At 44.5% G+C, this 132,565-nt stretch overlaps 1 protein-coding gene across 1 annotated transcript; it reads right to left on the bottom strand.

Annotated features, from left to right (window-relative positions):
* Positions 1-38,394: 38,394 nt before the first annotated feature.
* On the bottom strand, positions 38,395-125,926 carry LOC133346150 (inactive phospholipase C-like protein 2). Its single transcript, XM_061557599.1, has 6 exons — positions 125,313-125,926; positions 73,224-75,716; positions 71,094-71,297; positions 54,949-55,024; positions 49,946-50,055; positions 38,395-45,088 (listed from the first exon to the last, which is right to left on the bottom strand). The coding sequence occupies exons 1-6, from the start codon at positions 125,667-125,669 to the stop codon at positions 44,822-44,824; spliced, it is 3,507 nt and encodes a 1,168-aa protein (XP_061413583.1). The 5' UTR covers positions 125,670-125,926; the 3' UTR covers positions 38,395-44,821.
* Between the last annotated feature and the right edge of the window lie 6,639 nt (positions 125,927-132,565).

Genomic DNA, 132,565 nt, shown 5'->3' with positions numbered 1-132,565 from the left:
TGTCATGTGACCCCCAATTAATCGACCCCTAACATGCATTTCTCCGTTGCATATTCATTTCTGTTTTAAATAAACATTGCTTAAAACATGTAGAGGACATTTTAGAGAATCAAATGCGTGTCACAAGACATCTGGACCAAGCTGTACACCCCCGCATTCTGGAGATGCGTCGTGTGAAGGTTGTATACTTATGTAGGCTAGCCGTAGTCTCAAGCCGCACCTCGCCATAATAAAGGCTCAGTCATTTGTTATACAGTCTAGCCGTAGTCTCAAGCCGCACCTTACCATAATAATAAAAAGTGGGCCGTTCCTGGCCCTTCCCCCCCCTCAACCATTATATATACGGAGTGGTATCTCTTGTAATCTCTCATTTACTTGATACAGCTGTCGTGCTGTGACGGTTCCACCTGAAGACGGAAGCTTGTGTTGCTTCCGAAACGTCGTGATTTTTATTTTTATTTTATTTATATATTTTTTTATTTAACTTTTATTAATTTTAACTTTTTTACCTACGTGACTTTACCGAAAAAACCTAAGAATATGAATCCTTGCAGTCACGAAAGCTTCAAATCTAGAATTGTATAATTAAGTTTAAGAACGGCGAATGAGTCAATTTGCCATTCACGACACTCGTGGCAATTTGTCAAGGTTAAGTTCTTTGCTCGTGGCCTCCTCCGCTTGCCACGAGTGGCAGAATCACAGCTTTGTTCACGCTGCTTCCTTCTAAACTTGTGGCACGTCTCACCCCCCCCAACCCCCCCCAAAAAAAAACCATGGCCACGTCTGATTGACTCTACCTTGGGTATACCTCGAGTTGACGCGCTGCGATGATAAGTTGAGATCTTAAATCGTTGCAATGCATGTTCAACTTCTTTCGCACCGTACGTAGCCAACCGCGCTAATCGCTGGCGCGGTGTGAAGGACGACAAACCTCAACACTAAACAATGAGCGATATCTTATAACCATCGCGGATCTTAGATCGTAAAAGTAGATTTGCGTCGGCCTTAGGGGCCGTTCATAAATGACGTCACGCACCTAGGGGGGGGGGGTCAGACATTTGTGACTATGTATGACAAGGGGGGGGGGGGGTTGAGAAATGTGACGTCACATCAAAATGCGCAACTTTAAATAAATATAGAATTGTTATAACAACACTAATTGTTATAACAACACTCCTACAACATCAGAGTGCAGCGCCACATTAAATACGCACTACAATGACAATAGTTTAAAGCGATTTCAAGCATGTTTTATTTTCAAAATGAAAATATGGTTTTGGGGGGGGGGTGGCAGAGCTTTGTGACGTCATATTTGGGGGGGGGGGGTCTGACTTTTTGTGACGCCGTGTGACGAAGGGGGGGGGGGGAGGGGGTCAAAAATCGTTTTAAATCGCGTGACGTCATTTATGGACGGCCCTTTATCGACACATCTGGGAAACCCTTGACGGTCGCGCGTGACATCGTTGACGTCACGTGACACTGCTATACCGCGGCTGTCCGCGCAATGTCGCTCCTGCTTCAAGTGAAGCCGCATGCAGGAAACCAAAAAATATCACGTCACTAACTAAGCTACGTTTATGTGTGTTTCGGTGTCGTTTCAAAGTAACTTCAGATATTTTTTTTATTCACAATAATCATAGCTTGGATCAACATACCTTACGTATTGCATAGTCGGCGAGTACCGTCCAACGGTGTATGAAATATCTGTAATTTTTTTTTTACTCAATTTCTCCCTGGTGAGAACCCAGGTTGACCCCGAGTCATAAATTGACAAACAATAAGAGTGCACCTCCCATTAGCACGGTTGGCTACGTATGGTGCAAAGGAAATTCAACACACGTACACACAGTGAGCCAACATCATCATTTCATATGAAAGCATCATATCAAAGCAATGTGTTTTATATCTATATAATACAAGTGCTGTAATGGTAGTTTATCTGTGGAATGACGTCACCACAACCTTATTTGTTCAAGTGATTGATTGCATGGGTCTGCAGAGTAATGGGTGCACAAGTCAAGAGGAGGGCAAATACCGCAGTCATTGAACATCAATGACTGATTGATATGCATCATCTGTCAAATAGGTGGAACAGTGGTGCGCAGTGCATAGCGCATTCAGCCGTGGAACCCAGAACACTTGAGTTTGATTCCAGGACATGGCTTGCATCAGTGGTACAAATAATGGCACCTGAACCACTTCTGACACCACAGATGCCCTTCAGCAACACCAAGGTGGCAAACTCCGGGCAAACAACAGCTTTGGATTGACAGAGGGCAAGTTAATGTTTTGTTGTATTCAGCGCATGAAGACAAATCAATGAATGGCATTCAAAGTCACGGACAAAAACAGAAAGCTTGGATGAAAACGTTACTAAGACATGCTTGGGTTGTTAATGGCTGATTAAATGGTTAAAGTTAATTATTAAATTATTTTTCTGGGATTGAGAATGGCTGAGAAAACTGATACACTGTTCACGTATATGGAAGAAGTATCAGAATTATGACAATCAAGATGTTTGAGAATGTAATGTTATTTATTTTAAAAATGTGGTTACCAGTCGTATATAATTCTCAATATTTGTTGTGTACTGTATCATCCCTGCCTGTATGGGAAGGTTGCCCTTGAAAACGCCACGATGGGGTGCCACGGTGGCTAGGAGATGTTAACTACGTTGCCTGGTATACAGGAGGTCGTGGGTTCGATCCCGAGCCTGACGCCTGCTGCTGTATAGTTGGAGTTTGCGTGTCTCTCTCCACCCCGTGGTCGCGTGGATTTTTCTCCGGGGGCCTCCAGTTCTTCCCTCCACATTGAGAAACATGCGATTACAGTAATTGGGTGCTATAAATTCCCGCGTGATGAGCCACTTCGTTGAGCTATCATGTGTAGCCAGGTCGCTTCTGAACAAGAGCTCAATGGGCCTTACCTGGTAAAAAATATTTCTAGTTTAGTTTAAAGACATACTGAGCTGAATGGGCCTTACGCACCTCCGATGCGAAATTGTACACATTACAAGTTGTTGTATTGTTATCATCGTAATGTGTTTCTGTCTCAATAAAGTCTAAAATTTGCCAAATTTAGAAGTGTGCATACTAGTTGTATATATGTATATACACACATACATTTACTTCCAATGTAATTAAAATCAAACGAGGGCTGCAGGACAGATCATTCCTGGATTCTTTTTTTAAATCAAGAGAATCTCAGGACTGGTCTTAAACTTGCATTTGTTTTGTCTGCCTGTCAGTCAATTCTGTGTGCACAGTAAGATATGAATGACAACCTGAACCTATTTTTGAATAACCTGGAGTACTCGCCATCTCATGAGATCCCAGAAGCTCAAGCAGGTTTCGAGCCTGCATAATGCTTGAATGGGCGATCATCGTGCATAACAAGGGGATATAGGCTGTGGGTGTACGTGATGGACAGCACAAGGCAATTCAGTGAAGGTCGTTGTTGTACTGCATTTCCATGCTCACGCGTCCGCGAAACCCGCCGGTCACCAACCCGCAATGACGAGCGCAGTGCGGCGTTATCGCAATAAACCCCTTGAACCCGCACGCCGTGGCCAGGTTCTTGTCCAGCACTCAACTGACAAATGGGCTGTACGTGTGGCAGCACTTAAACTCACCGCCCCATTTACTCAAAAGTATTTTAAGCAACGGACATTACCACGGTGCTAAGAGATACGCGCCTCCGTAAATTATTCACTTTTAGGGCATCATTTGAAATTGGTTTAATGTCCTCTTTAAGGTAACAATATAAAACAAAATAATGAGGCATAGGATTTTCTCATTTCCATTCTTTCAAGACGGAATACTTTAATACGCCGTTCGTGTGCAAAACATTTCTCTCAATAGACCACTTCTGATTGGATTAGACTTCGGTGAGTATGCTGCTCTCATTGCTTCGAGGGACGCCGTGCGTGAGGCACCCTGATGTGGCACAAACTAACCACCGTCGGCACTGCTTCTCCCATTAATAAACCACAACACACAGATGTGCAACTCGGTTAGCTCCCAACATTGCACGAAGACACAATTGACGCTTCAAATTATATTTTGTACTCATACAAATCGACCGTAACACGCCTTTGAGAATGTACGAAGGCAAGGGCTGAATCGTTTTGGACACCAGTTAAATGTTCAAGCACAACAGAGTAGTGCTAACCTCTAGTGGGGCAAAGGGGAGATGACATTTCCAAAGTCAGACGAAAAAATGTAGTTAACAACTTGGGGAAATGTATAGACCACTTGTGGGAGTTTGTAGCTGCGGTCTTATTTTTATCGTCATAATCGTTACCTCTGAGGGATGTAAACCAGTTGAAAAGAGCAGCGTTAGGCATGCCATAGCAGCTCCTGCAGGGTTCCTGAGATGTCTCACACTATTAAACTTTTGGAACAAGGAAATGCCCACAGTGGAACTCCAACATTACCCGAGAAAAAATATTGTACGTTTGACGGTGTTTTCAAACTCACACCAGGGGGTACAGAGGAGAAGAAACGGCACTTAAAAACATTCCCTGACTCAGGTGGTCAGGTGATTAGTTTGCGGAGCGTATGCAGTATTGTTGTCTTCACGACAATGTAATTCGTTTCTATCACCTTAGCCACGAGACCACACGACTCCTTTGCAGCGGCGTGAATGAGTGAGCATTTTGGTTCGAATTGCATGAAGCAATGGCCTTGGAACACAACTCCCAACTGTTATTCATCACTTAATGGTAAGTAAAGTGGTGTTACCAAATTACAAAACATGCAAGTGAACTGTTGTGTGCCTAGCAACACCAACGAGGCATATTCATGTTCTCAGGCTCTCAAATGATAAGGTCAGACATGCTTCAAACGCAGCTCTTTGAAGAAAGAAATACAGTACTCCTACTGTATTATAAACACATATCTAATTCATGTTTCTGGTACTTCAAATCCACAACACGACATCATGCATTTGACAAGTTGTACGCAAGAACAGAACATTTCAATCCGATTGCTATCTTTAGGACATTTGCTGTATTTGCAATGCCAAGAAATAAGCCATGTGTTCAGTTCTTTGCTAATGTTTAGCCCGGGGATATTATCGGTCTCAAAACATACAGTACTTGTGTTGACACTCAGTCCAAACAAATCTAAATTAATTAAATTAGAAACTCGTGAATACAGAAAAATATATTAATACGTCTGAGATTACTCAAACAAATTAACTGTTTAGGCACAAACAGCTAAGATACATAATATCACTTAATTGATTCTGACACACAATACACGTCATATATTTTCACGTTAATAGTAAATTGATTTCACATTTCATTATTTTATATTCATTTTTATTTATGTAGTAAAATGTTAAATTTCGATTTAAAGCTTTCGTGGCTGCAGGGATTAATCTTTTTGGTTTTTTCGGTAAAGTCGCGTAGAAGGGAAATAATAAAATGATAAAAAATGAAAACATAATAAAATAATTCTCACAACGTTTCGGCCATAACGCAAGCAGCCGTCCTCATGTGTTTTATTTTTATTATTTTATTATTTCCCTTCTACGTGACTTTATAGTAAAATGTTGTTAACATACTGGGATTTTCTGTTTTGTTTAACGAATTTTGATTCAGTTCTTCCTGACAAAAGAGTCTTAATCCTTGATCATAATCGATAGCCATCTGTCTGTCTATGTATCCACATGTTTATGTGTCTACCTGCCTATTTATCTACATGTCTGCATTGTTTATTCCTGCTTTTATTTGTAAAGTTTATTTGCATTTGCAAATGCAAAACAGTATGGGGAGGCAATGGTTAAGGTTCAGCATGATGAATGCATGTTTAACCTTTGAGAAATGTGGAACAGAATCTGTCTGGCATCTTATTGATTGGAACAGGAATCCAAGTTAATTAGTCCTTTTTGCAGCTGGCCCGGTTTTGGTTTACTAATGGAAAGTAAACATTTAGATGACGAGGTAAATCACCAGTGTAATATCTGCTCTAAGATAACTATATCCCCTTTGGGACATCATCAATACCACAAACAGCAATGCATTGAAAAAAAACATTAGATTCAATAAATAATAGTCAAATGCAACTGCTCATCCACTGCTTGATAAATAGAACGCCTCACCAGGCAGGCCGTGCCAGTCAGTCATGGGGATTGTTGTGGCCGTGTGGAAAATTTGCCACGCTGGTCAGTGTGGGGTGATTATAGGGGCACGTGGCAAGGATTGGTACAGATATCAATAACCACTCGAGGGGCTGTGGCCTGGAAATCGAACTCAAGGTCGGGTTCAAAGCACATCAACCATCGCTCCCCGTTTGAAATTGCTCTCTGACCATGAGCACGTGGTAAAATAAATAAGTAAATACTTTGTCACGTGTTCATGTGAAACACATTACACCACCTGCCTGATAACTGTTACATATACAAAGGGATATTTAAGCTTTAATTCAGTCGCAAGGAAATTCATGCAGTCGCCCAAATCTAGAACCCTGTTGCATGAAAATATAGAAATGTGCACAGTCATGTCGAGAGGTTAACCCAGCCACATTGAGGATCTATAAAAGAAAGCAACACAATTCAGATCATAAGAGGAGTCCAGCTAAGAGACACCGTACACTATCTAACCAAGGGTCTTCACATAGGCATTAGGAGATGTCTTATACGACAGGACTAGAGAAATAAATATACGAAGACCAATACGAATTAGTACAAGACAGCAAATCATTAAATCGAACGGTATTGGACTTACCACACTACTTTCTGTCTGTGCAACTATTTCGAACGGAGTTGTATGCGTGTGTGTAGAACTTCTTTCGCACCGTACGTAGCCAACCGTGCTAAACGGAGGTGCGGGGTAAGGACAGCAAATCAAACACAAAAAGAAGTTCTAAAGAAATTCGTTTTCAGTCTAGATTTTAAGTGAATAGTTCCAGTGGCTTGCTAAAAATCAGAATGAAGAGCGTTGCAGACGGCCGCAGAAGCGAATCTGAAAGAGCGCGATGCAATGACTGTCTTTGCTCGATAGCCAGCCAAAGCCGCAGCGAGAATGACCGAAGTTTGCGTGATGGTTTAAGCTCCTTGACGAAATCAGCCAGGTATTGTGATTCATTTTGTGGCAAGCACTTTGTGTGTAATGAGTGCAAGCGTATAATATAACGGAACATCACATCTCAGTATGGATTGGTCAAATTGTCTGTGAAATGGTAAACGTTGAGCCCCCTGCTGCTCCGATGCAGAGAAATTAAGAAACACGTGGGCAGCGTGACTTTGCTCACTCAAACGCACATGTGGTTGTCAGTCAAGCTTGGTGTACTGCAACATTCAGTATCATATGTATGGACTTGTAATGTGACAAAAATGACCGTGCCATGTGCTGTCACCATCCCAACACATAGGTCAGGAGATCTTTATCAGATTAGAGAAAAGTGTTTCCTAAACTTTGGTCATCAAAATAAATCATCATATTCACTATCAATCATCATAATTAACTGATTTAGATTGTTTGGCTACTTTAAATTTCCGCATGATAAGCCACTTTGTTGAGCTATCCATTAATGGCTTGTTCGCTTATGAAAATAAGTTAATAGGTAGAAATAGTTTATTTGTATTTTTTAGGGATTTGCTTACCCTTCCTATACTTTTCACTCCTCTCGTGTTTTTGTATTGTTGTTATAACTTTCTGAGTCTGACTATCAATCATGGTCATCGTCATCAATCATCTTCGTTCATAGAGTCTTCAATGACGTCATCGTGATCGTCATCGTCTTCAGCCATGATTAGTCCACTATTGGAGAAAGGCCTTCCCAATCCGTCACCGTCTGTTAGTCTTGCGATACATTGGCTGATATAATTATCGATCTATCTTGACAGTGGACAATCCTCCCTTAACGTGTTCCCTCCTTTGGCTACCCCTCTACCATTTGTCTTGACCGACAGCCACGAATCGCTCATGTAACAAGCTCAAATTCCAGCAAAGGCACTGAACAAAAGTCTATGTTCTCATTTGCTGAATGTTTACAATATGTTAGTGACTTAAATATAATGGTAAACGTGCATACTCTTGCTCTACTTGATGCAACTGTGAAGGCTTCGCAGCTCAAACTATTTCTGAAAAGCTTCGAATGATTACTTTAAAAAGTAAAACACTTTACTGGATAATGTATGAATACGTGAAAACGGACAATTGTTTTTTAATGAAGATCTCACGTTTTTTTTACGAGATACTGTTTACTATTCAATAAAATCTTACTGGAATAATTTCCACACCAAAAATTTATTTATTCTCCCGTAATAAGGAATGTTCCCACACGTGAACGTGTTGTTTGTGGGAACTCATCATAATGAAGGCCCAATCATGCACGGCTCGACTCTTGAGTACCGGTCTCACCCACTCGCTCGTCCAAGAGGACAATGGTTTATTGAGATTTTGTTGCAGCGTTTACCGTTAATATGACCCTTTTAAGAATGGACTCTGACATATCAACAGAGCAATTAGCCTGCCCCTATGTGCAGTCACGCAGAATATGAAGCCACGTTGATTTATTTTTAACCCATTTTCCTTCTGCATGAAAGGAACATTTCACAATACAGTACTTTAATCATATTCATGACAACCAGGTCAACATCTTTTGTCACGCCCATGAACTGGACACCATTGCAAATGAAACATTTCAAATCAATAGATACCGCAGATGAAATGTATAGAAACAAAAGAAAATGTGTCAAGTGCGTGCTCTCTAAATCGCCCCAACGAATGTTCAAAAAAATGTTGTCCCGCCTAGGCAAGTTAAAAAGCGTAACATTTGTACCACGTCCATTGGCTCGCGGAGTTGACGAATGTTACGATTGTGTGCGTTCCGCGTGCGCTTTGTTGACATGGCCACGCAGTTTTACAGTCTCGGCGGTGGCACGGACCTGGGGGGGAGGATCTCGTGCTCACACGGATAGCTCAATCGCACGTGGACGTTCATCTCCCACCCAAACCCTATTTAAAAAATCATACACGTAGCACATTCGTTAACATTAACATATTTGCACCTCCGATTGGCACGGTTGGCTACTTGCGGTGCGAAAGACGTTCAGGGTGCTTCTGGTCTAACACCGTTTGAGACGAGGCTCAAAAGAAAGCTGTCTCTGGTGTGGATCAATCAGTTTCAAGGACAATGCATATATTATCAGAGTATGTTTTTTTTTGCATTCTGACCACAAGCATTGTGGTTAATGCAGACATGATTCCTTGTAAAAGGTTTCAGTTTGGTGTTTTAACATCTGAACACCTGTTTTGTTGCCAGAAAAAAGGGGAAAACCCGATTATCACAATTTACTACAATGTGTGGCTCCGGGTTCTGGAGACCCTCTTTGACTTTTTGAAGCTATTAACGTACATTTGTTATCATGTTACAATGCATTATCCGTTCTTTTTCCATTCAAAACGAGTCCCATATAAGTGTTAACATTTTTTTAAAGCATCCTGTATTGTACACTGCGTATTGGTCACGTGCCATTTTACCCCTTTTAAGTTATTCAATTGAACGTCGTCACAATTTGACATTGTAATTTGATTCAAGACTTTTTTTGCTTACGCAATCTGGTGTGTCTCATTGCTCTGTTGTACAGACAAAGCTCAGTTGTAAATGTTATGTTCACAAGCGTGACTTTAGCATATCGTTTGCATGAACCTTAAATAGGAAAATGTATTTATCGTGCGTAAAAAGATATATTTTAATCAACGCATCGTTATATGACTACTATTACACGTATAGTTTAACCCAGCAAGACTGCCTATAGATATGAGTACAGTGCGTACAGAAGAGCCACTTTTAACAAAAAGTCAAGTTCGATTTTCAAGATAACTGGATAACTTCGCCTGGTATACAGGAGGTCGTGGGTTCGATCCCGAACGCTGACGCCTGCATTTTTGGAGTTTGCGTGTCTCTCTCCCCGTGGTCGCGTGAATTTTTCTCCGGGTCCTCCGGTTTTTCCCTCCACATTTTTTGAATCAACGTCGCGCTTTACGAGTATTTGGCTGCTATACATTTCCACGTAAGCCACTTCGTTGAGTTGAAATTTGTGGCCGGGTCACTTCTGAAAAAAAAAACTATCTAGCTCAGTGGACTTTCCCTGTTAAAACAAAAATATCTATCTCGTTTAAAAAAAAATACTTAAATAGCGAATTATCAACGTACATCTCACGTCTAAGACATGAGCTTCAAAGCCTCAATGACAGCATATTACAAGTTCAAATGTCTTTCTGCTAATTGAAGGCTGGGAGGCTGTTCATCACTGCTGCCAGGGGACAGTCTATTTGGAGCACATCCATTGTTAATCCCACACACACACACAGACACACAGACACAGACACACACAAACACAGACACACACACACAGACACACAACAACAACAACCGCCATTCGCCACTAAGTGGCGGTGACGTCACCACGACGCTTGTGCCAGGCCATGTGCACCTTGAGGCCACGTGAAGTGTCGAACACACACACAGACACACACACAGACACACACACACATACACACGCGACGGCACTCATGTTATTCACCAAAGACCCGTATTTGAACTGTCGACAGAGAACGTGTGTTCCAAGCAGAGTGAAAAGTTAATTCGTGCGTCCGAAATGGATGGCAGCTATGCGGTTGTTATGATTATGACTTACTGCAAATATTCAATACGAGGCGTTCACACATCTGCCCAAAATAAATTGGCTATTTTAACAGCGACACGGCTAAAACAACTTTTTTTTAAAAAAGTGTCGTGTAAAATAGTTTAGTATTGCGATTACTAATAACACACGAATGTGGTTATATATATATAAAACACAGATTAGGGCTTTCGATTTAAAGCTTTCGTGACTGCAGGGATTCATCTTCTTGGTTCTTTCGGTAAAGTCACGTAGAAGGGAAATAATAAAATAATAAAAATTAAACATACTAAAATACAATTCTCACGACGTTTCGGCCACAACGCAAGCAGCCGTCCTCAGGTGAAGAACAGGTCTGTCTTTCACCTGAGACGGCTGCTTGCGTTGTGGCCGAAACGTCGTGAGAATAGTTTTTTATTATGTTTTATTTTTATTATTTTATTATTTCCCTTCTACGTGTTCTTCACCTGAGGACGGCTTCTTGCGTTGTGGCCGAAACGTCGTGAGAATTGTATTTTATTATGTTTATTTGTATTATTTTATTATTTCCCTTCTACGTGACTTTACCGAAAGAACCAAGAAGACAGATTAGGGCATTGACAATTATGGCATTGATGCGTGTTAATTTCAGGACGCCGATGCAGACGGTGGGGAAAAGGTTGCGTGGGTGATCTGGGACAAAATGGCGCCGACAGGTTTGTGTTGTCAACACTTAATTGCCAGAAAGTGGCCTGTTGATGGATATTCACTTCATTTATGTTGTTTTCCCCGTAAATAAATCCCAACCACCCATTAGTAACCGCCACGTCTGTATCTGTTCGTACATAACGTAAAGAGTGGAAATTGTGACCAAGAAAAAGATCCAGCTCTGCATAATTCGTTATCGGAATTGGGGGTTTATTTACTGGCACTTAATTGCAGCGATCCATCTGTCGGTTGGTTTAGCTCAAGTTTAGAGCCCCCCCCCCCCATTCTTTATACACAGCAGCAGCAGCAGCAAAACCAGCACTCGACAACAAAAACACTGGGAGGCCGTGACGCGAGTTCAATATCCATGTCAATGCTCACTGACTGCCGTGTTCTTTTTGTTTTGCGTGTGTTTATGTTGTCCTTCGACCCCCACCCTCCACACCTCCGAAAAGCGGGATGGCTACATCCGGTGCGACATAGGTTCAACATAGACGCAAACATGCAAACACATTTAGCACTCACATCTAATCCGTCGTCTTCCGTACCTTAGTGAAATACATCCGAAGGACAAACGCACGCTCATGATGTATATTTCCTAACTTTTTATATTAGGAAGCCACTGGAGCCATGCATTTTTTAGTACAGATTGAAAACTAATTTCTTCAGAACAGTTTTTTGTGTTTAGTTTGTTGTCCTTTCCCCGCATCTCAGATTAGAAGTTCAACACACGAAAATTCAAGAGAATAAAATACATTACATAACAATCGCATTATGTTATTCGAGATAACCATATTTACGTGTGAAAAAGTTATGTTCCGAGGCTTTCAGTGAAATGTGTGTGTTAACTAAATTAAATTACTGTTATGAATTAATTAGGTGGTACAGACAGCAAAGTGCCTGCAGCACAGCACCGAATATGTGATGACAGACTTGGCCCAATTATTTTCTGGCAATAATTCTGATGCTCGGCATGTTTTAGTGAATACAGTCGGAAGTGGCCCTCTCTTTGTCGTTTTTGATCAATTGTACACATCTCTCTCAAATCATTTACGATAGTAATAGTCATCAGCCATGATCTATCCACTGCTGGATGAATGCCTCCTAGGCCATAGCCATCGCTCACGGTCATGCTCCTGCACACCAGATGCGCTTCTGCGGCCGTCTGGAACGCCCCTCCTTCCGATATATTGGAAAGCCACTGGGAGCGATGCACTTTTAAGTCTAGATTGAAAACTCATTTCTTTAGAAATGTTTTTTTGTGTTCGGTCTGTTGTCCTTCCCCCCCGCCCCGCACCTCCGATTTTCAGGGTTGGCTACGTACGGTGCGAAATAAGTTCAACGTGCATACAAACACCAACTCGGATCTCAAGAGCCTGGCGTACTTTCTGCACATGCTCCCCTCTTTTGGCTGTTAGTCTTCCACCAGCGTCATTTATCAGCCCTCATCCCTTCGCGTGAAGTGTCCTGCCCAGCCCCACTCGTTAAGCGGTCAATACGATGTCTCTGACCTCCATCTGCTCTCCGATTCCAGTGTTCCACTTTGTGTCTCTCAGTGCCGTTCCAAGCGTGAATCTCCCTCCCCCACGACTCTGTGCACTTTTCAACTTTTGTTCCATTTTCTTCATCCGTGTTGATGTTTTCAAGCCGTATGTCACAGCAGGCAATACACTCACTTCATGAAGTTACTGCATTTTCGTGCCATGCTGTTAATCCCGAGAATATTTGCGACACTAAGGCACTCTCTTAATTCCCACACTGTTTTACAAGTGCCTGTCCATAAGGTAGTAAAATTCAATATATAATGGCTACATTGACTTTAAAGAGATTTCATCACAGAGATGAGATTAGTGAGTTTACGCTTCGTTACTTTACTCGGAGTAAATATGTCTTATTTTGCAAAGCAATGTTGCTCGAGTTTGCCCACCCATTACAGGATTGCATGGTGTGCTTTGTAGACCTGTGAAGTGGTGGTACGGAGGATTAGCGCACCTAGCAGCGATGAGTTTTATTATAAGCAACGGCTAACATCAGTGGCACGTCATATCTGAACCTGTTCTGGGCATCCCCTTTAACATCCTGCCCTGACGAGCATACAACAACAACCACCACCATTCACCATCCTGCCCTGACTAGCATACAACAACAACAACATCAACAACCACCATTCACTATCCTGCCCTGACTAGCATACAACAACAACAACCACCACCATTTACCATCCTGCCCTGACGAGCATACAATAACAACCAACATTCACCATCCTTCCCTGACGAGCATACAAAAACAACCACCACCATTCACTATCCTGACCTGATTAGCATACAACAACCTTTCACCACTAAATGTCGGTGATGTCACCACGGCGCTTTTGCCATGCTATCAGAATCAGAATATTACAGGTAGGAACAACAGGTTCCACACTGCCCACCAGGGATTATTTGTCTGTCTGTCGTGCATATTTGTCTGTCGTGCACGAATGCACTGTCCAACCAAGTTCCTACCTGCCCACTCCGAAGGAACGTGTTTATTTGTCTTTTTGGTTCTTTCGGTAAAGTCACGTAAAAGGGAAGTAATAAAATAATAAAAATAAAACGTAATAAAATAATTCTCACGACGTTTCGGCTACAACGCAAGCAGCCGTCTTCAGGTGAAGAACGAAACACTGCCAAGCTTGGAGCGTATATATAAGCTGGGTTGGAGATGGAAGAAGAGCGCCTTGACAAAAGAATGTGCATATCAAGAGGAATTTAGCATATTCATGGAAAATGCGTAGGAGGTGGGCGGGGGGGTTTCAACGTCATATTATGCCCATGCATTATGCAGGATTAGCAGCATCAAAGGGAGGGGGTAGGGGGTATCATTAACAAAGGGAGAGAATGTTAATAGTATGTAGAAGCAACGAAACATGTCAATGGGAGAGCGGTGGAGGGAGACCCGCAGCGGAGCAAATAATGCATTCCCTGTGGAGAACACAAGATACACAGTCAAGGCCAGTGAGTGGACTGCGGTCTGAAAGTCACCGTAAACGTGTTTATTTATACTGCAGGAGGAATTCGATGAGCTATGAAGCTCTTTTACACAGACGTCCTGTAAGGGGCAGGTCAGAACGTTACAACAACAAAACAAAAACACGATAGCAGTGCAAAATATGGGAAAGGTAAGAAGATCACTTGAACAAAATATGTATGACACTAAACATTTGTTTTCACTTTCCAGGTAAAGCCCACTGAGCTATCAGCTTTGGCACACAAGGCACAAGCGGTGGCTGACGCCTTTAAACCAGTGTAGTGAGTTCAACCGAGTCGCAAACGTCCTCTTTGGAGGCAACACATTTATTGATACCAACACAAAAGGGGTAACTGTCCCTTCACCAGATAACAACCTATGGTGGTGGACCACCAGGCTAACTGCACTAATTACATTGTAATTACACCAATTACAACGTGACAGCTACAACGGACCGGACCACAGCTCAGGGACAGGTCCACGTGTTGGAGACGCTGTAGGACATAGAACGTAGACTTCTTCAGGATGAACAACAGCAGACGGTCCCTCTGTGGGCCCCGGCTTATATCCTCTGCGGCGTGGCTGGCTCCGCCCTTAGCCACGACCACCTTCGAGAACCCTCCAGCAGAATCTCGGCCCTGACACGTGACCACCCCTAGCCCCCACCTGGGGGCCCTGTGTAGACTTTACCGGTCACGTGTCCTTCGGGGTCAACCAGAGTGCCATGGCCCGAATTAACCCTATTCCCGTGGCCGGCACATTAAACCCCTATTCTATAGGGGTCGGCACTGCACGCAGAGCGTGGTGCCCTCCAGCACTGCCAGTCAGCGCTCACCGAGCCCCTGTAGGGCCGGTACTGCACCCACATCATAGTGGTGCCCGCGATGTCAATACATCGCACGCCGTGCCTCTCTGGGGCCGGCGTTACACAGTGACATCCGCGATGTCGCTACACCAGCATTGACATCTCAGTGCTGAATTCTCAGCAAACACATAGCAACGCTATACATTCACAATAAAACATAATGTCGAGGAAAATGGCTTTTCAACTTGGAAGTAAAACAATTTAGAAAATAGCATACATAATCAACATGCGTTTGTCCTCTGATGTGTTTCACTAACAGTACGGACGCCGACGGATAGATGTCAGGGCAAACTGTGTTTGTATGTTGGTATGTTAAACTTCTTTCGCACCGTACGTAGCCAACCGTGCCAATCAGAGGTGCTAGGGGGAATGACAACATGTCTACGTTTAACACAAGTGGGGAGTGTAATCCTTTGACATTTTAATCAGTTTTCAATCGGATAAGTTCCTAAGAGCAACACGCGTTATATTAAAGTTGAGCTAACACTGGATCAGGTTTATGAGATATTTATATTGTGCCTCCCCTTTACATGAGGATGGATTGACCGAGCTCATGGGCATTGATGCGCAAAGGCAGGGGGACTGGAAAAGCAAGAGGGAGGATCGGTTGTCTTCAGCTCAAGGCAATTGGGGGAACACACCAGGGTGATGTTTCGTCAATAATATTTGCAAGGACAGGAAAGACTGAGGCTGGTGAATTCAAATAAGAAAAAGTTCCATCGAGTTGAAAGCAGCAGTTGAATGCAAAAGGGTGCGTAACTGAAACATCTGTTGAAAAGAGCTTCATAGTTCCGCGGATTTCTCCTGGACAAATAAACATTCTGAACCACGAGCATTGCACTCGTATTTATTCACCGTCCCACCTCACGGGTCAACATGTTATTTTGTCGCCAGCGGTATTTGTTGTCAGGTGCAACCTCGCACCGTCTGTCCTTTACTCCCTCCGCTATACACGTGACCAGGACACGCAAGATAAATTGCCCTTGAGATAAGTTTTTTTTTTCAGATTTTTTTCTCTCTATAGCTTCATTATATATTGTTTGTTACTGCCCCTTATTATATATTCCCTCCTCCGTCATTCGTCACATCTCATATTTCATACAGATTATACCCGTATCAATGCTGCTAAGCTCTTCATATTTATTTAAAATACTGAAATGAGTCCATATATCACGCGGTCAACTGTTCATTTCTAATACAATAACAGCCGCTGTCCACCATTCAGCGATGGTGACATGGCTGCACTGCTTGTGCTAGGCTACTTGCCCTTTGAGACTACAACCAAATTGCAGATTATCCGTATATCCTATAACACAGTTGGGGAATGTGCTGTTAGCGAGCACCTATGAAGGCCGGCACGGCACACGAGGGGGTGGATGGCCAGCCAGCACGACGCCCGGCCGCCTTTGTCTCCCCAGTGCTGATGTATTACACACCGCATCAGGTACTCATTTAAGGTTGAGTCGTCCTAAGGGATGCCCAGGACCGGATCAGATAATCGTCACCGATGTTGGCCACAAGCGCAAAACGAACTCGGGTTGACGTGCCTCAATAGCGCAGTGCGCTAACTACTGCACGACCCCTTCCCACTGTGAGACCACCACCACCACCACAAGACACACTGCACGGTCTTCACGTGCACTTGAATTGGATCGAGTGACAACCATGGTCCATTCGCAACGGGGAGTCAGTTTAGATGGGTCAACAAAACAACCGAGCACAAATGGAGGTGGCCAAGTGTAGCTATTGCACCCCTGTGGTCCCACATCACAGAGGGCAAGGGGATTGCTTCCCCACCGACTTGTCCGGAATTCTTCGAGGCTAGCTTGGAATAGCGATTGTCGACATAAGGCGCGAACCACTACGGTGCACCTTAAGCTTATCCACAAAAATCATAAACCATTGTCAATTCTTCTTGGTTCTTTCGGTAAAGTCACGTAGAATAGAAGTAATAAAATAATAAAAATAAAACATAATAAAATGATTCTCACGACGTTTCGGCCACAACGCAAGCAGCCGTCCTCAGGTGAAGAACAGGTCTGTCGAGAAGACAGAGTCTGAATGACACACTCCAGGCTTAGAGCGTATATTTAAGCTGGGATGGAGGGGGGAAGAGCGCCTTGACAATAGAATTTGCATATCAAGAGGAATTTAGCATATTTATGAGTCCTATGAGCAGATGGATGTGGCGTGCCAAAATAATCCCTGTAGCAGCGTTCCGGACTGTTCCAACTGAAACGAAGCACTGCCAATGGATGCATGCGTCAAATATTGTTTACCAAAACCTCCAACTCTTCAACACATCACAAGACAAATGCCCAAATGATGAGCCAAAACTTGGCAATCGCACAGTGCCAAACGAAGGCTAATGATAATCCAATAACATTCAGTTTTGATCATTTACCACGATGCTATTGCGCTTCATCAGGTTATTAGAAAAGACCCCATGTGCACTATTCTAGATATATATACACACACATACATTTCATATATAAAACATTATTAATAGTACTATTTGTTCCTTTCGTTAAAGTCACGTAGGTGGAAAAAATAACAGATCACGACGTTTCGATCGCCACACAAGCAACCCATGTATTATTTTTTCTACCTACGTGACTTTACCGAAAGAACCAAAGAGTATGGATTCCTGCAGTCACGAAGCTTCAAATCAAGATTATTAATAGTCATGTCTCACCGCAACAGTCAATAGAGTTCAGCTCTGATTAAATTAATTTCTTGCATTAATTGCTCACCATTCTGGGCACATTCGACTGTAATGTGAGTATATCTGCACTACGATGAAAACTGATTTTCTTTTTTAAATCTCTATTGTTTTGAAGGTTCCACTCATCCTTTTTCTAGGGCAACTGTCCTACAACTCTTCGCAAACGATAATGCCTTGACAGACGAAGGCCATCTGAGTATTGTGTTTAACATTATCATCTTCAGCATTTCATATCCAAAAAAAAAACATGAACATAGGTAGGGGATGTGAAGTCGGTGCCTATCTTTAATAATGAAGCAAAACTAACAAGCGATGTCTGAAATAACGCTCCAGTGTATTTTCGGGTTGTACCACATGTTGTTCGGCACATTGTCTGACGTTTCGCTTCACACGCTGGAGTTTCATTTCCTGAAAAAGCTCCCAGGCAAAAGGCGAAAAATGTCAAACAATGCTGCTGAACACACGCAGTGCAAACCCAACATCACAGTGGAGAGCCATATCCAGCGCAAAATGGCGTATCGCAAAAGCGTGTAAAAGCCTAGGATCGCCTGCATAAAAGTGTATTTTATTGCACTGCCCTTTGCTGAAAATGTAGCACCGAAGCAGACTACAACACCTGTGTTGGGCATGCTGGTCACCCATCCAAGCACTATCCAGGATCAGCCCTGCTTAGCTCTATGATGAGATTGGTCAAAGGCAGGCTTCATAACAATCGCTTAATGATAACGCATAATCAATTAAAATGTGTTTTGACTAACGTCTTCTAAATTGTTACTATTATTAACCTCGTTACATGCATTTTAAGTCATTCATTGACCTGACCTCAATTTGACTTTGCCTGAATGAAACATTTCACGGTAACTTGATTAGTGAACCCAGGCACCCCGCGTTTCGCATTTTAAAGCAATATCAATATCCACGACCCCCTCGCTCAATCACCACCTCATTAATGTCTTTACGCACCATACTATCATTATATTTGTGCATAACTGCACAGTTTGAGCAAATAACTGGAGCACAAATGCACCTTCGACGGCGGTAACCTTACCCGGTCTGCAGTATTACATTCGAGTTTGTGAAAATGTTTCAATCGCAGGACCGCGAGAGATGGCAACAGCTTTGAGAAGGCCTTCATTCAGTAGCGTATTTATCATAACTGATCATAATTATTATTTTTATATGCGCAATATATACATTATTTCATCCAGCAGGGCATTTATCACAACTAAAATTAATAATACATTTTTTTATATATATATTCAGTATGTACATTCTCTTTGGTTCTTTTGGTAAAGTCACGTAGGTAATAATGATCTATTATTTTTTCTACCTACGTGTCTTTACCGAAATAACCGAAAGGGTATGGATTCCTGCAGTCACGAAAGCTTCAAATCAGTATATAAATCTTCTTGGTTCTTTCGGTAAAGTCACGTAGAAGGAAAATAATAAAATAATAAAAATAAAACACAATAAAATAATTCTCACGACGTATCGGCCACAACGCAAGCAGCCGTCTTCAGGTGGAGAACAGGTCTGACGAAAGAACCAAGAAGATGAATCCCTGCAGTCACGAAAGCTTTAAATCAGTATATAAATGTTTTTCGGTGGTCTGTACGTAAAAGAATAATGTTACGCGTACCATAAGTAACATCCGTAAAATTGCCAAAATTTGAATCAAGTGAATCATTTGAAGAAGGACGAAAAATAAACGTTCAAATTATAGAGCCCCTCGTGGCAACGATGTCACCCACGCGTCTGCCTTGGCAGCCGCCTATTAACCTATTGACGATCACGAAGCAGGTCTGGAGTCTCGCGGCTAAATACGGCGTGAAAACAATGCGGAATTGATTATACATCACGGCGAGTTATTCATTCAATTGTACAGTGGTATTTCCAGAGCTAATTGAATGCGTAGACTCACCAGCAAGAGAGGGAAAAAAATACACGATTCATCTTTCGTGTTGGAATGGTTACAGCGCTTGACAAATCCGCGCGTCTCTGGTTTATATATTTTCATTTATTTACAACATATTTCAAATTAGCACCATGTCCAAAACAGGCCGCACAGGTGATGATACCACCTCACCACGCTGAATTAACAATGATGCCACAAGTAAAGCACCCGCCATCCCTCCCCTCTGAGCTCACGAACATAATGACCACTGTGAAAGGTTGTCTTCTGGAAAAAGACTGGTCCACACCATTAGAACGTGGAATTTTCACCACTGGTTCAGGGCCAGAAATGGTGATGGGCGTCACCGACCAACGCCCATTCAAGTGGGAAGGCACTTTGAAAACGTTTTAGCTGCGAACGCATCGGTACACACAATAATATTCCCCAATTACTGTTTGTATGGCAGTGTCCTCTCTTCAGGGGAGCGGCTAGCGCACTGCGCTACAGACCGGGCGATGCTGAATTCCATTCACGTTCACGGCCAACACCAGTGACGATTATCTGAACCGGTCCTGGGCCTCCCTTAGGACGACTCAGCCTAAAATGAGTACCTGGTGTGGTGCGTAAACATCGCCACTAGGGAGACAAAGGCAGCCGGGCGTGGTTGCTGGCCACCCACTCATTCCCTCGTGTGCCGTTCCGGCCTTCATAGGTGCTCGCTAACAGCACTTGCCCCAACTGTGTGTTAAGACTATACGGGGGTCTTTGTCTCTTGAGAGTAAATATTTAACTTTGCCATTTACAGAATTTTCTGCTCATGTAAATACACATGTTAAACATATAAGGCATTGCATTATACCAAATATACAGTATATAAATCAATATTTGGAAAATTACTCCAAAAATAACTTATGTGCATAAGCACATGTTAAAATTACTGCTTTTAACTTACATATCCTGTCACTTTATTGGCCTTTTATCATAAAATGTTGGTCGTGATTGCCTCTCCCGCCTTCAGTGAAAAAGGCTGGTTTTGATTTGGCAGCACTGGATGGGTAGGATGGTCGATGTGAATAGGATATTAAGTCGTGAGTGCACTTACATTTAAAAGGTTAATCATTGCAGTTTGTAGGTTTCCTGCAACACAGTTTGGGCCATTAGAAGCCGTAGGAATATGACAGGGTGGCAAAATATGTAATATCGTATCATCGAGCAATTGTGCACCAGCATCGTGAGTGAAACACCACATTTAAAATTAGCAACATATTCATCCTGCTGCTCTATTTAAGACCCGAAGCAAGTGGTTTGCTTCACTATTCAGGCAAATCGCCCGATGATGCTGGATATAATTACCAGCGAAACGTTTTAATCTCCAACACGCCGGTGGGCTGAAGTAGTAACTAATTTGCGTTTTGTTTACGTGACAAATCCCTTACTAATTGGCTGCGTCGGGTGGTGGAGGGTTATGACACATTTATACTTACGCGATCTAACCCAAAAAAAAAACCTTAAGTATGAATATTGGTCGCGAAAGCCTACGTGTTAAACGTATATTCTTGTTATTTGAATAATGACCACCTTCTAATATTGTCAATTGCTTCTATCACGTTGCATAAAGTATAACTGCTCGGCACATTCAGTTTTAGACATTTGCGGTGTATATTTCAACGATCTGTGGAAGAGACTGATGTTTTCCCACGGCTCGCATCCAAAGATTGTTCTCAGTTGTTAAATTGTGCATTCAAGATACGCGAGGGAAACTTAACTCGGATGTAAAAAAAAATGCAACCGATGCATTCAATAAAAAAAATGTGTTGTTACTGTGGCCACGGAGTGTCTCAAAATATCGACGTCGCCGGTGGGTTTGAAGAAAGTGCAGCCCCAACCAACAGATGCCAATTTTAGATGAAATTTCAAGCAGTTGGACTTCACCCCCTCTTTATACAAGGTGCTTCAAAGAAATGTTAACACTTACATGGGACTATCGTTTTTCATAATAGAGGTTTTTATGGGTTACGTGTTAAACTGACCATCGTTTTTAATGGAAAAAGAACGAATAATACATTGTAACATGATAACATATGTATGTTAATCGCTTCAAAAAGTCAACGAGTCTCCATTTGTTCGCCATTGTTGTCACCACATGCCTGGAATATTCTCCAGTTGGTCTCCAGAGCCGGGAGGGCACATTTCTCGTGGTATTGTTGCAAATTCTCGGAAGTGTTAACATATTTTTGAAGTACCCTGTATATATATTCTTTATACAATGCATATAAATTCCTCCCATTACGAATGAAAACGACGAATGGATGGATGAAGACCCCCCCCACCACCTCACGCCATATCGGTTGTGGGGATTATTTTTAACCCATCTTCAACCACGCGAGCCTGTGCTGGGTTGGTTTACAGGGGATGCAGGCCAGTGACTCGGGTGCGCTCTGACATCTCACTCGCCAACGATGTTGCCGGCATTGAACTTGGGCAACCGTGCCCGTGGCGCCGAGAAGTTGACCACTGGACCACTGCATCCCCCTGTCCCCAATTGCACAAAACGTCAAGGGGGAGGGGGGTGGGGTCCCACAGTCGGCGTGGCGAGCCAACCGCTGCTGATAACGAAGGCTGAAATGTGGCTGTCTGACCACCCGGCGAAAATAACCGGGCTTCTCCTGCGAGCTGATGGAGCGTAATTTCACCCTCCGTCTGCCGCTCCAACTCCCTGCAGGGGGAGGGGGTCATCTCCACAGCCAAGGTCCTGTCCTATTGATTGGTTTCAAGTGACATCGCATTTGTGTGGAAAATGGACCAGGATTTAAGGGAATAAAACGGCGCTGCACACGAGCTAACGTTATATGGGGGGAGGGGGGGGTTACGCTTAACATTATCAAATATTTACGAAATAAAAACAGGTGCAGGGAATGTGTGCAGCATTGTTGCAAATACCGAAATTAAATCACGGTATCGTTATGCGATGTGATTTCATTCCATTCGTGTTTATCTTGACGCAGGGCAAAGCGGGGGTGGGGGGGGGGCACAGATTGAACGGGAATTGAGATCTTGTCTGGGAGTTGCTGTCACAAAAGACAAACGGAATATTGTTCATTTACCCCGCCTAAAATAGTCTACTTTTATTATCGTCACAAAACGGATAATCGGAGAAAACCCTGGAATGTGATCGTGCTTAAGCCTGGGGGGGGTGTGTGTGGGGGGTATATAAAATACAACTCGGATGGGAGCACACTGCACAGTCCATAGTCGATGTTCAACGTTGACCAAATGTTCAATGGGTAACAATATGAGAAATCGCACCTTTATGATTTGCTTCTACCATACATCCTGCTCGTTCACCCCCCCCCCCCTCCACGTATATGAAAGGCTGCGACATCCATCGCTTAAATGTACACGTTTGCACCAACATTTTTTTCTTATATGACTATAACAATTTCATAATGGGTGGATGAGCCTTGAGCGTCAGGGTTCCCGTGGGTTGTATTCCGAATCGCTTGTGATCTGTGCCCTAAATGGAAAAAGCAAATTGATATCAATACAGCATACACCTCAAATCCGTACTGTTTATTCTACATGGTACTTACACATGTACAAACCACAGCAAATTAAGGTTAAAGTCTGTCATACATGTGTGTGAATGATAAACACAGCACAAATAGATCCTGCGTGCTCCGAGCACACGAAAATAAAATATAGTTAAAATCACTCACAGCCCATTGTCACCCCACCTGTGTAAGAAGGTCCCTCGCACTATGGCAGTGATGTGGGGGCATTTGACCATACTTCACCACGCTGGTCAGTGCAAGTTGGTAAAGTGGATGTGGGGGGTGCTCTGGGCTGGTTCTGATGTCGCTCAGGAATCGAGCGGAGGTTTCCGGGTTCACGGCGGTGCGTGCCGACTGCCGCGCCACGGTTCCACCCACGTGGCATAGAGCAGCTCGTCTTTTTTAGTTTGATGTCCTTCCCCGCACCTGCGATGAGCACGGTTGGCTACGTACGGTGCGAAAGAAGTCCAACACACGTGCACATGCATCATTTGTGAAGTAGCAAAATAAATAAGCAGGCAAAAAACACACCTCCTGCACACATCTGTCCCTTGACGTAAAAACACACACACACACACACACGAAAGTATACATTTTACACATCCCATCAGCTACACGGCCTTCTGGGAGTGCATCGTGTCAGCGGCATTGGTTCAGCGCAAACAAACTCCTGACCGTCCTTGCAGAGAGCATCCTTGCCTGTCAAAAACATCTGGCAGTTCACCAGCATCGGTTGGAGCGACCGTGAAACCGGTACCAGGATTTTACGTATATGGTTAATGCGCTCGCATTAATAACCGCGGGGCAGCCCGTCAAAAACTACGGAGCTCTGAAACAAGCGGCGGATGAACCGCGCTACTGCTGGGCCACGTCACCGTCCAGACAGCAAGAGCGGAAGGGAATGGTTGACACACGGGAAAGAACAAAGACGTCAAGTTAAAATGAGCAGCACAGGTCATGGGACCAACTGGTGAGAAAATGACAACGATTAACTACAAAGAGCGAGGCTAAAGAAGGAGCAAAGGACAACACAGAAGAGATGGTGAGACGGAATGAAAGAGTTCAGAGGTCACTTCTGGACAAGAGAAAAGGGATGGAGTGAATCGAATAAAATGTGGTGGGGTGGAGGTGGTTTGCTCAGCAGTGAGAAGTTGTATGTATATTGAACGTCTGTTGCACCGTACGTAGCCAATCGTGCTAATCAGAGGTGCGGGGAAAGTTACAAGGTGACAACAACCACGACAATATGTCACAATCTGTTGCTTAGACAGGCGTCTAATTTCCCTACCTCCTATAAGTGGATTTTTTACGTTGCCTGTTTTTTTTATTTGGCTGTGATTAGCTTCATCCTCTCTTTGGCAATGTTGAAGTTTAGGCTGTGTCGTTGAATTGGCTGATCACAGGAACGTTCTAAGAGACATTTCACATTATTTGAAACCACAAAGAGCAAATCGAATTCTGTAAAATCATGAAGAAAAGGGTATCACAGGACCATGAGTGATAGCTATAAATAGTTACAGCATGAGGGGAGGCCCTCATGCAGCAGTGGATATCAACAAAAAGGGCTCTCTGCATATCCACACACACATACACCAATTCAAGAAATGACGATTTTGCAGCGTAACAATTTCGCCATGGCGAGGCCCAGAGCGCCTTGCATCTTAGCACGTGAAATGACAATGTGCATTCATGCTCGTGAGCAATTTCCTGGGTGTGTTTCCACGGTGGCCTTTGTCACCCGTCCGTGGTTATCCAATAGCACGAAAGGGTAGGACGTATTTTACGGAAATAGCAGATGTGACAATGCATTTGCATCGATTCTAGATTTGAAGCTTTCTTGACTGCAAGGATTCATACTCTTAGGCTTTTTTCGGTAAAGTCACGTAGGTAAAAAATGTAATAAAAAAATTGTAGTTTTTTCATTAAATTTTTGACCTAATAAAAATTTAAAATGGTCATTTTTTATTTCATTTTTTTACCTACGTGACATTACCGAAAAAAACCTAAGAGTATTTGCATCGATGTTTCAGAACATTCCAGTTGGTATTGCTTTCATTGTGCGAGAGCTGGGGTAATATGGTTCCCTCGGGGTACCGCCTTCAGGTTCAAATGTTGTGAAACTCCATTCCCGTGGGCGTCGAGACGTCATTCACGGGCTCGCCGAAAGGCAGTCGTGCAAAACATGTCGACTCCACTTGTTCCTTCTGTGTGATGGGGAGACTGTTTCCCCTAGCACACGTGGATTTTCTCCAGGTGCCCCACATGTAAACACTCATACTGGTAGGAACCTCCTGGTTACACCAGCCCACAGGGGATTAGTGTGTCCGTCCGTCCGTCGTGCAGGGAGGGGCTGGGTGGGGAGGGAAGGAGGGGCTGGGTGGGGAGGAGAGGGTGGGGAGGGGCTGGGTGGAGAGGGTGGGGAGGGGCTGGGTGGGGGGTGGGAGGGTGGGGCTGGGTGAGGAGGGGCTGGTCACCCTGTGGTGCCCTTATAAAACTCAACCTACTCACGCCTGCTTGTGCCCGCCCTCACAGTCGGGCATATTTGCGGAATACACCACGCCGCCGTTGACCCTGGCCATTGACCGAGCAACCCAACGTTCCTACCAGCTCCCTCCGCAGAAATGTGCTTAAGAAGACCGCAGAGCTTTAGCAATTATATTCTTAAGTTTTTTTCGGTAAAGTCACGTAGGTAAAAATTTTAAATTAAAATGAATAAAAGTTAAATAAAAATACAATAAAAATCACGACGTTTCGGAGGCAACACAAGCTTCCGTCTTCAGGTGGAACCGCCACAGCACGATTGATGTATCAAGTATCAAGTACTCGTACTTACTTGATACAGCAATCGTGCTATCAAGTACTCGTACTTACTTGATACAGCAATCGTGCTGTGACGGTTCCACCTGAAGACGGAAGCTTGTGTTGCCTCCGAAACGTCGTGATTTTTATTTAATTTTATTTTTACTTTTATTAATTAGAATTTTTTACCTACGTGACTTTACCGAAAAAACCTAAGAATATGAATCCTTGCAGTCACGAAAGCTTCAAATCACGCTTTAGCAATTGTTGGCGCTGGATTATCACGTGGCTGCCCTCCTGCCTGTCCGTGGTTCCTACTCCTCGCGCCTCTGAGTTGTTCGACACGAGTGAGCGAGTATTGTGCACGTTATAAGTTGACATTACATCTTCTTATGCTAACCACGCGTATTACATTGGTGCATTCACAACAATGAAAACTAAAGTGATGTGTGCATTGTATGCCATCTTTAAATTTTAAATGTTGACCACTTTTTTGTAATCTAATCTGTAATTACTTTTCTCCTTATATTCCAGCATCATGGCAATATTAAATTTTGTATGTATATATTTTTGATTACCACAAGATATGTTTACTTTTGCAATGTGGTGCCAATTATTTACTTGTAAAGAATATCTAACTGGGTCACAGAAACCTGCCAGAGAGTAATATGCGGATAGCGATAACGGGTAGCAGCAGGCGACGCCAGCTGATAGGTGGACGAGGCATTTGGAAAAGCAGTCACGGTCCAAAGATCTCAGATAAATCTATACTTAGATCAGATTAAGAAAACGCAACTGCAGAATGCATAAACAGGCCTGAAGGGGATGAGCAGTGGCAAGGAGGGTGTCACATCGACAATGTTGATAATGACACATAATGAACTGTAGAGCCGCACAAATACCCAATCACTTAAATGTAATTAATATCAACGCGCACTTTAATCCGCACGACGAATGTGAAATGGGGCCGTACGCCGGGGCCTTTGGCCGGCCGTAACTCGTGCCTAAAAATGACGGGTGCATTGACACGGCTGTCCTCGGGTGCACTTTCTCTCGTGGCAGAGGCATTATGGTCTCGGTATGGAATGTGTTTGGATAATTTTCTCGCACGTCCCTGCCGGGGTCTCTGTAATGCGGCCCGCCGAGTGGATTAGCGGGCTGTCGCGAACTCACGCAAAGCAAAAGTGCATTCTGCTCACCGGTGAAACCACGACGGTGGAATTTCAGCACGGGTCGTGAAAAGAAAAATAAAAAAACCAAAACCAAAGTCTCACGAACCTTTTCTCAGCAGCAGATAGCCCACACGATTTATTGCATTCATTACATTATATATTTTTCCCATTCTCAGTAATCTTTTTTCATCAAAAGCCCATGTATTATTAATTTGTTTGAAAAGTCAAAATCAATATTTAAAGTCGGTTTTCAAATTTAATCATGACAACATTATACAGGTCGTTTTTGAATAATGTTGTTTACACATTGTTAATAATCTATTGGAGTACATTTTAAAAACCAAATTTGGAATGTAAATGATGCTGAGTTTTCTAAGGATAAATAATATATGGCGCATATGCTGCCCAGCAGAGGTTTTCAAATGAATAATAAAAATAATAAACGCACATTTTTACGCGTGCAAATCGTACGCATTGCTCACTCGAGAACTCGGGAGGCACGTATGTTGAACTTCTTTCGCACCGTACGTAACCAAACGTGCTAATCGGAGGTGTGGGAAAAGGACAACAAACTAAACACAAAAAGCAGTTATAAAGCAATGAGTTTTCAATCTAGATTCAAATTGCATTGCTCCGGTGGCTTCCGAACATCTGAAGGAAGAGTGTTCCAGACGGCCACAGAAGCGCATCTGAAACCGCACGATGCAGTGAGCGTCTTTTTTCGATGGCCGTCCAAAAGCCGCTGCGAGAATGACCGGCGTTTGCGTGATGGCTTATGCTCCTTGACGAAGTCGGAGATCAAAGTTCCTCAAAAGCCACCCTGAACAAGTGGGAACCTGGACAGGTGAGGGGGGCCTGAACAGGAGCCCCCTCAGCTGCTGTTTGAAGGTGGGTGCGGTGGGAGAGAGTTCCACACGGCTGCCTGTGCAGTTCCGACAAAGCGCCGCTCAACCGAGACGATGCTCGTTCTGGGGACGACGATCAGATTATTCGACGCGGTCAGTTGGAGTGAGAAGGGTGGAGAGGTGTGACAGGTGACCTTGAGAGAGAGAACTCAGTGGCACAGGATAGCGAGTTTGCATTGTATCCTTGATTTCATGGGGGTGCGGGGGGGGGGGCATTGCAGAGTGTTCGCGAAACTGTGGAAGCTATATGGCTGCGTTTAATGTCAAGGACAGCACGACACCGGTTGTTTGCAGCTGCTGTAGTTTGTCGAGGTGTCTCTCCTAATGCCTCCCCATGGGATCATTTTTCACATTTTGTCATTTGCCATTCTTGCTGATCTGATATATGGCACACCTTTCGTATTGACTGGTAAGAAGTACGGGTGCAAATATAAACGTGTCGTTCATCCACCACCACCACCTGACGCAGACAATTAGTAAAGTTTGGCACGTAAACAAAACGTGCCAATTAGTTATACGACTTCAGTGCACCGGTGTGTTGGAAATTAAACCCACAAGATTTACAATTTGAGTACAACGTATCCCTGGTGATTACAACCAGCTTCATTAGGCGATTTACCAGAATTCTGAAAAAAACATTTCCTGTTTCCCGTCTTAAATGCAGTAAGGTGGTGTAATCACTGTTAACCTTTCGTGTGCGTTGATCAGAGAGGGGGGGGGGGGGTTAATGTAATGGTATACATTACAATGGGTTATCTTAATCTGAGAATATGCTGTACGTAAAAAAATGGTATGATGTACGGTATATTGGTTTCAGTTTCATTTATTAGGTATAACCCTGTGAGCCATGTGGCTCTTGACTCGAGTGCAACCGCAACAAAACAAAAACATCGCGAAAGCCTTGAAATCCCCCGCTGCATATCCATGCACCAAAAGGCTTTTCAACGATAACGTCACTAAATTAATAATACAGGACATATAGCGGCCTCTTCCGCTCCCAGATACATCCTGCCATCATCATAAGCTTCGTGACACCCTGGCAAACAACTGCCTGCCCGTGCAGTCGCGAAAGTTGTTCACCGCACTGCTCAATGGGAGTGGGCGCATCCACAATAAACATGGGACGGAGTCACGGGACACAACAGGTGTGACGCGGAATTGAAACGTTCCAAAGCTAAACTACAAGAACCATAACATCAAGCCCTGCAACAAAAAAAAATCATTGTCCTCCCCTTTTAACAAATAAGCTTTGTGATTCTGAATTAAACCAGTGGCAGTGGCAATGCTTTGTGGAGGAGGAGGAGGCGTTTGATTAAGTGGCACATTCTTGAGAGGACCATCATAGGGAGGATAGGCAGAGTTTGATGTGGGTGTCGAGGATGATTATGAAAAAATGTTTGTGATAATAACGAAATGAATTTCTTTTTTCATAGATTATCTGCCAACTCATCCGTGGCGGAGCTGCACGAAGGGCGATGGGGATGGCTCAAGCAACCTTCAAGCACACGCTGTCGATAAAACTTCCCCTTAAAAAAAAACACTTCAGCTGCCCGATGAAGGTGTCTGCCGACATGTGAGTGGCAGCCTCAAAAATATCCCCGAGTAGAAGCTTGGAAATTCCAGCTCACGATGTTGCCCTTGCCATGGTGAAATGAGCCGTTCTCGCTTGCTGCTGGGGTTTTCCTGCCAGAGTGTAGCATTGCGATGTTACAATCCTTGATCGAAATCGGCTAAGTAAATGCTGAAGGCCAGCATTCCCTGGTGCATTCTGCCCTCAAACACGAAAAGCTGTTCCGACTTCCTCCACGACCCTGTTCACCGTGGCGCTCCACGGTGGCAAGGAGATGTTAACTACCTCGCTTGCTATACAGGAGGTCGTGGATTCGATCCCGACCCTGTCGCATGTATATTTGTAGTTTGCCTGTCGCTCACCCCGTGGTCAGGTGGATTTATCTCCGGGTCCTCTGGCTTCTCCCTCCACATTAGAAACGTGCGTTTGGAGTATTTGGCTGCTATACATTTGCACATGATAAGCCACTTGGCTGCGCTATCGTGGTCAGGTCGCTTCCGAGAAAAGAGCTACATATCGCAGTGGGCCTCACCTGGTAAAATACAAAGTTTGAATAAGAGTACTTGTGTGCATTGCCTTTTTTATTGTTTGTTCTGCAAATTAAGGGCGATCAGAACCAGGGTAGGCAGAATGGCTGCTGTGAATGGCTTTAGACCACCCTGGGCATGACACGTGGAGGCAGATGAAGGCTTCATCCTGACCGAGCACTCGGGAAGGACCTCATGATGAAAGGGCGAGCCGCTCCCCAATTGCCATCGCAGACATTACGGCAATGAGGAATGCCGCCTTCCAGGTCAGGAATTTCAATTTCAAACCAGCACAAAGGCTCGATAGTCTGTTTGGGGCGAGGCGCTCAAGCACTTAATTGTAGGTTCCGTGGCGGTCACCTCAATCGCACGTGTGGCCAGAGGGTTAAAAGCTGCGATGGCCCAGCGATGGGCCGTTAACATGAGCCAGGCAAGCCAAACGGCGCCACGGTGGCTAGGAGATGTTCACTATCTCGCCAGGTATACAGGAGGTCGTGGGTTCGATCCACGACCCCGACGCCTGTTGTATATTTGGGGTCCACGTGTTCTCCCCGTCGTCGTGGAGATTTCGCCGCTTTTTTCCCTCCTCATTTTTTTTTGAAATGTGCGTTTAGAGCGTTTGGCTGCTATAAATGTCCACATTGATAAGCCACTTCGTCGAACTATCATTTGTGAGATCCAGGTCGCTTATGAAAAATAGCAACGATAGAGACTCAGTGGGCCTTACCTGGTAAAAAAAAATAAAAAAAAGTTGAGTTTTTAGTGGAGATTCTCACATTCATCGCCGACGGGAACAACGCCGCTAAAAAAATCTCCTCCGTCGGGAACATCGTGGCATCAAATCGCCGAAATCGAGTCCGACTTTTAAGCTGCGGCCGTCACGTGCCCCCCGTAAGCCCACTTCCATCTCCGAGCTCGCCTGATCCCGCGGTGGCAGGAGGTGAATGCGTGCGCGTGGATGCGGCCAGGATTAACCTGACTCATGTGTTGGGCTGCGTGTGATGCAATCAACGCAAGTCACCATTGTAGCAGCCACAGAGAGTTAACGGTTCTAGAGCTCCTTATCGGTTGCCATGTCCACAGGTTCACCAGAGCCGGGTGTTGCGGACAGACCATTCCCACCACCACTTTTGTCGCGACCTCAGGGATGGAGGCGAAACCTTTTCCCATAGTCCTCTGACAGTGGGGCAGGGGGGGGATCAATTTGAGAACTTCCCTCACGAGATGGGTCTTTGCACCATTTCACAGGCATCCACATTCCCGACAATCGACAATTGTTTTTCTTGTTCTTCTCATTTGTCATCTGCCCATGGCAGCCTCAGGCAAGACATCGCAGTTGTCGAGGATGTGGCGGAGGCACGGGCAGATAAAACGCTCGCGCGTGCGTTTGTCCAATCTGCAAAGAACCACGGGCACCGATGTGTTGTCTTGAACTTCTTTTGCACCGCACGTAGCCAACCCTGCTAATCGGAAGTGCGAGGGAAAAGGCGACGATTTAAACACAAAAAAAATCAGTTCTAAAGAAGGGAGTTTTTCAATGTAGATTTTAAAGTGCATAGCTTCCCAGTGGCTTCCAAATATCGGGAGGAAGAGCGTTCCAGACGGCCGCAGCCCGTTGTATTTTTACGTAGCTCTCAATAACGTATCACCTTAAACCCAAGCGCCAATGGATGAGTTGTACAACTTAGACCAGCACGTGTACAGCAACCCATATTGAGCGAAGTATAATGCTGTTCACCGTGAGTAATATTTACTATAAAGATCGATTAAGTTGATACGTTTTTTTACCCTTTTATCTGGAAACAAAACTGACACCTTTTTTACAAGGAGTCATCTTTGCATTGACCACAATACCTGCAGTCGGAATGCAAACAAAAAACATAACTCTGATAAAGTATGCACTGTCCTTGAAGTTGATTGGTCCACACCCGAGACAGCTTTCTTTAGAGCCGAGTCTCACATGGTGTTGGACCATAAGACGCCAAAAGGCACCTTTTGGCGTCATCTGGTCAATGCAAACATGACTTCTTGTAAAAAAAATGTGTCAGTTTTGTTGCCAGATAAAAGGGTAAAAAAACAATCATCATATTTTGCTACTGGCAAATGAAGTTCCAATGGTGATGTATTAAGTTGTTTAACATTATTCTAAAAGAACAGCTTCCTGCCTTCAAAATTACGTTCACCATTGGTGAATGCACCAGCATTGCTTACATTAAGTGCCAAGATACAAGTTTGTTTGCATACACTCAGTTGTGCAAATTTGCTTTTACTCAGCGTTTATAGGTAAATACAATGTCCATTCTCTTATTTAGCTGCTACGTGATATTACCCGTAATTATTACGCCAAACGTAAGGAAAGGGGATTGATTGTTCTATATTTAAAAACCCCCATCATATTCTATTCCCTGTATCCAAAGAAACCAAGATATTCAGACAATGCCAGAGCTGGTCTCAACCCCGCATACACAAATGCAGTCCACGTGTCACTCTCCACCACACGTGTTATCTTTCCCCTGCACACGTTCGGTTTGTTCAATGTGCAAACCAGACTGAAGAAACAAGTTGCAATACATTACAAGCACATTGTACGCATATTGAACTTATTTCGCACCAAACGTAGCCAACAGTGATACTCGGAGGTGCGGGATATTGATAAAATCCCAAAATGTGCGTTAAATAAGATATCATCTGTTGCATTAGCACAGGATTCTCCATCCCATGCTCTCCTTATCTATATATATAAAATCGTTCATGTCTGTGTGTCTGTGTGTGTGTGTGTGGACTGCACTTTCATTGGACGGCGGTTGCCCCTGGCAACGGCTAGCCACGCCTTCGCAGCTTTCATTGGACCTGGCAACGGCTAGCCACGCCTTCGCCAAGGGCTGCAGTTTCATTGGACGGCGGTTGCCCCTGCCAACGGCTAGCCACGCCTTCGCCACTTTCATAAGCTCCGTATTTAATTAAATATTAGCCATTACACAGTATTGTTGGAGCGCTAGGGGGGGGGGAAGGAACGCCACCCGTACCCTGCCTCTTCCAAGCCCACAATTTTAGGCGAGGCCGCAGGCTTTGCACGCTACTAGGCCTCGACACCCACCACGCCACTCTGAGGTAAATTCATCAAAGTTTTTCCTACTCTTCACTACACCCCCACCACAATGTGTGCTATTAATATTACTTTTAAACCCAACGCGCCAACAATCGATCACTTTAATGTTCACTGTACAAATACTCATTAAGCTGGGTGAGCGTACTGCCAGTCTATCATGTACACTGTAGCCTGCTTATTAAGCTCGGTGAGCGTACTGCCACTCTATCATGTACACTCTAGCCTGCTTATGAAGCTGAGTGCGTGTACTGGCAGTCTATAATGTGGACTCTTGCCTGCTTATTATAATCGATTCTTTATATGTTCTTTGTACAAACAGTCATTAAGCTTCGATTTAAAGCTTTCGTGACTGCAGGGATTCATCTTCTTGTTTCTTTCGGTAAAGTCACGTAGAAGGGAAGTAATAAAATAATAAAAATAAAACATAATAAAACAATTCTCACGACGTTTCGGCTACAACGCAAGCAGCCGTCTTCAGGTGAAGAATGAGACACTACCAAACTAGGAGCTTATATATAAGCTGCATTGGGGGTTGAAGAGCGCCTTAACAAAAAGAATGTGCATGTGAAGAGGGATTTAGCATATTCATGGAAAATGCGTAGGCGTTGGGCGGGGGGGTGTCAAAGTCATATTATGCCCATGCATTATGCAGGATCAGCAGCAACCAAGGGGGTGCAGGGATTAGCAGTAACAAAGGAAAGGAATGTTAATGATATGTAGCTGCAGTTACTCAACAACCACGTAGAAAACTAAAGTATAAACTACATAAAAAACTAAAGTATAAACTGCATCGCACCATCAGTATACTTACTATACTCTATAATAAGCTGAGTTACTAACAGCAAGTAATACATTACAATTTTACCTCGTAAAAATTCTATAATATGCTTCCATCTAAACCTTATTCTCTTACATCACACGAGCATATACCGTACTATATACTGCCATAGATAAACCCAACATTAAATTATATACTGTATTGCTGTAAACCAACCTATATCTTATACATTTAATATCACACTATGTATTATTCTACACACCCTAATGTGTATCGAAATGGTTTATTACGTCCTTCCAATGATTGCTGAGCCAGAATCCATCTTCTCGGTTAAAGTTGTCTCTGTGTTTGTATATGTGGATCGCCTCATGAACGAATCTCTCATGATAGCCAGATGGCTTGCAGAGAACCTCTGTCTTGGAGAAGTCAATATCATGTGAGCCCACTGAGTTGTAACAGTGATCTGCCACGGCTGAGGTGTTAGTCTGTAACCCTCAAAAACGCTAAGATGCCAGCTAGCAACATCAGCAAAGAGGAGCGTTTTGAATTAGCTCAATTAAAAAAGAGGGATGACATTGTCATCCTCTCAGCCGACAAAGGCAATGCCACTGTCATCATGGACAAAATAGAATACAACAACAAAATTCAAGAACTACTAAACGATGGCAGCTATACAAAAATAAAAAGAGACCCCACCAACAGCCTCGTCTCCAAAACCAACAACATCATTTCTGCTTCAACCGCATTAATTGATCAGACCAAACAGTTCTCGTTGAAACCTTCTGCAGCCAGACCACCAAGATTGTACGGCTTGCCAAAGATACATAAAGAAGATACACCTCTTCGTCCCATTGTCTCTACTATCAACTCCCCCACTTACAAACTGGCTCGTTTTTTGTCCGAAATCCTACGGCCTTTCACTGGAAAAACCACCTCTGCAGTACTAAACTCTACTGACCTGGTATCGACAATCAAGGGGATTGCCCTGTCCCCAGACGACCTGCTTGTCAGTTTTGATGTGGTTTCCTTGTTCACCAAGGTACCTGTGCCTGACACCATCGCAATCATTGAAGACTTGGTTCATCAAGGACTGAATGCTGGGGTACCCCCCCTGGTGAGACACTGCTTAACCAATACATACTTCACCTGGAATGGAACCTTCTACAAGCAAATTGAGGGCACCCCAATGGGCTCCCCCCTATCTCCGGTTGTAGCCAACATCTTCATGGAGAAATTTGAGACGGACGCCATCCAGACTGCCACTCTACGCCCGACCTTATGGAAGAGGTACGTAGACGACACTTTTGTCATCTGGCCACATGGCCGGCCTGCTCTAGACCAATTTCTCGACCACATCAATTCCATACACCCAGCCATCAGATTCACCATGGAAGTCGAAAATGATGGCAAGCTACCCTTTTTGGATGTCCTAATCAAAAGGAGACTTGATGGTTCAATGAGCCACTCTGTCTACAGGAAAGCCACCCACACGGATGCTTATCTAAAACCGGATTCCCACCACCATCCATCTCAGAAGAATTCCCTCATCAAGACTCTATATCATAGAGCCCAATGCATCTCCGACCATGAACACATTTCCAGTGAACTCAAACACGTACGCCAAGCTCTTAAGGCAAATGGTTACTCCGACTATACAATCCGCAAAGCCATCACTCCAACCATCAAGAAGGATCCTGTTGAGGAGCCTTTCAAGACCATCACCTTACCCTACATTGCTGGGGTCACAAAAAAGATCTCCAAAATCCTGATTAAACACAAGATCCAGGTCCGATTCAACACAGTACATAAAATCCGTGATCTGGTACCGTCTGTAAAAGATGTGGTTCCAGACATACAGTACCCTGGCGTCTACAAACTAAGTTGCCTCTGTGGTAGCAGTTACATTGGGGAAACCAAACGACATGTCTCGGACCGCATCCGTGAACATAAAGCTGACCTGAAACACGGTAGGACTAACACCTCAGCCGTGGCAGATCACTGTTACAACTCAGTGGGCTCACATGATATTGACTTCTCCAAGACAGAGGTTCTCTGCAAGCCATCTGGCTATCATGAGAGATTCGTTCATGAGGCGATCCACATATACAAACACAGAGACAACTTTAACCGAGAAGATGGATTCTGGCTCAGCAATCATTGGAAGGACGTAATAAACCATTTCGATACACATTAGGGTGTGTAGAATAATACATAGTGTGATATTAAATGTATAAGATATAGGTTGGTTTACAGCAATACAGTATATAATTTAATGTTGGGTTTATCTATGGCAGTATATAGTACGGTATATGCTCGTGTGATGTAAGAGAATAAGGTTTAGATGGAAGCATATTATAGAATTTTTACGAGGTAAAATTGTAATGTATTACTTGCTGTTAGTAACTCAGCTTATTATAGAGTATAGTAAGTATACTGATGGTGCGATGCAGTTTATACTTTAGTTTTTTATGTAGTTTATACTTTAGTTTTCTACGTGGTTGTTGAGTAACTGCAGCTACATATCATTAACATTCCTTTCCTTTGTTACTGCTAATCCCTGCACCCCCTTGGTTGCTGCTGATCCTGCATAATGCATGGGCATAATATGACTTTGACACCCCCCCGCCCAACGCCTACGCATTTTCCATGAATATGCTAAATCCCTCTTCACATGCACATTCTTTTTGTTAAGGCGCTCTTCAACCCCCAATGCAGCTTATATATAAGCTCCTAGTTTGGTAGTGTCTCATTCTTCACCTGAAGACGGCTGCTTGCGTTGTAGCCGAAACGTCGTGAGAATTGTTTTATTATGTTTTATTTTTATTATTTTATTACTTCCCTTCTACGTGACTTTACCGAAAGAAACAAGAAGATGAGTCATTAAGCTGCTTGAGCGACCCCAGTTCGATTCCAACTCACGCCCACCACCGCTGACGATTATTTGAAACGGACCTGGCCCTCCCCTAGGTCCACTCAGCCTCAAAAGCGTAACTGCTGTCGTGTGTGAACATCGTCACTGGGGAGACAAAGGCGGCGGGGCATCGTGGATCCAAGTCCCCGGCAAAGCCGGGTCATGTGTGTGTGTGTTTGTGTTTATGTGTATGTCTGTGTGTCTCTATGTATGTGTGTATGTATGTGTATGTATGTGTTTGTGTGTATGTGTGTGTGTATGTATGTGGCTTTTTTTTATGTCTTTATGTGTATGTCTGCGTGTCTCTATGTATGTGTGTATGTACGTGTGTGCATGTGTTTGTGTGTATGTATGTGTGTGTCTATGTATGTGTGTGTATGTGTTTCTGTGTATGTATGTGTGTGTATGTATGTGTGTTATGTGTCTGTCTGTGTCTGCATGTATGTGTGTGTGTATTGTGTATGTGTTTATGTGCATGTATGTGTGTGTTTGCGTGTATGTGTATGTCTGTGTGTATGTGTTTGTGTGTATGTGTGTGTATGTATGTGTGTGTATGTGTTTGTATGTGTTTGTGTGTTTACGCTCGCATTACACAAATGTGTTGCTGGTCTAAGGCGTTCCTCGCACAGCATTGCCGCTTTATTATTTCAGTCGTTTACTGCCTTACGCACCCTGAAAGTCGTGTGTGTCTGCAGCAAGCGCGTGTATGTGTACCTATGGACGCGCGCGCGTGTGTTGTGTAGGGGGAACGGTAGTGTAGTGCTTAGCGTGCTGTCTGTGTCTGTGTGTGTGTGTGTCTGTCTGTGTCTGTCTGTGTGTGTCTGCGTGTGTCTGTGTGTGTGTCTGTGTGTGTGCGTGTGTGGTGTGTGGGGAGCGGTAGTGTAGTGCTTAGCGTGCTGTCTGTGTGTGTGTGTGTCTGTCTGTGTCTGTCTGTGTGTGTCTGCGTGTGTCTGTGTGTGTGTCTGTGCGTGTGTGGTGTGTGAGGAGCGGTGGGTGTAGTGCTTAACGCTACGCTGCGCTACCAACCCGGCAAACCCAGTTCGATTCCCGCTCACGGCCACCACCGGTGACGATTATTTGAACCTCACCTAGGTCGACTCTGCCTCAAACGAGTAACTTAACTACTGTAGCGTATTAACATCGCCACTGGGGAGACAAAGGCGGCCGGCCGTGGTAGATACAAGTCCCGGGCGAAGCCGGGTAGTACAGCTAGTCATTGGTTAGAACCATGACGTTTCAATCTTTGATGTTTGATAGTCAGGATTACAGCACTGCCTTTATTAATAAAATGGAAAAACAGATACATCAGTTAAAATACATACGATTTCTGAATGTTGTAGACATTCAATTTGTGGAAAAGTAACAAGCAAACAAAACTCACATTTGGCATGGTTGTGTTTATTTTAACCAATTACTTTATATATGGATTTTTTGTATTCATCACAAATGCTTCAAATTATATTAGACTAGAAAACTCTGAAGCTCCGTATCAATATAATTCAGATATCAATTTACTCCTAAAAAAACAGATCATTATATTAAACAAAACAGAAAAGAACTGCACTTACATACAAACTTTATTGGCTCCAACAACTATAGATCACATTCCAACGGCCTCCTTTCATAAGCTGCTGCGTTTGACGCAAATACCAAAGGTCAATCGCCTTGTTATTTACACAGTGGCAGACCAAAACGTTACACAACCCACAAGGGGGTCAACACAAGGTCAAACCTTGCTGTATTAACATTTGGCATCGTACTAAACCTATATTGGCACCATCGCCAAATGGGATTAGCGCTGTGCCGCCCCCCACACTCCATGAAAATGCCACTGTACTATATCATCATTTACACCGTTATTACGCAAAGGCCAAGTATTGCCTTGAGCCGTTTAGCCCCAGGGAATGTTTCCCAGCTCGCGCATTGGGGGAGTCTCGCCACAGAGAAGCGTAAATTTACGAAGTTCAATCATCCTTCCGATCCAGAATGTTACACAAATTAATTAGAGTCGGTTTCAAACAGTGCCACTAACCAACCAAGGCAAGAACAGAAGTCAACAACGTTCAATCAACATGGTTTACGGGCGTAAAAGCACGCATTTACACACATATTAGCACGGTACTGTAGATAATAACACTATATATTTTGTGGGTGTGTTTATAGGGAAAAGGACTGCTGCAAAGAAAACGTTTACCTTTAGTTATAATCATATTTCTTTCCAACCCATTTTATATGACCTGCTACATGTATACTTGTTATGTATACACACACACACATTGTATACACTTCAACATACAGTATGACCTTATTGGCAATATACACAAAGCAGTGATCCTACAAAAATACAAAGTAGTCTATTAAAAATTTATACTAAAATCTGTGAAGCTTGAGGCACATCGAGTACAACATCATTTATGGCAGGAAAAAGGTACACACCAAGCTGATTATTTTTTTTACTTATTATAACCTTGTTTGTATATTAGCCAAGTGCTGGTAAGTTAATTACAATATAAATACCATCGACACACCCACTTCGCCGCTACATATTATGCCACAAAGTTTACAGGGCTGGCTAACATTATGGCTGCCAATATGACGCACACTTTTAGCGATGTGTGTATGGCCTTTAGCAAGTCTCTAAAAACCACGACAATTAAGATGAGCCAAGATAATGCAGATTTCTTTCTTTTTGTTACCAAAAAATACATGGTCCACCAAACCTCACAGTGTAAATATCATGAGAAATATACGACAAAGCTTTGAAATACATTTACAAAGACGCTGTAATTGCCGGACGAAAACAACCGACAGACACGCTTAAACTCCTTCATCTTAACAATTTTGATTGAACATACACGAACAATACCATTTTGCGATCGCAAAGCATGACATTCAGCACAGCCCACGCTATATGTTACGTTAAAGTGCTAACTTTAATGTGTTCTGGAACAGTCTTCATTGTGCTGAAAGGCAGTAATTTTTGTGTGCTATTCACAATTGCTAATCATTTCAAAAGCTAAGCTACAAACTTCGCCGTATCAACGAGCAGTCAACTACTCTGTTCGGGACTGTTCAATGAATCTCGCAACGGCGAGGAAGGAGGGGCCCCCCCTCTGCATATTTTAGATTGCACCTGCAACTTTACAACAGATTCATTCAAGGAATCACAGCAGTACACTTCGCTACTCAGGACGCAATCAACCTGGCATGACCGCCAACAAAATGTGTTGCTCTGCATCAACATCAGCCATACGAAGAACAAGCTCAATATAATTATGCGTCCTCTGATAAACTTGACATGTCGTAGAGGTCACAATTCACGATGTAACACTGGGAAAAATAACAGAGTTGCCCGTCTTATGAGTACAACTTAAAAACAAATCTAATATAGCTTAAAATAAGTGTATTCGCAAGGGGATCTAAGTCATTACAACCACAAACGCACAACTCGCAGCTTGTTGGGAAATCAGGAATAAAAAAAAATTTAAGATATGGAAATGGCTGTGTAGTCCCCCCGAGTGTGAAATTAGAATGTACAGCAGTACTGTAATGTATTTAATGGGCATCTGTTGAAAGCAATTAAGAGCTTATATAATCTTAACCACGTGACTATTTGATTAACATAGGTACTGTCTACGATAGTGCACAGTTGCTGCTTCAGTACTTTTCTCGGCAAAAAATTAATCCTGAAGAGAAAATATGATTTGGGTCAATGCCGAGAGATTCCGATACCCAGAGAATGAGGTCAACGTAATTTTCACTCGTGCATCGCTTCAAAAGTGGCATTTGACACTAACTAAACGTACGGAATGTGGTTTGGTAAACGTGAAAACACTAAATGGTAAAATTTTATTATCGATATGAATTGTTCCCTGCACGCAGTCAAATTGGAACAAGCAGCAATTCATTCCTTAAAATTATATTTCCTGAAATGGTAGGAATTTGACACGAATATTAAAAGAGAACATACCAAAATCAGGTGTGCCGAAGGGAAAAAAAACAGAGTTAAAGCGTACCCCAAAGGACATGTGCTTCGCTTGGGAAAACATTAATTAGGAGAGTCAATTGATGGCATGTAAAACAATGAGCCTAAAAGCACACTGAGACTGCATTGGAACCTCATTTGCCCGTAAAAAATATGATAATTGGTTTTTTACCCTTTTATCTGGCAACAAAACTGACACCTTTTTTGATCAGGAGTCATGTTTGCATAGACCACAATACCTGCAGTCATAATGCAAACAAAAAACACAACTCTGATAATGTGTGTAGGTATTGTGGTCTATGCAAACATGACTCCTCATAAAAAAGGTGTCAGTTTTGTTGCCATTCAGACGCTGTCGCCTCGACAGACCTGGTTTCACCTGAGGACGGCTGCTTGCGTTGTGGCCGAAACGTCGTGAGAATTATTTTTATTATGTTTTATTTTTATTATTTTATTACTTCCCTTCTATGTGACTTTACCGAAAGAACCAAGAAGGTAAAAAACCAATTATCACACTGAGACTATTAAACATAGCCACGAAAACTGTGAGATGTGGACAGAAACTAATTTTGCCAGAATGCAGCAACAATATATTGTGAAAGTCTGAAGCATTACAGAAGTCAGAACAAGCAGAAAACAGCAAATCAGGATACTCAAATGTGATGCTGTGTTACGAATACGCTCTCCGTGTGTGGGCTCATTCGGCATGGGCATGGGACACAGACTGTAAGAGAGCAATTCTAAAAAGGCAGTGGTAGAGGCAGCCATACATTGACCTAAATCTGTCAGTGTGGGAATGAGAAACCCAGCTTTGTAACATTTTAAGATGAGGAACGCACCGCAAGTTAACAGGAGTAACAATCTGGTGGCCATCAAGGGGTGGTTTAATACCCCATGGGTTGCTAGGAAAAAAAAAAACCTTTCCATGGTGTTTTTGTAGATGCGGTTGCCCCAGGGAGAATTTTTCTCATGTGCCCATGGATTCATGAGGGAATGAAGGTCAATGAGTTACGCCCTTTCGTTTATTGGACCTCACAGAAAAACCACCAAGATTAACTCCCAGCTATATTTTTACGGTCTCTTACCATATACTTTATTATCATTAATCACATGTCAAATCTTGTTATCCGTTGCTGGTTGAAGACTTATCTTTAAAGAAACACAAGCAGAATTTGGTCTCATTATGGAGTTCAGTTTAAAAACCAAAAAATTCCATTGGTCATTTTCAAACATTACACTTTTTCGTATTTGGTGACAAAACCACATCATGGGCAAATGTGAAACTGAAAAGAGCTGCTCTAGAAAAATGAATTACGTAACTTTCAACCTTGCTGCAAATGATGCTTGCTTGCTTGCTTAATACAGTACCTTGCCTAGATCACATAACCACAGTGTAGATCTCAGTTATCGCATGTTTTTGGTTTTGGCTGGTAATCTTGGTTGGCTACTGCACTGGACATGTTAACTAAACAAATGTCTCCCCTCTTAAGTTTAGATTGAAATTGCAACTGGATGTTCAACTACATATCCATTTACACACAAAATAAATTGCGCTAAGAATGCTGATAAATGCTTTTTTGAGAATTGCATTTGATATTTTATTCATGATTTAACCGGATACTGCACACATTAAATGCTCCTTAGCCACCGTGGCTTCCGAAAAGCCATTTCATATTTTTGCTTTCAACGTGACGGCAAAAACATGAAACACTCTGCCCTACTTAAACTTAAAATCAGTAACTTTTAAATGTTTTTGTTCCTTCCCATCCGCCTACTTAAGGGGCCCACAAGCACACTAAGAAGGGCAGGGGTTTGTGTGGACAAGACAGTTTTACACCTCTGGGATCATAAACGTTGAAGGTTTCTAATGCACACAGGTCCATGTGGGAACATATGCATGATCATGACCAAACACAAACATATCTTCTTAGAATGAACTGCAAACAAACAGCGATAAAAGTTTCACAAATGCGACGCAAGCCATTCGTCTGAAATCAACATGACAGTCGAGTTGATAATCAATGTGTATATATATTTTTTGAAATAGATCAACGTGAAATAAGCAAGCTGCACTTTGCAGTTCTTCCGTACAATTGCCCATTCTATAAGCTACGTGGGAAAACAATAAAAAAAAGACTTTACAAGTGTTTCTTTAAATGACTCATCTCCGAAGGTTTCCATTTGAAATTCACTTCGTGCAACCCAGGGGTCGGCAACCAAAATAACAAGAAGAGCCATTTCTTTCCAATTCGGTACAAAATTCAGTATTTCAAGAGCCGCAATGCATCTGAGTACATACTGTACATACGTACATATCGTCAAGAAGCAGCCCGTAAAGAGCCGCATGCGGCTCCGGAGCCGTAGGTTGCCGACCCCTGGTGTAACCATTTCCGCACTGCACAAATTGCCAAGCATCAAGTTTACTCTTGTTATAGTACGGCAATTAAACCGTCGTACTTAATTTTCCATGGGTTGACCGCACACGATTATAATTTAAGTGAGGCATGTAATATTATGTTCGTGACGTACGCTCATCGTCTCCTTAGGCTGATGCATCTCCTGAGAAATGTCTGTAATCACCGCTCTTTGGGGCATTTTCCTACCGTTTGACACCTTGGCTTTCCCGCTATTCAAATTAAATTGCATGATGAACTCAGCCTCAGTTATGTATGGACATAAACTTTGACAGCGGCTTGAGGTAGGGACTGGGTTTGGATCCATCACCTTTGCATGACATAATTCACAACCAATCAAACGCGCATACTGAAAACCCAAGGACACTACAAAGTAATTTGCAATAATCCACCCATTGCTTTAACATTCTGCTTTGATGTTAAGTGTTGCTAATTGTGCAAGCAAAAGCCTACACTTTCAGCTCAACACACCTACATCAACATCCCCAATGAAGCTTTGGCCAATGTGCCAATGCTCCTCTACACTTTGTACAATCCATGTACGTATTACAGTTAAAAGAGATCAAGGAAGTAAATAAAGTCATTCTGTTACCAACTAAAATATATGGCCCGCAATGTACGTCTTGAAGGGATTGAATCTGGTCACTTACCGTGCTGCTTGAGGGGGGGGGGGCTGTGAGTTGGTATTCTATGATATTTGTTCAATGGCCCAGCTCAGGAGGAGGGGGGGGGGTCACGTTGGGAGTCGACGGTGTGCAATGTGGGTGACTGCACAGGGAAGTTGAGTCTCCCTGGCTTGATTCAGTCCCAGGCTCAGGATAGGCCCTTTGGAGTGTCTGCAGAGTCCACACTGATGAAATGTCCAAAGTTGAGTGGTGTACGAAGTGATGGGAAGTTAACAAAACAAAAAACAGGCCTTTCTATGCTTTCTGTTAGAAGCTGCAAGGCAGGAGGAAACGTTTCAAATAAAAGGAAAGAATAGATTTCCATTTTAATCAAGTATATTAAAATAAAATCGCAATAAAAATGTCTGACACTATTTGGGGCCGCTAAAAAACCCCCACTTAAGTTACCCGCTGACGCGATATTCATTGGCTGCTTAAGCTTAGCTGCTTCTTGCAAAATAAGGTTAAAGCACAAAGCACAGGTTTGGATCGTATTGCAATGTTCACAGCTAAACTTTGCTGGTTCCACCCACTGACCCAATCCACTCAGTGGTTACAAAACATAGCACGGACGTGGGAACGCTGCTGAAGGGGGGTGTGGGTGGGGGTGGGGCAAGCGTTCACTGCTTGCTCGGCATCCTGCCCTCGCGGTCTTGGAGAGAGCCGCCGGTGCCCTGACGGGACAGGGCCGCCTCCGAGCACGAGCCCGAACCGGAGCCCGAGCCCGAGCCGGAGCCCGTGCCGTGCCGGGAGCGTCGGGAGCCGGTTCCCATGCTCACGCCTGTGCCAGCCGGCTGGTCGAGGCCGAACGACAGCGCCCCGAGGTGGATCTGCCGCAGGTTCTCCAGCGCCTCCGCCTTGGCCTTGCGCAGGAGGTCAGCCTGGCCCTGGGTTTTCCCGCGAAACAGGATGAGTTCAGGTGTGCGACGACTTTTACACAAATACATGCGACCCGAGTCGATGAGCAATTATGCGGCAATCGTGGTCTTCGACGGAGAAATGAAATATCGTGGTCGCGAATTGGCATCGGAACACGTAACGTGCAAATGCATCTGGCGAGTTAAATACTTGTGCACTGTATAAACTTTCAGTATTTTTTATGCGAGTTTTATTCCATGACCTACATACAGTGGCATAAACATGTCAGTAAAATGATATGCCCAAGGTCTGTGGGGTGCCCTTTGTGATGGCTGTCTTGTAATACTGGTCTAACCTTGTACAATTTTCCTCTCAGACATCCAAATAAATGATGGAAAATTCTAAAGTTTCTTCATAAATTAAGTAGAAATATGACGTTAAAAGGAATTATTTTTTTACAAATGAAACTGATCGTTGATGTTGCATCAATAGTGCCTCCGATTGTTGTACAGTTGGCCACGTAGGGTGCGAAAGAAGTTCAACGTACATAGATACATACTTGCCACACAACCCTATGAGCATGTATGTAGTTGGAAACAGCTTGAGGATGCCTTCATCCAGCAGTAGATCATCATGGCTGACAATGATGATGTCTATGATAATGGAATCTGCATTAATCAATAAATGGTTAGGCGAAATGTATGCATGCAAAACTTCTTTAATAAGCATTTGGAAGAACGTCAATGGACACGACCATGGATATCTTCACAGCACACACGCTAAGCTGTGAAGGTTACGATTCAAGCTTCCACCCCCCCACCCCTCTCCAGTTTGAAACAATAATGGTTTTAGCAGCACACCAAGCTGGCATGACAACCCACTCGGGTCAGTTTCTTTGACGTCGTACGAGCTTCAGCGATTTCCACGAATCGGCCATCGGTAATGGGCCTCGACATGCCGGTGACTCGGTAAACTCCCGAGGGATTTGGATGACCTTCCTCCACGAGTCTGCCGATTGTTCAGTTCAGTTAATTTATTAGGTATCGCCCTGTGAGCCATTCGCTCTTGAATCGGGTGCAACCGCAACAAACAAAAACATGAGCAAGAAACATCTTAAAGTGACTACACGCAACAGAAAAAATCCAGGAAAAAACAGCAACGTCTTTCAGAAAAAGCACCGAATATCAATGATGTGTGCAAACATCCCAGTGGGATACAAGTCAAACAACAACAACCATAAGACAATTTAGATTAAAGTTATCAGTCTAACTCTGTACTACAACAAACAAATATGGCTAAACCAAAACTTTTCGAAATCACCAAAATAAAGCTATAAAAATAATGTAACAGTGATCATAGGAACTGTGATTCAAATTTAACAATAAAAGATATACATATCATGTACGACCAAACTTTGCAGCCATAGAGCTGGCAGCATGAGTCACTCCATAACAGCAAGAGTATAAGTAGGAGTATAAAACATTTTCAATGCACCTTTAAAGATTAGCACACTATAATCAAAACTCAAGGTCATACTTTGCTGCGGTCATCCGGAGCGATACATTTGATTTGAGGCCACTGAATAGCAGAGACAGCGAGGGGTGTACAACTCCTCGAGAGCAGTTTTGAATGAAGATCTCACAGGGAGTGATCTAAATTGCAGTTTATTGGCGATCGCATTCCAAACCCTGGGGGCATCAATAGCAAGGGCCCTTCATCCAGTATTTGTACGGCAATAAGGAATGTGAAGCTGGTAAATGAGCGAAGACCTTAGGTAACATTTGTTCTTCGAAACAGTGAGGAGATCCAGCAGGTAGTCTGCGGATTTTTTTGTAAGTACATCATGAATAAATAAGATCTGATGCACAAGCCGTCGATCATTAAGTGATCTTAAGTTTGACCCAATGTAGAGATCGCAGTGGTGAGTCCTATATGGGCAGTTCAATGCAAATCTTAAAGCCGAGTGATAAATTGAGTCAAGCTTCTTCAGTACAGTACTCGGGGCTAATTTATATACGATGTCACAGTAATCAAGTAGAGGCAGTATGGTAGCTTTGATCAATTCCAAACAGAACTTAGGGGGGAAGCAGTGCTTGTGTCGATACAGAAAACCAATTTTTATTTTGTCTTTTTACCAATATAACCAATGTGATCTTGAAAATTCAGTTTTGAATCAAGGATGACCCCAAGATTGGCAGAAATCTCAAGGAGTTATGCTCAACATGCTCCATCGACAGGATCCGTGCTGCCTGTGAGATTTACCCATCGGCTCCTGAGAGAACTGAACTATAAACATTTTTAAATTTTACCAGGTAAGGCACACTGAAATATACGGCTCTTTTTCAGAAGCGAACTGGCCACGAACGATAGCTCAACGAAGTGGCTCATGTGGAAATTCATAGCAGCCTAATATTCTAAATGCATTTTTTTCTAAAGGTGGAGGGAAAAACCGGAGGACCCAGAGAAAAATCCCTTCAACCACAGAGAGAGCCACGCAAACTCCAAATATACAGGCGTCAGGGTCGGGATCTAAGCCCAACGACCTCCTGTACACCAGGCGAAATAGTTAACATCTCGCGACCGTGGCGCACCTTTGGCCACTGTTCGTTTCAGATGTATCACCTGGCAACTCGCCCTGCTGCTAGCTCTCACGTCTTGCCAGGAGGACAGGGGGGGAGGGGATTAAAGCGCAACTCCTATGTATACTTTTGCAGGGGGCTACAAAACGGAATCTATCTTGCGACCCACATACACCTTCGAATGGCTTTCAAAGTCAAAATATAGTTCTACACTCAGCCTGTTGGTGTTTAAATACCACGCGAAGGAGAGAGAGCCGTTCAAAACACCCCCGTCGAGTTGTGTTTGTTTCGATATGGAGGGGGTGGAAGCCTGGAGTTCACGACCTCCGCAGCGACTTCACGTTGTGCTCTCCCGCACTTCCTCTCCAAGCGCATTGTCTCCGTAAAAATAACCTCCGAGGAGTTTCTGCTGAAGATATTCTATTTAAAGTGTAAAGACGATTACAACTAGGTGGTGTATTTTTGTTTGTACCAGGTAAGGCCCACACTGTTATATAACTCTTTTTCAGAAAGCGACCCGGTCACAAACGATAGCTCAACGAAGTGGCTTAGCAATGTGGAAATTTATAACACCAAAATACTCTCCACACATAAATGTGGAGGTAAAAACCAGAGGATCCAGAGATAAATCCACGTGACTGCGGGGAGAACATGCAAACTCCAAATATATAGGCGTCAGGCTCGGGATCAAACCTATTACCTCCTGCATACCAGGCGAGGGAGTTAACATCTTGCCACCGTGGCGTGCAACCTGGCACTGCCTTGCAACTCCTCCACCCGAGCAGCTGCGAACCGCACCCTGCGGCGCTTTCCGAATGTTTGGTGGTAGACAAAACAGCGTACCAGCTGTGATTTCGTGCAGACAGAAACTGTGCAGAGCGAGGCTCAGGCGTGTCTTATATAACCGGGAGGAGGTGGCTATGCACGCCTGTAGTCCACCACTGTGGAGGCGAGCGTGGCCGAATACTGTGCGCGCCTTACTACGCTGAAATTATTCTTACAGACATAGATGCCTCCATTTCCCCAATGAAGCAAATCCCACTGTTTTTCGTGCAGTGTCCTGAAATGCGGTTGCATTTAGACGCTTTACAGACGGAGATGTTACGTAATGACTCCGCACTTTAATAAATTCCATATCTAAAGTAGTCCAACGTAAACTAAAACATCATCGGGTATGCAACCACATTGTAATATATGATGTTACATTAACTGCGAAGGATCACTTCCTCCTCCCTTGTGGGTGCACATTGACATCACACCCCCGATTTAAAGCCAAAAGACTCGGATATTTTCACAATCACGGCTACTGCCCGTTGATGCTGGTTGTAACCATCAATGAAACTTTGCACCTAAATGTTAAATGTTGTGACATTGCCCTCCAACACAACTGGGGTGCCGAAGCAGTAATAAATTGGCACGTTTGTTTATGTGACAACTTTATTAATTGGCTGTTTCGGGTGGAGGAAGATTTACAACACACCTTTTTACTTGTGCGATCTGGAATCATAAATTCTAGTTACAAAACCACAGTCGAACTAAGTTCTAGATTTAGCATTGCCACTAAATGTGACTGTGGCTCCATAAAAAACAATGTCGCATGTTGTTCATGGACTGTCCACTGACGAAGCACAGTGGAGGTCTACGAGAACTACACATGCCCACCAAGGGTGTTACTGCATGGCGTGGCGATTACGCACGCGATGAAAATGTGCGTAATTCACGCACCTCCGATGAGCAAGGTTGGCTACGTACAGTGCGAAAGGTGGTCTACATATGTACAATGAATACCACTACATGTAGGATGCCTCAATGGCCACTACAACCAATGGAATCTGCTCACCATGTGTGCCTAGCTCATGACTTGACATTACAAATGTTCGAAATCCCTTCCCTGGGAAACACCCTCGCTGGATTAATCAGCTCAGGGATTCCATTGATTCTACTTCATGGCTGCCACCCACTCGTCTCTTTATCTAAACACTAGCTGACAGACTGTCTCTCTCCCTCTCTGCGAAGCAGCCTGGTGGCGTTAATGATAATAAATTGGTTGCCGTGCGCTGGAGGAAAGGAAGGAAACTAAATCTTGGAACGGGCCGGCAATGCTGTCAGATGACAATTTACTGTCGGCAAACCCTGTACACCTTAACCGGCACATTACCCGAAAAAGACACAACAAAGCTGCACACACACACAGTGTTACGTGTACGACAGAGGTCTACCCTGGACTTGCGCGTTCCCTGCCTGCAGTCGCAACAGTCAACGCCTAGGTGCTGCTGTTCACTGCCTTTGCGTGGGAGTGCTTTATACCTTGAGCACAGTGATGTTCCAAGCGAAGCTCTCCAACGCCTTGCTCAGCTTACGGCCCTTGAGGCCATCCTTGGCTCCCGCATTAGGAAGGTCTTCGTGCAGCTCCAGACCTGCTCAAGCACAGAGGCGCACGCACACACACACCCGATACAACTGCGCGCACAGACAAGTTCACGCAAACTCAACGCGGCACACATGAGAATACACGAGTTTGCACGCCAAGAGTTCTCGCAAAACCGGTTTGCTCGTGTGTGTGTGTTTTATATTCCGCCAAAGAACTTTGTGGTGGCTCTCGACTCTTGACAAATTGAGAAAAGAATTGCATTCGTATTACTATCTAAATTGGTGCATTCATTAAATCCAAAAACTATTTTATACACAATTGGTGAAAAAAATTCACATTCAGAAATAATATCGCAATGAAAGAAAGATAGATATATATGTCACCCAGAACGTTTCGGGCAATGGACCTTCTTCAGAACACAAATAGAGGGGCCAGAGATAGAGTTAATAAGGGTTGGAGAGATGGCACGTTACTTAAAATCATGCTTTTGATGACCATTATTTAAAAATAGGCATATGAATAGTTACCTAATAGTAGCTATTGACTAGATATATCTTAAGGCAGTGTTCTTGAGAGCATTGCGTTTTTTCTGACTGTGCGCCAATGTCAACACAGCTTTATAAAAATTTTGTCCTTTTGGAACTACGAAGATCTATACAAAGTGCCTCTATTACAACTCGCATGCAGTGGGTGGGGGCAGGTAGCGGTGGTGGTGTGCCACCTTCACGTGACAATCACCTGTGGGCTAGTGGGTGCAGTGTGTGCGTGTGACAAATCAAGTCTCGATAACAAATCCAGCATATATCACCGCGACAAGATGCCACCACTTGCAGTGACCAAGATGCAAGTCTATACAAGAATAAATATTTGCAGATTTGCAGTTCACACATGTTGAAACAAAGGTATGCTTGAATGGGATAGACTGGTTCCAGTGGTCCGCGCACTGTGCTATTAACCCTGTTGACCTGGGTTTGATTCCCAGCTGTGATTAACATTGGTAGCGAGAAATATATGAACCAGTCATTGGCTCCCACTGCATAAACCTCACTGACCAGGGTAGTGAAATATAATCAAGCAATTGGCTGTGTCGGGCGGTGGCGGGTTTAATATATTTACGTGATCTAACAAAAAAAACGTTTATGTATAATCAAGAAACTCCTATTAACAACATAGCATGGAGAGGCTCTCATTCATTAGTGGATTAACAAAGGGCTGTTAACTCAGAATTACTCACTATTAAGAGGAGTTTCGTCATCCTGCGGTGAGTAAAAAGCTTGTAAACAATCCCACTGCTTTACAACAAAATTTAATTTCAAATTTATTTCAGACGTTGTCTTCCCGAAAGAACCTGTTCTTCACCTGAGGACGGCTGCTTGCGTTGTGGCCGAAACGTCGTGAGAATGATTTAATTATGTTTTATTTTTATTATTTTATTATTTCCCTTCTACGTGACTTTACCGAAAGAACCAAGAAGATGAAGAACAGAATTAAAGTACAGAGATATTTCGCGAGTGTTCTCTTACTGACAGCGAGCCAACGAGTGCCAAATAAAAAAAATAAAACAGCATTGACTACACCAATGGCACATTTACTAGGTCCAAGATGAGCATTTCAAATTTTACTGGGGCTTAATTTTGTCCAACGGAGTATTTGTCTGTGGGTAATGGCATAACAGTTTCTTCGATGCTATTCTGACGCAAAAAAAAGTCACCCAAGGGGGGTATAAAGATGACTCTTGCGAGGCATACCGGCATGGCTTTGAGCAATATTTTTTATCATTGTTAATTATTTTCATAACGAATTAATTTAGTTTGCAACAGCTTCAAGATGCCTTTATTCAGCAGTAAATCGATCATGACTGACGATGATGATGATGATGACGATAATGGAATGTGCATTAATCAATAAACATATCGGCAAAATGTACGTGTGTGTGTTGAGCTTCTTCCGCACCATACGTAGCCAACCGTGCTAATCGGAGGTGCAGGGGAAGGACAACAAACTAAACACAACAAGCAGAAATAATAGTGATTGCATGGGCATTTGGAAACTCGTTTGGGAAAATTACTTTCAGAGCCCGTTGTGCAAGGGCCAATGAAAGTAGAGAGCGTCGAATTATGTTATTGACAGCCAACATGAATGCACGACAGCTCAGTGGATAAATGGGAGGCATTTCACTCCCGCATTTGGCAGCTCTAGCCAAAGCAGTTATGGCTTGTGTGGCCAAGTATCCCTCTCCATGAGAATGAACGAATGTGTCGTTTATGGTGATTGTCTATTGTGGTCACTTTTAAAGCAACAAATCTACCGAGATGTTTCTCATCAATAATATAGATTCGCACGCAAGCTTATATCATTCCATGACAATGGGAAACAAACAACAAACATTGTCGCGTATACCAAGAGTGCAATTTGCACTGTTCCGGCTTGCAGTCTGCAGAGCGATTGTATACAAGAATGTATCGTTAATTAGAGAGTCCTCACTTTCGCATAATTGCGGCATTATATAATCTTGGCAAGCTATACGAAAGACTACTCTTGTGTAAAAATATTTTTTGACATCGCTTTGTTCTACTTGAGAGCAATCAAAATTTTCTGGACATGCAAAATCTGCAGCACTATATTTGGTAAACGTGAATGGTCCAAAACACTCACTAACTTCTACAGTCTCCGGGGTCTTATTTTTGACGTGAGCCATGTATAGCACACATTCCTGCCATTATTCATCTTATTTAAGCCAAGCAACAGCCCACTGAGACACGGAGCCTCTTCTGCCAGGGACACCAGGACCCTGCAGCCAATGCAACCCTTCTGAGCCATGGAATCGGAGATATAACCTCTCACCTTCATCTTCACCACGCAATAAATGATGTGAATTAATTTCAAATCAGGTTATAATTGTTTGCTTTGCAAACAGCACTTTTGTGCTTTGCAAACAACCCTTCTAAGCCATGGAATCAGACATCCATTCTCTCACCTTCATCACGCTGGAAATTACGTACAAATGTTCCGAATTAGGTTAGAATTGTTTGCATAGCAAACAACATTTTTAAAAACAACTTAAAAGCAGCTGCTTCTAAATGTAAAGCTAACAATTTGGAGTAATTACTGCGACATACCTCTCTGGTTTAATGTCGGTGCAACAATGGCTAGTAAACTAGGTGAGTTTTGGGTCGATTCCAATCGACCCAAAAAATGTCCACAAACGGCATCGCAAAAAAACTCTCCGGGGCTGGGCACCTGCTGCCCCTGGTTGGCACAACAAGAGTCATCAGATCACATCAGTGTGAAGGGCCTCGCATGGAATGTTTTTTCTTGCTGCGCGAGTGGCAAGGGTTGAGAGTGCCGCAATCAGTCGCCCACGCGAGCTCACGCACCTGGGTTCACGCGCATTGGGAACGGCGTGTGCTCTACGCAGCTGCGAGAAAAAAATGCACGCATTGAAAAGCTTCCCCCGAACATGTTCATTGTTACAGTATGGTAAGACCGTAATTATAATATATATGCTCAAAATGTCCCCCCCAATATATTGCTATAAAAAAGATTTTAAAAGAATAATCATTGCGATGCTATGTAAATAAAAACAATTTGCTAAACCTTGGCCACAATATCTGGACTTGTGTTCATATAACAATGCATAGATTTCTGTTTATATCATTGTGGTTATGGTTGTACTTTATGAATCCCTAATCGCTGCCAATACATACAATGAAACAAGAAAATAGTAAAAAAGTAAAAATAGAGCAATGTAGTGCAATACACTGTTAGACATTATTGTAAAATAATCTATAAAAAGTCCATCCCATGTGTTAGTCAATTTTTAAATATTTTAGGCAGGAAATGGCAAGAAATGGCAGGAAATGACTTTTCAAATTTAGATTTTTTTTTCTGGGGGGGGGGGGGGGGGACCCCCAGACCCCCTGGAAGATTTGGTCCCCCCCAATGTTGACTCCATGGCTACGGCCTTGCAGTATGGTAAAGTGACCAATGCACAGTAGGAAAAACAGCTTTCGGCCTTTACAGTAAAGTGCAACTAAACAATTGGGGGGAGAGGGGGGGGGCAGATGTCATTCGCGGGGTGCCATCGCTTCGCATTACAGTTGTGCAAAACGTAGCCAAGCCACGGAAATAGCGATGGGAAAAAATTGTAGATAGCACACCTATAAAAAAAACATCTCAATGCATGCAAATTCTAAACTTGCGACATCAAAAAATAGGTTCACAAATAAACAACCTTGCCAGGCCGAGTGATAAACTGTGCCCCTGAGGAGCCATGAGCAGCATTGCAGGCTTCACTCGGACGTCACCGTTCACGGCCAAGTGAAAGGATGAGTGGTGCCGGCATGAAATGCCAGCTAGGCTTACTGTTTCTATATCCGCGTACAAAGGCAAATATCCCCCGTATAGCCTTAACAGAATGTTGGGACAAATGCTGTAAGCTAGTGGCACTTATGAAGGCCGGACACGGCACACGAGCGGGAGGGTGGCCAGCACCACGCCCGGCTGCCTTTGTCTTCCCAGTCCCAATGATTGCACATCACACCATGTACACATTTGATGCTGAGTAAACCTTGGGGAGGCCCAGGACCGGTAAAGATAATCGTCACGAGCCACGAGTGGAAATCAAACTCGGGTTGCCAGGCTCATAGTAGTGCAGCGCGCTGACCACTGCGTCAACGTTCTCTCACATCTCCACGCGCGCGCGCGTACACACACGTACACACACAAACGTGTTGTCCTAACAATACGTGCCAGACAACAGTGGGTATCATTTTGAGCCGATATTGATCTTGGGGAGTCACCTGTCCACCACCTCAAGCCTCTTCAGAGCAAGAAGCCAGGGGATGGCGTTTCCTGTACGCACGCCTCTCAGTGACCCGGCTCTATTTATTCAGAGGGCAATCTCTTTGTCGGAGACGATCGACGGACAATTTCTCACCTGCCTTCTGGCAGTGGATGATTTTGTTGTACAGGGACTCGGAACTTTCAATCAGGTTCTTCATCTCGTTCACCATCTGCGGCGGAAGAAAACATCATCAGGGGAATCACCGAGGCGACCGTGTGCATCCAAACACTCGGGAGCATATATTAACTATTACAACCAGGCAGAAACCCTCATTTAGTGCGTCCGTCAATCGCGCAGGATGTCATTCAACACCTTCCCATGGCCATTTATTCGCTCAGAATTTCATGAGAAAAATCCACCGGCTGAGTTTCAGGTCGACTGATGTTTAAAAAGCAATGAGCTGCAATCTCATGCAATGCATTAAACATGCAAAATGCTTATCTTTATGTATGAATCATTCATTCGACTCTAAAATGTTGAGGTCTCTTCAGACAAATCAAATTTTGTACTAATGCCTTGGGAAAAGGTGTTTTTTACATCCACGAAAAAATATCAAACAGTGTGATGTAGTGATATTTGTGAATAAATTGTGCAGGTAAAAATGAATCGCCTTTATAATTATGTTCTTGTTTTATTGGCTGCTTATTTCAAGTCATGAGAAAATTGGCTCAAATAAAGTGATATAATTAAATAAGACAATGCATAACAAAGGTTTCCTTGTATGCGCGTGTGTGTACGCGCGTTTGCAGGCAAACATGGTACGACTTATTATTCATTATGGTCACTATAGTAAGACACTCAAATGCCCTCCCACTGGGCCATTTCCAAAAATAGCCAAGCATAGCACACGGGTACAGACACATCACGACAACAACCCCATCTCTGCTCGGAATTCAATCAAAAGCCCCTGAATAGGTTAACTGCCGCTTGCAGAATGCTATTTTTATTACTTTCACCTGGTCTCGTACGTTAAAAATGAAAATAATACCAAACACGTACGCACAGAACATAGCAAGATATTTTTAAGCATGCTAACGAACCACATTATTGGGCATTACATCCAACGTAGGTAGAGAGACAGTGTAGCTACCAACCACCACAATTGCACGCAAACGCCTGACACGAATTCATATCGAGTATGAGCAGTAACCACACGAGTCACTTCCCTGGTTGTTCTTTGGGTAGACCGACACTTGCCACATGATTGCAAAACTTCCCCCTCCTAATGGCTCAGGGCCACCAAGAGAGAGATAAGCACATCCCATATCAACTGACCGGGAGACACTGACTTTAGATTTATTTTTACTTCCTTTATACATCGGTGCAACCGACAGGGGTAACAGATCCCCCAACTGAAGGAGGGCCCATAAAGTCGACGTAAGGCTCCAGCAAGCGACAGCACCGTGGGTTGCATCAATGGCTTGACACTCTGTTCCCTAGGATGCCAGAAGAGAAAGGTTTTTGGTAGACTTCTGGAGATACTTTTAATGACCCTCGGAGGCATCGCCAACACCCATCGTTCAGCCAATGAAATGGCAGGGTTTAATCGTAGCAGAACAAATGGCATTGACAGCAGGATATAGATAACACACCATCAACACATGTTTTGTAAAATACCTAAATTCATCAGGGTGCTGGGAATGGTAAATACTGCACTACAGTACATATGTAGTGTCTTCTAAAATTACTCACACCAACATGTTGTAACAAGTCACCTGCTTACACTTTATTCACCTATTCTTGCACCAGTTGTAGGCACTCCTATAACTATCGATACGGTCACTTCCCCCCACTCTTATCTACATTCCACCTCGCTTATCCTGCACTCAGCAGCTCTGCTCTCAGCGACTCCGCGCACACAGCGTCTCTGCACACAGCGTCTCCGCACACAGAGACTCCGCACACAGCGTCTCCGCACACAGCGTCTCCGCACACAGCGTCTCCGCACACAGCGTCTCCGCACACAGCGTCTCACACACAGCGTCTCACACACAGCGTCTCACACACAGCGTCTCACACACAGCGTCTCACACACAACGTCTCCGCACACACAGACTCCGCACACAGCGTCTCACACACAGCGTCTCACACACAGCGTCTCCGCACTCAGCACCTCCGCACACAGCGACTCCGCACACAGCATCTCCACGCACACAGCGACTCCGCAAACAGCGTCTCTACATCTCCACCGCTGCCCTCACCTACGCTCCCTCAGACCCGCTCACCCGTCTGTTCCGGGCGGGAGGATCAGCCAACACCCGCCCGGCGACGGCGTGAGGGTTGAGGTCCCGTTGACGGCTGGAGCGGCAGCGCATCAGATGACCTCGGTTAACTGTGCGCACCGCGCATTTCACTCCTCTACACATTCACTGCATTCTAGACGTATTGTTTTAAGGGTCAATGACAGAGACTGGTGGCTGTGAGCAAACCCTAGAGCTGGAACACACATGCTCTGCATTGCATCAGCACCGAGGACAATGACAGTCGCCATCCGCCACTAAGTGGTGGCGACAATCACCACGGCGCCTGTGCCAGTCTAGGTGCACTTTGAGGCCACGTGAAGTGTCAAAGGGCTCGCTAACAGGGGGTCACGGGACAGACTCAGGTGCCATGGGTTGCCTGTCTAAGATGACTGGCAGATGCACCAGCTGTGCCCATCCTACTGTGCCAAATTGCTGCGTTTTAGTCACCTAGCACTCCGCTCGTTGTTGTGAGCATCGCTCCTCTGCTCTACATTCCTGTTGGAGGGCGACTGTTTCCAACTGAACAGTAGCGTCCTACACTGCAGCACAGGCAGTGTTGGTGGTTTGACCTCAAATCTGACATCTGCTACTCCCAAAATTTTATTCCAGCCGTTTGTGAATTTCCCAGCTGCACGGATGAATTATGACCAACTAACTGGCCTATGATGGATTTTGGGATTTAACATAATAATGAGCTCATAAATATGCTTTGTCCGTTGCATTACCTAACAGCCCACATCTTTGAATGCTCAAATTAGATTTTCTATTTTTTGTGGCCTTATGCATCAAAATCCTGCACAATGGGATACCATTACAAGGCAGATCAGACAAGATTGTAATCGTCAGCACTAAAAAAAACCTCGTGCTCCTCTAAACAAGCTAAAGTACAAACAGCTGGGACGTGCGAGCAATCTTACCCACAAATCCCCCTCTCCTGTAGCCAGCCCTCGTCCAGGCCTGGCTGGCTTACGATTAATGTTTTTTTAAGAGCTCTTTCGGTGTGAAATATGAATCATCCCAAGACACGCAGACTGTGATCGCAGACATGCCTGTTATGCCACCAGAGAGTTTTTTTTTATAATTGTTCCCCTGTGAAGAACTCCACCACCTATCCGCTAATTGCATAATCAACCAGCTCTTTTATTTGGTTAAGAACATCGGTTTACATTTATAATACGAATGTAATGACTCAGCAGTGTGTCAATATGTCATGCCGAACGTAAATATGTTCACAGAATTTATCGTTTACTTTTGCGTCAACATATTGTCAGGGTTAGAGCGGTGGTGGTGCAGTGGTTTAATGCACCGCACAGTAAACTGAACAACCCGAGCTCAATTCCCAGCCACAGCTAACATCAGTGGCTGGTGATATACACCTTTGCAAACGAGGCGTTCCATCTGAAGGGCTTTTGCAGGTTAAATATTTGAATAAAAAAACATAAATAAAATAGCGATATGCACGAGTTGGTGGTGCCCCCTGCACCCAACTACACTACCTCATGGAGAAGCATGGTCAAACACCACCTCCCACCCTCCCCACAACTGACACAGCATGGGGAGGGTCTTCAAACAGTAGTGGAATGACAAAGCGCTCCACATAATCATAGTGTCAATTTACATGAAACAAACATTTCAAACGGTAAATGAACAGACAGCTAAATGAACCTGTTTCTGTTGTTGCTGGCTCGGTTACACTTTGTTCTTTGGAAGCGCAGCCCGAGTGTCCCATGTCACGATAACCACACTTCATGTTCATTATTACATACGTCACATTCTCCTCTATGTTAACTGTGCCCTGAAGACGCACATCATCAGTGGCTGGCCAAGCCAACGGTGCAAAGTGTCACAGCGCTGGCTGGCTCAGCGGGATAAGCCTCTGTGCCACATCTCTGTGCCCATAAATTCAGACAAACTGAATTTTATCCTCGCCAGGGTACAAAATAAATCAAAATGTAATTTTACTTAATAATATCATTAAACATGTAAGACAACGCAGGATCCGGCATGTGAACCATAGCCAAAAGCCAGCATGGGGAAATGGTAGAGCACACATCTGCACTGCTGGCCTGAAGCTATTGGTGGAAATTCCACATTCACACGGTGGTAGTGAATACTGCACCGGTTCTTATTCAATCCATTTTCCTTGCTTTACTGAGAAAATGATGACTGTAAGGGGTGGTGGGGGGGTTGCGCATTGCACTTTGAACTTAGAAATCCAAGTTGATTTCCTTGTGTAGGCAGGCCCTCAACAGTGGATTGACATGACCGGCATCATCAGGCACCTGATGATTACTAGCAAAATGTCACTGAGATTGTAAATGTTGTGGATTTGCTCTCCAACACAAAGGTGACCTGTACTAGTGTAGTGACATAGAATGGATCACTACGGGGTGTAGCGCTGGGTACAATAGAATAAGGCAATATGGGTCTAGCAGCCAGCACAGCATGCAATGGGTCGCTAGGGTGCGTGGCGCTAGCTGCTGGCAGAGAGGGGCATATGAGTCCTAAAGACAGAGCATGGTAAAGCAGCTATCCCACCAGCACAGCAGGTAATTCCACGTAGTGGGTCACTAGGGGGCGTGGTACTAGCCGCTTGCTGAGAGGGGCACCTCACCCCGGCTGGCTGGCAAAGCACGTGATGGGCCGGGGTGAAGGATGTCGGGCAAAAGTGACCGAGGGGACACGGGGAGCATGGCCCAGGACCTTCTAGAGGGTTCCAGGAGCGGGCGTGGTTAAGGGCAGAGCCGGGCAGGTGGCACGTGGAGGTCGTCCCAGGACCTCCTGGAAGGTTCTCGAAGGGGGCATGGCCGAGGGTGGAGCCAGGCCATGCTATGGGGCATAAAAGGGAAGCCCCGAGGCTGAATCAGGGCTGTCTACAAGTGGAACAGAACCCGAGGTGTTAGTTCTTCGTCTCCGGCGTCGTGGGTTAGACAGCATGTTGGCTGCTCTGACCCGTAATTAGCTATCCCGTGTGTGAACAGTGTGTAAGATGTATAATATAGAATAAACGTGGTTGCCTCCTTAAATAGTGTCTCAGAAGTGACTCACGACACGAGTAACGAATTGGCATGTTCTGTTCATTTGACAACCCTTACTAACTGGCTGTGTCAGGTGGTGGCGGGTTTAACGACACATTTATATTCAAGCGATCTAACCAAAAAAATATTGGTCACGAAAGACTGTTAAACTCATAAACATGCCATTTATCAACACAATGTTTACAAGTTAAAATATGTATTTTATTGTTGAGATACATATGCAGTACAGCAACAACAATTTTATTTTAACATTAATAATGCATTTAAACGTGCCTGGACTGCATGCAGTAGCAAACTCGACACTTGTCAAATGTTAAAATAAAACAGTGCGGATTATCGGGTGCTTATCCTGAACGACCTCTGCAAAAAGCAAAATACAGCTTTAGTTTGTGTGCATTTATTTTTATCTGCATCAAGAGTGAGAACTCCAAAGAGAACAGAGCTGAAAGGAAAGCGCTCCGTTGTTCTTTACGGGTCTCTGCATGGGGACCTACAGGAACAGCTGTCTGTCTTTGTCACCTCCGGCGATCGATTCTTTCTGAAAGTGGCCTTTGTCTCTGTACATGCATTCGCTTTATTCATTGCCATTAACACCCCCCCCATCCCCAGCAAGCCTTCGTCCTTTACAGACCTTTATCAATCAATGCCGTGCCAGTGAACGCGGTTCATCGAGTATACTTCACCAGGCTGGTCAGTGTTGGTTGGTGAAGGTGTAGGGATTATTACGGGTGAAACGGCGGACAACAAACACAGGGGTGTCGGCACTCACATACACGGGTGGTCACACCGACGTCCGCATCCGTTATTGCCCACGCCCCCAGCCCTCGGAGGTGATCCCTATAAAAGGTGGAGACCCAAAGAGCTCGAGGCAGTTCGACACGAAGCTGACCAGTGAAGATCCAAGACTCGGAGATTAGGCCCTGGGACTCCCCGGTCTCGCCGTCCTTATAAGGGCCGAGCCGGGTAAGCCAGCGGCGCGGCCCAAAAGCTTCCAGACCGCTGCCCTTATCAGGGCAAGGCTGGTTAGCTGGTGCCGAGATCTGTGCTTGCCAGGGCCAGATCAGTCAGCCTCCCGTAGCCCAGTAGAGGAGGACTGGGGAACAGGACAGAGGGCTTAGTACTAGGGTGGGTTTCCCATAGTACGGGTGAAAGGGGCCGATACCCCTTCAACTATTGTGCCTGTCCCTGGGTTAATAAACAGAGTGTGCCTCAACTTCGACATCGTCTCCTCGAACTTACTACAAAGGGATAGTTCATATATCACTCCCCACTGGCGTTAGGGGGGTGTGGAGTGCTACCTCTCTGGCACCCACCGACCCTTTCCCCAAGTCTTGAAACAGACAAAAACAAACACCCCCCCCCCCCAATTTAGCCTTAAGACTTGTTGGGGCAAGTGCTGGTAGCGAGCACCTACGAAGGCCGGCACCTGTGAAGGCCGGCACGGCATGCAAGGGGGGTGGGGTGGTCAGCACCGCGACTGCCCACATTTCTCCCTCTCAGTGGCAATGTTTACACATTGCACCGGCTACTTATTGGAGGGGGAGTCGGCCTAGAGGAGGTCCCAGGACTGGTTCAGATCATCATATATGTACGTATGTATGTTGAACTTCTTTCGCACCGTATGCAGCTAACCGTGCTAATCAGAGGTGCGGGCAAAGGACAGACACAAAAAGCAGTTCTAAAATATTGGTTGTGACCGGCAATCGAATTCAGATCGCTTGGTTGGTAACCGCTACACTGTCGCTCCCCAGACAGAAAACAAGGACACATACCTGATACATGAAACGTGTGCTATTTATGTTGTGATCCGTGAATGTGTGCCCTTTTAGTTGTGAAGCAGGTATAAACAGAGACCACAAGGTGAGTCACACCGAGCATATTTCGTTGAGACGAAGTAGCGCTGTCAGACTTGTGGCAACTGTAAAGAAATGTTGTTCTCAGTTTGTTTTGGCCAAGTGTCCAAACAGTTCCTCCAGACAGGGTTCATCAATACTCTCATGGCCATACACGGCTGAATCAAGAAGCATTGTGGGAAAGAAAGTGACTCATGTTTGTTTACGCTACCATTTAAACCAGGCTCCCAGAGCAGCGTTTAGCAAAGGCCGTAATGTTTACGATCATAACAGTAAGTCGCGCAGAGTTTTATATATACTCTCCCTTAGGTTAGTTTCTCATCATAAAATCCAAACGAAGATATATATAAAAAATGAAAGTGCATTTGTCTATCACCGTCATGCCCTTTTAAAGACATTGTAAGTAAAATTTGATTCCGAGTAGGAACACGTTTCAGTTTTCTTTCCCAAATCACACATGTGTTAAAGATATTACTAGGAAGGTCGTACACACACACAACACCGCGCGGTGCTTGTACGAACCAGGATATGGGCTGATCTGAAAACTTTAAACAGTGAGAACGAAAGACAAATGATAAAAATGAACGTTAGAGCACGTATATAAATTCAAGTCAAAAGTCTCTGTGGTCGCTCACAGTGCTTCTGTACACTGCACAGTGCTCACACCTCCTTTGACAATCCTGAGCCAGTTGTGGAAATTCCACATTCCTTTGGTGAGGGCCACTATTGACTTTATCAACCCAGGAGAGATGAAAATAACGTGCCGAATGAACTGCAATGCCATCTTTATATTGCAAGTCGTGCAAACTGGCCACAGCTAAAAATATATAAAAATATGATTTATGGACACAACTATATTAATTAAGAAGCATCATCTGTCACAATGTTCTTAAGGTGTTACAAAAAATGCTTGCAACTAACCAATAGCGATATAAGGCTCACACATGCAAATGTATTCAAGACTGGACTCGTGAATGTTGATGCAAAGTGTGAGTGATGTGGCAGGGAGGATGGAGGAGGGGCTGTGAGCAGGAGACGGCTTTAACCGCCCTACATTCTGGCACGCTTGTGACCTTGGCGTCTACACGATCACACAGAGCCAGCAGCGTCCCTTCCCTGAGATAAGGAGCGGTGCCCTTGTCCGCACCAACAATGTGGGGCCTCGTGAGAGCTCTGGCGTGTGCGGTACACCCACGCACAACACACATTTATATTGCATCACAAAGGTTTCCAGCATATGACAGGCAGAACCCCCTCCAACTGTCGCCCCCTAGGTCATCCATAATGTGCAATAACGGCAAGCACTCGTGAAGGACCGATAGCTTTTTTTCTTTAAATTATAGAATACAATGGGTAAAGTGTTTGTTTTTTTAAAGAGCACAATTATACAAGCAGCTCGTCAGAATTCAGTTTTGTTAACGGCAAATGGCAAAAATCTGGGACCATGTTCAGAATCGACGAACGGTTCCAAAAGTTAGGAACAGATCGGTGATGGATTCCAGTGAAATTTTCCAAACGACTTCTCTGATTGGCAGAGATGCAAACGTACAAAAATAAAGGGTAAAACCAATTCTTATTTTTCCTACTTTATACTGGCAATGAGGTCCCATGATATAGCTGCTCACCCCAATCTATAAATGCTCTGATACGTGTGTAGTGACATAAGAAGGGAGGGGCTGCTGGGGGCTCTGGGATCTCAGGCGAGTCCAGATGCTTAAGCCTCTGGGCGCCAGGCGCTGGGTTCCCAGGGGGTCCAGACGCTTTTAAGCCTCTGGGCGCCAGGCGTTGGGTTCCCAGGCGCTTAAGCCTTTTTGGCGCCGCCAACGGGGGGGGGCTGTGTGTGCTCTGTGGGATGTCTGGTGGCGCACACGGCCCCACCCCTCGTTGGACCAGGCATAAAAGGAGAGCTCCCTGGACGATCGGGGCCCAGTTGTAACTCAAGACCCAAGACCCACGACCAGCCATCTGAAGACCCTGGGATGCTGTGAGAGCCAGTGGTGGGGACTCTGGAACTCCCGACTCTACGACCTTGTGAGGGCGAGTTCCAGAGCGTAGCCAGAGTAGAGTATCTAGGCTGTGTACCTAGGCTGTAACAGAGTATCAGGAGTGTTGGAGAGTTGGAGTGTTGGACTGTTGGAGTACTGTTGGAGTGTTGTGTTGTAATAAAGAAGTTACCTCTACAAGTGTCTCCGGAACCCGTTACATGTGCATTGTCTTTGTGCTGTTCGCCTTTGGCGTTCTCTGGCCTGACACTCATGAGACTAGGCCATAAAAAAGACCGTCTCTGGTGTAGGCCAATCAGTTTAAAAGACAATGCCATAGATTATCAGAGTTTTTGTTTGCATGTTCACCACAAGTACGTGTAGTTAATGCAGACTTCATTCCTTGGAAAAGCTTTCTATTTGGCGTTTGAACATCTCCAACACCTGTTGTATTACCAGAAAGGGTAAAACCTATTCTTATTTCTCTTCTTGGTTCTTTCGGTAAAGTCACGTAGAATGGAAATAATAAAATAAAACATTCTCATTAAGAACGAAGAGGTGTTCGCTCGCACCAATTATGGGTGGAAGGGCCTCCACCAGAGGGAACTATGAGGGGTAATTTGGTCTACTCTTCCACGCTGACTAAATCGACTAACTGTGGCTGTGGTGGACCCATTTACACCGCTGGGTGGACAGGGGAGGGGAAGGGGGGTAGTTAATAACACTGTGTAACAAAAAACATTTATTCCTGGGTAGTAAGTGTTATTTCCTAATTGCTTATGCCTCAAAAGTACACAAAATGGCTATTATTCCCCACAAACTTTGCTTTTGTGACCAGGACAGTGATATTTTGAAATGTACCTATTTTCAATGAGAAAACGTGGTGTGCATTTTTGTCATTCCTTCACGTAAAGTCCTGGTCACAAAAGCAACGTTTGTGGGGAATAACAGCCATTTTCTATACTTTTTAGGCATAAGCAATTAAAAAATAACACTTGGTACCCAGAAACAAAAATTGTGTTACATAGTGCAATGCCCTAGGAAGTCCATTGTGCCGACCATTAAACCACGGCAGCTCCCTACATTACTCAGTTAAAAAGATAAATATGTCACGGTTATTGAGCGAGACATCTCTATGTGTGGCAAACCGATAACCATTTTTTACTTCCATTCGGTTACCAGTATGTAAAAAAGAACGATCTTAACAGCCCTAATCAGAATATAACAGACTATATCCTTTTAAACCATTGGTATTTAACACTTGCAGCTTCAAAAATTCAGCGCTAAGCCGCCAAAGTAGTAACTTGAGGTGACTATGACATCTGCTTTTTGGAGCACTTAATGCACAAGTGCAACTTTTATATTAATCACTCACACTAAAACTCAGTTTTTCATGAGCCTACATGCACTCTTGGCAAGCAAGCACGACAAAGACTACGAATAAAAGTTAATACTTTTCAAATTGTATGACGGCTTTTCGTTTTTCCAACACAAAGGTCAAGGTGCAACTCTGAAATGGATTGCGTATGCTTCTGCTGGTTGAAACAAGAGGGAGCTTTCGAAAGCCCCTCGAGTGGGATTTTAGCCTACTCTTCCACACTGGCGAGAACTCTTGAAGGAGGTGGCAGTAACCGCGCCTTACCCCACCGCGATGTGCCCATTTCTACTGCCGGGGGGGGGAGGACAGCGGAAGGCGGATTTGTGACAATCACCAATCGTTTCCGCTGCTGCACCGGTGAACTCTGGATTTCGAATTCAGCGTGATGACCATTAACACAGCGGCAGCGTCCGTTTTTGTAACCTATTTCTGCGTCATATAATTTATTGGGGGAGGTAAGGGGAGGGGAAAACTGTTGCAGACGTTTAATGTGACCGACCACTGCTGCAAAAACTTGCCTACTGTCGCTGGACATTGAAGGGCCTATCGTGCAGCACACAGAAGACTCAATGTTGTTTGTGAGCATATACAATTAAGATGCACCTGGTTAAGATATGGCTGATATAACCCTAAGGGGCATTAGATTGAAAATCAATTTTTTGAGAACTGCTATTTGTGTTTAGTTTGTTGTCCTTCACCCGGCACATCTGCCGAGCGTGGTTGCCTGTGCACGGTTCACACACACAATAAAAGTCTCGTGAATTGTTTCGTAAAACGGAACAACTTATGAAATACGAAATAAATTGGAAATAATAACAATATCGCAAATGCTTGGTAGAATGCTGATACTGGTAGGAACCTCCTGGTTACACCAGCCCACAGGGGATTATTGTGCCCGTCCGTCCGTCCTGCATCCAAAAATGGGAGTCGTCGGGCTGGGTGGAGAGGGGAGGGTGGGGAGGGGCTGGGTGGGGAGGGTGGGGAGGGGCCGGGTGGGGAGGGGAGGGTGGGGAAGGGCTGGGTGGGGAGGGTGGGGAGGGGCTGGGTGGGGAGGGGAGGGTGGGGAGGGGCTGGGTGGGGAGGGTGGGAGGGGTGGGGCTGGGTGGGGAGGGGCTGGTCACCCCGTGGTGCCCTTATAAAACTCAACGTTTAACCTACTCACGCCGGCTTGTGCCCGCCCTCACAGTCGGCCATATTTGCGGAATACACCACGCCGCCGTTGACCCTGGCCATTGACCGAGCAACCCAACGTTCCTACCAGCTCCCTCCGCAGGAATGTGTATATAAACGTCATCAAAACGTTACGCTTCCTCCGAGAAATTCCGTTTCAAACTGAAGAATCCTCTGCACAGCCACTGGCGAGCGAGTGAGCAAGCAAGCGCACGTTGCACCAGCAAAAACCGTACGGCAATCCGTGGCGGCGTGCAACTGTGAGCATGGTGGATGGAATGAATAATGGTAATGCTTACATAATGTACGCAGGGTGACGGGGCCAACACAAACCTGTGAATTCAATATCTTCCCCTTTCATTAACCTCTCCCTCTATTTATAGTTCGCTGGTACTCTTTCCTCATGTTTTAGTTATTGGCTTCCGCACCCATCAAAACCAAAAGCTTAACAAATGCATTATGCATTTTTATTGCATTTATTTTATATAAAAAAAATCCATGCCCTTGTTGCCACACTGTTTATAATTCATTTAGATTCTAAGGGTAACCTGAAAGTTGAAATGGGTTTTTCATCATCGACCATGTTCCGTCTACTGCTGGATATAGGCCTCACGCCTCATCAACAATCCCCAAAGGTCCGACGATGAAATAACCCATCTCACCCTCCTGCGAGCTGATATCATCCTTCCATGCCTGCAGCCATCATCCTTCTTGGATTTCCATTCCATCAGTCTCATCAACAACCGTCATTCTCTTCTAACCGCAGCACACTTACTTTTCTGAACGGTGAACATGACGTCTCTAATTTGTGTTCGTTCTCCGCAATGTTCCTCTGGCTGTCTCTTGAGTGTTAATTCCCAGCATGCATCTCTCTCCATGCTTCTACATGCATCTCACAGCTATTGGTTCCATGTTCCTTGTCAGAGTCCGTGATTCCGATCCAAGTCAAGGCAGATACTATGCACCGATTCCAAACTTTATTATTTTGGTACAATGGTACGATATTTTTCATCATCAAATAAAATAAAAAAATCCAAAACCACTCCATCATTCTACGCACGCTCACCTCTTAATTTCATCGTTTTGTTGCTGTTCCATCTGATATAATTTGCCTGATATATTCACACTCTCATTCTGTTGCTATGGTGTCCACAGCTATTCCATCCGTTTAAAGGGGGCATGACATCTGGAACATTCTAGCCGCCTGAAAAGAATAATTGTTTTCTGGGGTATATCAAAAATAAAAATAAAACTAATCCCAATTTAAATATGCAGTAAACTCAAACACGATATGTTGTGCAACTCTATCTTGCCCCATAAGGGTTAGGATTTGAAATTTACCAATCATCATCTTCCTCTTTGCTTCTATTACGCCCCTATTGTTGTTACGCCACGTTCAAACAGCCCATGAAATGGCTTGCTATGTTACGGCGCAAGACAAATTGTCGTCATTATTATTATTATTACCGTGTTGTGTTCTCTAATTTCTTTCCTCATCGTAATAGTTTCACGGGACGTGCAGTCCTGCTTTTTTCCATTTTCATCCATTTTTTTTCAGGAAACTTATCATTATTTTGTTTTGTTTCCAAATTTCATTGCACACTGGCCATTTATAATGTAATGAACTCATTAAAGCAGTGACATCCACTTTACCTTGTTGCTGTCATATGTAATGTCGTTTCATTTTACTTTGTATGTACTGTAATGGAAAGATATTCCTCAAACAGTAGAAGAGGCCCTCATCCAACACTGGAGAGGAAATGGCTGCTGCTGCTGATCAGAATAGGAATCTGTATTAAGGCTGCAGGAATTCGATGAGCTATAAAGCTCTTCTTAACAGATGTCCAGTAAGGGTGGGTCAGCAAGTTACAACAACAAACAAAATAAAAACACGACAGGAGGGCAAAATAGAGAAGGCGTAAGACAGTCACTACGGCGCGAAAGAAGTTCTTTCGGTAAAGTCACGTAGAAGGGAAATAATAAAATAATAAAAATATTCAACAATTATTATTTCCCTTCTACGTGACTTTACCGAAAGAACCAATAATATGAATCCCTGCAGTCACGAAAGCTTGAAATCGAGATGTAGAAAGAGATAAAGAAAATACAAAATGTGCAAATTACTAGTACAAATTGCACAAGTGCATACATTCCTGCAGATTTTTCAACACTAAATGCAAGCTTGGGCAAGGCATAAAAACAACAACAGTCCCACAACACACCAAGATAGTCCTTCAATAAAATGGCACATAAACACTGAACTATCGATGCACGGGTGAAACTCGGCACATCTCAACAATTAAAATAAAGCTCTTCTTATAGGGGAGGCAATCAATGTTCTATTTTTAAGCTCCGAGTTGCATATAATGGAGAATAAATTAGGTGAAAAGGAGTAGTGTTCTTCTGTAATGTACGATTGTTTTATGCTAATTAAATCATAGTTCTTATCGTTTAATCACGGAGCAGCCAGATGTGACTCGAGGTGCTCCGGATTTCCTTAAAGACTCTCTCATTTAAGTGAACATCTTACGATAAACACGGTTCCAGCAGCGGGTTATTGGTTACCACGAACGACCACAGTGTGTGTTTGCTTTGGTGCCTTCCTTTCACAATATTGTCGTGACCGTCGCATTATGAGAATGAAAAGCCGGCAAAGAAATCGGATAAGCCGCGTCACCTTTACCCTTCTGGCGAGATACAGATCGCCCTGAGTGGATCGGTACTGCTTAAAAATAAAAGAACGATGCAGGAAGGCCTGGGAGCAACATTATATCTTCCACGCATGCGAATGGATTGCTGTGATTGTGCTCTCCAGGAAACAATCCCAAGGTTTCTCTGGTTAATCTAAGCATCGAATGGATGATTGCGAATAAGCCAGCTTGCCACCTTAGCCAGCAAATAGTCACCGTCTGAGAATTCTGGCCCTGCTATCAACATCGGAACGTGAAGTACATCACTGCGATTAGAAAACAACAGGCTGCAGGGTAAACCTATCTACAGAATTAAACGACTCTGGACAGTAAATAACGTTAACTAAAAACCATACCAAAGAAATAAAGAGAAGACCATTCATGAGTCATCTCAGGAGGCACCGTTTACAAACCCACATAGGAATATGAAAACTTGCAGGATCCAGTGGCCAAGCAAACAAGGGAATACTATGGCACATGCATGTTGTTGCGCCCTGCACGGACCCAGGGTTTATTTTATATGAAAGATAATTTTAATATCCAGTCCACCCTAACGTCCAGTAAAGGTGTTTACTGCCAACCTCTCTGTTTCCCCGAACTAGCTATCACAGCGCGAGCGTGGAAAGGCAAAACTTGCATTTAGAATTCACAGACTTTGAGGCGATGGAAAAATCATTGTTGCGGTGTCAACATTTGTACGAGTTCCACTTCATTTTTCAGGAGTATGCAATGTTATGCAACTCTAAAATAACACAATATTTATCATCATAGTTAATAATGACAATGATTTGGGGGGGGAGGGGGGGCTATGGATTCAGCATTTTTGTTGCGCCCCTGTCATTACCCATCCCCACCCCCCAACCCAACTGGAGAAGCTAATGATTCACACAGGGGAGCGAATACTCCAAGTTCCAAGCACATGCGTGAATTGAGTAGATAAACAAGGGCTTATTTTGAAGTTCAGCCCTTAACGCCGAGGTGACCGAGAGCGCTTTAAACACAAAAAGTGACTTGCACCGCATCTCATCTTGACACATTTGGAAGGGCACCACCAGCAGCAGTTCAGTTGTTCACGTGGGCCACAAGGTGACTCAGCACGTGGCTTTAAAACAGGTATTATTTATTTGCTAGATCTCCGTGGTAATACAATATCATCACGATTGCTGATATTGATAAAGACAAATACTCAAAACTACTTAATTTTCCATTAGTGGTGTGCATGTATTTGTCAAAATAAAAAAGCAAAAAGAATTACACACCGTGTATATTCTGACGAGTGCCCAATGGCCTACATTGCTATGGACCTGAACACACAAAAACAAAGTCATGCCTCTGGAGTATGAGATTGTGTGTGTGCGTATGCGCGTGGGTAGCAGCTATCGCAGTGGTTACCAAACTACATTGTGAAACTGACCGACCTGGTTTCAATTCCCGGCCCTGGACAACATGAGCGGCACGTGGTATTAGAATCTCTGCGGCCTAAAAATGTGTACCTGTTTATTACACGAACATCAAAACTGGGGAGACAAAGAAATCTGGGGTGGTGCCGGTGCCACTGCCCCCCGTGTGCCATTGTGGTCTCGATCGGTGCATGTTGGCAGCAATTGCCCAAAGAGAATATACAGAGGATGTTTGTCTTTACGTATACAGTACTCGCATTGTTCGAAAAAATAATAGGCCATGTATCCCAACGTCACGGTACAAATTTCATAATTACTCGCAAATCGACAAAATAGGTGGAGCCACATAGTCACATCAACCCCGACGGTGAAACTACGGCAGACGATAATCGTCTGTAAAACACAGCACCTTCGTGATTGCATTTCGTTTTGGGGATGGCGTGATTTTCCCACATGGGTATGCACAAGCGCGGGAAGCCGGTACCATGTTGAAGGCCTGCACGAGCTTCTTGAGACTGTCGGGCAGAGCGCCCGGACTCTCCAGCGCCGGGTAGCCCTCGCGCAGCTGCAGCACCATGCACGCCGACGCGTCCGAGCTCAGCAGGCGCGCACACATTCCCAGCATGCACTGCTTTAGGCAGGCTGCGGGTGGCAGCCCGCAGACCTCCTTAAAGGACATCACCGCGTTCTGCCAGCAAAAGAGAAATACAAATGAGCAAGCGTACGTGTGCACCCGAGTGTGCGAGTATACAAAGGTTTGTTTGTTTTTTGCAAATAAAAATGGCTGCCATTTTTTTTTTATAAAACAAACCGAAATTCTAGTTAGAAACAGTGTACATCTGTACTCTTTGGTTCTTTCGGTAAAGTCTTGTAGTTAGAAAAATAGTGTACATCTGTACTAGCTTTAGCACAACATAAAATGCACTATACATACACACATCACGTGTCCACAGCTCATTAGAAACTCAGTATTAAGCGAATGTAAGCCATGAAAATTTCAATTGTACCCAACGGCTTCCGACGGACGCCTGTGCAATTAGTGTGAAATATCAATATATTGGTCTCACCTGGTGATATTAAAGGACACAGGAAAAAAAAAAGTCACGCTTTTCCCCAAGTCTAATTACCATCATTAGCACTGCTCTGCAACCCCTACAGACTTCACAAAATGTGACAGCACAACAAGCCGCTGGAGCATTGCAATTCACACATCGCTAACTGGGAATGTGGCGTGAAGAGCAATGGCGTTGGGGGTCATTTGATTTATTTAGACAAAACCTCAGCGCCAATCACATACATCAATTGACAAAGCCGTAAGATGATCCATTAAGCTCGAACAACAGTTGCACCTAAAATTACAGTAACAGATAAAACGTCGTGTTGTCGTTGATCTTTTACATTTATTTTGAGAAATACAATAACTCTTTCTGTGGAACACCATACGCAGAGGCATTCAAACGCAGAGACTAATGTCTGCAAAGGCCATAAAATGCGCCTGACCTCCACCACATTGTATTGCAGAGGATTTCTTGGCCAATTCTAAAGAAAAAGCACACAATCAATCATGAATGGCTGAACAGAACATAACAAAAATATTACCCATGGGCTTTCAAATTTATAGATATCAAATCCATTAAAAATATATATTTCTCTGAATTTTTGTGAAATGCACAAACCATATGAACGAAGCTCCACTCAGAAATATTATAGTTTGACTTGACAATATATTTAAATATATGATGCTATTTAACGGTTCGTAGGTTATCACAGATTTAAGTATCCAATTTCAGAAATACTATGCCATAAACTTTCAATTACACGCATGAGTTGCCAGCACCCTTCAGGTGTCCCGCAGAAATCAAACAACTTCTGCACTCGAATTTTATACACCGACTCGAACCCCACCGAAGGCACTATGCAGATCCATAGGCACGCAAAAACATCAAGAAACAGACGTCAATACACAAACGTCCAGCTTAGTGAATAGCAATGGGTACACTGACACACACAGTAAAATGCACGCCCCACCCTCGCGACGTCCGGCTGATAAATAATACGGAGGAACTCGGCACAATTTAGCTCTGTATCTGTAGGAACAACAGAGAAGCGGGTGTCTGCGCATTCGTGAGATGCAACGTTCCCACAGGAGCGTGGTGGTGGTGGCGGTGGTAGCACACTGCAGTCCGCGGTGCGCACTGCCGACCTCTCAAGGGCCCTGGCGCTGCGCAAAATGCGTGTCACCTGCAGTTTGCCCCACAGTTGTGTGGAGCGAGCCATCCTTAAGACCGCGCGTGCTGCACGACCGCGTGCGAATTAAAACAAAACGAAAAATGACGCCTTGCTGTGCGACTAAACGGGGGAGCAATGGAATTTTCATTTTGGCGATGCCAATTCGCAGCGAACGGCGAAAAGTAAACAGCAAGTCGTAATTACATTAAAAGATCTGCGTTTTTCAGTGACACATCAATAAATCCTGCTGAAAAACCAACAAAGCTATGAAAATATGCAACCCTAATAATCATCAGCAACAATACCTGCATGCTGTCACGCACCGCCACGGGACGGCCCCCGTACCTGCACGCTGTCACGCACCGCCACGGGACGGCCCCCGTACCTGCATGTTCTCGCGCAGATCGGTGGCCTCGTGCAGGGGCTGCGCAGCCGTGCGGAACACCTCGTCGGGCACGCGAACTCCCAGCAGCCTCATGGCGGCATACTCGCGCGTCTTCTTGCCCTTGCGGACAGAGAGGCCCCTCTTCTGCGCCTTGCCGCCGCCCCTGCGGTTGGTGATGGCCACGTGCAGGAAGAGGTTGGCATGTTCGATGCACTCCCCCGTGAGCGCGTGCAGCGGCACGTGGCGGTAGCCCGGCTGCAGGCACTCGAACGGGATCGTGTACTGCCCGATGAACTCGTCCCCGATGTAGTCGTCGTCGAGCACGACGAAGCGCACGATCGCCAGCTCGGGGAGGTTCACCTGGAACACGAAGCTCTCGTCGAAGACGGGGCTGCCGCCGTTCTGACCGATCGTCTTGGTCCTCTGCTCGGCGCAGTCGGCTGGGATGCCGTGCACCTCCACGTACACGTACGGGTCCACCACGTCGCCCTTGGAGCCGGAGCCCCGTGGCTTGGGTAGGTGCTGCCCGCTGATCACCTTGATGTGCAGCAGCTGCGGGGAGATGCCGGGCAGCCCGTCGCGCACGTTGGCACTGAAGTACGACACCTCGTCCCGCATGACCGACGGGCGCAGGACGTAGCCGCAGCCGCCGTTTTGCCGGAACCAGCCCACATTGAGGTCCATCATGAGCCCCGGCGTCTGGTAGTTCATGCCCACCACCTGGCAGCCACAGTTCCAGAAGTCCTGCGGGTTGAGATTGCTAGAATCGATGCGCATGGGGCTGGGGAAGATTCGAGAAAGGAACCTCTTATTGTGGTTGACGAAGTCCTCCGAGAACTCGTTGGAAAATCGGCTTGCCAGGGCCTCGGTGAACGAACACATCTCCCAGTACTTCTGGCACTGCTGCGATGAGTCAAAGTCCCGGAAACGCACAGATTTGCACAGGGTTATCAGGTCGGACAGCTCGGGGCACAACTTTTGTTTCTTCACGTCGATTTCGTCTGGCTGGAGGAAAATGTCCTGGGACATCTCTGTCCTCTGTGCGATCTCCGAGGCTTCATCTTCATCTGTGACCTCTCCCTCTGGCCCCGGTTCCTCAAAAGGTAACTTTTTCCCTTTGAGAATTATCTTCAGTTTCAGAGACTCGGGCGAAGGCAGGTAGCTCTCATTGATGTCCACGGGCTTGATGTACAGCTTATCGCCCAAAACCTTCTTTATGTGCTGCACCAAAACCTTCTGTTGCATAATGCAATTGTGGTTCTCCAAGCAGATGATCAATGGGTATTCGGAGGCCACAAAAGCGTACTTGTTAATGGCCTCCAGCGCGCTGTGAAAGGTGATCGGCAGCGTCATTGTATGGCCATTGTAGACAATGGGCTCGCCGTCCGGCCCGTCCCAAACGTCCATCTCCACGCAGCGGCAGCCCATCCGCAAGGCCCGCACGTAGCCGCTGACGTCGCAGGGGCCACGGAACTGGTCCTCGATTAGGTACGTGTTGTGGGACGAGTTGATGTAGTAATGGGAGATCGGCTGGCTCATGTCCTGGCAAACCCTCCTGTGCGCCGGGTCAAAGAGATCACATTCCGCAGAGATGAGGTACCCCGTGAAGCCGTCAATTCCTAAAAAGCCCCTTTCCTGCCCTTCAGTGGAGGGCTCGTACCGCCGGATAATGTCCGAACACATTTGCTCAGTAATATCAGTCATGCCCTGCTCCGCTTCCAAAAACATGGTTAGATCCCTGCTGTCCAGATACTCTTTACTGCTGGAAAACTGCACCAGTAGAAAATAGATCTCTGCCCGAGTGCACAACTCGTGGTACATGTCGACAAATTCGGGAAACGAGATGCCGTCTATTGGGGAGACCCTGCTCTTCTGCAGCTCTTTCAGCTTGAGTCTGATGGTGATGCCCTTCAGGGCCGGGTTCAAGCCCTGCAAAAGCTGGCAGGCCACCTCGGCGGGCAGGCAACCTTTGCCGCCGCCGTCCGCTCGCGTGAAGAGCGGCAGCAGCCAGCAGTGGCGCAGCGAGTTGTGGCTGCTCTCGAGCATGTCGAGCGAGTGCGAGCCGAAGGAAAGGAGGTACCGTAGCCCCGTGACCCAAGCGTTGGCGATATCGGGCGCGGACGCCACGAGGTCGAGCGATTCGTATCCCTCGCCGTAGATGATGGAGAAGGCGCAGTCGGCCGAGATGTGCTCCGCGAAGCCGTGGTTGCGAAAGGTCTCCGTGTTCTTGCCAACGCGCACCTCCCTGATGGCGACAATCTCCAGACGGGCACGCTCCGAGTCCTTCTTGGACGGCTCCCAGCGAAGCCACTGCAGGTCGGACTCGAGCAGGAAGTAGCGCTGGTAAACACGCGAGTTTGGCCGGATCTTGCGCAGCTCGCAGCCCTCGAGCATGAGGTTAATGCAGTCGCTGGCGCTGCTCACACGCCGGTCGGTGGGCATGCTGCCAAAGGACACCGTCTTCTTGCGCTCGCGCTTCTGCCGGGTCGAGTCCTGCAATCGCACGGGGCAGGGTAACGGCGTGAGCGGATGCAAGGCCCCGCGCGCTCCACAAATACACGCGCACAGGTCGCGCTACAAATGAAGAACGGTGAATTAATTGCCACGTGCTACCTGTACCCACACAAGTAATAATAGAGCACATTAGGCATTTGCATCATTTGTATAGCATTTCAAAGGCAGGGACTGTCTGCCAGCCACAGTTCCAAACACAATAAAAAGCCATCTCTAACATGCCATAGCAGTAAGACTACACGGTTTTGATTTGATAACTGGAGAAAAACCCTGGCGGTTATCAACACAAGTTTGTGGTATATATGTGCATTTATAATTACGTATTCCACAATAATGCCCTAGTATTCCTGCTACATCAGCACCCGCCCCACCACACAGACTACACCAGGGATGTAATAGAATGTAGCTGGTAACAATGAGAATCATCAACACAGAGCACCACAGCTGGGCAAAGTCACCGCTTCAATGTGGGTGCATCATCGACCATAAACCAGCACTGGTGTGGGCACATGGTTCACAGGTCAGGTCTCACACTGGTAATGCCAGTATGCAGTCTGGTCACTGAACAAATGGCCTCAGGGAAACACACAACATAAAAGGGACCCCATTATACATACCGATGCAGTACAAATGGGACTCTTTTTTTAGACCGTTTAAATCATTAACATTATGCTGTAATATGCAGGTGTCTCGTTAGGTCACAAACAACTGCTGTTTGAGAAAAAAAACCCATGTCCATGCCACTGAGCAAAACTAGTTGCAGTTATTCGAGTATAAAATGGAAGGACTGATTTTGAAATCAAAGTTACCAGCTAATGATTCATCTTTTCAGTTTTATTGGCATGCTGAGCTGATCTTTGAAAAAAAAGGACACGGAATGACTCGCTTGATACGTAACTACCAATTAAGGCAGACATTAAAGGCAACTGCCACACATTGCTTTACACCACATGAAGCGTCTCAAAGTAACAGCCTGAATATGCTTAAGACTCTGTAAAAAAAAAATATTTAATCTAAGAGGCTATACGAGTGGCATGGAGAATGGGATCTGGGAGCAGGCTCCGAATAGGCCATCGGATGTCAAAGCTGCACGGATCACATTCGAGAATGCTGTGAAATGCGATTCTAGCAGCAGGCACAGCAGTGGTGCAATGCTCTCTGTAATGGCAGCTAATGGCAAATCTCCTCCCCAAAAATGTCAAGACATTAATTTTCCATTAAAGAAACACTAGGACCTCCCATTAACCTCGTAACTACTTGAACTTAACCTCTGCCTCTGGATAGGCATCATTATCTCTTGCCGGTAGATATAGTAATCATTCAGATCTTGTCCACCTGATGCAGTCACTATTAAATTCATCAAGACCATCGAGACATCAAGGATATAATAAGATTTTAAAATGTACCCATCAAATTCCAGACAGACGATTTGATGTTCTACCATGGATCCACTAATGCCCTGCCATCAGCATCTCAGAGACAAGTTACCAAGCAACTGCAGCTGCACCACCGTGGGTTTTTTTTGTTTGATCCCTGTTGACCAAAAATGTTTAATATTGCAAGGGGCCTTATTATTCTACTTGTGTAAAAAAAAATAAAGCAATTATATCATGTACTTTTCTTTGTGCCGTTATCCTCTGGGATGGGTAGACATGTATTTTAATCATTACCAGATAAATAAGCCAACAATGTCTTTCCTATATCAGGCCCCTCCACTTAAAAAAACGTTTTCTTTTCATGTGGAGGGACATATATAGTGTGTGTTTATGTATTTTTCACTTACATTCTCCACAACGACACTAACCAGCGTCTCGTCGGTCACGGGCCCTGCTCAACACCAAATTACGTACCGGCCAGGGTCCGTGAGTGCAAACTGACCTCCACACATGGGGGCCCAACACACTCTCTGGATGTGCTCAGCTATAGGCCATGTGGCGCACACACACACACACCGTCGACGAGAGGGTCCCATCACCAAACTCAACGGTGAACTCAAAGCACCCCCCCCCCCCCCACTCCACACTGCAAACTGAGCAGCATGTTGCTGGCTCGGAAAGACGAGCGCACGATCATAAACACTAAATATCTTTGAACCACAGGAAACTTTTAACTTATGAGCTTGAACCCCCACCCCCTTGGTAATGTATCGTGATGCAGAGTCTCATTTTCTTGCACCACCACCCTTGCGTTGCACCTTGCTCCGGCTATGGGGCACAGCTTTGTACAACTGGACCCCCTGGGGCTGCACTGGGCCATGCACACGTCAGGGTGCTAAGGCTGGATCCTTAATACGTGAAGATATTCGGTGTTATCGTGGACAGAGGAAATTCCCATTTAGTTCGTGTACACCACTTCACTGTTGCAAACGAGACTCACCCTGATCTCTTGAGTTCTCACCTGGTTAAACAATATAAACTTGACCTTACGTTGATCCCGTGAAGGGCACTAAGACACACTATAAACAGTGAAAAGTTATGAGCAATTTGGCAACCTCACCAAAAGGACAAATTTAAATAGCGTCACGGTAATTATTTGTCGTTTATGATATGCTTGACAAGTAGAAATGATGTTCCAATGCAGCAAAGTGCGCCAAAAGACGTCTAAAGTTGGAGGAACAGGAAATATTTACAGAAATATACAAAGAGTGCAAAAACAGTTCAACGCAAAGACGGAGCCAGGGGAAAGAGGTGTGTACACAAACCTCCTAAACCTGTCAAGGAAGAGGAGCGAGCGAGCGAGCGAGACGCGCACTCTGGCGAGCGAGCGGCACAGTTGATGTTTGTGCGGAGCGTCGGGGACATCCAAGGCCACGCAAACGTTGGCCAAAGCGCAAGTTTTCTCAAGAGTTCCACCTTCGGACGTGACTTGTAAAAGAACGCCTCCCGTTCGCATTCACCACCAGTGGTGCGAGAAGAATGATTGCTGGCAGGTGTCACCCCGTGTGCCAAATGTGATTACATACGTACAGACAGTGCACTATGATAATCAAACCCGAGGGCTTCAGCGTAGGGAGCGTGCATTTGTATTCGTCGCGCGAAGAACGGAATCGATTGACGCTTTATTTCAAAACGGGCGGCGATATGAAATACATCGCCCCTCCCCCCCCCCAATTTATTCGCATTTCTTATCTCCAATTATACAAAGATAACGTACGACAAAGCCAATTGCATAACAATTGCATAACAATTGGCTACGTAGCATCAAAGCAGAGGTGGGGGAGGGGGGGAACGTTTGCAGCAGCCGATGGCATGAAGTCGTTTGCAGAAAACCCATCGCGTGGCGCGTTTAAATAAGTTCAGGCACTCTTCTAGAATGCTTAATTTGTTACAGCTCCTCTCCATAATAATTGGCTGTCAGAAAATGCAGTGGACCGGTTTCAGCGGACCGTGATAATGTCACATGCCGAGTAAACCTCCATGGCAGGCAGACCTATGACTCGAGGCTCAATTGCAAACAGTTTCATTTTTCATTCAGAGCTTCTGCTTCAAAAAGTGGGTGTGGGGGGGGTTTTGGACGCATTCTTCTGGAAAACAGAAAAACTAATTAATTTGACCTTGTAAATAATTAGCATTTAGGGCTTGCTATGATGATGCGGTTGATAAATTGTCATGAAAATTGTAATCGGAAGTTGATTGGATGTATTTTATCAAGCACGTCCCTCCCTTGAAATAGAAACTCCCGAATTAAATAGGCTCTTACCTGGCCATGAATAAAACCGTCAAACTGTCTAAACGTGACCCTGGAATTGGGGGGTCCCATTGCACCGCATTCTACTCCTGCTGGTCTGGAAGCCAGCAGATTAAAGATGAATATGAGTGAGCGTGGCACATGGCGGCCCAAGCGAGAAGCCATCGGCACTGCACACGCATGCCCATGTGATTTAGAGTGCACACATTACTCATTGCACTCAAAATGCACTCGCAACAATGACAAATCTCGGCACATGTTTGTTTTGATCACCAAGAATCTCGAGGGATGAAATCAACTCGTGTGCAGATGTTAGGTGAATAAGTACATCACAGGTTCATGAGAGAGAGCCAGCTTGAGGATGCCTTAATTCAGCAGTAGATTGAACATGGCTGATGATAATAATTAATGCAAATAAATCACAGTCCTCAAGAAATTGCACGTTTACAATGTCACACACCTCACATTTAAAAATTCGGAATTATCGCTGCTTTCCATTCTATTATATGGACCGAAATAAATATATGTATGGTACACATAAGGTACACACAACGTCGCTCTAAAGTGGCTATGTAATCGAATCTCACAACAACGTTGCAATGATGTTGAGGGGGCGCACAAGACAAATTGTACGTATCGTGGATTTTGCACACCTCCCCTATTTTGGCAGTCAAATCCATTACGATGGAGCAGCATGGCCACCCAAGAGCAACTGCGGTCAACCGAATCAACGCTGGCGAAAATTACTCACCCACCAAAAAGACGGGAGCACGGATTGCTATTGGAATGAATACATGCCCAGTGTCCCACTGCACTGGGAATCGCTCAACAGGTGCTGTTGTACTGAGAATGTAAATACGATACGAATGATTACAGCCGGCTGTAGGTTTCCGGCTTTAATACCCAAGAGCTGTGGTTCTTAGTGTGGTTCCCGGTACCACCAGGTGGTCCGAGACGATCCTCCAGGTGGTCCCCGCGGGGCTGCGATGTAAATGCTGGTTGATCCGGACAATAATCACAACAACCTTTTATTTTGGACATTCATTAATATTTGACTCATGATATTCAATTTCATAATGAAGTTCAGTAAACTATTCCTGATTAAACTACCCTAACTTTAAAATCTAAATTCCACCCCCACCCACCACCCCCTAAAAAAACGTATAGCCGTGTTAAAATATATATAATTGTTATATTCCGGTAATATAAATCATTGTGTCTCACTGCTATTTAGAGATAAGTGAATACGTTTTGTCACCATGCGTGGGGCGGGGGGGGGCTGGGTGGTCCGCGGGCCACAAAAGTTTGTATAAACACTGCTCTACATACATGTTGAATTTTTTTTCACACCGTACGTAGCTAAACGTGCTAATCGGAGGTGCGCGTGGGGGGGGGGGGACAACAAACTAAACACAAAAAGCAGTTCCAAAGAAATGGGTTTTCAATCTAGAGGATTTAAAAGTGCACAGCTCCAGTAGTTTCCCAGCATCGGAAGCAAGAGCATTCCAGACGGCCGCAGAAGGGCATCTGAAAGAGCGCGATGATGTGGGAGACAGTCTTTGTTTGATGGCTAGCCAGAAGCCAGACGCATGCAATGATTCGCCCACCACGCCCTCACCTGCTGCTTCGCCCGCACATTAGCGTTTCTGCGCCCCACGTGCACATTTTTTTAATTAGTCCGGATACGTGTTTTTCTTTCCTGATGGAATTGCTGGTTTAACATCACACGCAGACTTGAGAGCAGGTGGCTGAATGTTCAATTACGTGCAGGTCCCGAGGTCTGCATGTTCAAGTCCCCGAATAATACGTCAATATAAGAATGAATGATTTGTCAAATGTTCACCATCGTCAATCATAATCAATCTACTGCTGAATGGATGACCTGCCCAAGTCGTCACCAACTCTTGTAGTTCTCCAATGTAACAACTATGTACGAGCAGCATTAATGTTTGCTTTACATTATCTTTTTATCTGCCAGTGGAATTTCAGCAAAGCACTTGACTTACAATTGTAAAGCTGCTAGCTCAAATCCCTACTTATGTGTTAATTCCATCCATTATCCCTCCAGGGCAAATACAATTAATGCCACACTGTGGTGTGTTAACAGTGGTTGTCCAAAGAAGAGGCAGGGCTTTTACCAAAGGAATGTAGAATTTCTACTACCGGCTCAGTAAGGGCTGTCAACGGACTTGATAACCACCCCCTGCTCAAATGTAGAATTTTTTATCTAGATTGAAAACTGACTTCTTTAGAATTGCTTTTGATATTTCGTTTGTTATCCTTCCCCCGCACCTCCATAATCCATGGTTGGCCTATGTACGGCTGTGAAAGAAGTTCAATAAACATACCTGCAATTGACTATAAAAACATTTTGACATTTTCATTATGTATACGACATGTTAAAATAATGTTCAGTTCATTGTTGTATTGGTGTCTTTACTGTCACGAATCACGATTTACTTTACTTTAATTTATTTTACTTCAAAACCCTACGTTGGGGCCGACATACGAGCCGGTTCGCAAGCTGGCACGACCAGGGGTCACACGGACACCAACCGATCTGCCAACGCTGCCCACCGAGGGCTTGCTCGCTCGTGATATACCAACAATGACCTCGTTGAAATCTCAGCAAAAAGCAGTTCAATGTAAATAGGCATCCTTGTGTTTAACTAACTCATAATTGTTTGTGTCTTTCTTGTAAGTACTACAACGAATGTTCCTATTGTGTATGAGCTTTATTTGAAAATTATCATGTTAAATAATAATAAATTATCGCGTTTATGAGCGTTCGCTCCTAGTGATCTATTGCAAAGATAGTATTGGGAAAATGTATACATTTAAATGTATGGCCACTCTAAAGCTTTTTTTTTTAAGACCAGTGACCTTTTCGGAGATAATTACACGAGGAGGGCCAAAGTTATACTGCATACCATGGTGATCATAATAAACCACACAGGTTTATAAACACTCTTTCTTCACAATTTGGGGAAACATTTATTTTAATCTAAATGTATTAACATACAGTCACGCAGTGTGGAAACCATATGCGAAAATCAAAACTGGCCAGGAAATATTTTGATTTCTCAAAACGAGGTTTGCTCTTCACAATTGCTCCCTGTAAAGAGCGCCAGTACATGTGGGGGCCTGGTATGTCCACAAGAGGATGCGTCTATCGTCTTACCCGTGACCTGATTAACCCCCTCACCCCGACTCCTGTTATCCATGACCAGAATCGATCTGCAAAAACTGCTATTATGCGCAAGATATAGATTGTTATTGTGCCACGGCTACTTCTCGGACAAGCCAAGTCACCAGAAAGTGGAGGCGACTCATGTCATCCGCAGCTATTTCACTGGTCAGAGGAGTTGTGTGGCATATTCATTCTAATATTTGTGATAAGCTGGGTACTTTCGCTGTGGATTAATGATGATGATAATGGTGGTGGTGTTGTTGATGAAGTCACATTTGATAATGCATGCTGCAGGGATCATTAGTGGCCCCATACCTCTTGAATCTCTGTATTAAAAACGATAAAACTATGTTAATTTTACCAGGTAAGGCCCACTGTTATATAAAGCTCTTTTTCACAATCGACCTGGCCACAAATTATAGCTCAACGAGATGGCTTATCGTGTGGAAATGTATAGCAATAGTCGTATACTCTGAACGTGTGTTGATTCTAAATGGAGGGAAAATCCGGAGGACCCAGAGAAAATTCCACGCGACCACCGCAGAGAAGACGCAAATTCCTCATGGAACAGACCCACACACGTACAAAATAGCGTGCCACTATTTCCACGAACAACTTTACTTCCCGTTTGCCATTAACAAGTCCTTTGATTAAAGGATCATGTGTTGCAGCTGGGTGTGGCGCTTTCTGTCCATATGCCGGATTTCCAGCTGTCAGCGTTTGTCCTTGGGAGGTGGAGGAGAAACTAAATCCGCGTGCTCATCTCTCAGAATAGGCCCCAACATCAGCCGATCAATGCACAGATCGGCGGCTCGCTTGACAGATGCAATCATCGCCACGGAGACTGCATCAATGGGTTAAACATTTAACGTGATTTTCTCATCATGTGCATTTAAATATCAAATATGTGAAATGCACGTGGGCCATTTTTTTGCGCGTCAAGCCGAGCAAAGTATAAATACAGAAAATGTCAAGCAATGTTTTTTGCAGAAATACTTGGTACCATTAATTTCCCTTTTTTTGTACGAGCACAAAAGCAGCATCTGTGCTTAATATCAGGTTACGATATACGCGTGCTAGAACATCTACAAAACATCAATCAGCAAAGCTGCCACATGGCACAGTGCGAACTTTCACCTTGTGGCATGTGGTGTGCCTGCCCACATGCCCGTGCAATGACACCAGTGGCTTTGAGAGGATGCGTTTGCGCTCCGGATGAAAGCTTTGCGAGCAGAAGGGCTTTCAAAGCTCGCTGTTGCTTCCAAAGAGGTCACAGTTGATATCAGGACACTATTTTTCTGAACATTACGCAAAATGGACAGCCCTACACAACACAGTTTTTATTGTAGGTATAATCTTGTTTTGTTAACTTTAGGTTCATTATTTAATGTTGTATTCCAGTCTACACAAATATGATTTGAATGTCGCTGTTCATTTACGTCATTTATGTATGGTAAGCATTGGCTCAAAGCAACATACTGCAAGTGCACAGCAGCGATGTGTCGTTTGCAAAATAAGTGAGAGAACATCACTAGAGCCGTTGCAATGCATCGATGGAAATTGATTCTTGACCCAAATGATACAGTTTTTAATTGACTGCTGAAGAGTCCTTTCTTTTTGATTGAATGGGATATTTAAAAAAAAACTATGTCGATGAACCAAATACAAGAGTGCATCGTCATCTCCATAAGCCATTGTCAATCCACTGCTGGATGAAGGCCTCATTAAGCCACCGCTATATCTCTCACGATCCAGCAGATATTTTCTGCCACTGCACATACAGAAATCATGACTCAAGCAAACGTTTGGCGTTTGCACTAAATTTTACAACACCAACAAAAACGCTCCACACATATGCACACTTGCTGACAATTTACGTAACCCTGCTGTATCTATTTACAATATTCTCAACAACAACAACTGTTCTTTTTTTCATGAATTAAACGGCAAATGTGCCAGGCGAGAGAGGGGAAAAAATGGGGATGTGGCCACTTGGAAAAAAAAGGAGTGCAAGAGTCAGAGATCGAGGAGATTGCAAATTTGCATACTCGCTCAACGTACAAGTGTGTTTGTGTGTGTGCAAGCTTGTGCACACACTGCCTGCAGCGGGTCACATACCTATTCTATTTACCTGCATACAAATAATGAGTGTGAGCAACTCTGTTGTTGTTATTGGATAAACTCAAGGCCTTGACGTTACGGTCTAGTTTTCTGGCTTAAGCACAGCCATATGGCTGCCAGGTCCGAATGTGTTCCAACTCCAGTGCGCCTATTTGAGTGCACTGCAGATTTGCAGTGAGCGGATTCAAACGCCCGAACGGCATGTTTGCATACATTACTCATAGGAGAAGAAGAAAAAAAACCCGGGACACCCTCATTTTACGAATCGACAACCACCCCCCAAAACAACGAAAACACCCACAATTGACCCCCTTAGGACGCGCCCACTGGTTCATAATAACACATACTCTTAGTTCTTTCGGTAAAGTCACGTAGGTAAAAAATGAAATAAAAATAAATACCACGCACCTTATATTGGCTTTACCGAAAGAACTAACAGTATGAATTTTTGCAGTCACGAAAGCTTCAAATCTAGAATCATAATAACACAGCCATGGAGCAGCCGTGGCCAGCAGTTCACACAGTTTACTGCTGTTGGTTTAATGCAACTGGTGGTCCTGCTCCCCCGGCCTCCCAGAGGCAGTGCACAGTGTGGTGTTAATAGCTGACAGTAAAGATGGCAAGAGGTCACATTTCTGGGACAAAAAAAAATCCACCCACCGGCCCTGCAGGCACAAGCGCTGCACCGGCGAGACACGCGACACATTATGCCGACGGCGGAGATAGCGGCGATGCCGATCTGCGTGTAAAGTACCAACTATGAAACAAAACTTTTTATTTTACCAGGTAAAGGCCCACTGAGCTATGCAGCTCTTCTTCAGAAGCGACCCAGCCACAAATGATAACTCAACGAAGTGACTAATCGAAGCTGTCAAATACTCTAAACGCATGTTGATTCTAAAATGTGGGGGGGGGGGGGGGGGGGGGGGAACTGGAGGAACCGGAGAAAAATACTACGCGATCACGGAGAGAGGGACATGCAAACTCCAAATATGCAGACATCGGGGTTGGGATCGAACCCACGACCTTCTGTATACCGGGCGAGGTAGATAACATCTTGCCACCGTGTACCCGGTCATATCCACCGACAATTCGCCAGCAGTGCCGTTTTGGCACGGGCCGGATAAATGAATATGTCACAACACAGTTTACACAACACCCACACACACACACAGTTCCTGGTGGCAAGCCAAACACTGTTGGGTTCCAAAGACATGACGTTGTTTAATAACCCAAGTAATCGTCGTCATTATGACCTACTCTGACATTATTCGGGGTGGTTTATATAATCACGATGGAATCCTCAATTTACTTTGATGCTAAATCAGGAATGTGTGTTTACTAGAGGTCTAACTATTGCACGGTTAGGACAGTCGTGGTCCCACTCACTCCCACACAGACCCAGCGAGCAAGCTGCATGCATCAACATTTCCTTGCGGTTGACACTCCTATAATTCCAAGCCGTTAGTAGCATGGCTATAAATTATGAAATAATACAGTCATAATATAAGGTGCGTGGTATTCATCAGTGGTACCAAACCCATAACAATTACCATTTCTCCACCGTACCAAACCCACACCACTTAACATTACAGAATGCTGTCACCTTTAATGATGGTGACCTGAGCTACCCTCGGCAACAGTGCCTTCATGATATTCCTTCACCTAACCACCGAGCACAGCATTTAACAAACGCACACGTAGACCATGGCAGGCTAGGCAAGTATGAGCACCTACAACACAATTAATGCGACGATCGCTGGATGATCGTCACACAAAGGCCATCCCATTCCATCGCTCACTCTCCCCCATCGAGAAGCACCAATGACATTTAGGGCCAGGACGACCTGCCGAGATCAGAATCCAACAAGGCACTCTCTCATGAGCCCACTGAGCGCTAGGAACACAACATATCTCAAAAGGCACACTCTCCCATCTGCCGAACATTGGAAGGCCCTAATCGCCAATGAAAGGCACGTGACCTTCAGATTTCAACCCCATATGACAAACACCCCAAAAAGGGAATTTTGTGCAACAATATTCTCCAAACCACGACAAAAGGTGCCATTGGCTATTTTCCAGCACAGAAAAATGATGCACATCAGCATATTGCGCGAGTCACTTCCTGAGCGACACGCGTTGAGGAAACATGCCGAGGTTCTGGAAACATTTTTAATCCAGAAATGCTTTTTTTTTCCTTCTGGGGACTATTGTTCACATCACAACTGTTATTTTACATATAATGGGCAAAGAGCCACTGAGAACGCTTTGGTGTAAACATAATAGCCTATTTAAAATGAATCCAGAAAATGTCATGCCTTTGTGCACCGACTTGTGGTCATTTCTTCCCAGGAATGCAATGTCTTATTTTAAGGAAAGAGAAAAAAATGTTGGTAGAATTGTTTTTTTTATACCCAATATTCCTGTGAATCACAAATTGACTACAGCCACAAGGAAACCATGATGTTTAGTATGAACACTGTAGCTGGAGGTATTGATTTCATGAAAATGTTGACATTAAACAAATGCCCTATAAAAAAAACACACTCCTCAATATAATAAATGTGCCCAGAGCAAAGAAGACAGATGCATGTGCCCAGCACTGAAAGCTCCCAAAGTTTTTTACAACCTGACTCACAGCTACCTATGATTGTCATGAAGGCAAATAAATAAAACGTATCCAAGCAAAACCCTTATGATAAGCAGATGTATACACATGGAGGCAGGCATGATATTAGTTTTACTGCACTGCCTGCACACAAGCAAGTACGTAAAGCTGTGAATAAGTGCCGACGCAAGCTCACGTTAACTTGCACACGGGTGGACCTAACAAAAGCACGAGCGATGAAATACTTATTTCACCAGCTTGCAAGAGAGGCGTTCATTCAAGCTGCTCGAGTGCGTACACGACACCAAATAGAAAACAAGAAGAGACATTTTGAAGAGCAATTCCATTTCATGGCACCTATCACCGAGTGCGTCCCTACAAAGGGGATTGGCAGAATGCAAATCATCAGGACAGCTTATTTGAGAAAAGCAGGATTGCGAACTTATCGACGGCATGCGAAGGTGGCGTTGGAAACCATGCTGTGACAGAGTCGAGCCAGGAAGCCAAAACTTGCCTTGTGAGCTCTTGGGCAAAAAACAAAACAATGAAAGGGAAAGCAACGGTGGAAAAGTGAAAGAGCTACTGTGGAAGACATAGAAATTCCTACCACACTCCCGATATGTCGTCGTCGGGTTGTTTGGCGTGAGAGCCAACGTTTTGCTCCACGTGCTGGGTGCCTCTTCAGCAATGTGGAAGCGAACCGTCGGACATCACAACCCCCAAAGACGCAGAGAGCTTCCTTCAAGTATTTTGCATTACGATGAAAAATTAATTCCCCTTCACGTGTATTCCCACAACGCATCAATTACTTATGCGCAGGCGCTCCCGCGAGATGTAAACGTCTGACTTACGAACATCCACACATAAGAACGAACCGACATCTGACTTGCGAACATTCGGTTGTATTGATGCAAACGACAGTGAACTGTTTGACTCGTGGTAAGTGAACATGTTACTTTCTTTAGTTTGATTTACTATATGGTATGTATTACAGTATTACATGGAAATGTACAATATTTAATCTTATTTAGGAGTTTAACAATGCTTCCCTTTTTTGTTGAAACATAACACATTTTATGTACAAGTTAACATTGAGTTCAGAGATACGAACAAATCGACTTACGAACAAGTCTCAGGAACGTAACCCGTTCGTAAGTCGAGGACTGTCGATACTGTTAGATAGAGTACTCAACAACAATGAACAATATGTTTACATTTTTATTTAAAGCTTTCGTGACTGCAGGGATTCATATTCTTGGTTCTTTCGGTAAAGTCACAGTAGAACGGAAATAATAAAATAATAAAAATATAAAATAATAAAAGTCTCACGATGTTTCGACTGCAACACAAGCAATCATCATCAGGTGTGGATTTCACACCTGATGATGATTGCTTGTGTTGCAGTCGAAACGTGTTTTATTTTAATTTTATTATTTTATTATTTCCCTTCTACGTGACTTTACCGAAAGAACCGAGAATATGAATATGCTTACAATGTAGTGGCTCAGCATAAATGTATGCAGAAGGCCCCCGTCTATGCTGCTGTAATGGTTATTTGCGATCCTAAGCGTTATCTAATCCTCACATAGTTGCTGCTAATGAAATGCTGATGCTGCACTGACCTCTTTAATAATGCACAAGGGACTGCTCAGCGCTCACGATTCACCCCCTGCCAAACCAACACCCCCTGGTTACTTCGGGCGGGAAGCCACCACCCTAAATTAAACTCGCACAGCGCAAATAAGAACTATCGCAGAACGGTAGCCTCAACGTAATTCCCCCACTCATTGGGGCCAACCGTTGGACCAATGTTGTAGCAAAGATTCCGACCATATTCCGTTAGTCAAAAAAAGCAAGTGTGCTGGGTTAATATATCTAGCTGATGCAAGGGAAGTGGGTTTTTGGGTACCAAATGAAGACATTTTGTTATACTGTACCATTTACTGCCAATTCCCTTTGACCAAATCACTTCAAATGTATCCCATATCATCAGAGCTAAAAAGCTGAACAAGTTTAGCCTTAGGTAGTGCTTGGATTGGATGGGCAATTGCCGGTTATTAACAAAAACATGTGTTATAAGCATTATGGGCAGCAAACAACAGTGTAGAAAAATCCGCTGTAGTACTGTACTTCTATGTTCCTCACTTACACCAACCCAAACAGACCAGCGTAGTGAAGTATGGCCAAATACCCCCCGCGACCCGCACGGTGTGGAGAGGCCCTCATCCACTAGCGGATAATACAAACTATCCGTAAATGTATCTATCTAATTACGTCACTCAGTGAGGTTAAAATGTGGAAAAAAAACACAAATAACATTTATGCATGTTATTTTTTTAATAATAATTACACTTATGCAGAAAAGTATAGATATGAAATTATAAGCTCTTGAAGCAATTAGAGAAAAAATAAATAGTATGACTAATGCATGCAAGAACATGGAATAAATTATCAGCATGTGTCCCAATGCTATTCACCAGCCGGTCAGCATGGCTGCCTTTTTAGCACTTGGCACTCGATTATTGGGCAGCCTCACATGTTGATTGCGCCGTGCCATCAAATTAACAGCACTTACACAGATTAGTTAAAACAATTAGTGCCAGTTTGTATCTCAGCACTGCCATGTTTTCAGTTGAAATTCACAACTCAAACATTTATCGAGGGGGGGAGAAAACAGACAGCCCACACATATCTCGTTTTGCATCGTCGATACAAACGGCACATCTGCCAAAAGCCCCAGCGCACACCTACGTGGACGCATTTTCTTCGGGCCGATTTTAGCTCTCAGGAACTGATATTCCATAATGCCATAAGGAATCATTTTCCTAGGTTAACCAAGTTCACATGGGGCATGGCTGAGAAAATATTTACTTTCGAAACTGCACCTCCCTCTCCACAACACCACCCACTTCACCCAACCTTCAATTTTCGGCAGGGCAGAAGCTTTTTCAAATCTCCGCAGAGATCAAGTAAAATAATAAACATCCCACGTATTCAGCAGACAGCAGCAGCATTCTCAAGGCAATCTTCTAAGTATGGTAATTGTATGGTAAAATCCATTGAAGTTTCCATGGAGAAAATTGCTTTCAGTTTTCACCAACGGATAATGTTACTTAATGTGCACAGCAGCAATGATATAAATGGGTTTCTTCTCAATCAATGCGTACAATTCTGCCCAATATATTTGACATTTTGAGGCTCTGTTTATTGCTAAATAGATTGCTTAGAAGTGTACAATTGCATTTAACATGAGTCCATCCAATGTATATTTTCCGTGTGTGGGATTATACACAATTGGGATCTTGAGCAAACATTTAAAACGTGCCACGCAACTTTTGCAACTCTGAAATATTAAACTGCATACTTGGTGTCAAACGAGAAGTGGAAAGTATTCATCTCCATCAGCAGCCCTGAGCCATTGGTGGAAATGCCACTCCTGTGCGTGGAAACCAAAATCTCCATTGGATAACCCACAGTTGACTTTCCACAAAAGTGATACTCATTTTAAGATCAACACCAGAGGAATAACGGCCGAGTTGAGCCCCCTGCCAAGACCTGATCTCACGCAAAACTGCCTACTGTACGTCAAAGTGCGCTTTTTGCCGGAGAGACACCCGGATGGGTTGCACACGAATGATAAGTTTTTTGGTATTTTTTTTCTCCACTCCGCTTATTGCAATGCAGTGTTACGCAAATCATCACTGGTTGCTCACAGCCTCCTACCATCCTCTACTCCAGGGGTCGGGAACCTTTTTGACTGGGAGAGCCATAAATGCAATATATTTATTAATATATTTCATTGACAGCCATATAGTATTTTTAACGTATAATAAATTAAATATGTCTTACTTTTAATGCGACTTCTGGTCACGGGATCCGTGACCCGAGAAATTTTATCTTCAAAACTAATTTCTGTTTACTTTAAAATGACACAGTATTATTAAGCAATATCACAAGTATTTTAAAATCAGTTCCAAACTGATTTTATTTTTATTTTATTATTATTATTTTTTTCAACTCTAAATTGTCTGGGAGCCATATGCCGTCACCGGAAGAGCCATATATGGCTCGCGAGCCATAGGTTCCCGACCGCTGCTCTACTCGCACCATGGATATCCAAGCAAGAGCATTAAATCTCCAGGTCACCGCAACCAAGCCAAACCACCCATACCACGCCGACCTTTACCCACTATAATTTTATCCTTTCTCTTTCACAACTCAGTCGAGGCGTGTACTTGGCTGATTCATAATAGCCTGGCGGTTACTACATTGGGCCTGTCCCGATCAGCTACACACGCATCAATTAAATTAAACATTTACAGCTCAAGGGTTTGAAATGGATACGAAACATGCTTGTAACATTCCACCTCAAGGAGGCCTCACTGCGTGTATCCATAAAAAGCCACTGGTGTGCTAGAATCTGCCCTGCAGCCAAGAAGAATGGTGATTCAGACCGCACTTTGGCATATCTGGCTATGTATAGGAAAAGGATTAAAGGTTGAATACATACACAACACCAGGACAATGCAGCAGCCACATCAATGCACGTTCTTTGTGATCGTAATCAAAGAGATAAAGCCTACAACATAATTTTTTTAATGCTCTTTCTACCAATTTAATAACAGAATGCTGAAATAAAAAGCCCACTGCGCGGGTTTTAACAGAGGTACTGTATAGCTCTTGGGAGATTATTTTGGCTTGGTCGGCATGATGTTCGACGGTCCATTCCACAATCTGAGAGCGCCTCTTTATGGAACAAAACAGAAAGGATTTACAAATATTGTTACACGATTAAAGAGTAATAGGTTACGAAGTGCAATTTTCTGTTTATCTTTCTAATTATATGTTTTGCGAGTGATCTGTTTTGAGCATTACCTATTGCGTTACAAGTTAAACAGCGGAGTGAAAAATGCAAACTCGTCAATAGCATCACCGAAGATTGGCATTTCCCTGTCAAAGATTACTTGGATTCGATTCCGTTTTTCTTGATGTATTATCACAAAGTAAACTACAAAAATGCACACAAATTACTGCCATCAACGGCCTTGCACTGCCGTGTGGAAGGAGCCAACACGAATGGAGGCTGTTGACCCAACAGGTGGACCTGACGGCCTAGAGAATGACGACTTAGAATCAGAATATGTATTTATACTGGAGTAATCTGATGAGCTACTGAAGCTCTTTTTCCAAGATGTCCGGTATATAAAAGAGAGCGTGGGTCTACGAGAGCGAATCGCCGTGACCAAGGAAAGGAAGGGGCAGAGTAGATGTCCATCGTGCCGCCTCGTCAGATGCCAAGTGATGCCTGATGGAAGAGAGTGACGAGTTAACAACTAATACAATTTGGCAGATAGCCTACATATGTAGCAACTACTTAAAAGTTGTACGGGCACAATTACAAAAGCAGGAATGAAACAAACCAAACTTAATGTCCTGTCACGACAGTTGAGTGTCAGAATGCGAAGCCAATGCCCGGTGGGGCGTCGTGTGGTTGGCATGGGGCCCTGGTGCAAGGAATTTAATCGCACTCCCACCCACCTCTCCTGCCCAATTTATCCCCTCTTCCGTAGGCCGATGCCTGAGCCACTCCAACCCATTTTACTGGACATCTCTGAAAATAGAGCTTTGTATATATAAAGCTTAAATATACGCTGCCAAGCTTGGTGGTGTTCATTCAGACGCTGGCTTTCCGACAAACCTGTTCTTCACCCGAGGACGGCTGCTTGCGTTGTTGGCCGAAACGACGTGAGAATTGTATTTTATTATGTTTTATTTCTATTATTTTATTATTTCCCTTCTACGTCACTTTACCGAAAGAACCAAGAAGATAGAACTTTGTAGCTAACCAGATTCCTCAAATGTAAATAAATATTCTGAGTTCCGATGAGCCCTGGTGCAGTTTCACCGACTGCCAGCGCAAGAGCTGTGCCACTTCTTATACTTCCTTAGGTCTACAAAAGCATGCGATGTCATGTCATCGTCACAAACCCAATTACTATTGATGTGCACAATGCACCTACGATTCACGGTACTTGTGCATTTGGATGAATTCAGGGTTTAAATTGACAACCTCTGCATGTGCAAGTAAACCAGAATGTACTACATCAAGATGATGAAGCTCAAATTAGTATGGCTTCATACGAATCGGGCACACAAAAACGCAGACATTGGGTCATCTATATATATTTTCCATGCCAAAAACGACATAAAAATTCTAATGATTACATGATAAGTCATTGGATTGCCCACAAAAGTGCAATGTGTTCCGTTTGAATAAAAAAACGAAATTCAACGTTCTATATTTATCCAAGCGAAAACCGTCTGATATATATTTTTTTTTCATGGGATATCTCTCAAGGCAGTATTAAGCAGTGGAGACTTTTGATGAACAAAAAAATGCCAAGGTCTCTTACGTTAAATTAATAATTACCGCAGTGAATTGCTTTTCCACCACGTAAATAATAGCAAAAAAATGAGTACCGACACAGGCACAAAATGAAAATACCACAGAGGTCACGTTGCTCTATAATGCATGAGGTAGAAGCAATCTTCTATATTTACTCTTGATATACATCTCCATGAGTTTAAAGTTTTAGAATATATCTTACTGCTCAATACAGAACTGCTGTAAATACATATAAACAACATCATTGAAAGAAACCCCCATTTAAAACTAATACACAAAGAGCCACCTTCTCACCACAAAGGACAAAAAAACTCTGCATCTGGAATTTTGAACAACGTCCGATATTTCCCCCTGCCTATTTGAAAACAAACAAATCTAAGCCTTCTGACCCACATTGAAATATCGGCGAGAAAACAAATTGACTGCAATTGCGTGGAATGTACACTCAGGGTGACAGGTTCAGTCGTAAGTCAGACGGTGCAAACGGGCATCAGCGATGTGATGAACAGTCAAACGGTTTTGGCGAATGAGAGCTCTAAGATTTTTGGCTAAACTCAAGGGGAAGGGGCTCGTTCTGCGAACAAGGAAATACGACGGTCAGTTCCTCGTTGCACAGGCTCTGTCACACCGTGACAATGACCGAGAAGAACTCATCAGCACAGACTCTAAAACGAACAAACCAAAAACACTCGCATCCGTCCATGCACGATTACTCTGCTCAGAAAATGTGAATAGTTGAATGCGGCTCTCTTCGTCCGATTTACACACAAAACAGAGCACGAGTGTTTAGAGTAGGACGGTCAAAGTCACAGTGTCCTGTCCGCTCCCCTCCCCCCTTGTGCTCAAAACAAGCATGCGGTGATGTTCATCGTCATTGACGGCCGTGACCTTGTGGTAGAAATCACACTTTCCTTTTGCAGGAGTCATGATCTCCATGTGAGAGAGCATGTATACGGTCGTCTTATTTTAAACCTCCAAAACACCAACAACACTGATAACGAGTAAATACAATTTGGCGTCAGAAGCTGCCTCATGGAAACGTTTTGAAAAACCATCCGTTGGCATTTGAAATATTTACGAACGACCTTTTTTATGTTTTCAAAGCTTCGCTTTCAAATATTTTATTGCGGCATGGGCTTCACCAGCACATTTTCTCAACATGGACCAAAGCAAACTCGGACCTTTGAAGTACGATACTCAAGAAAGACATGACGGCTAGTAAGTGTAATTACAGTTGTAATTGCACATTTGAAATTAGAATGTCCACGTCTATTTCACTAAGACAACCCGATTTATCAAATGCATCACAACATGCGATGTCAAAATGATAAGGTCAACATGCTGCTCGCCGGACATTCCAATGTTGGGTAACAATGAACTTGTTCCCATTTGCCTTTCTGCCAAACGACTTTCCCCAAACCCGTTCAAATGGCCTCCATCAGCGGATGTCACACGAATGTTATTGTGATTTAATTAGGCCGTACAGAAAAACAGACTCGGTGTCTGAACCGAGCCTGCTGGATTACCAATCGCACTTATTGCAAATTTCCTGCTGCGGTTTGAAGTGTGTGCACTCAACACAAATCATGTGCATCCAAGTGAGAGCTTCATAATTCTCATCATTCTGGCAAAAAAACATCAATGCTTACTTTTCACAGCAACACTAAGCATGTGCTAAATACAGCTGCTGTGCAACGGCTCGAGCCAATTTTCCATTTTACAGCCAGCGAGTTGTTACGCTGCACAGCAAGAAGCTTCAAGTGCACTAATTTTTTGTGCAAATTGCGGCTCTGTTAAGAAGGACAGGGTAGGGGGGGGGAAATGTCAGCTGCCATGGCTACTGCAGTCCTTCAGCAGCGCTCACCGCAGCAGTGGTCTGCGTTTCCTGCAGTTGCGTATCTGCGGTTGCATCAGGGTGCAGAAAGGCTGGATGCCAAGCAGCAGGGCTGTGTTGATTTGACTGGCACAGAAGCCTGAAACTCCGCTGATTTCGTTTTGCACTGTGTTGCACCACAGGTGTGCAATGTGCGTGGTAATGATGACTTGGGGGGGGTGGAAGTCCTGCCTCTTGCCACGAAGTCGCACACCCAAACACGCACTCCAGGGGAGAGACGCACTGCAGCAAGTGTGTGTGGTGTCTCTGCCCGTGATGATGTGTAATCGTGATGGCTTCAACAAGCCTTTCCTGAACATCACATACACACTCCCCTGGACTTTTTCTCTTTAAAGTGTTAACATTTTTAGGCACAAAGTATACAGTAGGTAGCAGTTTAAAAAAGCTATTTTTAATTTGTGACTGGGGAAATCATTTTTAAAGCAGTGTTTACAAAAATTGACTTTGAACTACAAACAACACTGGACAACGTACACTGTATTTTGTTTATGCGATTAACATTTGTATACTTAACACAGTTACATAAATTATGACAAATTACTAAATACAAATATTGGCCTTGCACTCCACAGCTGTTTCTTTGCCGCCATTGCTCGGCTTTCTGCTTGTTTTGCTTTGGGGCCTACTGCCATACAACATTAGTCTGTTGTGAGCCTAATTCCAGCATTAGGCATGTGTTTACTTTGGCTTTTGCGAGGGTGAACTTATAAATATGAGCTGGCAGCAGGAACTTCGATATGAAATAGCAGGGGCAGTTATGACCTAGTTCTCAGTGTCCCTTCATGTTGAATATAAAAAAATATTAAGCCAACAAGCCTTGTAGATAAACGTAATAATTACAACAAAAATAAACTGTTCAATCACAGTATTCCCTCGTTATGTGCAAGGGATAAGTTCTGGAGATGCTCATGAATAGAACATTTCTCAATAATGATATCAGCCGACAAAAACCTACATTTTACATTATGAATTTTATCTCATCACTTTATCGCATCACTTGTTGGCACCACATTCTCTCATCGCTTTGTATCATCACTTTCTTTTTCTCTCTCTCTCCATGCAGTCGTGTAGGAGCTCAAGATGCGATTTGTGGATAGCCAAAAATCGCGGAAATCAAGTTGGTGAATAACGAGGCAATACTATATACTTCACAAAAATCGTGGGCCCACCTCGTGGCTAAACTCTTTACCTTCTTTGATACGGCCGATGTAGATGCAGAGCATCAACTACACTTTCACATTCAGGTGGTCAGGCCACAAATAACGGCGTCAGGTGTAGCGGAGTAGTATCCCCGCAATGGCTCTTTTGTATTTGTGGATCTGGTATTGCCTCGTTATACATACAGAAGACTGTGCACGAGTTGTTCTGTGGCTCTGCTATCCGACTTCCTCTGATCCCTCTCCCCTTAGGCCACCACTGCCTGATATAAGTTCAAGTTCATTCAAGTTCATTTATTAGGTATAGCCCTGTGAGCCATTCGGCTCTTGAATCGGGTGCAACCGCAACAAACAAAAAACAAAAACATGAACAAAAAACATCTTAAAGTGAATATGTGACTAAGTGCAAACAGAAAATCCAAGAAAAGACAGCAAAATATTGCAGAAAAAAACACCGTACACCAACGCTGTGTGCAAAAATCCCAGTGGGATGCAAGTCAAACAACCAACAACAACAACAACCATAAGTGGTGCTTCCACAAACACTACATGATCAAAATGAAACAGGGCACCGTTTTTTGAAAACATTAAATGAGGACTAAAATGTGCTTAATTCCTGGTAACACCCACAGTTAAAGTCTCTAATAAAGTCAAGTGATCATTGACATCTGCAGTAAACTGAACAATATTCACTGACAAATGAATGTACCTTCATGACACGGTGACATAAAAGATACCAATCACAACCACAAACAATTGCAAATGGGCAAAATCTTGAACGCAAGTACTTCAAAAAAAGGCAATATTATGGATAATCCACCTGCTTGAGGATGGGGAAATGTGATTTCCTACAAAACAGTCAGGGAAACATTTGCATCAACTAGAGGATGGCAAGCAGTGCAGCATGAGGCCGACCACGAATTCAAATATAAAAGCCATCTTGCTGTTTAGTTTTAAAAACCTGTGTTCGGGTGATTAAGAATCTCAACATAATTTGGTCGTGAATACATCGATATACAGCATGTGTCATAAGCTGAATGGCATAATTCCATGCAGGTGAATCTGTAAACTTATGCATTAATGCGTGGGTCAAAATACGCCCTGCTGCCTGTGTAAATATTTGGCTTACGAGAAAAACGATCTACAGCATGTGTCATAAGCTGAATGGCATAATTCCATGCAGGTGAATCTGTAAAGTTAGGCATTAATGCGTGGGTCAAAATACGCCCTGTTGCCTGTGTATATATTTGGCTTACGAGAAAAACTCTTCGCTTAATATGCGTCACTGTTATGTTCCATGACCTCAAGCACAGCATACGAATCTAACACGATGCAGTGTTTGGTCGACAAATATATAATCACAGGTAGTGAGAATTTTCCCTTCTTTGATGGAAATTAAGAATCGAAAGACTACTGGTGCTCCTTTAATAACTACAGAGTTGTGATGTTCAGTGCACTTGGGAGGTCTGGTGAGATAGTCCCCATAAATGCTAATGCTTAACCTGTCTGCCTGCCTCTGAATATATTTTCAAGAACATGATACCCAAAGGGGAAAGAACCACATCATACATTGAGCTGATCATAATACAGTGGAGTGAATGTATTAAAACAATCTGGCAGTTAAGGTGGAATGTCAAGATCGGCATGTCCCGAATCCGACAGGTTCTCAATGGCAGATTTGATCTGTTTGACATTAGAATGGGGATTCTTGGGATTCTACTAAATAATCCATTCGGTTTCTGCGGCATTGGTAAATTACGACAAATGTCAACCGCTCGGTGAAACTCAACCATTTCAATCGGATTACCTTGCAGAAAAACAGTTTCCCTAAACAACTTTTTATTTTACCAAGCTCAACCCCGTATGCTGTCCCACGCCCCCACCTCTCTAAGCTCCACGGTGGTGAGATGTTAACTACCTCGCCTGGTATACAGGAGGTCATGGGTTCAATCTCGACCCTCATGTCAGTATTTTTGGTGGATTTTCCTCCGGGTCCTCCGTTTTTTTTTTTACTCCACGTTTAGAAGCACTCGTTTAGAATATTTGGCTGCTATAGATTTCTACATGATAAGCCACATGGCTGAGCTTTCATTTGTGGCCAGGTCGCTTTCTGAGAAAGAGCTACATAGCTCAGTGGACCTTACATGGTGAAATAAAAAATTATTTCATAGTTTAGTTTTAGTCTTATACAGTGAACGCATGCAAAGATTCAGGGCTGGAAACGTAAATGATATGAAAAAAGAGAGCCATAATTGACTCCATGTGAATGAAACTGGTGATACACTGCTTTTACTCCGGTGTACTAAATTATGCTGGGAAAAATATATGAAACATTCTTGGTAGCTGCTGAATATTTAGAAGTTGTTAACAGAAAAACAAAGTGTACGAACATGTTTCCAAGCATCAACAATATGTATATGTGTATTGTCGTATATAACAAAGAGAACATTATGCCCATAATAAAAATTTGAATTTTCAATTATCGTTACAAAAACTATATAATTGTGTTTTTGAATGCTCAAATGTGTGCAGCAAATATGGCAGATGAGGGACATACGTAGCCTGAATAATCATGCAAAATTTCCACAAAATTGCAGATCATAAGAATTCCCTCATCTTCATTTCACTCTCAGAAACAATACATTAATTAAGATGTAATCTCTGATCCGAGTAAAATATAAGATGTAAGTTGATGCTGTGTTATTTTATCTTCTCGATGGTAAACAAAGCCCTTGCTTTTTGAAAGCATCCCACTGATGCTGCTAATATTTGTTTGCAATGTGCACTGTCAGAACTATGGGAAATAGCCACAAAGTTATACTCTGATGATACACACTGCCACAACTATTCGCCTTTTAGTTATGCAATTGAAATCCATGATGCATAATCACTGCCAATTAGCGGTGCTGCATCATAACATTGTCTCAGAAAATTCTATACCCAGACAAAGTCAGCATTCCAGCTGCAATTTAAAGCTCTGTAGCATTTGAGAAAAATGCCTTATGGATAATAATTTAGATTTATAAAGTGCCCTTAATCAATGGATCTCAGAGTGCTATGCATAACAAAGGAGGAAAATAAAGTGAGAAGTAACCGGCTTGATTATTATTAAAAATAATTAGAAATAACAATTTCTATCGCGCCACATCATGGAATGCAATCACCATGGCGCCAAACAAATGGCAAAACACATTCAATGAGTCATTAGTACATTGCAGTGAGAATTAGATGGAGCGTAACACATGGCTAATTGACACGGTTGAGTTGGGAGTGAGCTTTGTAAACAACAGCAGGGACGTCAGCGGCTTGGACGCTCAGTGGCAAGGACTGTTCAAGGTGTAATGCGGGCGCGGGCGACCTCCCGGATGTGACGTCACGGAGAGGTGGAGTTAGGTGACGTGGGAGGAAAGGTTAAGGTTCTTAAGGGAGGAGACCGGAAGAGGAAGGCAGAACGAGTGGGACTGGACCAGAGTAAGGCCACGTGGGCAAAGCCAAGGGGTGGCAGCGGCGGCCAGCGGTGGCCAGCTAAGGGAGCAGCCAGCGGAGCTGCGAGAGAAGACAGCGGTGGGGCGGCTGGAGAGAAGGCGGACGAGGAGCTGCGGGGAACACAGCCGGCGAGGCTGTGTGTGAGGGAGAGGCTACGAGAGCGACGAGAGGAGAGAGAGGCTGAGAGAACGACGAGGGGAGAAACTGCAGGAGAGCGGTATCAGTGTCAGTATAGAGTCTTATAGAAGGACAGCCGTGCGGGTTAAGAGAGAAGAACCGAATAAAGGACACCAAGCCAGACATCGTGGTCGAGTCCTTTATTACATTGGTGTCGGAAGTGCAACGGCATGTCGAAACAAGTGAGAAAGAAAAATGTTCCAGCGCCGGCATCGGCTTCTTCGTCCGAAGACGAAGACTTCCCTCCAAACATGGATCCTGCCAGGGTGGTGGAGGAGAGCCCTGCTGAAACGAGTGCGGGGACGGGAGTGGAAGATGTAGCCACAGTGTCAGGGCCGCCGACACCATCAGACGCTGATCGGCGATGGCTGCAGGTGGCTGAGCAACTGGAGACTCTCAAGGACGCCCTGGGCCAATTGTGTCATCTCGTCACCCCAAGCACGGCGACGGAGAGAGCGGAGAGTGCTCCACAGGCCGCCACGGGTTCTTCACTCCCGGCGCCATGGGCCACGCGGCAGGAGGCCGCCATCTTGCGCGTGCCGCGGCGGGAATCCGCCATCTTGACCACGCCGCGATTCGACGCCATTTTGAATTTGCCTCCGGAGGAACCATCGGCGGAGGGCGGAGTGAAGCGAAGTCGGAGTCGCCATCTCACCACGGTCAAGGAATTCGCCATTGGGGGCGACTGGAGCGCTTTCGCCTGCAGATTTTTAGCGGCGGTCCGTTCTGCGAGATGGACCGATGCTGAGGCCTTGGAAGTGTTGCCGACTCTTCTGGACGACGAATCTGTTCGTTTTTTTCGCTCCATTAAGGCCGAGAAGAAGAGGACATTATATGGAGTTTTTCAAGAAATGGCCGACGCCTACGAGCCACCTGACGACGCGCATCGGCGATTCGCTCAACGACAACGAGCGCCCGAGGAGTCGCCTGTGGCGTACAGGGGTGCAGTGCTTGATTTGGCTATGGCCGCGTATCCAGATACAACACCTGACCTGCTCGAGCCTCTCATCTTGGGCAAGATGCTCGAGCTGTCGCGGGATCTTGGGATTCCCATGCCGGTGTGCGGGCATGAGAAGCTCACCTCCCGGGCGGCGGCGAAATGTCTGGATGCACAATTCAACCTACGACGATGGAAACAGGTCACGGCGTGGACAGGGGGGCCCGTCGCGGAGGGTGGCGCTCTGGGTTGGGACCCTACGAAGTCGGTATACGTGCCGGATGAGCGGGGCCCTCAGGAGCTGACGGCCGCCTCGGTGCCATGGTCAGGCCGCGGTGGACCGGCCTCTCGTGCTGCACCGCCGATACGCGGGCGGCGCGATGCAAGGCCTGCGCTTCGGCGCAACGACGCCGATTGCTTCCGCTGCGGACGGAAGGGCCACTACGCGAAGGACTGCTGGGCCCGCATCCCGGGTCCGCCACAACAGGAGGCCTCATTACCGGCCAAGCCGCCCAAGGATCCACCGAAACAGGCAAGTCGGCACGCACCAGACACCCGGCAAGGCTTTACACCTCACCCATCACCTTCGTTGTGCGGTCATAGTGTTGTTGTTAAAGAGGGACCTTCGACGGGGCCTTGTCGCTCTGTGACGCAGTGGCGCAAATTGGCACGGAGGGTTGTTGCGGCCGCTACGGGTTCGTCCACCGTGCCGGGGTCTATACAAGGGGTGGACGTGCGCATTTTGGTCGATTCCGGGGCGTCCGCGACTATTATTTCGGATGTCATTTTTCATCTGTTAGGCATCCCACCCGGGGCCGTGCGTCCGGTTTACGGGTCGTGCGTCGCTGCGAACGGGGGTAGTATGGGCATCGTGGGCCAGGTGGACGCTAAAATATCTATTGGGGATGTGTCGGCCTCGGGCGTTGTGTTGATTTCAAGATCCTTGGCAGTTCCCTGTTTATTGGGCACTGATTTTCTGGCTAAGATGCCTATTTTGATCAAAATTAATGAGAATTGTATTGAACTGCCGGGTGGCCGTCAAATTTCGTTTCTGCCGTCGCCCTGGGGGCGACCTGCTTCGGCCGTACAAGTGCAGGCGCTATCCGTGGCATCTGTTGATATTCCACCTGGTTCACAGATGCTTATTCCCCTGCGGTATCGGAAGCCCCTGCCTGGTCGGCTGGGAGCGGTTGGGATCTTGTTGTCACCTTCAGCCTCGATAACGGCCGGATCGGCGCTGGTCGGAGCGCAGACCATCGTCCGGCCAGACCAATTACCGTTTTTGCAGGTGCTCAATGCGGGTACGGAAAATGTCTGTGTCCCAGCCGGCACGGTTGTGGCACATGCCACCACGGCATTTACGGCTCACGATTGTTCGCATAGCCAGGGAGTGGTTGCTGGTGTTTCCGAGCCTGTGGCTTCGGATGACCGCTGGATTGCTAGCTTATGTGACGGAAATTCTTCCCTGTCTGTGGATCAACGGGGTGCGCTTCATAAATTGTTATTGACGTATTCCGATGTGTTTAGCTCCAATGATTTGGATTTGGGACGCACCTCATTGCTTCACCATCACATTGCTACAGGCGACGCTGCCCCTATTCGGTTGAATTCGCACCGAATGAGTCCGGCCGAGCGGGAACACGTTCGGGGGGCAGTGGAGGATATGTTGGCTGCGGATATTATATCGCCGTCGAACAGCCCATGGGGCGCGCCTGTGGTTTTGGTTAAGAAAAAGGATGGCAAATTGCGATTCTGTGTTGACTTTCGAAAATTGAATAAGATATCGGTGGCAGATGCGTATCCCCTGCCGCGTATGGACGACTCCCTCGACGCATTGTCGGGGGCTAAGTATTTCTCTACACTGGACCTCTCTTCGGGATTTTGGCAGCTTCCCCTTGACGAGCCCTCACGGGAGAAGACCGCATTCCGTACGCCGCAGGGGTTGTTTCAATTTAACTGCCTTCCGATGGGGCTGAATGCGGCCCCTGCCACATTTCAAAGGCTCATGGAACTCGTTTTGACGGGGTTGCAGTGGGAGACATGTCTCATATATTTGGACGATATCATCGTCTTCAGCCGCACATTTGATGAACATTTAAGGCGGCTGGAGACGGTGTTCGCGAGGATGCGCTCCGCGAACTTGAAATTTAAACCAAAGAAATGTCACCTACTGCAACGGTCCGTCCGTTATTTGGGGCACATCGTGAGTGCTGAGGGGGTGTCTACGGACCCGGAAAAAACGGCGTGCGTCCGAGATTGGCCGACTCCGGTCACCGTGGGGGATGTACGTCGCTTTCTGGGATTTGCCTCGTATTATCGAAGATTTGTACCGAATTTTGCGACCATCGCGAGGCCCTTGCACCTCCTTACGGGTAAGGGACGTAAGTTTGCGTGGGGACCGCCGGAAGAGGCGGCCTTTCAGAGTCTGCGTAATCTGTTGGCTACCGCCCCAACATTGGATTATCCGGATTTCAATCAACCGTTCATTCTTGATACGGATGCGAGCGACACAGGTATTGGCGCGGTGTTGTCTCAGTCTAAAGGGGGCGTAGAGCGCGTCGTTGCGTATGGTAGCCGGGTCCTGTCGCCCGCGGAAACACGCTACTGTGTCACTCGCAGGGAACTCTTAGCCGTTGTTTTTTTCCTACGTCAGTTTCGACCGTACCTGTACGGCCGTTCCTTTATCGTACGTACGGATCATGCGGCCTTGCAATATGCCCTTAAAATGGATCAACCTTCCGGCCAGCTGTCGCGTTGGTTGGACACGCTGCAAGAATTTTCATTTCAAATTCACCATCGTAAAGGGGTGCGCCATGCGAACGCAGACGCACTTTCTAGGTTGCCGCAGCGCTCCCCTTGCAAATGTGCGTCGGGGACGCAGAGATGTGCGCCCAGCCTACCCCCCCCTCAGCCGGTGGTATTGGCTGTGGAGAAGTCGGATGCTACTGTGGAACCGGGGCCGACTGATGGGGTTTTGAATCTGCCACGGTCTGTTTGGATAAGGGAGCAAATGATGGATGAGTCGTTAGTGTCCTTGCGGAAGCGATCCAAAGTGGAGGTTGGGGGTCCGGTTACGGAGGGTGCGCCGGAAACCGCGGTCCGAGATGGTCTGCTTATGTGGAGGGAAAGTCTCCAGGAACACTGGCGTCTAGTGGTGCCTGCGTCCCTCCGATACGAGTTGATTAGAACTCTCCATTGTGACACGCTATTACATCTGGGTGTGCAGAAGACCTTGTTGACGTTGCAACGTCATTATTTTTGGCACGGCATGTCGACGGATGTCGTGGGGCACGTCCGCGCGTGCCCTGACTGTGCCCGGCGTAAGCCTCCTAAACATCCTTATGTGCCACCCTTACAGTCAATTCGGGTGTCTCGGGTCAATGAATTGGTGGCACTGGACATTTTGGGACCTTTCCCACCTTCGGCGAGGGGTAATAAATATTTGCTGGTCGGGGTTGAGTACCTCTCCCGTTGGCCGATGGCCTGGCCGTTGCCCGATCAATCGGCCGCGGCCATTACCGACGCCTTTTTGTTCGGATATGTTATGGACAAGGGTGCGCCGGAGAGACTCCTTACGGATCAGGGCCGAAATTTTTCTTCGAAATTATTGGCGGAAGTATGCGCGGGCCTAGGGACTAAGAAGGTCCGGACATCCCCATACCATCCGCAAACGGATGGTATGGTTGAGCGGCTAAACCGGACATTGTCTGCCATGCTGTGCCACACGGTGAGTGAGCAACAATCGGATTGGGACCTGCACATCCCGGGGGTGCTTTCGGCGTACAGGATGACTCCTCATGCGGCTACGGGTTATTCGCCATTTTACCTTATGTATGGTCGGGAAAACGTGCCGCCAATGGATGTGCAGATGGGAACCGGTGTGAGGGGACCTTGTAAACCGCTTCCTGACTACATTCGGGACACTGTTCGCCGGGTCTCGGAGGCGCGGGAGAGTGCCCGTGTGGCTACGGCCAAAGCTCAGGCCCGAAATGAGAGGTACGCACGGCGTTCCAAAGGGGAGTGCCCCTGGAAGGTTGGGGACCTGGCCTGGCTCCATTGCCCGCAGGTGCGGCCGGGTACCTCTCCCAAATTTCACAAACCTTGGCGAGGGCCTGTCCGCCTCATTGAGGTTCCTAATCCTCAGTCGGCGCGTGTTCAAATTGGTTCTCGCCGCTGGTTTGTTCACACGTCGCGCTTGAAACCGTATGTTGCTCCCCTACATGATGCATCATCTCCCAATGTTGCCTTGCCGGGGTCTGTTGCTGCCGACTCTCCCCCGCCTGCGTCCATTGATCTTGCTAGAGCGCCTGTCGTACCTGTTCCAGGCAGGCCGGCCTTGACACCGGAGGGGACGAGGCGCTCTGCTCGGAGGGTGCCTGCCAGATCTGCGGGTCCTTCGAGCCCTGCAGCCCTTCCGACCCCGCTGCAGACGCATCCGCGGGACAAGCCCAAGACTGATCCTTCAAGGACACGGGACGTTGGTGGACTTCCAACAGCGACAGGGGTATTTCACCCTGTCGCTCCTCAAACTCAATCACGTTCCCGTTCCGCGGATGGGCCGCCGACCGTCCGGGACGGGCCGGCGACCCGCACACGCTCTAAATCCCTTGTGTTTCGTTGATTGTTATGTTGTATTGTTCTTACTGTGTATTTATTGCCTGCTTCTGCTACGTTATTGATTGTTGAGTTGTGTTGATTGTTCTTACTGTTATATTGCATGCTTGGTGTCCTTTGGTGTGTTACGCTCGGGTTCGCCCGCATTACTGTTGGTGTTGTTCAGCCGAGGTCGGCTGGGTTTTTCTCCACGGGGGAGGGTGGTGTAATGCGGGCGCGGGCGACCTCCCGGATGTGACGTCACGGAGAGGTGGAGTTAGGTGACGTGGGAGGAAAGGTTAAGGTTCTTAAGGGAGGAGACCGGAAGAGGAAGGCAGAACGAGTGGGACTGGACCAGAGTAAGGCCACGTGGGCAAAGCCAAGGGGTGGCAGCGGCGGCCAGCGGTGGCCAGCTAAGGGAGCAGCCAGCGGAGCTGCGAGAGAAGACAGCGGTGGGGCGGCTGGAGAGAAGGCGGACGAGGAGCTGCGGGGAACACAGCCGGCGAGGCTGTGTGTGAGGGAGAGGCTACGAGAGCGACGAGAGGAGAGAGAGGCTGAGAGAACGACGAGGGGAGAAACTGCAGGAGAGCGGTATCAGTGTCAGTATAGAGTCTTATAGAAGGACAGCCGTGCGGGTTAAGAGAGAAGAACCGAATAAAGGACACCAAGCCAGACATCGTGGTCGAGTCCTTTATTACAAAGGCACGAGGGCCGGCGATGGCAAAGCTGTGGCCGTCGAACATCGCTTTTCGTCTTTGGCACACGGAGGTCACCACGTGCAGCAGATCCTCGGGGCGATGTGTGGACTCGTTTGCGGACACCGGTATGCAGTGCCTTGTAGGTCAACAGACAAAGTTTGACCTGGACATGCAGCGGGACTCGCCATGCAACGTAGATTTTAGGAGACAGGTAAACATGGTCACGCTTCTGACTGCCGTTGATCAACTCCGCGGCAGCGTTCATAGACTCACAGCAGACAGTTGCAGTTTCCAATTCTGGAGACTACAAGGCTGTTAACTACAGTCTTGTCGACTTCAAAGGGTAGCGCTTTCACACAACTCTTGATTCGCCGCAGCTGAAAGAAGCGTCTGCTAACGTTCTGACTTCGAGGTCACAGAAGAAAAGCGCGGTACGATAGATGTGCCTCTGAACAATACCGAGGCTCTGCTCAGATTCTGTTGGTGACGAACAATGTGCACCCCAAATCAAGTCACATTTCAATGGGTTCAGTTTCAGCCAGTTGAACTTTTATGTAAAAACATTCTTAGACATTTTTTCCTGCAATTTGGTTTCTACCATACCCATCACTATCGTCCTCCAAATCCATCACTACCTTGTGAACTTTGCTCAGGATACCTTTGAAACAATTGCCCTTAGGAATCCGACTCCCTAAGCAGCCCACAAACGTAATCGGCCAGAAAAGTAACATCCGCACACGAATCCACCTCGGATTGACAGGCCTTGAAGTTGGTTACGCAACGGTTGTGAACGAGCAGTGGCATTACAGCGGGTTCCGCTGCTGTGTTCTACGACGAGGAAATCAACCTGCTTAAATGCAAAACGGGAGCGCTAATAATGCAACTTGTGTACGCCCTGGGCGCACTCGGATAGACCCAGAGAGAGCGTGGGAGCATGAGAGAGAGAGAGAGAACGCTCATCTCCAGGCCTCCGCTTTCAATGGGCTCCAAGCGGCGCCCCCTTGCACCGCTGGGCACGTTCTTTGCAGGGAGCAATAGGCCTCTGCAGTCATAACCTGAAGATGATGCGAAACTAACTCAGCTTTTTTATTTTACCAGGTAAGGCCAACTGAGCTTTATACTGTAATCTCGTCTTCAGAAGTGACCTGGCCACAAATGATTGCTCGACGAAGTGGCTTATCACGTGGAAATGTAAAGCATGAGCCAAATGCTCTGAGCGCACGTTGGTTCTAAATGTGGAGGGACAAACTGGGGGACAAAGGAGAAAAATCCACACGACCACGGGGAGAGAGACACGCAAACTCCTAATATGTAGGCATCAGGGTTGGCATCGAACCCAAAACAGGAAGCCGGAAAGAATCCATATATCCCATTCATGTAGACGCATCATTGTCATTTTCTGTGCTACGCGGTATAGAGCAGTGGAGTACTACTGTACTCTGTGCGAACGAATAAAAGGACCGTTTCGCGCAACACGTGCATGTAATTCCCGCTCAGGGAAAGCCTTTGCATTTGAAAATAGGCCCTTTCAGATTGCATTAGCACGAGCGCCGCCGATCTCACAAGGTCTCCTTGGCGTCTGGGCGAAGAAAAAAATAATTACCCAAGCAAGTGTAGGTGCAGCGAGAAGCTCGGCCGATGCGTCGCTCGCTAGCGATGCCGTTCACCCCGGCGCGGGAGTTCCTGCGCGCATGCATTCCTGCCAGAACTCGCGAATGGCATGCGGTGCAAAGCTGAAAAGCAAGCCTACCATTGTCAAACAGGTGACAAATGCATTGGCATCCACATTTTTTTTGTTTTGAGGTCAAAAAAAAAATCTCAAGGGTGCTTCGTGCTCAAAGGAGCACTGTTGTTGTTGTTGTGGCAGTCGCCTCTCCTTTGGAAGGCCCCGATCGACAAGGGCCCTCCAAACATTGCTGTGGCAAGGGGCCTGTTCGCATAAGATAAGCACTGCTGACTTTTCCACGAAGTTGCGTTAATTTTATCGATGCCGTAGAACTGATAGCGTCATGGAAAGCCTAACCGAACCTTCAACGAGGATTTGAACTCGCAACCTTGTGTGAGAGGAGTGCTTTAACCAAAATGTCGTCCGACTCGAATACAAACAAGTGGAAGCATGCATTAATGAATTGATTAATACTGATGCTTAGACTCACAAAAACAACTGATGCTTTGCAAGCACATAAAGGGGGAAATATTGACACGGCACCAACCTTTTGTTTTGAATAGATGAGAAAAAACACATTTGACAGTGATCCACATTTGTGGCTTATTGAATGCCTTAAAAATAAGAAAAATTTACTCGGGGATTATTAACTTCACAGCGTAAAACTACGAAGAGCTGTAACACCACACCGATCTTACATGGGGGGTGGGGGGGGGCGGTGAAGGGCAAATCAACACCAAAAGATGTATATACCAGAAGATGAATTTTCCAAGGTGATTCACTGTCTGACCTACTGTTTCGTCCTCGCCTCAGCCCACTAGGCAAACGTATTAATGAGCTGCATTCTACTTTAACGCACGAGGGGGAGAATTACCCCGCAGAAGAACAAACCCGAGTGTTTCGACACGCAGTCTTAAACTGCACAACTGAAATCAAAAAGTACAAACGGAGCAAAGCAAGACTGCAAGCCCATTCTCTGATGATAGAACAATGGAAATTTTACTGCAGGAATGCAACGAGGCCAAACTTGCCAAAGGGCAAGCAAACTAACAGGGGGGGGGGGGGGGCATTCATCTGGATGCCAAGTGCAGTGTAACGGAACTCGAGCATGAAAATAACTTCTTTTTAAACTCCGGTAACAGGTTGACATAGAAATATATATATAGATATTGACAAAGAGGTGTTACATTTCGATTTAAAGCTTTCGTGACTGCAGGGATTCATCTTCTTGGTTCTTTCGGTAATTATTTCCCTTCTACGTGACTTTACCGAAAGAACCAAGAAAAAAATAGGTGTTATTTAAGCTGTAAAAGCCCGATGGAAATACCAGGTTCTTTTTCACAGGTGTCCAGCCAAAACCGGTGGACGACATTGGCGGAAGGGTACGGAGACAGTGACATAGGGAGTGGAGGAGGAAGTGGCGGTCAGGCACACAGATGTGAGGTGGAGAGGAGGCAAGGGATAGATCAGGAGAGCAAAGATTGTGTTGGAAAGTTCTACAGCAGCTTTAAATAATACACGCGCAATTAACAGAGTTGGGCACTGCAATAGCTTTGTAAACCTTTGTGATAATAGACGATAGACTGGCCACAACGCTGTAAATCACTCGGAAACGTTTACACGCTCATCGAGTCATTCGCAAAATCCAGCACGTCCCAAGGCTGTCTTGTGTGTGCCCCATGATGATAAGGGACCTGTGGTTCAATGAAATTGATCACAGTTACATTTATATCTGCAACCACCCAAGGAAAACATCACCATCCACTTCAATAATCGACTTTGGACAAGAATTCCAATGGGCCTGGGAAATGTGTCAAGTACCCTTCATTGACAATATATATCGTGCAACATAGGTCACAAAACGACAGATGAAAATAAGTGACATTGGTGGCAGAAAGATGTCCACTACTTGAGCATATTGGCAGAAGCCAAGACAAAATGTGCAATTGACACCAAGGGATCGTTGTGATGATGATGATTTGAGACCCTGTCACACATGACAGTTGGGTGGTAAAGTATTAATGGCAGAATTCTACACTTGCAGGCATAACTAATGCCATGGCCAGGCTGATGTTCTGAAAGTCGTGCAAGCTCTACAGGCCACCTGAAAAAGAGAAACATTGGGAACATGAACCTAGGCTGTGTGGACAGTCACTCATTCACTTCTGCCTTTCCCAAAGCAAAATTCCCTTCCAGAGCCATCCGTGCTAACTGAAATATGGTAACGATTTGGTCAAACTCAACTGGTATGCAAGTACCTGCTCGGTTAACGTTTTTAATCTGTTCCACAAAAACTACTGTTAACCGAAATAACTGTTATTCGAATTAACATACATATTGAAAAATAAGTACAAAAAAATCACTGAGTCTGCAAGAAAGCTGTTTCCACTGCCAAAACATACATTTAATCAAAGTTTGCACGTTAGTCGAAACCATGGTGTCCTATGTGAGGCAAAACGTGAACTGAAAAACCATAAACCGATGTCACTTTAACTGTGGGACTACTGTACAAAACATGCCCACATATATCGGTGAGCAGACACGAGAAAACCAGACATCATTCGAATAGAAAAGCAGACGGGCCAAGCACCGAGCATGAGAAGACGGTCCCCAGTGCCGACTTCGTTACGGATGGCTGAAGAGAAGAAATAGGGCGGGAAATCAAAGAGGACATCGAAATAGTCTCCCCATTATCCCTGCAGCCACACAACGCTTAGGGAAGATGTTCAGTCTCGTGCGGACATGCTCCCAAGGAGAGCATCACCTCGGGAACTCCAGAAGGAAAGCACTTCATGGAACAATGAAGGTCCTAAAGAAAAAAAAAACCTTGGCTGTGAATTTGTGATGACAGCACAGAGCTAAATATCCAATACAAGTTTGGTCTGAAGAGTCCAAGGTTTAACGTCATACACCAGCATACACCGGCATGTAAGCAGCAACACGGTTTGAAACATTACCCCAGGAGACAGTGAGGAGACGAGGGCAGGTGGGGACATGTGTAGATATAGACATGATTCATGTATGTAAGCATGTGTGTGTTTGTTTAAACAGTGGGGAGTGGTAGTGTCATGGTTAAAATGCCGCACTGCGAATCCGGTCACCCAAGTTCGATTCCCGCTCACGGCCAACACCGGCGACGATTATCTGAACTGGTTACGGGCCTCCCCTAGGTCGACTCAGCCTCAAATGAGTACCTGGTGTGATGTGTAAACATCACCACTGGGGAGACAAAGGCGGCCAGGCATGGTGTTGGCCACCCACCCCCTCGTGTGCCGTGCCGGCCTTCATAGGCACTCGCTAACAGCACTTGCCCCAACAGTCGGTTTAGGCTATACGGGAGATGTTTATCTTGGTTTGAATATGGATGGATGTGTGAATACGTGTGCACCAGTTCTTGTGGGCTGTAAATCCAGAATGTTCGTGTTCTGTCCTGAATTACATGTGTGTACCACATGTCGGTACAGTGGGGAGCATCGTGCATCTGCAAGCCATCTCAGTCTGTTAACCCATAACACCTGGAGGGTTCATCTTCTTGGTTCTTTCGGTAAAGTCACGTAGAAGGGAAGTAATAAAATAATAAAAATAAAACATAATAAAACAAAGAATTGTTTTATTATGTTTTATTTTATTTTTATTATTTTATTACTTCCCTTCTACGTGACTTTACCGAAAGAACCAAGAAGATGAATCCCTGCAGTCACGAAAGCTTTAAATCGAAACCTGGAGGGTTGCCTCTGTGACACTCATAACAGTGAGCCTTTGATAGCTCACGTGGTCTCAAAGTACACCAAGCCTGGCACAAGTGTTGTGGTGATTTCACTGTCGCTTAATGGCGAATATGTTGTTTCTGTACCGGTGGCCGTGGGCACGCATCGGGACTCGGTGAGAGCCTTGATGCTTTCGATTTATATAAGCCATGCACATGGTGATTAGTTAATGTGATGTCTCCATGTCACCCAAGGTAAAATAAAGAACACTTTTTTTCCCACATTACATGGACCGATTTGTTCTTCTGTTCTGCATAAAAGCAAAGGACGCTGCAAAAGAATAAATGCTAAATAAGTATAAACGTTCCTGACAAAAGTCTTCACGGCCAATAAAACACAGATGGATCATCAAGACCTCCAAATACATTAACAACATGCATAAGCACACAAAAGTCGATCACACGTGGATTTACTGCGCACATGCACAGCATCGAGACCAAAAATTTTTGTTTTATCAGTGTATAAAAACGTTTTGTTAATGTAATTGATGTATGCAATTTTACTAATTGCCTATTCATTTTTGAATGATTAAATGGCATAGCAGGACTATTGTGTATAATTGATTACCCATTTAGACTTGATTTAGCCAAAGAGCCTCACTAATAACTGATAATGCTATTTGTCATACCCTGGCAGCATCAACCCAGTTTTTGCGCATCATTTACTACAGAACCAAACTGCTTCCACGTGAGTGGACACCAAAATGCACGCATGTTCTCTGAAGTGCCGCGCAGTGTTACGACGTCTCCAACCCGAATTAAGTCGCAGCACGGCCGGTGAATTCTGACCCAGCGACGGTGCATTACTTTGACTGTGGGCAATGGCCAACCTGCTTGAGTGATTCAAAGGCCGCCACATCTCGCGTAAACAGCAGATGCATTTCCCCGTATGCGGCGTGAAAAAAAAGCCGCGCTTATTTCAGGCTATGATTACACCCGAATAGTGCGCGCAGGAAGCCAAGCGTTCATTTGACGTGAAGCTGGCAAGAGATTTCAAGCGACTCGTTTTTAATGAGGCTTAAACATTTCCCACTCGCTCGTACATTATCGCTGCTTGTCAAGTGCCTTCTTCTTTGGGTAACAACAAACAGGTAGCACGATTGCCTTCAATTTACACGGTGCTAATCTGTTTCTGATCGTTGTCAATGATTTCCAAGTGCTGCCTATGAATTACATGTTTGGCTGAGTTAACAAGAAATATATTTATTCAGGCAAAACAATGAAGGCGGTGGTCAGTTGACTCAGAGGTCGGGAACACTGATCCAGCATCGCTGACATTCTGTTTTTTGCATGCAGGTTTCAGCAGGCTGTGATTAAACCACGTTCTGATTCGTAGCGAATTGATGGGACTCAACCTGGTCACCAACGACTGCACGCAAGACAAAAAAAATGTACTAGATTGGGTTTTGCACTCAATTTGGCTAAATTACAGTTCCGAGAATTAAAAATATCGGGTTGACTGGCATGAATGAGTTCTTTGTCTAACGGCACAATGCCAATGGCTCAATCATAATGAATTGAGGAAAAATTAAAGAATTGTATATTTTTTGAGAACCACTACATCCACAGGGCATCGCTTGAAGTTTAATGACTCAATGACAGATGGTGACCACAGGCATGACGATGCAGTAATCATGAATACATTCCAAGCCAGGACCTCCGAAAAAGAAACTTCAGAAGATCTTGAGGACAAGCAATCACGTGCAGTACTCCTGCATCCACGTGGAGTACTGCTGCATGTTGTAGTGTATGCAATCCTCTGGAGCAGTTTTCAAAAATATACCTGGCTTATTAAGGATTCTGTTCAGCAGAAAATGTAATCTTTCATCCCAGTCACCATGGAAAACTTCCATAAATGCACGTGTCTGCCTAAATTGGTCATATTCAGCTTTTGAGTACAAATACATTGGGAGGTGCCAAAACATTATTGCCGTTCGCAAAGAGAGGGCTATGTGCGTTAATTTCAGTCACGCTATGTTCTGCATTTTTCCAAAAGCATTTGCCAAATGACTACACATGTTAATCAGATATGGACCAATAAACAACAGATGCAGTAGCTGTATTTGTTTTCTCAATTCATTGCAATTATACTCCTGACATGTCAGACAAGTGTGCCCTGTGTGTCATAGTAGGGACCGCATGTTTCAGAGGGATTTTCACTGGATTCCAAGTGACCTTTCTTCCTCTACATAGTAGGGAGCACACCTTTTTCCATATACCCATGCCAAGAGATTGCTGCAATTGTGCAAGAGCTGTAACCGACTTTAATATGATGGTATTTTTTCATTGAGCAGTCATTGGGTGACCCCGGCTGAGACCATCAACTCCCCACACTGGAGAACGCAGTTTAGTTACGGGCGACTACCTCGATCTTAACCCAGAATGTCAGTGCTGCCGGTGCAGCACTCTGACCTTCAAAAGTACGAGAAAGCTTCAGCATTGCCTCCCACCAAATTCACGGTTTGCCCTTGACCCAGTCTATGAGGAAGCCTCAAGTGGCCACTATGGGTGGGATGCAAGTACAATATCAAGTTGAACCAATACAGTTACCCTCTCGTTTTACGCTGGAGTTGTGTTCTTGAAAAACGACGAGTAAATAAAAAAATCGCGTAAATTAAACATAATTTAAACAAGACAAACTTCACGCGGACAAGAACTTCAAACTGGCACGTGAGGAGATGCTGATGCTGTCTGCGCTTGTGGTTGCCGTACTGAACATAACAAAAATAAAAGTGTAAATTCATCTAACGCGCCATTTCAAAATTGCGTTACGAAAACGCGCGTAAAACGCGAGGAGACCATACAAGGAATGCATACATTTGAGCGAGCTTCCATTAATAACTCAAAAGATTCAATGAAATGGCAAACACATTTTGGAGTGAAAATGGTATAGGGCAGCTTGACAACTAGTTGGAGCAACCAGAAAATTGGTTGCACACACTGGCAGAGCCAGTGGGGGGGGGGGGGGGGGGGGGGAGTGGCATGTGCCCCCTCCAATGATCCGATCGAAATCCCCAATTTCGATCACATCATTGGGGTTTATTAGTAAAAAATCGGCATTTTGCGACCCCCATTGCCACTGAGTAGCATATTATTATGTGCCAGGGACTCTATGAGATGATAGGACAATAGTCTGAGTCCATAATTGGTAATAAGTAACGGCAAAGCAGTTATAAGTGACTCACAGAATTGTGCGCAGTTGCGTATACAGGACACGACTTCCCTGAAGGCAAACACCTTCAGCGAGCGCGATACCGATCACACCACGCGGTTCTAATTCGACCCTCGATCGATGGCTGCGCTATCGCCGCACACGCATCGAATAAAAATCAAGGGGCAAGTCCGTACTTACTAACAACTCCTATCATTTTTCATTGCTGGAGGGGTTGCCCCCCCCCCCCACCTGAAAATCCTGGCTCCACCATTGGTTGCACACAATATGACCCCCTGAAAGAAAAACTGCCAGGGGTGTTTTTTTTTAAACGTATGCAGCCATTGGAAAATGTATAATTACAAAATATAATTACACTTCAAACTTAACATCCATTGATTGTCAATGACTTTGGATTAATGGGCATGTACCTATAACAGTGAAAATCTGATTCGCAGACATGTTTTGGAAGCATGGAATGTGCTCCACTGGTTTTTTACTCCCAATGCAGAGAAGTACCAGGTGGCTCAACATTAGCGAGCGGTTCGCAATCAGAAGGTGACGAGTTCAAATCCTGGTTGGGGATTGACTCAGTCCATCATCTCTACAAGGTGGATAAACTTTTACCACTTTGTGAAAAAGGCAAGAGTGGTTGGTCCCATGGATTATGAGGCCCTGCCAAAGAAAATGATAATTTCCAGGACTGGCTCAAGGCCATAAACAGGAGATTATCTTTGCACCAATCGTCATTTGAGCAGGAATTACTCTTGATTGGTTTTACTTCCATGGACATGAGTACTGCCAATCATTTTTGACAAGTTGACTTTGCCAAAGCCCTTATTTTAAAGGTGAAACGGAGCGGAGTTGAACAACATAATGACATTAAGCAAAGTTCATCTGAGCTACGTGTCAGTTTAATCCTAAATTCAAAGAGCATGTCCTCATGGAGGCTCAATCATTTTCTAAACAAGAACCAGTTCCCTCATTCTCAACTTATGTTTTATTTAAATCACATCAATGTGCCAATGAAATTACCGTATTTTACGCCTTGTAACAGCCCAGCTTGTGGACACTCGGCCAGCTCTGTATAGCAGCTTCACAGTCTGTGAATCATATAAATGAGCTGACCATTTTAAACCAGAATATGAAACAAATGGTATTTAAATCGGTTTCAAAGAGTATATTAGTATTTAGCAAATTTACGAAGAGGACGTTTATACACTATTTAAGTCAATATCACATACTGGTAACTGCAATGTACCGTATTTGATGTGCAGAGTGGATTAAATATAGAAAAACCAATGCTATTTCCTGGCACAAAGTTGGCTTCATGGCCAATGTTGTGAGTTTGATGGATTATTCATTGCCCAAAGCCAAAAAACCAAACTGCCATTTTTTTTGCAATCTGCATAAATCAGAAGCAGTCGGGTTACATTATGTACATTGTCTTCCAAAAGATGAAGGAATCAAGGGGACGTTTTCATGCCATGTCTGTTTAAGCCACGCTTGCCAGCAGAGGAAAACGCTCCGCAGGATCAATCGTAGACAATGAAGGGTGTGCCACCAATTCCTGGAAAAGAATTGAGTTTTCTCGCAACAACGCGGGCAGCCGTTGCAGACTGGGAAACGACGGTGTTCCAAAAACGCAACCGGTGTTGAAAGGCGAAAGGCCATATGGAGGACTAAAAGGTCTTGGACCCATCTCAAAACAACAGAGCAGGTTGTCTTAATATAAATATATATATACAGTACAGTAAATCAATGGCACACAAAACCAAAACGCTGCGCATCAATTATACAGTAAAATAATGCATCATGTGCCATATATTAGCCAATTATCTGATAGTAATACATCACTGTGCCGACAAAAATGTAAACCTGACAAGTGAGATGCATTGCAGATGCACACATACAAAGTCGGCGAATCTTCTTCCAACTGTGCGGGTACGGAGCACGACTTGCTGGCAAGTGCCGGTGCGACTGCAGCTGTGTTCTCTGTGTAGGTGCTTGGCAATCGCTCAGCCCCTTGCAGATCACCTGGCCACCAGGTGCACAAACACGCTACGTGCAGTGCCGAGGGCGCATCATTTTAAAGTGGAGCAGGTCGGATGTAATGCTATTCTGTTTGCAAAGTGTCCAACCTTAACGACGTCTATGGGAGTAAATGTGCTCTGGCTCAAAATTAACTCTACTTTTAGGCGGTTGAGTTAGGTTGTGGACAGCAGAGCAGTACACAAACAAAGTATACCGTGCTACGATCCCACGTCTATGCTCCCCCTCTATCAACCGGCGCTAATCAGCGTTGTAAAGTATGGTCAGGATGTGGCACCGCGTGGGGATACCCTCATCCAGCAGTGGATTGACAAGAGGGCCCATGCGCATGCATATTAGACTACCAAGACGATCAGCATGGGTGCAAAGATTGGCCAAACCTCATGAGTGGTTACATTTTCACGATTCAGAATATTTTTTTAACTCTGTGCTTAATGTAGCGGCCTCCAGCGGTTGGAGGGGGTCACGTAATTCGATTATATTCATTCAACACACAGGAATTGCAAAATAATGTTTTAACATGTGTAGTTCAATGCATGTATAGTGGGCTTAATCGATAAAATCGATACACCCTTAATCAACAGCCCGATTTGTTACCATGATCAACAGTAAGCCACTTTTCTTTAAAGCTTAGATATATCTTCCAGCACCTACCTACTAATTCTGCACATAATCACCAAAGCTCACCAATCTGCTTAAAATAACAATAGAACACAGTTAGAAATACTACTTGAAAAGCAATCTATTGTGCATGGCTGTCCTAGTTACAATAGCAAAGTGAAACTCAATTGCAAAAAATGGCATCTACCACTAAGTAGCTATGGTTACAGGGGTCTCCCCTCCCTCAAATATGAAACGAATCTCAATGGGGTTTCACCTGGTTAAATGACAACCCAAAAATCTAACCACATCTGCAGTGCAAACTCCCTAAAGCACGAGATCCATTTACCTTACCACAGTAAACAGACTCATGTATTTCCGCTTAAAAACTCCCGTTTTATGCCGTGAAATGCAAGATTATGGTTAATTTATACATGAATAAAGTCGAGAAAAAAACAAGTTTTGTTTTTCACTTCAACGTCATACGAAATATTAGAAGAGAAGTTATTCAGGAATGAAGGGTAAAAAAAGAAAGATGTTTTTTGATACCGACTTATTTAATGTTAGTCTCATTGCTCATCCTATTTAAGTGTGTCCCAAATATTGTACAATATATGCCACTGGTTCATTCAGTGTTGTTTTGCACACTTAATTTGACTACATCGCACAGGTTCCTCCAACCTATATCTGCAAAATTATTTATTAAATATAAGTATACGATGGGAATACATTACTGACATTTAATGCCACCCCACATACTGTATTCCCTGCACATTACGTATTCTCTGCACGCGGAGATGAAGGGGGAAAACATCAGGTGCGAAGGTATTACGGATTACTCCCGATCAGGATCAGTGACAGGCCCGAATTTTGACTCAAGCCAGAGGCAGAAACTCACTGTAAATTTGGGAACAAGTGCAATACCAAAAACGAAGGTTCTGCCCTGTTGTTGGAATGGATACTTCGAAAACATCATGAACATTAATAGCCGTAGAAGACATCACATAAGTTGGGAGAATGGAGATAGCATGGTTAGCCTTAGTTGTAATGGCCTTGTGATTAGAGAATGTGCCTCAAGGATGTCCTTGGTTCGAGACCATGAGCACAGGAAGATGTGTGAGACAACAGTAAACAGTGTGCCACTTCCCACAACATGTTCCAAGCCCCAAGTACAAAACATGCCCTCTACAATCGTACATTAGTGGTGATTATCATTCATGGAACAGCCATCAATGCCTGTTCTGTGGGTACGTGAAATGGTATGTGAAGGGATAGGGGTTTGGTCTAGCCAAGTCTGATTTTGTGCAGTAAGTTACACGACAAATAAAAATCATCCACATTGGAGAGAAGAATTCAAAATAAATATTCCCGCTATGACATGCATACGCAAAGCTTTCGCGAGAACGCACACCCACAGCACTGAAATGAGGTAGTAAGTTATGCCAGTTTGTTGTAATAGTTTTAGATAATAATAATAAAAATACACTTCTCTATTTCTCATGTGAATGTTATGTTGCACTGCATTTATATTCACTATTCACTGGACATGGCAAGACAGGTGTTTTGCAAATTATTTGAAGTACTCTACCAGCATGATCTTTTAAGCTTTTAATGCCAGGTCTTCTTTAACGCTGCCTAATGGCTGGTCTGTGTTAATCCAAAAACAGTATCGTTATTACACAGACTAACCATTTGGGGTCAGCACCAATCGTTTTTTTTTTAAATCCTTCATATTAAGTTCGCTTGCTTGCTTAGGACCGTGCAAATCTTTCGGTCGTTTTTTAACCCACTTCCCGTGATCCAATCGAGCTGACATTTTGCACACAGACTCGTTGTGTGTGATAATGCATTTTCGTTAAAAAAAATTCCAAATTTTACACTGTTTAGGGAAATTTTTAAAAATATTTAATTACCAATTGTTTAATGCTGCCAGACAATCATCTGACCCATAGGTGGCAGCCATCTCAAGCCAGAGGACGAGATGACCCTAGCCGCCCCGATGCCACACATATAAAGGATTTATAGTGAAAAACTTTGATTTTACGGGTTTACTTGTTCATTTACCCAATCCAAGCAAGCATCCCTCCGTGCTTCTTTGTATACTTTTTTTGTTCCATTTTATTTGCAAGGGTACATGTGTCATAGTGGGTAAAACGCATTGGGCAAGCACTCTCCTCTTCAGGCACGCTGCTACGTTACTTGTTTCCCATCACATTTCGTTTTCCAAACGTGCTTATGCTCATCTCTTTATTTCTACATTATTTCAACATATCGATATAAACACACTGTTGTGTTTTTCAGTTGTGAACTTGTTGCATGGGACTTGTGACTTCCTCATCTATTTCCCTAACTTGGCTACTTTCTGTGTTAAGTTATTCAATAATTTTGCGTAGGTAATTTCCGTCGATCGTTATGATATTGTTATTGTCAAATCTGAGATCATTAATACTTTCCTCGTGTATGTTTTTTGGTTTATTTATTCAATAAACCCTTTACTTTCAAATGCCACTTTAAATAGCTTTGGAGAGAGTATCTCATTGTCGAACTGCTCTTCTGATGCGTATGCTGTTGATTTCTGAATTCATTCTCAGTGTGGCTATCTGACCTTTATAGATGTTTCCAGAATGTATGTGTACTTTTGTTGAGGTCCTGAACTGTGACAGCTTACTTGACGGCATCAAATTCTACTCAATCAAATGTCTTTTCATAGATTACAAAAGCCAGGCATAATAGCTTTTCATATTCATTTGTCTTTTCTAGCATATGATCGATAGTGGGTATGTGGTCAATGTAGTAAAAACCTTTCTAAATCCAGCTCTCACCTTGTTGATTGACCTTTAAATTGTCCATTATTTGAATCTCTATGGTCTCCGTGAACAATTTATATATGTGGCTTTGGCTTGTGTTTTCTACGTAGATGAGTGATGGAGGCAGCATTGTTTCATGATTAAAAGTATTTCATTTGTGTATACATTTTGTAAATTGATCAGCAATTTGTTTTTATTCAACCGATTTTACTGCCTTTTTGATGTCTGCAGTTATGATAGTGAGGTTTGCCACTATCTAAATGGATGTTCCTCTCCTTTTCCCATTATCTCCAGAGTCCAACTCTGTCCCAATGTATCTCTCTCACAAGGAACGGTAAGGCAATGTGACGCTCCAATTCCAGCCAAAATGTGTACATGAACAGTACGTGGTGATCGAATAGGATTGCTGAAATGTCACGTGACCCTCATGGCCCATGGGCTGATCTATTAACATTTCAAAAGTACGAGGCACAATCATGAACATTTATAGAAAAGAGAGAAACACGAAGGGCTCATCTGATGATGAATGTGGCCTCATTGCATCCAGACGGTTCTCCACAACTCTCTTGACAGTTTTGTTTGACGATGTCTGCTTAAAAACACGATCCAACTGGTGTTGTGAGACGTGACTCAGACCTGCGATCAATGTATCCCGTGGCTTTCTACCAAGAAATCTTCACGAAATTCTTTAACAGAGACGCCGAGAACTGGTTTTGTGCAAGAGGGGCTGCAGCTTCTAGATAAAGGCTTAATCACCTTGAGACGGTTCACCGTCATGGTAAATAAAACAGCACCAGCAGAACATCAAGTGGTGTGTGTGTGTGTGAAGCAATGTGAGTGCAAAGGGCTGAGGGTTAATTCCTTTCTGGTACCTGAACGAGGCAAACGAGAGAATGTATGACATTTAACTCGTGCTCCGCTACCATCGTGTACTGGGACTGTACAAATTGTGGTTGAAATCGGAGCGTCACACTCCGTCGATGTTCACCGTCAGTTATTTTCTCCAGTTTAATAAGATTTTATTTGCCGGAGCATGCACGTCGCATGCAGCAATGGGTCACATCGAGACGGTGTTCTGTTCGTATCCATTTACATTTACGTATGACGCCAGCTCAAATTATAGCATGCACTGTATTAACAACGAGGATATATTCAAGGCACCGTTTAGAAGTACAGCACCGTAAAATCGTGACTTTAACGGGAAGAACACGAAAAGCCATAAAAGTGAACCAGCAGAGAGAGAAACATGCAATTCTAAAATAAACCGATTCTGGTTTATGAACGTGTGTCACGGGATGGACTCATGCAGGCACTAGCATGAAATCGAACCGACTTCTTATTTACTGTATTTGTGTTTATATATTCATTTAATACACATTGCCGTGCATGTGTAAAACTCCAAACCACGTGCACACACACACACTCCTCAACGTAGATTGCCTTGGGCACAATTTACCAGCAAAGAGGCACTTGATGAAAAAAAGCGGTGTATGCCTATACATCTGTCAACGGCTCGTCAAAGCAATAGGTACCCGTGCAGCCTCCAACGTTGAGTACGCATGCACCTGCGGACACACCTTACAAGAAGCCTCGTTACGCCACGCTGCATGGCAGCTATTCTCTTACCGCCTGTTTGTTGTAAATCAGCGTGCTTTCCCAATGGAAAACGGCACAGTTCGGGCGCTTAATAAAAAAAATTGAGCTCCGCTCGCTGGAAACTTACCGACGTGCACGCACACCTTACAACAGACGTCTAAAATAAACCTGCAAGTGGAATAAAAAAAAATGTTTAAATCGAATAAGCGATAAACATGTAACACTAAAATTACGAAATCAGAAAAGCCCACTCAACGTTCAACTGAAGACATTTAGTCAATGACACTTGCGGACTTAAAGGGGAAATATAATATTAGGTGACATTTTTGGCAATAACTTGATTCTTGTTCATAGCCCAAAAAGCCACCATATATTGTTTTGCTTTTAAGGCAGTGGTTATTTACGAATGTGTGTAAGTTTTAATTTAAAGCTTTCGTGACTGCAGGGATTCCTATTCTTGGTCCTTTCGGTAAAGTCACGTAGAAGGAAACAATAAAATAATAAAAATATAAAACAAAATTCTCACGACATTTTGACTGCAACAGAAGCAATCATCATCAGGTGTGAAACCCACAGCAAGTCGAAATGTCGTGAGAATTTTATTGTTTTATATTTTTATTATTTTATTGTTTTCCTTCTACGTGACTTTACCGAAAGAACCAAGAATATAAATGTGTGTAGTGTATTGTTAATTTGAAGCTTTCGTGACTGCAGGAATCCATACTCTTTGGTTATTTCGGTAAAGTCACGTAGGTAGAAATATTTTGTTATTTTATACCTACGTGATTTTACCGAAAGAACCAAAGAGTATAGTATATTGTTGTTTGTGCTTGTACACCACCGCACACGCAATATACCACTATCTAATCTGCGTCCACAAAGCTTATTGTGGGTCCTCTATGCTCACGTGAATTCTGACCGAACGTGCTCGGCAAGTGATGATGCACACCAGTGTTGTAAATGATTCACATCAGTGTGTGCCAACGTCAAATAACTATTGCGTGGCTCACATCATATATCTATACTCACGCTAATATCAGTGTACTATTGATAGTAATCGGCAATTGTGTCACTATCATTATTATTGATGGCAATATCAGTGGCCAACACCAGCCTGCGCCAACATTAGGGAGCTCTTGTGCACTTACATAAATACATTCCTAATGGCTTTCCTTTGTACTGTACATTCCTGATGCCAGCATCGGCAATGTATCCTGACGCCAGCACCCAGGGTGCTTCTTCCCACGTGCTTGGATCAATGTGCGCCTGTGTGCCTCGGTGGCGAAGAGCACATACTTTTCCTTCCCACACAGCGGCACACAGGCAGGTGTTGACTCTGCAAACTCGGTGGCAATGTCAAATAAACTTCACCGCCTTGGCTGCGGTGTGTTGCATGCAGATTTGGCCGTGGCCAGCCCCAAATGAGCCGAGGGCTCTGCAAAAGGAGGACCCCCCCCCCCCTTTGTCCAAAAATGACCTTATTATGGGGTTTGCAAATTACTGCAGAAGGGAGTTTTAATGATAGCCTACAACCAAATTACCTAGAATGACGTTCTACGACCAAATGACCTGAAATGAATGCCCCCGATTTCGTCAGATATCAGAAGTTAAAAGCAATGTTTTAGCCTGGATAGTGTGGTGTTGCGTGCGTAGAACAAGCGTGGGAGAATGTTTGGGGGGGGGGGGGGGGCACAACATTAATTGTGCTGTACCATGCACCAATGTATTTGGATCACCGCTGTCATCAAACACGCACCGTAGCATGATGAGAAGCATGGGTATATAACCCCCCAACGACCCGCAAAAGGTGCGATTGCCACCCTCATCTGGCAGTGAATTGCCAAAAGGGGGCTTTTTGAATGTGCATGTCATTGATAACGATGGCAAACTAGTTTTTAATCTGGCCCAGTAAGAGACGCACTAAACCCACCGAAAGTCTCCACAGCTGCCGGCTTTGACATTTTGCTCTAGCAGCCTGCAACCATAATCAATAAGAGGATGTTCCTCCAATACGAGAGCAAACTAACTATTCACCAACATCAATGCCATGGTACTGTACAATGAAGTCCTTTAATGGGTGTGGTCTTTGAAATGTAGTTCCGAACGAAGCTTATAATGTGTCACTATTTTTGGTTTAAACGTCAATCACATTTATGATGAAATCAAGGAAGAGAATGACGTTAAATAATTTATGTTATTTGTCCAAAGCGAGGTCTGCTAATGAAGACGTTTATGCAAATGTTTGGCTAATGATGAATTAGCGTGGGAGGCGTAAAAGATGCCCACTGTGTTGTGGATATGATGGACATCGGGCGATGGAGTTAAAGGACGCTAACTAATGAAGATGATGGTTAGGATAATCGATGACATATTTATGAGATTGCTAGACGACACAGCGATGGCTACGAAATGTAAAAGAATGCGTGTGGATGAATGACGCGATGGTTGTAGGGTGTTAGATGATGATGAAGAGCACGCTACTAGATCCAGCAGGCGACTTGGCCGACTAGGATGACGCAGGCATAAGAATGCAAAGTGATGAAGATGACAGTGACGATGATGATCACAAACTAGATCAACGCTAAATGTCATAAGGATGACGAGGTGTTAAGAAAACGCCAGTGACGAAGACGATAACGATGATAGATGCGAGATCCATCATCCTGCACGCCGAATCTTCAAGACCGCCCGGGTTGGGAATACGAAGGCTGGGATTGCAGAACAATGGGGCAGGTTGATGATCTGTGTGTGGAGTGCTCTGTGCTCACATGAAGTGTGCTAATGTGTGGAAGATTGCCGAGCACTCGAGAATCAACCCAAGCGTGGGATGAGCAGCAGCAGCAGCTCAATGTCCACTGAACGCACTCTCCCTGCGCACAGTAGATGTCTTCTCCACCCACCACCCCTCCTCCTCCTCCTTGGAATGCTGCTGTGCTCCGGGACACCGCACACACGAAAGCGAACATCTCTCTCTCTCTCTCACCTTGATGATGCTGCTCCTCCTCGGCAGACCCAGGCTGCCCCCGAGCTCGGCAGGGCTCTCGCACCCCTCTGCGTCGGGGCTCACGGGGCTCGGCGCGTCCGGGAGACCCAGGGGGCTCGGGGGCACCGCGTCCCCGGCGTTCGCCTCCTCCTCCTCGGGGCCCCCGCAGCAGCCGTTAGCCACCGCCCGAGGGTGCTCGGGGGAGGAGGAGGTGGTGGAGATGGTGGAGGTGGTGGTGGTGGTGGCCTCGAAACTCGCAGATTGCCGGTCCGGCTGAGCCATCGGAGGCGACGGCTTCCTCCGCGCGAGGGGACCCGAGGCCGGGCCGCGCTCCTGCGTGGCTTCCTCCTCCTCCATGTGCCCAGCGGGGGCCACGCAACTCCTTGCGGTTGCAACCACGACGACGATGGTTGAGGAGGTGGTGGTGGTGGTGTTGGTGGTGGTGGTGGTGTTGGTGGTGCTGAGATGGTGATGGTTTGAGGATGCTTACGATGCCCGTGTGCGCGCGGCGGCCAGCAGCACCGACAGCTGCAGCAGAGTCCCCTCTCTCGACCCAAAGCCAGCAGCGCGCATTCCCACCCACTCAGCCCCTTAGCCCACGCTCGCTGCTGTTGCTGCTGCTGCTTCTTCGGGGAGGAACAAGGCGATGAACGAGGCAGTGGGGGGAGGCAGAGAGCGAGACCCGGGTACGGGACCGGGTTGGGCGACGCAGGGGTACGGGGGAGCGGCCCGGAGGCAGTCCGAGACACGCCCGCCTCTCGCTCCTCCTCCTACTCCTCCTCTAAGGGGGAGGAGCTGTGGTGGGGTGCGATTGTTATCTACCAGAATATGGCAATCATCATCATCATCATCCACATCCACATGCAATCATTCGTTATTATAAAATCGTGAATTTCATCGTTGTCAAGACAATTAATTCGCCCTTAATGTTTGGCAATCATTTCGTCATCACGTGATTTCAGAGTTCAATAAATATTTTATTTCATTATCACGGAATAAATGTAATCATTCGCCCATGAATTTCGTCATAATCATCATCCGATCGTTCATTTTATCATCGTCGGACAATCGTTCAGCATCAATCATTAATCATACAATCAGGAATTTAATTCATTGTTCATTATCAATGAAACATCAATCATTTCATCAGCATAAAACGACGTCTCTCGTCACCCATGATCTATCCACTGCTTGATATATAATTCCACACGTCATCACCATCCCTTGCGGTCTTGCGATGCCACACGCCGATTCGCTCCTGCACTTAAGATTATATCAGCATTCCATCTCAGAGGTCTTCCTCTTGGGAGTTTTACCACCTTTGACTGCCAATCCGTCACCAGAATCGATCACCATCAACACCAGGAATAAATCATCATCAGCTATAATAACCATCTAATAATTAATCATTAGATATTCATAATCATCATCAATCGTTCAACATATTATTCGTTCAGATGTAATCATCACAATCGTAAAGTTGCAAGTCCTGCACCCTTGTAGCAGACTCCTTGCATCATATTTGCAGTTGTGACGATATGGGTCTTGCACACTTGTGGCAACTTATATCACAGATGTGCTGTAAATCACAGATGTGATATAAGTTCTGCATGCTAGTGGCAGACTCTATGGTTTAGCCGTGTTTGTTGTAGTATAGAGTTAGACTGATAACTTTAATCTAAATTGTCTTATGGTTGTTATTGTTTGACTTGCATCCCACTGGGATGTTTGCACACATCATTGATATTCGGTGCTTTTTCTGAAAGACTTTGCTGTTATTCCTGGATTTTTTTCTGTTGCACGTAGTCACTTTAAGATGTTTCTTGTGCATGTTTTGTTTGTTTCGGTTGCACCCGATTCAAGAGCCGAATGGCTCACAGGGTTATACCAAATACATGAAACAGAAAAAAACTGAACCACCTTTAGATATAAGTACACCATGTATTGTCATCATCATCACGACTGCGATTTTAGTCCTGCATGCTTTGGGAGACTTCCTACATCATTATTGTTATTAGCACGGTTGGCTACGTGCGGTGTGAAATAAGTTCAACATACATAAATTATCACAGCTGTGATTTGTGAGTCATGAATACTTTTGTCAGAGTGCTTGCATCATCATTTGGCATTGTATGTTGAACTTCTTTCGTACGTAGCCAACCGTGCTAATCAGAGGTCACTGTATATTACGAATACATCTCTTGAGAATATTTAATTGTATTTTCATAAAATGGCTCAAACAACACGTGCTTTGAATTTAAATAAAATATTGTATAACCTCGTTACATTTTACATGCACCATGTGGCAGTGCATATTGGTTACCACAAATAATAATTATCAATACGCTGCATAAGATAAAAAATACGTGATGAAAAAGATCACACAAAAGCATACATTCAACACATTAATATTCACATTCTTCCTGTATTTAATTCGTTTTATCTCGCCTGACTAAATAAAATGCTGTTAATATTGCAAGATCATTGTGGAAACTACTACATAAACATTACGTGTGTTCATATGCTGATCAGCAGGTGAACCAGAGCCACGCAAATTAATGTTCAACCACTGGAAGACAGTGAACATTTAGAAAGTTGAACTGTGATAAAAAGAAAAATTCCAAAGTAATGGACTTTAGAAGGAGAGTCATTTGTACGTATGTTTTACTTCCAACCAGGTGAGCAACAATTTATACTGCAACTTTAGGTTACAAAGGCATGGTTCAAACAACACGTGGACCTCTTAAACTCTGGCAAACGGTGTTCAATACTTAGAAATTGACATTGAGAATGAGCTCTCGTTCTCTTCCCACATAACACAAGTCTGCAGGACGTCATCCCTCCATTGCACATCTCCTACATCCACGGTTTCCTTATCCCATCTGCCGCCGAATCCCTCAACCATGCCTTCGTTACCTTTCAACTCGACTATTGCAACGTTTTCTTCTACAGCCTTCCCCAACCCCTTATCTCCATACTCGAGTTGCTCCGCAATACCACTGCCAGAGCTCTTAGTCGCACCAATGAACATGAGCAAATCACTCGAAAACATAACTGGTTCTAATCCAATCCAGGATCACCTTCGAGCTCACAATCAGCATCTCCGAGATTATCCATGGACTAGCCCCTCATCTAACTCAAACCCCTCCCCCCACCAAGCACTCTGTAAAAGCCCCTTGTCAAACGTCACTCAATAGGAGTTCACTATTTTCCCTCTGATACCCCAATGTCTGCAACTCTCTTTCCACAGCCGTCGGTGTTGTCTAATTCCTGCGCCTGTTCAAATGTAGGTTCAAGACTGGTCTATTTCTCCATATTAAATACGTGTCCCCTCTTTCCCCAGGATACCCATGTTCCACTGTACTGTACAGAATTTTGATAGTGAAGCCATATGAATCAAAACTGTATTGTATTGTATAACAAACATAGACATGCACTTTGAAAATTCATATAATGGATTAAAATGGATCGGCAAGCTCCTGATGGAATATCTAGAAAACGGTTACCACCAAGAGGAATCTAAAAATTGCAGACAAGAATACGGTTTAAAGTTACTGTACTCAAAACCCTAAGTACATGTATAAGATTACAAATCCATGAGCACAGTTAAAATCTTAACGAATTACAAAAAAACTGTTCTTGTAATTCCATGAATAAAAATGTAAACAATATTACTATATCCAGACCAGTATTGTAGTGAAATCTAGATTTTAAGTTTTCGTGACTGCAGGGATCCATACTCTTTGGTTCTTTAGGTAAAGTCACGTAATTATACAATAAAATATTGTAGTGCTGTATTGTTGGGGTAGCACAGTGGCACAGCAGATATATACTCTCTGACCTGCGTTCAACTCCCACCCACAGCTAGTATCAGTATGGTGAATCATGGTCAAATGGTCACCATTTCCAACATGGTATGGAGGGACTGTTATCGATGAATAGATTAATTGGGATAATATCGCTATATGTAATTCCAATAGAGTAATTTCCCAGTCACCTTTCAGCATTGGGATGTTGGACGAACACCAATTTTATTATTTGTATTAGCCTTTGGGAGGAAAGCAGAGAATCCAGAGGAAACACATGCACAACAGAAGGAGAATATACAAACTCCACATGGAAAGGCACACAAATCGAAAATGGAACTCAGGTTCATCTAACAGTAAGGCACAAGCGTTATCATTGCACCACCCTGCCACCCAAGTCTAATATAGGCTCAGCATGAGTTACAGAATATATTTCGACATGTCATTGTTCAGGTTCGGCAACGTTTTGTTCATTCACAAAGCGTGTGATATTTTATCCAAAATGATTCCAACATGCTTATCATCCATGCTCCAAAACTGCTATTTACATCACTTTCTAAAATTATCAAGTAACTATGCTTAATACAGCTTAATACAGCTTATTATACCATAGAAAATAGGTTTGCTCCATGGTAGCCAACTTCTGGCCATTAAATCTTTGACGTTGGAATGTTTCTCATTTTTCAAAAACCCTTTCTGTTATCATACATATTGTTTCGTTTGGCAAGAATCGTGCTCGTCCACCATGCAATACTTTATTTTTCATTATTCCAGTTGGGGTCCGGTCGAAATTAATCGAGATTAGTGAGACCATGCTGTACTTTTATTTTCACTGTTCCCTCTTTGTGCTGTTTGTGCAATAGAAAAAACACGTGAATACTATTCAATATATATAACAGTGCAATTTATGGCACGTACAATATTTCACAGACACAAATGACCATGACTCTGAGGCACGAAGCCAAGCCCAGTGTTGCCAACCAAACAAAGTGGACCTTTAGGTCTCTGAAAAGTATTTGTAGATTGCATGCTGCGAATTTGCAGCGGGGTGGCGTTCCAGACAACGGGGGCTGCCATGGAGAAACAACACCTGGCAGTGACAGTCCTGGTCCTTAATATAGAGATGAGGTTGAGAGTCATGCTGGGGAGATTTCTACCATGGGCTGTATTTTAGGATTACAGGAGCGAAGAGAGATACAATGGATGACCAAAAGTACAGGTGTGGTGGCACAAACAGGAAATCTTGTATCATCTTGTAGCTGACTGATGGCGATCGGAATCCAGTGGAGGAAGGAGGATATACAGGAAAACAGCTGACCCACCATTTTTTAAATACGCATCATCATTGTCCATTATCAATTCACTGCTGGATGAAGACCTCCCCCAACCATCACCATCTCTCAAGGTCTTACGATGCAACAATCTTGCATTTGGCCAGATTGTTGCAATCAATTCTGTTCTTGACAGCAAACATGATTTCTCTAACTTGAATACGTTCCCTAATTCACGTGTTCCTCCCTGTCTCTCGATGTCATTTCAAGCATGCATCTCTCCACACTTGTTTGTGCACATTTCACCTTTTGCTCAATTTTTTTTCTAATTTTAAATAAATCCATGTCATAGCAGGTATTATACAGTGATGAAAAAATTATTCTTAAGCTACAATGATACGTTGCAGAGTAGAATATGCACTATTAGAAAACATTATTGAGGCCGATTAGCACTTTCGATTAGCACGGTTGGCTACGTATAGTGAAAAAAAAGTTCAACATATGTAAACACAATTATTTAAGGCAGACAAGGATCAAATCAGTTTAACACGTAGGCGAATTGAACACATTTATTTTTAAGCGATCTAACCTAAAAAAACGTTTATAAAGAATCAAAATGTTGAAATACAGAGATGGACAAGAGAAGGTTAGAGTTCATGGGACAAAATTAAGATTTAATAATAATAGGGGTTTTCCCCTTTTTTTGGCAACAAAACTGAAACCTTTTTACAATGATTCATGTCTGCATTAACCACAATACTTGCAGTCAAAATGCAAACAAAAACACACTAATATATGCATTGTCCTTGAAACTGATTGGTCCATACCAAGGGACGGCTTTCTTTGATTATCAATACTTGCAAGTGGATCTGCAATTGTTAAACTAAATATACAATTACTGGGTTATCAGTTTTCAAAACGGATATGCATATCTTGCTACAAAGATTTCAAAGGCTACACTTAAAATTGCTGGTATTACCTTTTCACATTTTCCTATTAATATTAAAGATTGTGACAATCAGGTTACTAAATGATATGCATTGGAATGTACAGATTATACGTGGAATTCACACATACATTACATTAAGTGCTTTTTTACATGCCGATGCAAAGCTCCAACTGCCATAGTTAATCACAACCCATGGGTAAAGAGGTGAAAGTAGCCTGCATGTGTTTGTTCATGGACCTATTAATGAACATACAATGGATGCCATTCCAGTTGCATACTGGAGCTTGCATCTTAGCATCTGAGCCTTTCATACAATTTTCTCAGACGTTTTAAAGACAACATGATCACACCAATTTCCGTTCAGCAATCATTTATTTCCCTTTTTAAAACAAATACATACTTATTAATTAAATAGAAATGTGTCTCCCTTGTATGTTACTTGTTCGGAGTTACGTTGTGGGCAGCAGAGGGCAGTGCAACAAAACCCATTGCTGTTTCAGGACAATACAAAACTCTCACGTCTATGCTCCAAGCCAAACGACACTGACCGACGTGAAATACCGTATGGTAAGTTCGCCCCCATGACCAACAACAGTGTGGTGAGGCCCTCATCCAACGGTGGCTTAACAAAAGGTTTGCTTGTATATGTGCATGGCTGAACGAGGCCACGTTTGAACTGTGAAGCCATATAAAATGTTTAATATATGCAACTTTGATAGTCACGTAGACACCGCCCCCCCCCCCCCCCCAAACTACGGCTTTATACGAAAAACAATGCAATTTTCTGGACATATTGTGGATAGCAAAGCTCTGCACCGTGTATTTGTGTGTGGCACAGCGCAAAAGCTGTGAAATCTTGAGGGATGTGACTGCCCTCTGCTGGTTATACAAACTTGTGGCGCCAATAAGGGAAATCCACAGACGACACATCTTTACGTCATACAATGGAATTGCTTTGCGCTTTTAAAACCTTACCCAATACAATAGGCTCATCTATGCATTTGTATTTTTCTGCAAAACTATTTATTTTAGCTGACATCTGTTTTAAAAAAAAATGCATCTATAAGATTAATTCTGAGCAGCCACAATACACTGTGGTCCAGATATCTTGTAACCCCATTTAATTCTTTAAAACTGAATACATATTTTTAAGTAAGGTTTATTTTTTTTTTCATGAACATGCAAAGGCAAAACAAATGTTCGGGGTCAATTAATTGAGGGTCACGA

The sequence above is a fragment of the Lethenteron reissneri genome, chromosome 23 (genome assembly GCF_015708825.2).
Source record: "Lethenteron reissneri isolate LAM-NWPU_2019-01 chromosome 23, ASM1570882v1, whole genome shotgun sequence".
Taxonomy (NCBI): Eukaryota; Metazoa; Chordata; class Hyperoartia; order Petromyzontiformes; family Petromyzontidae; genus Lethenteron; species Lethenteron reissneri.
The sequence above is the reverse complement of the archived record's forward strand: the minus strand, read 5'-3'. Positions and strand labels throughout refer to the sequence as shown.

What these genes read in the sequence shown, in the direction of transcription:
- LOC133346150 (XM_061557599.1), bottom strand. Translation starts at nt 125,669, where the DNA reads ATGGAGGAGGAGGAAGCCACGCAGGAGCGCGGCCCGGCCTCGGGTCCC. An exon ending in GGAGGAGCAGCATCATCAAG is followed by an intron (nt 75,717 to 125,312) that starts GTGAGAGAGAGA and finishes GTGCGATTGCAG; the next exon opens with GACTCGACCCGGCAGAAGCG. An exon ending in ATCTGCGCGAGAACATGCAG is followed by an intron (nt 71,298 to 73,223) that starts GTACGGGGGCCG and finishes TTTTGCTGGCAG; the next exon opens with AACGCGGTGATGTCCTTTAA.